General features: G+C 36.8%; 2 protein-coding genes across 2 annotated transcripts; one reads left to right on the forward strand and one right to left on the reverse strand.

Annotated features, from left to right (window-relative positions):
* Positions 1-263: 263 nt before the first annotated feature.
* On the forward strand, positions 264-52,940 carry THOC1 (THO complex subunit 1). Its single transcript, XM_047828772.1, has 21 exons — positions 264-380; positions 2,815-2,888; positions 2,984-3,044; positions 4,251-4,317; positions 8,431-8,549; positions 9,662-9,710; positions 10,117-10,212; positions 17,939-18,021; positions 20,584-20,657; positions 29,174-29,282; positions 31,460-31,591; positions 40,489-40,589; positions 42,032-42,098; positions 42,297-42,347; positions 42,439-42,509; positions 43,369-43,464; positions 44,039-44,104; positions 48,046-48,129; positions 50,838-50,985; positions 51,713-51,788; positions 52,529-52,940. Exons 1-21 carry the CDS (start codon positions 327-329, stop codon positions 52,822-52,824), a joined length of 1,974 nt encoding a protein of 657 aa, XP_047684728.1. The 5' UTR covers positions 264-326; the 3' UTR covers positions 52,825-52,940.
* A 2,249-nt stretch (positions 52,941-55,189) lies between these two features.
* USP14 (ubiquitin specific peptidase 14) lies at positions 55,190-103,446 on the reverse strand. The gene is made up of 16 exons (XM_047828773.1): positions 103,211-103,446; positions 97,813-97,958; positions 94,664-94,696; positions 81,753-81,857; positions 80,932-81,035; positions 72,939-72,997; positions 69,475-69,605; positions 68,466-68,546; positions 68,013-68,098; positions 66,307-66,421; positions 63,061-63,126; positions 62,820-62,912; positions 60,862-60,990; positions 57,085-57,145; positions 56,590-56,697; positions 55,190-55,942 (listed from the first exon to the last, which is right to left on the reverse strand). Exons 1-16 carry the CDS (start codon positions 103,224-103,226, stop codon positions 55,791-55,793), a joined length of 1,485 nt encoding a protein of 494 aa, XP_047684729.1. The 5' UTR covers positions 103,227-103,446; the 3' UTR covers positions 55,190-55,790.
* Between the last annotated feature and the right edge of the window lie 2,629 nt (positions 103,447-106,075).

Genomic DNA, 106,075 nt, shown 5'->3' on the forward strand with positions numbered 1-106,075 from the left:
GGGTTTCCCCAAAGCAGGAAAACCACCACAATTGCGCGGGTCCCGGCCTATTCCCCGACCAGCAGCGCCGAGCTTACAGGGCGAGGCCCCTCATATACCGTCACCCCAACAGTTCCCTACGAAACCGGACTAGACATGGTGTGGCTGACTCAGCCTTCCAACGCCCCGCTGAATTCAAGTCACCGCGGAAGCGGCCAGCAGCCAGCCGACCCACCCCTAGGCTCACAGGCCGCTCTAGCCGAACACGGAGGCAGCAATCTCGTTACTCCCGCTTGACGTCATCCGCTAGCGCCGCAGCGCGGTGGCGGGCACGCGCAGCCGAGAAGATGTCTCCGACGCCGCCACTCTTCAGTTTGCCCGAAGCGCGGACGCGGTTTACGGTGAGCGGACCGTGGGAGAATGTGGCCCTAACCCGGCTCTATCTTTTTCCTCCTCTTCCTGAAAACACTCGAATTTTGCTCTGGGGTAAAGCGGGGACGGAGGTGTGTAAGGCGCGGTGTCGGCTCCCGGCCCCGTCGGGGGTTGGGAGGTGGGAAAGACGCATTACTTGCCTCTTCCGTGCGTCCTGAGCTGTCCGCCTCCGTCCTTCTGCAGGCAGGTCTCTGAACTCCGCGTTCTGGGCGCCTTTGTGCCCTGCGTGGAGGGTTTATCCGCAGACTCCCGCCAGTGCGGTCGAGCTCCCGTGCAGTGCTCGCTTAGCTGGGCAGGTGTCTCCAAAATTGCTTAAGGGTGAAGGCGGGAGTGGTTTTAGCCCAGAGAACGGGCTCCCGCCCCGCCCCCTAAGCTGCGGGTGGTGGTGGTTCTGGCCGCTTTTTCACCACCCTTTAACCTACCATATCTCTCTCCTAAGAGATTAACGAGGAGATCCAAAGCAGGAAAACAGAGATCAGCTTGGGAATTGTTGCCAGATGTCTTTTTATTCTTACAAAATGAGGAGGAGTACTTTGAGCGTTTGGGAGCGCCTTACAGAGCGTTTTTGTTAGCTTATTTAACTCTTAGCACTGTGAAGTAGGCAAAGTTCTGTTAAGCCTGGTAGATTGGAGACCACCCCCCTGCCAGAGTTAGGTGATGTACTTCCCTGGTGTTTCTGACTTCAGACCCAGGATTCTTTTTATGTTGCCCATCACAGCATGAAGAACCCTGTCCTAAGTTGTTTGCCTATATTTGTCTTTAGCATTTGAGCCAGTATTTCAAATCATGATTCAACTACTGACATATTTAACTGTGCTTACCTAGTTATAGTGACGGCAGAATAAAAATTCTGTGAAAGAAAATTGATTCTTTGTAGTCAGTTTTCTTGTGTGCAGGTAATTTTTTTCCCATACAATGAGGGTTTATTTGTTAATCAGGTTATATCTTAGTTATGTCTTCAGAATCGTTTTCTTTCTGTGTATTTTGCTGTAATCCCAGGTGCTCTGAAATTCTGCTAAGAGTAACTGTTAGCAGTATCCAATATCGTATTAGTCGCAGAGGGGACCATTTAATTGGAGATCATCTGGTCCACTACTTCTAAAGGTTCAGTGTGCAGTGGGATCACTTGGAGATCTTGTTAAATGTAGACTGGTTCAGTAGGTCTGGAATGGAGCCTGAAAGTGTGCGTTTCTAACAAGTTCCCACGTGGTGCCTCTGCTGCTATTAGTAATAAGCATCTACAACAACCCCCTTATTTAACTGGTGAAGAAATTGAAGCACAAAGAAACAAGCAGATATGTCCAAGATAACACAGTCTCCTTTTGGCAGAGTCAGGAATGGACATTTCCAGTGTAAATCTAACTCCTGGGGGTAAAGAGATGACTTTCCAAGTGTATGTGGATTTTCACAGAGTGAATGACTTTGCAGTATTTTTGTCTTTGATACTTCTTTTTTGTTTTTTTAAGTTTTATTTTTAAGTAATCTCTACACCCAGTGCAGGGGTTAAACTTACAACTTGAGACTTACAGTTGCATGCTCTACCAACCGAGCCAAATCCCACCCCCTGCTTTTTTGTCTTTCAAATTATGGCTAGTTTAAGACAAATAGCAGGTATTCAGTGTTGACTATGTGTCAGGGACTGTGCTGAGCAAACTAGAGAAGGTTGGACTTGAGATGGGTCTTGAAGAATGGATAGAATTTGCATGAGCTGGTGGGAAGAACAACATAAATGAAAACACTAGAATGAGCTTGACAGAAAATAATGAAAAAATGGCTAGACCTTAGTGGAGAGTATATGTTAAGTTGCAGTGGGAAATAAGGTTGGATGGGTTGAGGGAGATAATATCAAGGACTTGAGAGGGGGCTGTGAAATTTTAAAATGAAAGCCTATAAATAAGGAGGCATTTGGAGATTAAAAAAAAAAAAAAAAAAAACAGTATACTCTCATGTATGTGATATTTTAAGAAATGGTAGGTGGGAACACCTAGAATGAGAAAGTCTACTTGGGAAGCTCTTGTTAAGTTCACAGTGATTAGAGTGTGTATCATTGGCACCTGGGTGGCTCAGCCACTCGGGCATCCAACTCTTGATTTCGGCTCAGATCATGATCTCATGTACACTGACAGTATGCAGCCTGCTTGGGAGTTTCTCTCTCCCTCTCTCTCTGCCCCTCCTCTGCTTGGGCTCGCACTTGCTCGCTTGCTCTCGCTCTCTCTCTCTCTCTCTCTCTCAAAAAAAATAAATAAATAAACTTAAAAAAATAAATAATTACTGATGGAATGACTGATAGGTAATTTTTCCCACGCATAAGCATTTCCAGCTAGACAGACCATTGATGAGTAATGTTTTTCAGTAAATAATAAGCAAAAATATTTCCACTTACATCTATTTTTACTTTTCTAGAAGTCTACTAGAGAGGCCCTGAACAACAAAAATATAAAGCCGTTGTTGAATACCTTCAGCCAATTACCTGGCAGGTAAGGCATTGATATCCATGAAATATCACTTGCCAAGATCGCTATACTTACCTTGAGCTGTTTAAAAAAATTCAGGTGTCTTTTGTTTTTAATAGTGAAAATGAAAAAAAATGTACCCTTGACCAAGCTTTCAGAGGTGTTCTAGAAGAAGAAATTGTAAGTATGTTTTTCTTTATTGTTAAAATTTTGCTGATAAATTAATAAATGTTATTTTTGAAATTGCTTTTATCTCAATATTTACGATTATTTTTTTCTGTAGTGAACTTGCTACTTTGTGAAAGCTGACTTGATCACAATATAGGGATTATGTAATTGTTCAGGATTTTGGCAGCACAAGTGAAATTTAAGGGTTTGGTTTAACAAATGAGCTCTCCAAGTGAATAGAAGAAAAGTTGATATGAGGTGTTCCTGAGCAAGAACTAGAATTTTAGATCGGCCCTTTCACTTTGCTCTAGAAACAGTGACATCCTTCAGTAACATGAAAGGTCTAGTCCAAGGATGTTCAGCATGAGTACTGGGATTCCATGACCTCATTTTCCTATGATGACTTCATCAGTAAGCATACAAAAATAACTAGAGCCTATCCAACTTCAGTAGAGAAATTTAACCTAAACATGAAAATTGAATTTATTTACCATTAGTGGGGCACCCAAAGGAAAGGAAAACTTTCAGTAGTTTATTCTTGGTTAAGTAAAGGTTGTGTCTCAAGAAGCTGGATCCTTTTCTAATGACCATAATACAGTGTCCCTTTCTTTTGAACAATTCTATATCAAAACTCATTTTTTTTTCTCTTCTTCAGACCTAGTCACATACGCCTTGTGAGGCATTGGACAAGTTACTTTGCTTTACTGAGGCTCAATTTCATTTGTAAGAGGGGAAATAATATTCTTTCAAGGCTGCTGTATAAAACACTTAACGAGCACTCAAAAAATGCTAGTTTCTATGACGTTATTGAACCTGAGCATTACCTCCCTTCTATTAAAACCCTCAGGCATATTGATACACCAGTACAACTAATTACCCTGGCCCTGTCTTTGCCCTGTGCCATTGATTGAGTTATGGCCTCTGCTTCTGTACTTGATTAGCTTGTTGCCATAGTCATGGTAATATAACCATTTTCCTGAGACCATTGTATTTTAAGTGAATCACCTTGATTGTTATTTACTTGATCTACTTTGACAATTAATGATTCTATTACTATTTTTCATTTTTTGTATTTTTATGTTAGTAATTTTATTATATGTAAGAAATGTGTTTATCTTGTATTTCTGATAATTTGATGTCAGAAAATATGTTTTTATTCTTATCAAACTAGCCTGGACTCTGGCCCCTAAATTAAATTGTTTTCTCCTCTGTTGGTAGATAAATCACTCATCATGTGAAAACGTTTTAGCTATTATTTCTCTTGCTATTGGGGGAGTAACTGAAGGTAAGTACGGTTTTGTTTTTTTTAAGTAATCATTGACGTGACATGCTTTATTTAAAACTTATTCTCCTCATACCTCTCATCTATTTGATTTTGTTCGTTTTTCAAATTCTCCCTACTACCTTTGCCAAGATGTTATCCCAATGAAATTAGCTGACACTTCTCGTCTCTAGTATGCAGCACACATTTTGGCACTTTCTTTGTTCTCCAGTTGTTTCGTTCATTCAGTAAATATTTATTGAGCATCTACTATGTGCCTGGTACTGAGCCAGGACTAGAAGATTCAATGGTACAGAAAACCTATCCCTGCCCATAAGGAGCCTCGTGGCTAATGGGGGAAACAAATGTGTAAACTTCTTACTATGGTCTAATTACTGTGAAGTAGGAATGAAGTGTGGTTGGAGTGATTCTCTAAACTCTAAGGGAATAAGGAAGGTCTTAGAAGGGAAGCTGTAACAGGAGCTGGGATGTGAGGGATGATGGATTTGTCAGGCAGAAAGGGAAAGGAATACACAGCTACGTAAAGGCCAAGTTCAGCCTGGCTAAAGAATTGTGTTGAGCAGAGGGGTGAGAGGATGATGACAATGGTGAGGAAAGAAGCAGCAGAGGTAGCTTAGGGTTCTTTGTTAAGGGTTTTGTATACTAAGCTAACAAGGAGCTATGGTGGAAGAGTTGGATTGGGAGAGACTGTTGGCAGGAAAAGTAGGGGACTGTTAAAATGGGGCAGTGATGTTGGGGAATGGTTTCAAGACTAAAAAAGGCATTTAGGAAGTACACAATGTCGAGGTGCCTGCGTGGCTCAGTCAGTTAAGCATCTGCCTCTTGGTTTCGGATCAGGTCATGATCTCACATTTCATGAGTTCGAGCCCCACATCAGGCCGGGTACTGACAGTGCAGAGCCTACTTGGGATACTCTGTCTCCCTCTCTCTCTCTGCCCCTCCCTGACTTGCTCTCTCTGTCTCTCTCAAAATGAATAAACTTAAAAAAAATTTTTAAATTAGAAAAAGGAAGTACACAGTGTCTAACACATAAGTGGGAGCTCATTAAATGTTTGCAGAAAGAAGCAGTGAAAAACTAGTTCATCAGTAGTCTTTTAACAAATTTAATTGAAATACTCATTAATTCAGATAATTTATGTGAAAAGTGCCTTTTAATCTGTAAAGCATTATTCACATTATTTTGATACCTATTCGTACAAAAACTAGACTATTCAAGGTAAAAGTGATCTTCTAGTGCAGCAGCAAGCTATTCTGTGAACTTAAGCATAGTTCATAAATTCTGACTTCACACATTAAACTTTTATTTATATTTCTTTAATTATTTTGAGAGAGAGAGAAAATCCCAAGCAGAAAATCCCCATGCTGTCAGCCCAGAGCCTAAAGTGGGACTCAATCCCACGAACTGTGGGTTCATGACTTGAGCCGAAATTAAGACTCGGTCACTTAACAGACTGAGCCACCCAGGCACCTTGACACACATTAAACTTTTATACAGGATATTCATTCATTCATTCATTCATTCATTCATTCAGCATGCCTAAATGAGTTCTGCAATGGAGTGTTCCTTCCCCAGTTTCTGTCAAACAGCTGTGTCTCCTTAATTCATTGATTACCTTGATGTGTTAACTCTGGTAGACTAGTAATATGTTTAACAGTTAAAGTTATACAAAGTCTATATTTAGAACTTTATTTGAGAAAGATAAGAACTTATGAACTTAGTTACACCGAAAATAAAGTCTTAGATGCTTTTTTAATTTAATTGGATGGGGAAAAGTCCTTCTTGACAGAGATTATTATTCTTTACGTGGCGTGTTTTCAAATTGTCCATAAATATGTTTTGTTACGTTCAACTCAGCAGATACTTTTTGAGCTTCTCTTTATCATCAGACACTTTACTGATTAAAATGTACAAAAATGCCTACCCTTAAAAAGCTCATAGTCTGCTTAAAAATAATGTATGGTAAATACTATAATTTATCTATACTGTGCTTTAGAAGTATAGATGGGGTGGCCTGTTCAAAGGTATCAGGAGTTTTTTAGGTTCATGGATATTTGTCATGTGCTTTGAAAGATGGAGCAGAAATTTGCCACATGAGAAAGGAGGAAAACTAGGCAGAGAAAAGCATTGAAAACAAAACCATGGAAGTATCAATATAGCAAAGTGTCTGGGAATTGAGAAGAGGGAATCTGTGGCCAAGGTTAAGGTGAAGCAAAGAATGCGGTGTAGAAAGGCTAAGACACAGGTTGTGAAAGTTCTGGGGGATCATGCTATAGTCCAGTTCGTCAGAATCACCACTGAATCTCTGTTTTTAAATGAGATTGCAAGGCCTCACTTAGTTTTACTGAATCAGAACCTTCAGGAGTGGAATTAGGTAATTTTCTTAAGTTCTGTAATTAAACGTGAGTTAACTCATGTCAAACTACACTGCAACTATGGGCAGGGAATATGCCTCTCAGATCTCTTGGGTGTACAGAGCATATTGTTTCTCAGGATCTAAAGTGGTAAGGTACTGTGGCAGTTTTCTAGTTATCTAGTCCATCTCTGGCCTCTCCGCCCCCACCCCCCCCACCCCCCATAACATCCCTGGCAGGTGGTCATCCAGCCTATACGCCCATTGATAGAGCTTACTAATTTGATTTCTCTTAGTTTTGTCAGGTTTCCCTTGTATTGAGTTGAAATCTGCTGCCTTATGCCACCCACTGGTTCTTGGCCAGTATCCCTCACATCACATTGCAGATGGCATCATACCAGTGCAGAGTAGAGCTGGAAATAATACTTTCTTTTGAATTGAACATACTGTATCAATTGCAGCGTTTTGGGCTTACAGTGCTCCCTAGATATGTTGTTTGCATACTGTGCTTAAATGGCTACTTTTTTTTTTTTTTTTTAATTTTTTTTTTTTCAACGTTTATTTATTTTTGGGACAGAGAGAGACAGAGCATGAACGGGGGAGGGGCAGAGAGAGAAGGAGACACAGAATCGGAAACAGGCTCCAGGCTCTGAGCCATCAGCCCAGAGCCTGACGCGGGGCTCGAACTCACGGACCGCGAGATCGTGATCTGGCTGAAGTCGGACGCTTAACCGACTGCGCCACCCAGGCGCCCCAAATGGCTACTTTTTTAAAACACTTAACAAGTGCTAGTAAGTGTTTCCTTAAGAGAGAAGGAAGAATGAGCAGCAAGATTAAAGTATTTTTAGCTAGTGCAAGTGACCTTTTCTTTAAAAAGTTTTTAAATTTATTGCTGTAGTTAAATAACATTGAATTTTGAAATAAACAGCTTTTTACTATACCATCTTTTCCCTTCAAACAATGCTTTTATTTTAAATGTTTAATAATAGTTGACATCAGTATCAAACTTTTTTTTATTATCTTTTTTGAAGGTAATCTTTTCAAATCAGAATGATATTTAACAACACTATGGAACATTTGGAAATGAGGAAATGGGAAAATACTATTCATAATTCCTCTACTTTAAAAAACTACCATTCATTTTGGTATATGTTTTTAGTTTCTCTAGTCTTTTTTAAAACTTTTATTATTGTAACCATATAATACGTACAGTTTTGAATCCTGCCTTTTTCACTTAACATTATAAGCATTTTCCAAGTTATAGTCGTCATAACCATCGTTTTTAATTGGCTGCATTATATTCTTTTGAATAGCTTAGTGGTGAAGAAAACAGACTGTGGAGCCAGACTGCCTGGGTTCGTATCCCAGCTCTACCACTTACTGGCTCTATGGCCTTGGGCAAGTTATTTAACTTCTCTGTGTCTCAGTTTTCCCATTCTGGAGGTAATATTATCTACCTCATAGGGTTATAAGGATTAAATGTGTTAGTATACATAAAGTATTTACTTAGCGTGCCTGACATATAGTAAATGCTCTAGAAGTATTATCAAGAATTATTATCATCATCATTATTGAGTGCACATACCAAAAATTACTTAAGTATGTCCCATATTGGGGACTTTTAGGTTGCTTCCATTTCTTGTCTTAAAAAATTTGTTAGGGGTGAGAGAGTATACTGTTAAGATATTCTTCAGAATTATTTTGCATGGGCTATTTTACTGTACAGTTTTTTAAATTTTTAAATTGGCTTGTGCTCCACTTGAAGGTATTTGTACCGCATCTACACCTTTTGTATTATTGGGAGATGTTTTGGATTGTCTTCCTTTGGATCAGTGTGACACGATATTCACTTTTGTGGAAAAAAATGTTGCTACTTGGAAATCAGTAAGTGCCTTAGTTTCTTTTTATGCTTACATTATGTTTCTACAGATTCAGAGTTCAGAGGATAGTTTTTTTTGTTTTGGGGGTTTTGTTTTGTTTTTTTTTTTTTTTGCTTATTTTTAATATTGGTGACTGCTGAAAAGTTTGTCCTTATGAGGGAATTACACTGTCTTACTTGGGGAGCCAAGTTAAGAGGCATGTGGGAAGAAAAAGTTTAACAAAATTTGACTGAGTAGTAACAATTAACTGGAAAATGCACACTTTTCATATTTAAAACAGTTACTCAGTAACATGTTTTGTTATATATGTGAAAATATCTATTTCGCTTAAAATGTTTGAGGGGGAAAAAGTAAAAGTGGCATTGTAAACTCAGTGCATGTTAGTGTTCTTTTTTTTTTAATTTTGTTTTTTAAATTTACATACAGATGAATTAGCATATAGTGCAACAATGATTTCAGGAGTAGATTCCTTAGTGCTCCTTACCCATTTAGCCCATCCCCACTCCCACACCCCCTCCAGTAACCCTCTGTTTGTTCTCCATATTTATGAGTCTCTTATGTTTTGTCCCCCTCCCTGTTTTTGTATTATTTTTGCTTCCCTTCCCTATGTTCATCTGTTTTGTCTCTTAAAGTCCTCATATGAGTGAAGTCATATGATATTTGTCTTTCTCTGACTGACTACTTTCACTTAGCATAATACCCTCCAGTTCCATCCACGTAGTTGCAAATGGCAAGATTTCATTCTTTTTGATTGCCGAGTAATATTCCATTGTATATATATACCACTTCTTTATCCATTTATCCATCGATGGACATTTGGGCTCTTTCCATACTTTGGCTATTGTCGATAATGCTGCTATAAACATAGGGGTGCATGTGTCCCTTCGAAACAGCACACCTGTATCCCTTGGATAAATACCTAGTAGTGCAATTGCTGAGTCGTAGGGTAGTTCTATTTTTAGTTTTTTTGAGGAACCTCCATACTGTTTTCCAGAGTGGCTGCACCAGCTTACATTCCCATGTTAGTATTCTTTAATACCTTCTTTCCTGTAACTTATCATCAAAGAGTGTGCAACAACTTCTGAACAGTAGTAATAATTTCTGTCTTAATTTCAGAATACATTCTATTCTGCTGGGAAAAATTATCTACTACGTATGTGCAATGGTAAGTAATTAATTAGTAAATGATCGTGTTAAAACATAAATGTGGTTAGAGAAACAGGTGGTTGAATTAAACGCAAGTGATAAAATTTTTAAAAATAGATTAGTACCATCATTTTTATAACAGACTGATTTGTTAAAACTGATCATTCACTTTAAATTAAACTGTTCTTGTTTGGGGTATAAACTTAAAACCAAAAAAAAAAAAATTAGTAAAATTTATCTTGTCCATGCTAAACTCATTTCATTCCTAATTTTTTAGTGCTTTTTTTTATGACAATAGTTTGTACCCCAGTTTTGAGAACTATTGCTTTAGGGAAATGCTCTTGACAGGCTGGTTAACAAATTTGGGTATAGTTGTAATAAACATAGAATGATCTCCTATAACCTTCATTTCCATATATTGTTAGATCTCCTAAGAAGATTATCAAAATCCCAGAATACAGTCTTCTGTGGACGAATTCAACTCTTTTTGGCCAGGCTTTTCCCTTTATCTGAGAAATCAGGTAAGCTTTTATGCATTAAATAAATGTTTTGAAGGGGAATCTTTCTCAGTTTTTAATTCAGAAGCTGTTGTGATGGTAATAAGAAAAATAGTTCTCACAAGTTTAATAGGAAATTGTCACTTTATTTTCTTTTACTGGTAATTATACTGTTCCTAATGCATCATATAGGTAATGCTTGAAGTCACTGATTTTTTTTTGTATAGTTGACATAGTATCATATTAGTTTCAGATGTACAACATGGTAATTTGTAATTACTATGATGATCAAGAATTACATAGTAATTCTTTTTAAGTTCCAAGCTTATTAATAATAAAAATGTGCAGTTGAATCACATGTATGTAGATATGAATTACCATGTCTGTATTTCATTTGTAATGCATGCTGATTTTTCCACTTCCATTTTCTCCCTCAGTCATTACCGTTTAGACACAATTATGTCCTCTCATTTCTTTTACCATTTTTCATTGTGAAATACAGCACTCATATAGAAAAGTGCATAAAATAAATGTATACTATAATTATTCTGAATCAATTACTTGTGTAACTACTGGCAGAATCCAGAAATGAAATATAACCAGTTCTCGAGAGCCTTTCACAATCTGTTCAAATATGCCAGATTTTAATACCTCTTTCCCTCAGTCTTCCTTTCCTTAATATCAGGCTGTTATACCACCTACTTCATATGTTGTTGTGAGGATTAAATGAATTAAAATATGTGAAGCACTTACAACAGTGCCTGCACATAAAGAGACCCATAGTATATGTTGGCAATGGTTTCAGTGTGTTTTCTTTCTTGTCATGCTAGATCTGTGTTGTTTTTTCTTTCCTACTTAATGTGATCAAGATTAATTTAGATTACCATTGTATTTACTGCTTGTATTTCTGTCCTTCTATCTGTGGAAAATTTCCCTGTTAAACTTTTCTTTAGTGAAGGTCTGTATTTTGTCTGAAAATCATTATTCTTGAAGAATGATTTCAGTAGGTAAAAGATTCTAAGTTGGCATTAGACACAGGATTTTATCTTGTGGGAGATAATCATTACTTTGTCTTCTATCTTCCATGTTCTCTAGACAACACAAATGTCAGTCTAACTTCTTTGAAGATAATCTAAATGTTTTTCTGTTTTTGCTCTTAAGATTTTTTATCTTTGTTTTCAGGCTTTTTCGGTTTTACTGTCATGTGTCTTATTGTGGATTTCTTTTTATTTATCATGCTTGAGATTCTTTAGAAATCTTAAATCTGTGGATTAATGTCTTTTGTCCAGTTTGTAAAAATTTCAGCCATTATCTCATCAAATATTGTGTATGTCTCTTCTTTCTGAACTCCAGGAAACATTGTTATACCTTGTCACTATATCCTCTGTCTCTTATTCTTTCTATATTTTTATCTACTTGTCTTTTTGTATCACATTCTGAATAATTTCTTCAGAATGGTTTTCTGGTTCACTATTTCTTTCTTCAGCTATGAAAGATCAGCTCCTAAATTAATTTTTAATTTGTTATTGTTTTCATTCTATTGTATTTTATTTTTCATTTGTTGAAGGTCTTTTTTAAGACTGCTATATCACTTTCTAGTCTCTTATTCCCTGCTCATAGTTTCAAACTTTTTCTTTAGTTTTTTAACCAGGATAAGTATTTCTATTTTATAGTCTGTGTCTGATCATTCTAATATCTGAAGTCTTTGTGGGTTTGTTTCTACTGTTTCTCAGGATTTCTTATCTGTGTATCTGGTTAGTATTGGGTATTATATTTGAGAAAATATTGAGGGATTTTGAGGCCTAGGATAGATAGTTTTCTCCAGATAGAGTTTTCATTGCTTTTGCCAGGAGCCTTTAGAAGGAAGCTATCACCAGTCCAGGGTTACCTTAATCCAGCCCGCTTTAAGGCCTATAATTCCTTAGATCATTGAGAAGACTTGGTGCTGGGCTGTAGTTTGGTTTATTTTAACCTGAGGGTATAGTGCCACAGGTTTCCAGCCTTGAAGATAGTTGGGTGGGCCCATCATTTTTGGGCCCTGATTTACTTTTAACATTCTAGCTTTGGGAAGCTATGAAAAGAGTAGCTCAATTTTACAACTGATTGTCTTGTTTGGCAAATGTCCTCAAGACAAAAGTGGCTTTAAATATTGATGATGCATTGCTTACCTTACTTTTCTTCTGGATGTTTGCCACATATCCCTTACTTTCTTATCAGCTCTTTACTGGTTTTAAGAGAACCATTTTTGTACTTCATTATCTGGAACACTGCTGTGAACATGGTTTATGCTCTGTAAATTTTTATGGAATTAATTGACCTGTTACTGGAAACTCACCTTTTCTATTACTTTTTTAATAGCTTTTTTATTTTATTTAATAGCTTTCAACATGTGAATTCACTTATACAATTCACCATTTAAAGTATACAATTCACTGGGGGTTTTTTTAGCATATTTACAAGGTTGTGCAACCATCACTGCAGTCTAATTTTTGAGTATTTTTTCTACCCTGTACCCAGTAACTTGCACCCCTGCCTCACTCGTCATCATTCTTACCCTCTCTTCCAAGCCCTAAACAACCAATAATCTCCTTGTTCTCTGTACATTTTCCTATTCTGGACATTAAAAAAATAGAATAATGAAATATGTGGTCTTTTATTGATGAGCTTTTTTTAACTTAGCTTACATAACATTTTCAAGATTTATATATTTTATAGCATGTATCAGTATTTCATTTTTTTATAGCCAAATAATATTATCAGTATAGATATACCACATTTTGTTTACCCATTCGTCAGTTGATGAACATTTGGGTTGTTTCTGCTTTTTGTTTATTATGAACAGTGCTGCTATGAACTTTTGTTTACAAGTTTTTGTTTGGGTGTATATTTTCACTTCTCTTTGGCATATACCTAGAATGGAATTACTAAGTCATATGGTAATTAAATTTAAATTCTTGAGGAGGGGTGCCTGGATGGCTCAGTTGGTTGAGTATCCAACCCTTGATTTCGGCTCAGGTCATGATCCTAGAATCATGGGATTGAGCCCCACATTGGGCTCCGTGCTGAGCTCCCCTCTCTCCCTCCCTCCCCCCTCTCCTCCTGCCCCTCTCCCTCATTCATGTACTCTCTGTCTCTCTCAAATAATCAGTGCTTAAAAAAAAAAAAAAATTCTTGAACTACCAAACTCTTTTGTGAAAAAGCTGCACCATTTTACAGTCCTGTCATCCATGCACATGGATTCCAATTTCTCTACATCCTGGCTAGTACTTACTAATTCTGCCTTTTTTTTTAATAGTCACCTGAGTAGGTATACAGTGGTATTTCATTGTGGTTTTGATTGGTATTTTCCTAATGACTAGATATGTTAAACATCTTTTCTTTTTTTTTTTTTAGCGTTTATTTTTGAGACAGGGAGAGACAGAGCATGAACGGGGGAGGGTCAGAGAGAGGGAGACACAGAATCTGAAACAGACTCTAGGCTGTGAGCTGTCAGCTCAGAGCCCGACGCGGGGCTCAAACTCACGGACCACGAAATCATGACCTGAGCCGAAGCCGGCCGCTTAACCGACTGAGCCACCCAGGCACCGCACATCTTTTCATTTGCTTAGTGGTCATTTGTACGTCTTCCTTAAAGAAATGGCTATTTATTTTATTTGCCCAATTTTTGAGTTGTCTTTTTATTAAGTAGTTATATGAGTTCTCATTATATTCTATATGCTAGACTCTTATCAGATATGTAATTTGCAAATGTTTTCTTCCATTCTGCAAATTTCCTTTTACTTTCTTGATAGTATTGTTTATAACACAAAAGTTTTATATTTTGGTATATAGCAATTTTTCCTTTGTTGCTTGTGTTCTTGATGTCATATGTAAGAAATCATCGTCTAATCCCAGGTTACAAAGATTTATTCTTGTGTTCTCTTATAAGAGATTTAGCTCTGTGGTCCATTTTGAGTTAATTTTTGTATATCGTATGAGGTGGGAGTTCAGTTTCATTTTTGTGTATATTAATAACCAGTTGTCCCAGCACCATTTATTGAAAAAACTATTCTTTGCCCATTGAATTGGCATTTTGCCTTCTTTCTGCCTTCAAAACACCAGGGTCAGTTGAACCTTGGGGCCTTGGCACTGTCTTCCCTCTATGACCCTCCTGTTCATTATTGTCACACTACCGACTTTAGCTGTTAGTCTCAATTTTACTTCCTCAGGAGCCTCTCTTTCAGCATCTATTCTAAACCTGCCAGCACAGTCCCTCATTATCACCACCTAATTTCAAATCTCTTCTTAGTATTTAGCACTATCTGTCATTTTCAGTGTGTATGTTGTTTACTTCTGTGTTCTCTGTGCCTAGAACGGTGCCAGACACCTAGTTGCCATTTAAATCTGTGATAAATGAAGTCTCTTTTTTGTGGAATGAATTATGCCCCTTCATAAGAACTAATTTGTAGTTTCTTTGCTGGAAGTTATAGAAGACATAAGAACAAGGTTTCAATTCTCAGCCATAATTTTGTCCTTCTTGGTTATTTCCAGCCTCCACTCTCATCAGTTTTTTTTACATTATATAATTCAAATTTAGTTGTAATAGGGCCTCCTCTTAAAATATAGCTGGATTTTGAATGTTATTTTTTTAGAGATAATGTGAATTTAGTTCAGGAAGGAGAGTGGCCTGTAAATTTCCTTCCCTATAATGATATTAGATTTTCGTACCAGATTCATAAAATGAATTGTCAATTTTCCTGTTTTTCTTCTTTTCGGGAAAAGTTGGAGTAATTTTGTATTCTTTCTTTCTTGAATGTTTGGTAAGCTTTACAAAGGAAGCAGTTAGCAACAATAGAATTTTGTGGGAATGTTTTAAACTGGATTTATGTAATGGATTTGGGACTATTCAGACTTTTCATTTTTTTCTTGAGACAGTTTTGGTAACTTCCTTTTTCCTGGGAATTTGTGAGTATTATCTAAAATTTCAAATGTATTGGAGCACCTGGGCGACTCATACGATTGAGCATCCAACTGTTGATTTCAGCTCAGGTCATGATCGCAGGATTGTGGGATCAAGCCCCACATCAGGTTCCGTGCTCGGTGTGGAACCTGCTTAAGATTTTCTCCCCCTGTCTCCCCTACTCTTCTCCACTCTTCCCCACTCTTCTCTGCCCCTCTCTCCCATTGTCTCTCTAAAATAAAATTTTAAAAATAATTAAAATTTCAAATGCATTTATAAGATGCTATTTGTTGCATTTCTTTTTTTCTATTTTTTCTTTTTTATAGTTGAAGTATAATTAACATACAGTGTTATGTTTGTTTCAAGTGTACAACATAATGATTCAGTGATTCTGTATGTTTCTCAGTGCTCATCAAGATAAGCATACGTGCTTTTTTGTATTAATTTTTTAAAATGTTTATTTATTTTGAGAGAGAGAGGGCATGCTAGTGGGAGAGAGAGACAGAGGGAGAGAGAATCCCAAGCAGGCTCACAAACGTGTGATCATGACCTGTGCAAATGTCAGGAGACACTTGACTGACTAAGCCACCCAGGCGCCCCAAGATAAGTGTACTCTTAATCCCCTTTATTTGTAGATCTCATCATATTTTAAAGAACATTTTAGACCTCTCTTCCAGTGTACAGCATTACTAAATTAACAAGACATAGAAAAACCATTCTTTTCTTTCCCTTATTGACTGGTTGAAAGACTAATAATATATTGCTAATATATAGCTTTAAACATTATGCATCTTTTCATAAGTAATGTTTTTAAATTTAATTTTTAAATTATAAAAATAACTTTTTTCAGAAAATTTGAAAAATGAAGGAAAAAGCTGTGTATAATTAATCTTACCACTAACATAAGGGAGGTTGGCATTTGGGGATATTTTCTCATAGTATCTATGTTAAACATTTGTAGATGCTTGACATTCACTGGAGTATATCCCAAGACCTTCAAAAAGCCAGTTTAACATGTAGTTTAGCATGTAGTGAAGTCTGACTGAAATTATTGATTTAATGAGAATTATGGCATGTACTATATTAAATAATAAATAGAGAATAGACAAATGTATTTTAAGTAGTCAGTGCTAAATGGGCAACCAGATTCATTCACTAGCTTAATTACTTGATCTAGCATAGTTTTTTTCCACTTTCACTTTTGTACTGAAATAACTTTAGACGTAAAGAAGAGTTGCGAAGAAAATATAGAGAGTACCTGAATTAACAAACTTCACCTAATGTTAGCCTCTTACATGATCACAATATAGTTGCCAAAACTAAAAAATCAACATTGGTACAGCATTATTAACTATGCTAAGACTTTTTGGATTTTACCAATTTTATCACTATTTTTCTTTTTTCTGTCCAGGGATCCAACCCAGCATCCCATGTTCCATTTAGTTGCTATGTTGCTTTACTCTCCCCAGTCAGTGACAGTTCTTATTTCTTTGCTTATTTTTTTCATGACTTTGATACTTTTGAAGAGTACTGATCAGGTATTTTGCAGAATGTCCTTCAATTTAACTTTGTCTGATTTTTTTCGTAATAAGATTGAGGATACGGATTTAGGGGAAGACCACAGAGGTGATGTGGCCTTCTCACTGCATCATTTCAACATGATGTTGATATATACTATTACTGGTGGTGGTATCCCTTGGTCATCATATTTTTTTGTTGCTGAGTTACTGTCTTTGCCTTTGTAGTTAATATTTGAAGGGAAATACTTTGAGGCTGTGCACATACTCTTTTTCTCCTTAGATCTTTACCCACTAATTTTAGTTTTCATCAGTGAATTTGCGTACAGCAATGATTTTTAGGTTGTCCTGTTGTTGGTTTTCTATTTCTTTTATTCCTTCTACATCTATTACTTGGGATTCTTCCATGCAGAAGAGTTGTCTGCTCTCCCTTATTTACTTATTAATTCAGTCATCTGTTTCAGTGTGAATTTGTGGATATTTTATTGTCTGGATTATAATCCCATAGTGTAATTAATTTCTTAGATTGTTCTGGTTTTGCCCATTGGAGGAAGCTCTTTCATGTTTTTCTGGTATGAGAAAATAGAGCTCATCTGTGTTTTCCCTACCCCAACCCTAGAATCAGCCACTTCTCCAAAGAGCCTGATTCCTTTTATTTAAGAATGGTATTTAGAAGCCAAGATCTGGGCCCTAGATATCTAAGAGTATCACTGCTCTGGGTTCACTTGGTGGACAGACCTAGGAAAGATCTATATGCACACATATCTATATTAATATGTGTCTATGTATGTATTTTTAAATGACCAACAACAAAAACCATGAGATCATACTGATACTTCTGAGTTCAATCCAGTACCAATATTCCTTCTTATTTATAAGTTCTTTCTTTGACAGTGAGAAACCTGGCTCTCATTAACTGCAGCGTATTTATTATATATGTTGTTATACATGCTCACTTTTTGTTTAATACAATTTTTATTTGTGCTTTAGCAAAACTATAAATTACTGCATATTGCACTCTGTAAAATTGCTCTAGATTTTTCAGTAATAACAGGGACAACTGTATTTGTTATATATGTAGAATTCTGGATACTCTAAAGGCACCTTAAAGAAATGAATTTTAGAAAGGATTTGAAAACCAGGTGTGGGTCTGACTTGATCTTTTGTTTAATTATGGATTTATCATTTTCTTTGTTTTGGTTATGTGACAACAAAGTTATATTCTTAAACACATTTAGGTGTTTGGTGGATTTGCTTTGAAAATCTTTTTTTTTTTTTTTTTTCTTTTTAATAGGTCTTAACTTGCAGAGTCAATTTAATCTGGAAAATGTCACTGTTTTCAATACCAATGAGCAGGAAAGCACCCTGGGTCAGAAGGTGAGGCTGATACAAAATTTAACAAACATAAGTTTGTTACTAAGATAAATCCTGTGACTGGATCTTCTAAGTCACCAAAAATTTTAAAATTTTATTTCTAATTTATAGACATAATGTATGTTCTATGCAAAAAATGCAAATCAGATAGAAATATTTAACATAGAAAGTATGGCTACCCCATAATCCAAGGCCCAAAGATAACCACTCTTAGCATTCTCTGTCTGTCCTTACAGGACTTATTGTATGTGTAGTTTTATTCCAAAAATGAGATCATATAACACATATTGTTCTACAATCCATTTTCTTCTTTGGACAGTATAAAATGGATGCATTTCTGCATCAGTACATTTGGATCTGTGTCTTTTTAATGGTTCATGATGAGTCTTTCAAGTGGATATATATTACAATGCTGTCAGTAGGCATTTAGATAATTTCTAACGGTGGATAATTGTTAACAGCATTACAGTGAATAGTATTAGTGTATATCATTGCTAAATTATCCAGGTGTCTCTTTAGGGATAAATTCCAATAAGTGAAATTGCTGTGTCAGAATATATGCATATATCACATTTTGATAGCTGCACTCAATTACTTCTCAGAAAGGTTATACCCAAATTTATACTGTCACCATTGATACATAGAGAATGTGTACCCACAGCCACACACCACCCCTGGGAATTAATCAATTTTTAAAAAACTTTGCTTAATTGATAATATACTTAAAAAGTAAATCTTCTTTGTTTTAACTTACATTGCTTGGTCATTAATGAAGTTGAGGGATTTGCTGTATGTTTATTGGAATTTATTTTTCTTCCATGACAATTAGAAGCAGTGAGGAAGAGAATTACCTATTCTTGCCATTTGCCCATTTTACTGTTGAAATGTCTTTTTCTTACTGCTGTGTAGTTCTACTCAGACAGAATATTACTAATTCATTGCCTATCATTTTGTTGATTTTTTTTTTCCTGTTTATTGTTTTTCTTATAACTTTACTTACGGTGCCTTTGCTGTGTAGAACTTTTAATTTTTGTTTTTTTTTACATTTTATTTATTTTTGATAGAGACAGACAGAGGACAAGTGGGGGAGGGGCAGAGAGAGAAGGAGACACAGAATCCAAAGCAGGCTCCAGGCTCCGAGCGGTCAGCACAGAGCCTGATGCGGGACTCGAACTCACAAACCGCAAGATCATGACCTGAGCTGAAGTCGGATGCTTAACCGACTGAGCCACCCAGGCACCCCTGTGTAGAACTTTTAAATCTGGATATAATATTAATGTTTTTGGTCTTTTTGTTTTATTGTTTCTGGCCTTGTGTCAATGCTAAAGGCTTCTACTCTGCAGATTATAGAAGTCCCTTTGTTTTCTTTGATGCTTTTATGATTTAATTTTTCTTGTAAATCTTTAATCCAGCATGAATGTTAGAGTATGGAATAAACTGAGTTATAATTTTATTTTTTCCAAGTATAATTAGAACCATTTGTTAAATAATCCATCATTTGCCCACTGATTTTTTAAAAGACATCAGGTATAATCAACTTTATTTTTAAAGGTTTTTTTTTTTTAGCTTTTTTTTTTTTTTTAATGTTTATTTTTGAGAGAGAGAGATAGAGTGTGAGTGGAGTAGGGGCAGAGAGAGGGGGAAGGAGAGAATTTCAAGCAGCCTCCACGCTGTCAATGCAGCCCAATGTGGGGCTCAAGCTCACGAACCATGAGATCATGACCTGACCTGAAACCAAGAGTCAGCTGCTTAATCGACTGAGCCACCCAGGCGCCCCTTTTAAGATTATTTATGATATATCCAGAAGATAGTCCAGATTTCTGGCAAATTTCTGTACATTCAGCACCGATTCTTAATTTAGGAACAAGTTATAAATCTTTTAAAAATATCAATTAGATATAACTAACATCTCACTGTAAATTAGACTACCTTATATAATTTGTTAAATGTAATTATTATCAATTTGGAAGTGATGTTGACTTAAGATTTTTTAAAATCTTGTCTCTCGCCTTCATATATCTTTCAGTACTTCTTGAACTATTCTCTGTAAACTTGTTCTTTTGAATTTCTCAATATAGAGCTAGGCACTCAGCATACCCTAAAGTATTCCCCAATAATAAGAGTTCTCTGTGCAGTTGGGGGAGGATTTATTTGGTCAAACTAAAGCTGGGGACAAAAACACAGTTGTTTACTACGATTCTTAGAGTCCTTAATATACTAATGGTCTTCTCAGTTCTCTAAAAGGTCATTGTATATATTTCTAAAATGTATTTAGCCGTAGGCCCTTTCTTTGCAAAGAGAATCTAGAAACCATGTGTGGAAAAATACTGTCTTAAAACTTTACTGTATCTTCATAGCTATCTTATATCATTGTCATACTGCTTCTGAGTTCTCAGATCCCTGTCACATAGAATTCCTGTTGCCTTAAAGATTAACTGTAGGTCTAGGCAGAAGTGCAGCTAGACTTCTAACAGTGTTTGTCTAGCAGTGTATGAATGTTATTCTAGTATTTGCCTTCTGCCTGACAACTGCTTCATGACAGGCTATGCATGTTTTTAAATTTAGCATACTGAGGATAGAGAAGAAGGAATGGATGTAGAAGAAGGTGAAATGGGAGATGATGAAGCTCCAACAACTTGGTGAGTTTTTGAAGTTCAAGTTTCTTGATCTACAAAGCTAACACCTTAATGACTAAGTAAGTCAAGTTACATTGTCTTTAGAATGTAGTAATGCCACCTACCTGCTCATTGAGAGTATTATAGGAGATGCTGCTTGGATATGGTCTATTAAGATACACAGTAGTTATCCTATTGTCACCATACTCATTGATGTTATGTATAGTGATATATGGAAAGTGCTTAGAACAGTGTTTATTCAGTAGCTACCATCAAGATGTAGACAAGGAAGGAAATCCTGCTTATAGATTTATTTGTAATTTTTATGTATATTAAAGTTACAAATTTTAAATCACTAATAGGCTCTTTTAGTTGGTTTCTGAATTGCATGTGGACAGTTCATTATTTACATGGCCTACTTTATGCATATGCCTAAAATTTGGAAAGCCAACAATGGGCAACTTAGGCACTCCTCTCTTTTTCCTTCCATTTAACTTTGTGGACCTGTGGATAGGGCCTATGGATAATGGGCTGACTTTTTGATGAAGTAGGAGAAATAAGAAGCCTTCCCTTCTTCTCCCCTTCCTGCTCCATCTCTTGTTTCTTATCTCATATGCTAACTCTTTACTTTCTTTCCAAATTATTTCTTCCTAATGATGGTTAGAAGCAATGAAGAAGAGAAAAGGGAGGTGGGAAGGAAAACTTTCACATCCAGGTATCTGCAGTGACAAAAGATATCATTAATTGCAATTAAATTTCCAAAAGGTCAGGAAGAGTTTCCAGTATCCACACAGGGAGACATATTCCTGGCATCCCAGATTTCAGATTCAAACATGTATCTCCAAAGAAGCATTGAAAGTAGTGTGGCTCCAGGCTTAATTCCAATCCTAGTCATAGAACCTTAAGCAAGTTACTTAACTTCCCTGCAACTCAGTTTCAGTATCTTTAAAATGTAGTAATGCCACCTACCTGCTCACTGAGAGTATTAAAGAAGATGCTGCTTGGACATGTTCTATTAAGATACACAGTGGCTATCCTTGTTGTCATACTTGCTGATGTTATCTATAGTGATATATGGAAAACTTAGAACAGTGTTTATTCAGTATTTATTATTAGCTATAGTTGTGTTTTGGGGGTTTTTTTAGACATCTATTTGTTCGTGGACATTATGGATAGTATACTTTTGGGGTCTTGCCTGAACATCGAATTTAAAAGGCCAAGGTAGTAGTCTCCAACATAATAGGAGCCTGAAATGTAAAAAGAGCCCCCAAAGACAAACTGTCCAGTGTAGTTTTGTCTAGTTAAACTCAGCCTGTATAGACAAGTCATCCCCTTTGGTTATGTTGAAGTAGCCACAGGTACAAGGATTCAATACTCAGCTACCTCTCAGTCTGTCACAATCATACTCTTCTAACCCTTTTTCTTTTTTATTGAAATGTAGTTGACATGCATTATTACATTAGTTTCAGGTGGATACATAGTGATTCAACATTTATATACATTATGAAGTGATCACCAGTATAAATCTAACTATCCTCTGTCAACCATACAAAGTTGTTACAATATTGTTGACTGTATTCCCTGTGCCATACTTTATATCCCAGTGACTTACTTATTTTAAAACTGCAAGTTTATACCTTTTAATCCCCTTCACTATTTTTTGAATGGAGGAAGAGATCGTTTGGGGAATTACTTTGTGACCGACTGTATCACCAGATTGTCTTAGGCACTGCAATTTACAAAGAACACATTACCCATATATCTACAATATGAAGTCCATTTCAGATTTGGCTAAATACACCAATAAAGAATTTTGTATTAAAAAAATATAAGTGTAACATTCTATAAAATCATCAACTCAACATTTAAAAAATATGTCAAGTTACAAAACATCTTGGTTAAAATAGTTACAGAACATTCTATTTTAGATAGTAACTCTCACCTCTAATTTGTTATGGTTTGCATACATAATAAGTAGTTACATTTGCTTTGTTTGGATATAGAATCCAAAAGTATCTGTGGAATGGTGAAGTTAGAAGGCAAATTGCAGTGGGTCAAAACATGAAAGGAAGGTAAGGAAATGGCGACATTGAGTGTAGACCACTCTTTCTATGTTTAGCCCTGAAGGAAAAGAGAGGGACAGCATGGAATGCAACTTTGAGAGGAGAGGAATTTTTTTACTTTTAGTGCCTCAACTGTAAAAATGTTTTAGTAGTCATATATTAATACTACTTTAAAATTTCTTCTATGAGGCACCTCAGTAAATACCAGGCCAACTAAAAATAAAAGATCAGAAGCTTTTACAGGTAGGAGATTATAATTAGCAACTTGGAATAAGATTGTTGTTGCTATCAAGCATTAATTAAGAGGTGAGGTTTCTGGCAACTGAAACAATAAAGGAACATACAAGGGTTACATAATTCTCATTCTCTGATTAAATGTAGTCTCCCATTTCTTTTTTTTTTTTTTAATTTAATTTTTTAAATTTACATCCAAGTTAGTTAGCCTACAGTGCAACAATGATTTCAGGAGTAGATTCCTTAATGCTCCTTACCCATTTAACCCACTCCCCTCCCACAAACCCTCTAGTAATCCTCTGTTCTCCATATTTAAGAGTCTTTTATGTTTTGTCCCCCTCCCTGTTTTTATATTATTTTTGCTTCCGTTCCCTTGTGTTAATCTGTTCTGTGTCTTAAAGTCCTCATATGAGTGAAATCATATGCTATTTATCTTTCTCTGACTAATTTCACTTAGCATAGTACCCTCTAGTTTCATCCACGTAGTTGCAGATGGCAAGATTTCATTCTTTTTGATTGCTGGGTAATACTCCACACACACACCACCTCTTCTTTATCCATTCATCCATCAAGGGACATTTGGGCTCTTTCCCTACTTTGGCTATTATTGATAGTGCTGCTATAAACATGGGGGTGCATGTGTCCCTTCAAAACAGCATACCTGTATCTCTTGGATAAATACCTAGTAGTGCAATTGTTGGGTCGTAGGGTAGTTCTATTTTTAATTTGTTGAGGAACTCCCATACTGTTTTCCAGAGTGGCTGCACCAGTTTGCATTCCCACCAGCAGTGCAAAAGAGATCCTCTTTCTCCACAGCCTCACCAACATCTGTTGTTGCCTGAGTTGTTAATGTTAGCCATTCTGACAGGTCTCTGGTATCTCATTGTGGTTTTGATTTGTATTTCCCTGATGATGAGTGATGGTGAGCCTTTTTTTCATGTCTCGGTTGGCCATCTGGATGTCTTCTTTGGAGAAGTGTCTATTCACGTCTTTTGCCCATTTCTTCACTGGATTGTTTTTTTTTTGAGGGAGGGGGGTGTTGAGTTTGATAAGTTCTTTATAGATTTTGGATACTAACCCTTTATCTGATATGTTGTTTGCAAATATCTTCTCCCATTCTGTCAGTTGCCTTTAAAATTTTTTTTTAACGTTTATTTATTTTTGAGAGAGACAGACAGAGTGTGAGCTGGGAAAGAAGCAGAGAGAGGGAGACACAGAATCCAAAGCAGGCTCCAGGCTCTGAGCTGCCAGCACAGAGCCTGACACGGGGCTCGAACCCACAAGCCACGAGATGATGACCTGAGTCGATGTCAGACGCTTAACTGACTGAGCCACCCAGGCGCGCCCCCCCACCCCCCACCCGCCCTGTCAGTTGCCTTTTAGTTTTGCTAATTCTTAACTTCACTGTGCAGAAGCTTTTTATTTTGATGAGGTCCCAATAGTTCATTTTTCCTTTTGTTTCCCTCGCCTCTGGAGACATGTTGAGTAAGAAGTTGCTGTGGCCAAGATCAGAGAGGTTTTTGCCTGCTTTCTCCTCGAGGATTTTGATGGCTTCCTGTCTTACATTTAGGTCTTTCACCCATCTTGAGTTTATTTTTGTGTATGGTATAAGAAAGTGGTCCAGGTTCATTTTTCTGCATGTTGCTGTCCAGTTTTCCCAGCACCACTTGCTGAAAACACTGTATTCCACTGAATATTCTTTCTTGCTTTGTCAAAGATTAGTTAGCCATACGTTTGTGGGTCCATTTCTGGGTTCTGTATTCCGTGTCATTGATCTGAGTGTCTGTTCTCATGCCATTACCATACTGTCTTGATGATAACAGCTTTGAAGTCTGGCGTTGCCTCCTGCTTTGGTTTCCTTTTTCAAGATTGCTTTGGCTATTTGGGTTATTTTCTGGTTCCATACAAATTTTAGGATTGTTTGTTCTAGCTCTGTGCTAGTGTTATTTTGATAGGGATTGCATTGAATATGTAGATTGCTTTGGGTAGTATTGACATTTTAACCATATTTGTTCTTCCTATCCAGGAGCATGGGATATTTTTCCATTTGTGTGTGTGTGTGTGTGTGTGTGTGTGTGTCTTCTTCAGTTTCTTTTATAAACTTTCCATAGTTTTCAGTGTACAGATTTTTAACCTCTTTGGTTAGATTTATTCCTAGGTATTTTATGGTTTTTGGTGCAATTGTAAATGGGATCAATTCCTTGATTTCTCTTTCTGTTGCTTCATTGTTGGTATATAGAAATGCAACTGATTTCTGTGCATTGATTTTATATCCTGCAACTTTGCTGAATTCATGAATCAGTTCTAGCAGTGTTTTGGTGGAATCTTTTGGGTTTTCCATGTAGAGTATCATGTCATCTGCGAAGAGTGAAAGTTTGACCTCCTCCTGGCCAATTTGGATGTCTTTTATTTCTTTGTCTTGTCTGATTGCTGAGGCTAAGACTTCCTAATACTATGTTGAATAATAGTGGTGAGAGTGGACATCCCTGTCTTGTTCCTGACCTTAAGGGGAAAGCTCTGTTTTTCCCCATTGAAGATGATATTAGCGTTGGGTCTTTCGTGTATGGCTTTTATGATCTCGAGGTATGATCCTTCTATCCCTACTTTCTTGAGAGTTTTTTATCAAGAAAGGATACTGCATTTTGTCAAATGCTTTCTCTGCATCTGTTGAGAGGATCATATGGTTCTTGTCCTTTCTTTTATTGACATGATGGATCACATTGATTGTTTTGCAGATATTGAACCAGCCCTGCATCCCAGGTATAAATCCCACGTGGTCGTGGTGAATAATTTTTTTAATGTATTGTTGTTGGATCCAGTTGGCTAATATCTTGTTGAGGATTTTTGCATCTGTGTTCATCAGGGAAATTGGTCTATAGTTCTCCTTTTTAGTGGGGTCTTTGTCTGGTTTCAGAGTCAAGGCAATGCTGGCTTCACAGAAAGAGTTTGGAATTTTTCCTTCCATTTCTATTTTTGGAACAGCTTCAAGAGAATAGGTGTTAACTCTTCCTTAAATGTTTGGTAGAATTCTCCTGGAAAGCCATCTGGACCTGGACTCTTGTTTTTGGGGGGAGATTTTTGATTACTAATTCGGTTTCTTTACTGGTTATGGGTCTGTTCAAATTTTCTGTTTCTTCCTGTTTCAGTTTTTGTAGATATGTTTTTAGGAATTTGTCCATTTCTTCCAGATTACCCATTTTATTAGTGTATAATTGCTCATAATATTCCTCTTATTGTTTTTATTTCTGCTGTGTTGGTTGTGATCTCTCCTCTTTCATTCTTGATTTTATTTATTTGGGTCCTTTCCTTTTATTTTTGATCAGACTGGCTAGTGGTTTATCAATTTTGTTAATTCTTTCAAAGAATCAGCTTCTGGTTTCATTGATCTGTTTTACTGTTTTTTTGGTTTTGATAGCATTAATTTCTGCTCTAATCTTTATTATTTTCTGTCTTCTGCTGTTTTGGGTTTTATTTGCTCTTCTTTTTCAAGCTCTTTAAGGTGTAAGGTTAGTTTGTGTATCTGGTAGTCTCCCATTTCTTAAAGGCAAACTTTCCTTGTACTGCATTTCAAGAGGCATTTATTATATTCTTATATGTGGTAACTGAGTAACATTGTGTGTGTGTGCATATAACTATATATAAAACTATATAAAATCTTCAAAAGCCATTTTGTTTCAAAAAACTTATTTATTAAGTGTATGGAACTACACAAATACTGGTTATAGTATTATTTGAGGAATATAAATAATTTATTTTATACATGGCTTTTCTTTTTTCCAATTGCACATTTTGGAAAATGTTCCTTTTGTGGCCTTTTTTTTTTTTTAACTTGTTATGTAGAAAACCCAGACTTACAATCTTGTAAATCAATGAAATTGCTTCAGTTATAGAAAACAGTTGATGTCAGTTGATGTTCAGATCATTGTTTTCCTGTTTTCAAAGTTACTAGGAAAGAATGTAGAAAGAGTAAAAGTTAACATGCCCGTTAGATTCTTTTGAACACTGCCAGTTCTTGATAAAACTTTTGGCAGGAGCTGGCTATTGGTCAATTAAAAGTTGCCAGTATTCTTCATTATTGATTTGAAGCAAGGTCCACATATTTCAAATACTAGTAGTTGTTCTACCAAGTTAGCATTCTTTTATCAAAATTAGCTAGCTTGCTAAATTATTAACCTTTATACATAATTCAAAGCCGTTGTAATCTGGGTAAGCGTAATTCAAGCATAATTTCAGCCTCTTTTGTAAAATGAAATGCATGCACTCTGTGACTGCTGTTTCCTTGCAGACCAAGGACTTTTTTCAATTATTTCCAAGTTCACACCTTTGTTCCATACAGTTAGAGTTGTCAGAAGTGTGACTATAAGATAAGTAATCTGTTACTGTATGTGGTTGTTTTAATTGATGTGCCAATTGATTATAAATTTAATGAAATTCTTTAGACAAGTATTTTATGATACTGACTTATACATTGTAATCTTAATCATATGAATTAAAGTACTATGGTAGAATCTTCATCAAATGTGCTTCCCCATGTTTTGCTAAAATACTTTTCCCTTTGTCATTCTTAGAAAACTAATGCCTTTTCAGACATTTCTGCAGAAAACTGATTTTTACACTAGCAAATTATTTTTTACTTTTCTACTCTATCCTTGTATAAAAAGGAAGTAAGACACTTTTCAGTCTTTTAAATATTACCCTACCGCTCCCAAAAAACTCTTAAAGTACATAATGAAAATTATACTCATTTTATTTTACTATAATCCTTTAAAATGCTTTATAATATTGTCCCTGTCACTCCCTTGTCATCAAAAAAGTAATTTTTAATATATCCATGTCAAAAATGAAGAGTGGAAGATTAACGTTCTATTGCCCAGAATAGAGAATGCAAGACTCTTAAGATCATAAGACTTTGTGGATCACTAAGCCCCCCTTCCTGTTCTGCACATAAAATTACAATCTTCCTTGGAATATTTGTATGGCCATGAAGCTTAGAGAAAATACTAACTATAATCCATAGGTTCAATTTATTAAGGTTTATTTAGAAAGAATGGAGTAAGGTAGTACACACAAAATTAATTTTACAGAAGTGATGTTGAAAATTTGTGTGGATATTTGAGGATATGAAATAGTTCATACCTCAAGCATTTTTTTACATTATATAATGGCTATTTTGAATGATATAGAGGATTTTGTTAAAACAAAAATCTCTTAGATAAAAAAGTCTGAAATGTTTAACTTTTTTTTTTTTCAATTTTTTAATGTTTATTTATTTTTGAGAGAGAGAGACAGAGCATCAGCAGGGGAGGAACAGAGAGAGAGGGCGACACAGAATCTGAAACAGGTTCCAGGCTCTGAGCTGTCAGCACAGAGCCTGACGCAGGGCTCGAACTCACAGTGAGATTGTGACCTGAGCCGAAGCTGGACGCTCAACCGACTGAGCTACCCAGGCACCCCTGAAATGTTTAACTTCTAAAATTAAAACATAGTTTAATTTTTGTAAATTTAAAAATTAATAGAATGTGTATTGACACTGCAGATTTGTAACAAATTACAGGTTGAATTAGTAATGCCATAATAAAAACACTAAAGAAAATGCCTACTTTTGTAATACTGAGTTGATATGTACTTGTCTGATGCCATGTCTTTTAGCATAGGTTCAAAGTGACATTAGTTTAAACAACATGGAAGTTGGTTTCTTTCTTATGTAAAAGTCTGGAGACAGGCAGTTCAGAGCTGGTAGAATATCATTTCTCAGGAAGATTGTCTAGGGACCTATGTTCCTCCTAACTTCTTATCCCACCATATCTTGGTGTTTCCTTTTTTTCCCTATAGTCCATGTGGCTCATCATCATATCTGCATTATGGCCAGCAGAAAGAGAAATAGGAAAATGGTAAAACATGGCCCCAAAATTGCACATATGACTTCTCCCAAATAGCCAGAAATTAACCACATGGCCACACATAGCTGCAAGAGAGGTTAGGAAACATAGTCTTTAATTCTGAATAATCATGTATTGGGCCAAAATTCAGGCATTCTGCTACTGTAAAGTGGATCTGTTAGAGTCTATGAATCCCCTGAAATTGTTTATAAAAGTTTAAGTATGAACGTGCACTTTTCTGGGTAAAGGGGCTTAGCTGTCATCAGCTTCTTAAAGGGATTTATGACCTAAGAAAAGTTAGGAGCACTTAGATATTTCTAAAAAAATTTAAATGATTTATTTAATATAACATTTATTTTATTAGCTCCATTCCAATTGATTACAACCTGTATCGAAAATTCTGGTCACTTCAAGATTACTTCAGGAACCCTGTGCAATGCTATGAGAAGATTTCATGGAAAACTTTTCTTAAGGTGAGTTGCCAGTTACATACTACCCAAAAGTCAATGTTTTACAGCTATGGCAGAGGCAAAACTTGACTCTTGTCCAGCATACTTTTTATTGTATGATTTTACCTCTTAGGTTTTTATGCCTATTTTACAATATAATGCAGAAGCTAAATTGTAAATTAGTATTTAAACTGCCAATTTTGTGGAGTTGTTTATAAATGAGTTAGGGATTTCAAAGTTAGCAATTACAGCCTTGGGGTTTGATTTTTTTTTACATAGTATTATCAACACAAATTGATGAATATTTGCCAAATATGTTGTCTTTACTTTGCACAAAATTATTTCAAGTATCCTGTTAGAACAAGGGTTGCAAACTATGGCCATGGGCCAGATACAGTCTTTTCTTTGTTTTCGTAGTTATATTGGCACACAGCCACACTCATTCATTTATGTATTACTTATGGGTGTTTGTGTGCCGTAATGGCAGACTTGAGTAGTGTGACTGAGACCACATGAGCCACATAGCCTGTGAAAATTAATAAAAGGAAACCTCATTTAGAATGGAAGAATCAGGAAACCAACAGGGGGAACTCTTACACTCAGCACTAGTTGTTAATTTCAGACCCAGCTGGAAGAGATAGACCTTTTCAGTCTATACTATTTTACTGTCCCAACAGCATGAAGATTTCTTCCTCTCCCAGCAACAGCCCAGCCAGTGAGAGATAGCGACAGTTTAGCCAATGAGAAACCACTATACTTTGAACTCCCAGTTTATTCCAGTGGACTTTTAGTTTATAACAGCCCCTCAGAACTCCTCCTTTATTCTGTAAAAGAGCATTCTTCTACTTTGTTCTCCCAAAATTTGTGTCTGGCTTTGTGGGTAGTTTGCTAGTCCCAGATTGCAATTCTCAGCTATTCCCAAATAAACCCTTTTTCTTTTTTTTTTTTTTTTTTTTTTTTTTTGCTGGTAAAATAACTGGCAGTTTTATTTTTAAGGTAAACAAGCTTAGGGGTGCCTTGCCGGTTGAGTAGAGCATGCAACTCTTGACCTCATGGGTTTAAGTTCCAGTCCCACTTTGAGTGTAAAGACTACTTAAAAATAAAATCTTAACAAAAAAAATTTTTTTTTAAGTTGGAGCACCTGGGTGACTCATTCTGTTAAGCATCAGACTCTTGATTTAGATTCAGATCATGATGTCACAGTTCATAAGTTAAAGCCCTGTGTCAGTCACTGCACTGGCAGCACAGAGCCTGCTTGGGATTCTCTCTCCACCTCTCTCTCTCTGCCCCTCCCCTGCTCCCACAGGTGCTCTCTCTCTCTCTCTCTCTCCCTCTCAAAATAAACTTAAAAAAAATTTTTTTTTAAAGGTTTACAAACTATCAGAAAAAAACAGCTAGCCTTTGTTTTATAAGAATTCTCTGGGGGCGCCTGGGTGGCTCAGTCAGTTGAGCGGCCGACTTCGGCTCAGGTCATGATCTCACAGTCCGTGAGTTCGAGCCCCGCATCGGGCTCTGTGCTGACAGCTCAGAGCCTGGAGCCTGCTTCAGATTCTGTGTCTCCCTCTCTCTCTGACCCTCCATCGTTCATGCCCTGTCTCTCTCTGTCTCAAAAATAAATAAACATTAAAAAAAAAAAATTAAAAAAAAAAAAAGAATTCTCTATATTTCTTTTTGTTGGCTACTTAAAGATCAGTTGTCCTTTTTAGTTGTAGTCAAAATCCAAGGTGAATGCGTAGCTATTAAAAGTGGCATGGTGTGTGTTCAGATTAAGTGGTGAGTGAGAAATCATCTGGAATTGTTACTAGATAGGATTCAACATCATTGTCTTATTTGGTCACAGCGTTTTAGCACAAGAAATGCTTGAATGTTTTCCACAGCTGGTTAAACAGCTAATTTCAATGGTAAATTTCTGTATAATCTCAAAGCATTACTTTCTCTATTTGCCCCTTACACAAACTATATAAGAAATGATATTTCTTCAGGAGTAGAGGGTTTATCCCAACTTTTACAATACCATGAAATCTCATAACAAGTAGTTTTACTCCCATTTTCCCGTCATGGTTTTTCTTGTTTAATATGCTTTACAATATGCATTCATGGTTAACTGTGAGTAAATTCTAGGTGTTTTGATATAGAAAAGCACTTAAAAAATTATTGGGCCACAATGTCAAATAAAACTAATTGGTATTTTTACTTTGCAGTATTCTGAAGAAGTTCTAGCTGTTTTTAAGAGTTATAAATTAGATGATACTCAGGCCTCCAGGAAAAAGATGGAAGAATTAAAAGCAGGAGGAGAACATGTGTATTTTGCAAAATTTTTAACAAGTGAAAAGGTACAAATTTTTCTTTTTCACTAAGCATAATAAGTACTCGTCTTTTTTTCTATTTAGCTGATCTTGTTTTTAAGTTTAATAGAAATGTTTCTTTATTTTTGGTTAAAGCTGGTAAGTATTAGTTTGAGAATCTTGTGTCTTCCTTCCACAAGTAAGACTAATTTGATTTCAGAAGTGAAAGAAGTTCTGCATTTTCTGTTTTGTAGGCTTATTTTGCAGTTTAATTACTTTCAAGTGCATATATTTTGAACCTCAAGTTAGGATTTAATTTGCATTATTGAAGATAATATTTTGTAATTAGTTTGTCCCTTAGGTACAAATAAGGTGTTTAAACATTCTCTGTAATCTTATTTGTACAGCTTAATAAGTAAATTTTATTCAAATGCAGTGCTAAGGGGGGTATAGCTCAGGGGTAGAGCATTTGACTACAAATACAGTGATAATTGTATTAGGAGTTTTGCTACAAGGAGTTTGACTACAGGTGGTAGCCAGGAGTTTGGCTGCAAGTGGTAGACACCAGATATGTTTCATGTGGGACCAGGGGCCAGAGCCAGATTCACTGCTTGAAGCCAGGGACTGAGGTTGAAATTTACCTTCTTTTAAAAAGAAGCTAAGACAAAATATTAATAGTATTCTGCCAAGGGCAGTGGATTCATAGGAGACTCTGGGTCTAGGGATAACAAAGACACAGATTTGTGTCAAGCTTTATGTCTCTAGCTTTGTGACTAAATATGTGATATCTTCAATATACTAATAAAATAGTTGCTCCAAGAATTCATCTTAAGACTTTTTCCAGACTTGGCTCCAGGGACCCTCATGGAATCAAATGGAAAACTCCTAGACAAGAAAGGATGTACAGAGAAAGAAGGGAAAGTAAACAAACATTCCAAAACAAAAGCTTCTCATGCAAATCTCTGATAAATTACAATTAAATTACAATATGATTCACAAAATTTATAAAGAAATTCAATACTCGGAAATACCACCAACCAAATCAACTGTTGGGATACACGTGTATTTATTCCAGATACACAGCCTGATCGTGACTTTAAAAATACATGTTTTGGGGGCGCCTGGGTGGCGCAGTCGGTAAAGCGTCCGACTTCAGCCAGGTCACGATCTCGCAGTCCGTGAGTTCGAGCCCCGCGTCAGGCTCTGGGCTGATGGCTCAGAGCCTGGAGCCTGTTTTCGATTCTGTGTCTCCCTCTCTCTCTGCCCCTCCCCCGTTCATGCTCTGTCTCTCTCTGTCCCAAAAATAAATTAAAAACGTTGAAAAAAAAAAAATACATGTTTTGGATAATCAAAGAGATAATTGATTATATAGCATCCATTGAGACTAAATAAAAAATTGTGAAACTGAAACAGGCAGAAATGAAACAGAATGGTTCAATATGACAACTAAGTGAGAGACTTAGAAATGAAAAATGTGATCATCAAAACCAAAGCAGAACACACAGAATTAAACTATAGATTGAACATAGATGAAAAGAGAACTAATGAATGTTAGGTAATGTTAAGTTTACCCGGAAGACACAGAGACAGGTTTTTTTAGCTTGTTAATGTGAAAGAGCAGTTGAGAGCAATGTGTGGTTGACTGAGAAATTTCAGCAACTATTAAAGAACAAAATAGAGGGAAAAGTATATTGAAAAGAATTAAAGGTAATACCAAGTTCGAAGATTAAATGTGTGCTACAAATAATACTTCAGTACATCATGCTATAACTGCAGAGACAAAGAGACAACCTTAAAAGCCACTAAAGGGGGGGAAAAAAAAAGACAAATATACTAGAAAGGAACAGCTGTTTGTTAGCCAATTTCTAACAGTTAACAGATACCAGAAGATAGTGGTGAAATGCTATAGTTCTAAAGAAGAAAACCTATCAATCTAGAATTTTATATCCAGCTAAATGCACTCAAGACTATGGACAAAATAGACATTCTCATTGAAAGACCAGGAAAACATACTTCTCTAAGACCTTCTTTTTGAAAAACTTCTAAAGGGTATTCTCTAGGAAGAAGGAAAAGTTGATATTAAAGTTCTTCTGAAAAACCAAGAGTACTAAGAAAAATTGGAAGAAATTGGAAACAATTGCCCTATCAGATATTAAGACCTGTAATGCTCTAGTAATTGAAATAGTAAAGCAATTATTAGTACAGGTATAAAGAAGGAAAAAAAAAACTAGAAAAATAGAAAGCACAAACTGAAGTTTGAGATACAAAAGTTACATTACAGATTAGTGAGGAAAAGATGGATTATTCCTTTTTTTAATGTTTATTTTTTTTTTGAGAGAGAGAGGGCTGGGGGGAGGGACAGAGAGGGAGACAGAATCCCAAGCAGGCTCCATGCTGCTAGCACAGAGCCCCACATGGAGCTTGAACTCACAAACTGTGAGATCATGGCCTGACCTGAAACCAAGAATTGGATGCTTAACCAACTGAGCCACCCAGGCACCCCAAGATGGATTATTCTTAATAAATGTTGCTTGGACAGCTCACTCATATGGAAAAAAATACAATTCAATTCATACCTTATTACATGCACAAAACTGAATTCCAGCTTAAAAGTCTAAAGGAGAGGGGCACCTGGGTGACTCAGTTAAGCGTCCGACTTTGGCTCAGATCATGATCTCACGATTCGTGAGTTCAGGCTCCATGTCAGACTCTGTCAGACAGTTCATAGCCCAGAGCCTGCTTCAGATTCTGTGTCTTCCTCTCTTTGCCACTCCCCCACCCCTCCCCTCCCTCTCTCTCTTCCTCCCTCCCTCTCTCTCTCTCTCAAAAATAAACATTAAAAAAATTCTTAAGTCTAAATGAGAAAAGCAGAACTGAAACATTTAAATATATATATAAAATGTGTACATTCGGAGCAGGGAAAGATTTCTCAAGTCACAGCACCAGTCATGAGGGAAAATACCAATATAGTTAATATGAAAACATAAAAGTTTGAATAGTAAAAGATACCATAGAGGGGCGCCTGGGTGGCTCAGTCGGTTGAGTGTCCGACTTCAGCTCAGTTCATGATCTCGCGGTCTGTGAGTTCGAGCCTTGCGTTGGGCTCTGTGCTGATGGCTCAGAGCCTGGGGCCTGCTTCGGATTCTGTGTCTCCCTTTCTCTCTGCCCCTCCCCTGTTCATGCTCTTTCTCTCTCTGTCAAAAATAAATAAACATTAAAAAATTTTTTTAAAAAGATACCATAGAAAAAACCATACCAAAGTGAAAAAACAGCCACAAACTGGAAGATACTCATCACCTGTATAACTGAAGAAGATTAACATTCTGAACATTCTGTCAATAAAAAGACAAGCCAGTGGAAAACTGGAAAGATGGTATGTGCAGGTAGATTGCACATACAGAAACCTAAATCACTGATAAGCTTATAAAAAAAAATGCTAACCATCTCTAATAGCCAAAGGAATTAAAATGATGAGGCAGTCGTTTCACACCAAATTGACAAAAGCAGAAAAGCCTAACAACAAATGGTATTTGCAAAGGTGTGGGAAAGGACGCTTTCATACACGCTGGTTGAAGTATAAATTGATTCAACCACTTTGCAGAGCAATTTTATAACTAGCAAAATTAAAACTTCTGTTCCTAGATGTGGCCCCTAGAGAATCACACACATGCACAAGGAAATAATTAAGAAGACTCATTGTTTGTAAATTATGTGTTTGTAGGTGGAAGTTTGGAAACAATCTAAATGTTCATAAGCAGGAGGCTGGTAAATTACTGTAAATTTATGCAGTAGAGTTCCACAAAGCACTGAAAGTGGGTTAACTGGAGCAGAGATTGGCAAATCTAGCTTGCCACCTGTTTTTATAAATCAGTTTTATTGCCTCACACCCATGCTATAACATCCACCTGTTGTCTATGGCTGATTTGTACTGCCACAGCAGAAAGTCGTAGTTGTGATGAAGACTGTATCATCCACAAAGCCTAAAATAATTTACTAATTGGCCCTTAACTGAAATTTGCCAACCCCCGAATTATGTTACATGTATTAAGTTGTATAAATTTCAGTTATAATGTCTTGTGAAAATAGTTTATTGCAGAATAATATGTATAGAATTTGAAAACATGCAAAATACCTCAATATGTTATTTATAGATGACTACTTATGTAGCAATAATGTGAAATCTGCATTAGAATCATAAACACCAAATACATGGTAGTGCTTACAATAGAAGAGGAAGGGAGAGGGGAGCAGAAGAGAGAGGTTACAGAGGAGGGCTTAACAGTTTCGATAATATCTATTTCTTTAACAAATGTGGAACAGGTAAAAATGTTAGGATTTGACATGTCACTGGATAGAGGGACATGAATGTTATATTACTTAACTGTACCTTTTTGACATTTAAAATTTTTCATAATTTAAAAATTAGATAATTTGATATCAGCTAATGTGTTAATGATGACAAATTAAGATTTTAATGAGAATGCTCTTAATTTTTTTTCTAGCACAGATTTTTAAAGTACTTTGTATAAATGATAGAAATGGGATATTTCATACTTCAGTTTAATTTTACCAGAAATATTATTTACATGTACAGTTTATTGACAGAAAGGCACATAAAGATAAATAAGAATAGCATGATCCTTTTTAGGTTTAGAATAATAATCAGGAAGGCTGAAAGGCCTGAGCTGAGATGTGCAGTAAAAGCTAAGGATGATAAAAAGACCCTTTGTTCAAGAAACAAAACAAAGAAATATTTGACCCATTGCATGATGTAAATGGTGTAATTTTCTAAATAACCAAAGAAAAGTAGAACTAGAAAATATACATTAAGGAAGAAATAATGCACTTGAGCGTGTCAGTTTTAGTCTCAGTTCTGTCACTAGCTGTGTGATCTTTCAGAGCTTATAGTTTCCATAAGCATAGTGTGAAGCAGTTAGCTTGACTGATCATACTGGTCCCTTCCCACTTCCGATTCAATGTCTTGTTGACTCCTGTTTTCAGTCCACTATTTCCATCAAAAACTATATTCTAGCATAAAAAATAAATGTGGGAGGGGTGCCTGGATGGCTTAGTAGGTTAAGTGTCCGACTTCGGTTCAGGTCATGACCTCACAGTTTCGTGAGTTCAAGCCCTGTGTCAGGCTCTGTGCTGACAGCTCAGAGCCTGGAGCCTGCTTCACATTCTTGTCTCCCTCTCTGTCTCTGCCCCTCCCCTGCTCACGCTGTCTTTGTCTCTCTCTAAATTAAAATAAAATAAAATAATAAAATAAAATAAAATAAAATAAAATAAAATAAAATAAAATAAAATAAAATAAAATATAAAATTTAAAAAAGAAACGTGGGAGACCAAAAGCCCAAGATAGATGAAGAGTTTGTACACAACGCTAGCCATTTCAGTTCATCTCTCCAAGCCAGCAGGCTTGTTTGTATTCCCGACTGGCTGAACTACTTAAGGTCTTCAAACAGATGAGTCTTTTACTGGACTTAGAGTCTTGGTACCTCCTGTTTTCTTTCTTGTCACATACTCTCCAACTCAAGATTTGCTCCTATAGTTTATAGTTGTGCTTTTTCCAGGCAGTCTTCCTCAAGTTGCTTAGGCAAATAGTTGGAGGGTGGAACCTCTCACTGGAGAAAAGTGGGTTTCATGGGCAAAATAAGTGTGTTTTACTTTGGACATGAAATCTGATCAAGTGTCAGTTGAACATTCAAGTAGATATGTAGTAGCTTTGTAAGTATACAGATTTGGAGTTTAGCAACAGGGTCTAGGATGAGAGTATAGATTTGGTATATGGTATAGTTACCAGCTGTATGTAGTAATTAAAGGAAAATACAGACTAGAGAGAGAAGAAAACATTATGCAGCATCATGCAGAATCCTGAAGAAAATCAACATTTAAGGGGCGGGGGAGTCCGGGAGAGGAAGAAGCTTGAAGAGTAGCCAGTGAAATTGGAGAAAAACTAGAGAAGTGTGACCTTGTGGAAGCCAGGCATATCAAGTAGGATGAGGACTCTGAAAAAAATGTTCATTGTGGGTGGGTGGGGGGACACAGTTCATTGGATTTAACAACAAGAAAGTCATTGGTGATCTTGGCAAAAACAGTAAATTGGTAAACAGAAAGCCACAGATAGTGCAGGTTGAGGGGTGAATTGGAAACAGTTCTTTCAAGAAGTTTGGCTGTTAGGGAATATGAGGGGAGGCTGAGGATCTCTTTGAGAGAAGTTACTTAATGCTAATAGAAAGGAGCTTGGAAAGAAGAAAGGGTTGAAGAAAGGGGGGTTAACTGATGGGACTCAGTTAACTTAGGGAGATTGGAACTTCCAAATGGAAGGATTACCTTCAGCAATGAAGATGTTGAGACAGAAGAAAAAGTGAAAACAAGGATGTGGGTGAAGCTTCCAATTTATTGAAATCTTTTCATTGAAGGTGGAGGTAGTTGATGTACTGAGAGTGGAAGGGTAGTTAAGTAATGCTTGTAATATGTTGAAAGGGTTTGCAGTAATTGCTGTGGAGAAGAGGAAAGAATTACAGCCTTGGAGAATAAAGAAAGATCACTGATTAGAGACCAGAATTTTAAGTTAGAGGCAGTAGCATAGGGGGATACCATCTGCAGAGCTATGTGGTTTGTATTTTCTTTCAAGTAGCTCCATCTGCAACCTCCATGGGAAGCCTTCGTGTTGATAGAGGGAAGGTGAGTAACTTGGTTCGATCTGGTGTTGCTGTTTTGCCCAGTAGATGTGACAGAAGTATGGCACAAAGGTGTTGAGGAAGTTGGCAAGAAAATGGTTGAAGAGAGAAACCAGAAAGTCAGGACCAGGACTCAGCCAGCTATAGCCGCAGGCTAAATCTGACCCACTGCTTGTTTTATTTTGTATTTTAATATGTTTACATAAGTACCTACATAATATAATATGCCTCTTGGCTCACATAGCCTAAAATATTTACCATCTAAAGAAGGTTTGCTGACCCCTTATCTTAATCAAAATAGGATTACTATAAAAACGGAATGGGACTAACAGGCAGAAAATAGATGATTCAAAGGACTTAAGGTCTCAGTCAGGTCCTGGGACAACTGAGTGAGAGACTGGAAGAATCAGAGGCTATGGTGAGAGGATTGTGAATTGAGGGTTTCAGAGCTGGGGTAGCTGTGAGTAATAACCGGCTCCAGCTTTTGTCCATAGCAGTGGGGCCACAGCAGAGCTATGCCTGTCCGTGGAGCTGAGGTCAAGGAACTTGAGAGCCTGGGTAGGGATGGTGAGGTCATCTAGGAGAGGAAAGGAAGTCAAGAGACTGTGCCATTCAATTTGGGTTGAGATATTTAATATGATAAATAATAGAATAAAAGGTTCAATACCTAAAGGTGAGGATTGGAAGGCCAGTCATGTTTAGAAAGGAGGAAGTGGCTAGTGAATGTTAGGTAAATGGAAGCATAGCCAAAGGAACCTGGGACCTTCAACTGGATTCCATTCCTCGGGCTTTCAGGTGTCTTCTTGGTTGGTTATCCATTTAAAATAAGGCAGCTCCCAGGGCGCCTGGGGGACTCAGTCCGTTCAGTGTCTGACTTCAGCTCAGGTCATGATCTCACGGTTCATGGGTTTGAGCCCCGCATCAGGCTCTGGGCTGACAGCTAGGAGTCTGGAGCCTGCTTCGGATTCTGTGTCTCTCTCTCTCTGCCCCTCCCCAGCTTGTGTTCTCTCTCAAAAATAAATAAACAGGGGCGCCTGGGTGGCGCAGTCGGTTAAGCGTCCGACTTCAGCCAGGTCACGATCTCGCGGTCCGGGAGTTCGAGCCCCGCGTCAGGCTCTGGGCTGATGGCTCAGAGCCTGGAGCCTGTTTCCGATTCTGTGTCTCCCTCTCTCTCTGCCCCTCCCCCGTTCATGCTCTGTCTCTCTCTGTCCCAAAAATAAATAAACGTTGAAAAAAAAAATTTTTTTTAATAAAATAAACATTAAAAAAATTTTTTAATAATAAATTAATTAATGTAATTAAATAAGGCAGCTCCCCATTGTTGCTTTAGCTCTAGAAGGCTGAAGCAGCACAAGTTTGTGGATACAGGTTTCCATATTCCTTGGATATGAGGGTGATCTGGCTGCAACATCTGTCACCCCATTGATTGCCAGGATTGATTCGGCTGATGTAGCTGGCGAGGTGGGTGTCCCCTTCCTCTCTCACCGCTCCATGTGTGTCCCTCCCGAAGCTGTGCGCTCAGTCGAAGAGGACGGCCTTACCCAATAGAGGAGGACCGTTCTTCGGTCAAGGGTATACAAGTAGCTGCACTTCTCTGCTAGAATCTCCAAACAAGCTCTCAGCATTCCTTCAATACTCTAGGAACATAATCAGAATGACTGCCTTCATCATTGGAGGTCATTCTTATAGACCACCCTCAGGACAGGGTTATTGAAGAACATCCTTGTGAGTGACCTTCATGTCCTTTCTAATGCAGATTGTGTGATAATACAAGTATGATACAGTTTTCTCTAAAATATAATAGTCCACTTAATTCCCAGATGATTCTTCACTCTTACTTCCTTGTTTATTACTGAGCACCGGCTCTGTCATAGGCATTTTGTAGGGCTACAGAAATGAGCACCATCCCTTGTTATTATCTGTATATGGATCACTCTTTAGCCATTATTTCTTTATATGTGAGAAAGTGGTGGTCTTATTTTTACCTTTTTATATTTCTGGTTTGCTGTATCTTGACTTCAGAACCACAGATGTAACAGTGCTATCTACCGAAATAAATCTCTCATGGCATAAAATAGTTTAAAAATCTGAAGCCTTTGCTTCTCTGTCCTAGGGCTTGTGCAGTAATGTCTCATATTCAGTGAGCCCTCAGTAAATATTTTTTTAATTAAAATCTTTCATTTCTGTAGTAGAATAACCTGTACCTTTAGGCAAAACTTGAATTTAATGTGTTTTGTGTTGTGTGTTTTGTTTTTCAACTAGTTGATGGATTTACAACTGAGTGACAGTAACTTTCGCCGACACATCCTGTTGCAATACCTCATTTTATTCCAGTATCTCAAGGGGCAAGTCAAATTCAAAAGGTAAGTTAATGTGAGTAGTAAATGATTTCCAAATAGTCCTTTCTAAAAGAGGACATACTGATGTATTTTTCCTATGTGTCAGACTCATTTAATTTATAAGGGTTACATCCCTGAAACCTTCCTTTTGCGGCAACACTAGATAATCAGACGCTTTTGTTAGAGATACAAGATGTTAGGATATTTGTTTTAGAGAAAGGTATTGACTGGATCTACTATCAGTGTAAGTCTCTCCTGATGAGCGCCAGGGCTTCCTAGGGGTCCCCCAGTTGTGTGGGTGCAGGTCTCTCTGTTCCAGACATCCACTGTTCCCCTTTCACCTCACTCAGACCTTCTCCAAGCCTGATTTGCAAAGTAAATCCATAATACTTCTCTCACAAGATGTGGAGCTGTCTTAAGCCTTTAGAACTCAAAAGAATAAAGTAAATCTTTGAAGCACAGAGGAGTTCCAGTTTCTTTGGAGTTTCAGAAAACCTGATCAGTTCCTCTACTTCCTGAGTACCTCCACCTGCAGCACAGACCACTTCCTCTTGTCCTATCCATAACTCAAGTAGAGTTCATCATTACTCAATGGCACTTCTAAGCTGCAAAGCAGTGTTGTATTTATTAGTTGTGTGAAGACTGTGTCTTCACTACCTGCTGGCTTTGAATCCCGCTTTCATCAATCACTATGTGCAGTTCAGCCCTTTCAGGCTTTTGATTTTAATATAACAAATAGCAAGTACTCAAAAATGTTATTTTTTTTATCCTGCTATTGTTGAGTTTTAATATAGTTTGGTGGAAAGATCAAGGACTTTGGAGCCAGACCTAGGTTTGAATTCAAGCTTTGTTGTCTTGGGCAAATCACTGAGCCTTTATGGCCTCTGTTGAATACACACACATCCTCATTCTAGAATTAAATGAATAATGTGTGTAAAGTGCTCAGATCCTGGCACAGTAGTCTTACCACTATTTACTGGCTGGCAGTAAAGCACCTACTGCATAGTGAGAGCCTAATTAATGGCACCCATTAACACTTTGGGTCTGCCTTCACCCTTCTCTAGGGGTGGATTTTTTTTTTATTCATTGTGTTTTGATTGCCTTTTAAAGAAATGTAGCATGCTTTATCTGGATGTGCACCATGTAGAAGAATATGTTAATATTGTCTCAGAGGTTTTCATTCCACATTAAATTTATTTTAGGAAACCTTCATTGCTCTGTTCATAGTTAATCAGATTGAGTGTTCTCCTTTATACACCTTCATGTCTTCAATTCTGATCATCTTAAGTGAAGTGCAAGAATTTTCTCTTATAATCCTATTCATATCTTGGTAACTTCTGACACTGTTTACAGTCTGGTTAACTTATCTGTTATAGGCCTTGGGTTTTTACAAGATAGTATATAAGCCTTAAAATTGAATACACATTGCTGTAACTTAAGTGTGCTTTTATTGCTTTGTTTCCTAGTTCAAACTATGTTTTAACTGATGAGCAATCACTGTGGATTGAAGATACTACAAAATCAGTTTATCAAGTAAGTTCAACATGCAACAAACCCATGATTGAACAAAATGGAAATTTAGAATTTTCTTTGTTTCAGCCCCAAATAGGAAAATAAGGATAAAGTTAAGCTCAGGTACAAGATCACAAACACTTCTTGGTTCCCTGCCTACAAACCACACCTATGATGCAGAAAGTTGTTGAAAGCTTAGTATATTCTTTCTAATCACAGCTACTATCTGAAAACCCCCCCGATGGAGAAAGATTTTCAAAGATGGTAGAGGTATGTGTTTTATATTTACATAGTCTTCGTAGCACCAAATAGAATTTCAAAGGTCTTCATTATATAAATATAATTTCTTTGTTTTTCCCAGCATATATTAAACACTGAAGAAAACTGGAACTCGTGGAAAAATGAAGGCTGCCCAAGTTTTGTGAAAGAAAGGTAAATATATACGCATCTCAAGCAATATGAGAAAGGTATTTCAAAATATCATTTGACATTATTTCACATTATGGATATATGTATATGTGTATTACATATTAAAAAGTGTAAGTAGAACTGTATAAGAATACAACCATTTTGGGGCATCTGAGTAGTTCAGTCACTTAAGGGTCCGACTTTGGTTCAGGTCATAATCTCATGGCTCATGAATTTGGGCCCCACATCAGGCTCTGTGCTAACAGCTCAGAGCCTGGAGCCTGCTTTGGATTCTGTGTCTCCCTCTCGCTCTTTCCCTCCCCTGCTCATGGTCTGTCTGTCTCTCTCTCTCTCTCTCTCTCTCTCAAATACATATTTATTGAAATAAATAAATGAATTAACAAGAATATAATCATTTTGATTTATTTCTTTTTTTAATTTATTTTTATTTTGAGGGAGAGAGAGCGTGAGCAGGCAGGGGAGGGGCAGGGAGGGAGAGAGAGAATCCCAGCTGTGTCAGCACAGAGCTCAACATGAACCCAGAAACCATGAGATCATGACCCGAGCTGAAATCTAGTCAGATGCTTAACCAACTGAGCCTTGCAGTTACCCCTGATTTACTTCTAGTTGAATTTTTCACCTTAGATTTCTTGTCATTAAGTTCCCAGAACAAATTATTATTATTATTTTTAAAATGCTATATATATCCACTCCTTGCAATTTGTTCCCTGGTGTGGGATTTTTGTCTTCTAATGATTGTTTTATAATAATATGAAGCTTTGATGTTTTTATGGGAAGAAAACAAGAAATGAATTTTCTTTTACATTAAACACTTTTATGTGTGCTATCCATTTGTAAGTCCAGTGTGTTTTGTTCACCACAGAACATCAGACACCAAGCCAACAAGAGTAGCTCGCAAGAGAACGGCACCAGAGGACTTCCTAGGGAAAGGACCCAACAAAAAGATTCTAATGGGAAAGTAGGTTAACCTTAATACCATCTCCTATGTGGGATGGTATGTTTTTTTTATATTTTGAAGATGTTACTGTAAGCACTCTCCAGTTTTTGTGTTTTTCAAGTTTTTTGTGTTTGGTGCATACATAGATGACTAAAGCAGACCACACACTGTCCATCTCGATGGCCCATTACATGGACTCATGCAGATAGATAAGCTTCCATTTTGTTTCTTGCTCCCAAAATCCATGGCTCTAGGCTATGCCATTTTTTTCCATGTCATAGACAATACAGTCGCTGTTAGAATGATCCAGCTCATTTCCAGCTGCTGTAAGGTACCACAATCCTTCAGTTTCTTTTACTTTCCAGTTAATTATTCATTGCTTTATACTCTACTTGAATATTTTTAGAAAAAACAAACGATTGTAATCATTAAATATATGCTTATATAGAAAATTTGCTAAATAGCAAAATTTAACGAAGAAATTAAAACTCATTCTGTCACCACCTAAAAATTCACTGTTTAAGTATTTTTTACAATTTTAAGGCATATGAGGATGATGTCCATAAAAAAATGTATTTATGTGTCTGTTTTGTAGTGAGGAGTTAACAAGGCTTTGGAATCTCTGTCCTGATAACATGGAAGCTTGCAAATCAGAGACAAGGCAAGTTTAAAATGTTTCACATGAAGTATTGCTTTTCTCACATGTCAAGTGAATGAAATGAATTTATTGTGTTGACTTTGGCACAGCAGAGTATGGTTTCCCATCATGAAACACCTAGAAGCACTGGCAGAATAATTTTAGAAATCACAAGGCAATACAAATGCATAAAAGAAGAGGGAACTGAAAACTGAAGTATGAGCTAATATGGTTACTTCTAGCTGAGAAATTTGCAAATGATTTCCACTTTGGGGAGCCAGGGAACTTGGGTTGTAAGAGCTACAGAACGACAGAAGGTAAGGCCTTAGGCCGGCACACATTTGCAACTGAGTTTCCCTTGAATAAATTTCAGGCCTTTGAAGCACTGCACTGAACATAAAAGAACAGATTAAGGAAGAAGGATTTGCTCACTGGCACAGGAACAAGCTTGTCCATTTCTACCTGGGGTATAGGTGAAAAGGAAAAAGTACTCCCCGAGAAATTATAACAAGTCTACTGTCATGCAGTCCTACAATTTAAATTTATCCTACCTGCAGTTCAAAGGAACCCCCAAGTTAAGGGTGAATTAAAATGTCTCAGTCTGATGATAAAAATCTTTCTGGAGGTCACACCTTCAACCTAAGCCATACAAGGATCCTCCAGATAAAGTCTGATAAGATAACCATCCACACTAAAACATTCGAGAAAACAACCTACCATGAGAAAGAATCAGCAGATAGAACAACAGAACTTAGACAACCACTTCAGGTAATAAAACCATCAGGTAAATACAACCTACCATGAGAAAGAATCAGCAGATAGAACAACAGAACTTAGACAACCACTTCAGGTAATAAAACCATCAGGTAAATACAGCTTAAAATAAGTATATTTAAGATAGCTAAAGACATAAAAGAAGGAATTAATTTTAAAAAGGAACATGACACTCTGAAAAAGGACCAAGCAAATTTGAAAAAACAAATAATCTAGCAATAGACACAGGTGGAAATAAGAATTAATGATTAAGAAATCACCCAGAACAGTAAAAGGGATCAAGAGTTAGAAAATACGAAAGAATAAAAATCAACCACAGAATGAGGAAATAGAGAATGAGAAAGAGACCATAATGAAGATAATGACTGAGGATTTTTCAGAACTGAGAATAGGCATAAATTCTTAGGTTCAAGTACAAGTCTTAAGTAGGATAAACAAAATAAATCCATATTTCTACATATTGTTGTAAAATCACCCAAGAGAAAAACCAGACTACCTGCAAAAAAAATAAAATTAGACTGACAGCTGACTTTAAGAACAAAACAAACCAGAATGAGTGTTAAGAGAAGTTATCAACCCAGAATTCTGTAACAAGTTACAGTAGATCAATCAGGAAGGAGTGATTGAGAAGTAAAGTTACTTTCAGATTAAAACAATATATTATCAACAGTCCTTACTAAAAAAGCTGTCAAGGAAATAGAACCCAGAAACACTGAGTAAATTACAAGAAGGATTGCTATTCAAAGACATTGGTAAACATGAATAAATCTCATCAAGAATTCACTGTATAAAACAATAGTAATTACTATTTGGGGATTATTTTAAAAAGTAGAACTAACATTTGATAAAAGTAACAGGGAGTGATCAGAAGAATTAAAGAATGTTACAGATGAAGGTAGAGATAGTAACTAGACTTCCAGTAAAACACGCTTGTTAAGTATGTAAAACAAATAGAATGTGTAACTTTGAAATGACGATACAAGGAAATATGAAAGATTCAAGCAATCAAATAAAAATAGGCAAGGAGGAAAAGCCACATAAGAAACACGTAATGGAAAGCATAAAATTATACAGTTAAAAGAAATTCACATATAACAATAAATGGAAATGGACTTCCTAGTTCAAAGATATTAGTCAGTATATATTTTTTATTATTTTGAGAAAGAGAGAAACAGCAAGTTGGGGGGGGCGGCGGTTGGTAGGGCAGAGAAAGAGGGAGAGAGAGAATCCCAAGCAGGTGGAGCCAGAACTGCGAGATCATGACCTAAGCCAAAGTTAGATGCTTAACCAAAAGAGCCATCCAGGCACCCCTAGAAGTTAGTGTTCTATTTTAAAAGTCCATCTATATGTTGTTTATAAGAAACACCTTAAACATAAGGATATGGAAGGGTTGAAACTAAAAAAATATATGTATGATGTATGACAAATGACAATTAGTTATATGGATATCAGATAGAGTTTTAAAGGCAGAAAGCATTATTAAAAATAACGACAATCACTGCATAAAGGTAAAAAATGCATCAGAAATACATAGATCTTCTAAACCTTGTTTCTAAAGAAATAAGTCTAAATAAGGATTAACCAGCTCACAACCTTGACACTTCATTTTGACACTTCTACAAAATGTTTTACTAGAATTTTGATACTAAATACTTTCAGTATTTAATAAGAAGGGTAAGAAAAACTTTGGATTTAACAAGACAGCAAGCTTAGTCTTACAGACAACACAAATGCATTTGAATTATATGTGAATAACAAAATGTATTTTAAAAGCTTTCACATACTTTTTAATAACTCCAGAATCAAAGAAGAAATCATAACGTAAATTAGAAAACACAGAATTAAATGGTAAAAAGTATTATAGATTTAAACTTTGGAGAAATAGAAAATAGAAATTTACGACCTTAAATGTTTATAGTTTTTTAAAAATCTGAAATTTAACTCAGTTAACTGAAAATTAAGAATCCAGCAATGGGGGTGCCTGGGTGGCTCAGTCAGTTAAGTGTCTGACTTTGGCTCAGGTCATGATCTCAATTTGCTCTGTCTCTGTCTCAGAAATAAACATTAAAAAAAATTTTTTTTTTTTAAGATGTGTTCTAATCAGACCCTTGAATCTTATTTGCTTGACTATCAAAATCTTCTAAAAACAAATTCAGTGGGGCACCTGGGTGGCTCATTCAGTTGAGCATCTGATTTCGGCTCAAGTCATGATCTCACAAGTTTGTGAGTTCAAGACCCACATTGGGCTCTGTGCTGACACCTCAGAGCCTGGAGCCTGTTTCAGGTTCTGTGTGTGTGTGTCTCTCTCTCTCTCAAAAATAAACATTAGAACAAAATTTTTAAATCAAAAAAACAAATTCAAGAAAGATGCCATTAAAAACCAACCATGCTATCATGGTTACTATCTAAAATAAGCTCAAAGTTAAACTCTTCAAATTTTAGTATGGTATGGTTATTAGTGTGGGTTTTATTAATTCTGGTTTAAGGAAAAAACATCCTTGGATATGGACATTTGGATGTGAAATTTTCCTCCTTGCTGGGGAAATTCAAATGTTATTAAACCCCAGGCTCCCCCTGTGACTAGTAACATTACAGTGTAGAGTCCAGTGACTGTGTTAGATGGAATACAGTATATGGTAACATTGCAATACCACACTGCCCCTCTTTATTATCCTCTTTGAGAAGTTTAGTTTTGAGTCATTTACCTTTTTTTTAAGTTTATCTTGAGAGTGTACACATGTGCGTGAGCAGGGGAGGAGCAGAGAGAATCGCAAGCAGGCTCTGTGCTCACAGAGCTCATTCCCATGAACTGCGGGGCTCATTCCCATGAACTGCGAGATCACGACTTGAGCTGAACCCGAGAGGCAGACACTTAAACGACTGAGCCACTCAGGTGCCCAGAGTCCTTCACCTCCTTAAAAATATGAGTTCCTGGGGTACCTATGTGGCCCAGTTGGTTAAGTGTCCAACTTCGGCTCAAGTCACGATCTCACGGTTTGTGGGTTTGCACCCAGCGTTGGGCTCTGTGCTGACAGCTCGGAGCCTGAGCCTAAAATTTTTTTAATCTGAGTTCCTAAGTAATATAACTAACACAAGTGTGGGTAATATGAGAATCTTTCATTGCCATCATTTTATGATTATTTATTATTAGAACACACATGATCCTCACTAGGTATTTTTATAACACCTAGGGAATACATGCCAACTTTGGAGGAATTCTTTGAAGAAGCCATTGAACAGGCAGACCCTGAAAACATGGTTGAAAATGAATACAAGTAAGTAATGTTCCTCATGAGCTAACATTCCACAGTATTTTTTTAGGAATTGTAAGTACACCAGAACACTAATTAAGAGACATGGCTGTTAGGGCAGTACTTTTCCTCATAGGGGAGTTTACGTGCCAAGTTCACATTAGCACACGTCCTGATTTCAATGACCATGCCCACTAACAAGCAAGACACAGAATCATACCTGTTTCAGAAAATAAGCACAATCCCTTTGGACCCCCCCACCTCCCTTCAACCATCCTCTTTTCTTTGTTCCCCTTCAAATCAGAGTCTCCCAAAAGGCATAGATAACCGTTGCTTCATTTCCTCACCTCCCATTCCCTTGTCAGCTCACTGCTGCTGGGCTGTCTCCCTGTCCCTCCACTGAAATCACTCGTCGAGGTCACGGTGTCTTGTTTTGACCTCCCAGCAGCATTCACCACTGGTCTCTCCCTCCCTAGATAGTGTGTTCTTCTCTGGACATCCAGCAAACTCCACTCCTGCCTGTTTTCCTTCCTGCCTCGCTGCATCTCACCTGGCTCCCCATCCTCTACCTAACTCAACAAATTTTGGAGTAACTTCAGGACTCAGTCATGGCTCCATCATGTAAATCTAGGCAATACCACACAGCACTGTGGTTTTAAATCGGCACTTTGGTGTCATGATTTAAGGACAAGGACCCTCGTGTCAGACTGTCTGCGTTCCAATCCCAAGACAGTGTCTCCTACTGGCTAGGCTGCTACAGCTACTATAGCACCCCTCTGCCTGTGTCCTCATTGTTAGATAGTAATAATACCCACTCTACAGGGTTATTCTGACGATTAAATAAAATGGTTCACTTTGAACCACACAGGTCATGTATTTAGCACACAGTAAATAGAGTGCTGTGGCTGACGTGACCTTATGACTAGTTAACGAGTTAGTTACTGTAATCTCTTAACTAGTGATGCTCCGGTCAGTTCTCCAGAAGAATTGTGATCTTTAAACTCCTGCTTAAAATTTTCCCATGACTGCATATTAAAATTAGGATGAAATCCAAATTCCTTACCTGGATCTAAAAGACTTCAGTCTGACTCCTCCCCCTCCAGCCACATCTCCTCCTCCTCCTCATTTTCTCTCTGTTCTAACCATACCAACTAGGGTTCGGTTCTTCACCTCAAAGGTTTTTCTATCTCAGGGCCTTTGCACTTGCTATTATGTTTGCTTGAAACTTCTCCCCCAGGTATTCCCATGGCTTGTGGTCTTATTTCATATCTCTTCTCAGATTACTGCCTCAGGGCAGTTTTCCCTGGCCCAGAAGCTCCACCCCCCCCCCCCCCCATCAGAAATTCTCACTTTTCTTGGTTTTCTCATCCTTACCACTGTCTGAGCTTCTTACACCTTGTGTTTATCAATAATAATGATGCATTCACATTTACTGTGTGTCAGGTACTCCCTAGGCACTTAACATATATACCTCTAAAGTAGAAACTGCTCTTCTCTCCGTTTTACAGTTAAAGAAAGTGAGGCGAAGCGTGTATTGAATACATTGAATAATGTATTGAAGTTCTTATCTAGTAAATGACAGAGCCAGGAAAATCACTCTGGCCTCAGGGCCCTGCCGTTAACTGCAGCACTAGTGTCTTGAGGGCTCCGTGACCCTGAGTGCCGAGTTCAAGTATTTGTTGAATGAATGTGATAGTTCTCCAAGAACCTTAAGAACCTGAATGGTATGTATGGATTTCTGGAGAATAAAGTTTGTATTTATGACTGGCAGGATTTTGAAAATGTGTAAAAGATTCAAATTGTTTAAATGGGAATGTGTCCGAGAAGTAGACTGGTTCCCTGTTCAGGCAGAGCCCTGTAGCATGGCATTAACTTAGCAAGACCATGGTATCGGAGTAGCTTTGCAAGTACCAGCACATGTTAAAAGTAGAGGCTCATTTGTAAGAGAGGACTAAAGAAATCAGCTTGCTACTCTTAAGAACTTGGGGGGGGGAACTGCCAAATGACTTGCAAAAACTCACAACCAGAATACATTTGTGTTCTAGATTCTTCTGCAGCTTGGCTGTTTCTGGAACATTATCTTTAGAATTTGAGGTTTCCATTTCTCACCTTACTGTGTACAACCCACTGCTGTCCTTCGTAACAGTTCATGGATTCTCTTCTTGCATCATTGCTTATTGTGTTGGCTGTTCAAGGTTTCCCTTTTAGTTTTGGAGCCATTTTTCTTCACTGGGTTTGGTATTAAGCAAACTAAAACTCAGATGTTATATAAATGGAAAATAACATTGGATTAAGTTTATGTGGTCAAAACTCAGCCGTTGAATTTATAAAATATTCTGAAATTCACACCTGTAGGTGGCATTGACAGTATGGACATCAATTTACTGAACATAGTAAACCTTATCGTGAATTTTTTTTCCTAAATATATAGATGATTACTGTCCGGCACATAGAACATCTAGTTATTACTATACAAATTGACTTAATCTTAAGTAAAATGTGTATAAACTTTTCAAATGTGTTTGCTGCATATGAACCTGTCTCATCGGATTCTGCTGGTTTCTAGTATTATAAGTGAACTGCATACTGAGAAGGTCCTTAGGAATAAGATCAAAATGAAAAGAATGGTGCCTTCAGCTATTTAGAGTATAGAATTTCACATGGTAAGTTATATTAGAAGGCATATAGAAATAAAAAAACATAAATTATAAGATGGACATCTCTTTTCATAGGGCTGTGAACAATTCAAATTATGGTTGGAGAGCCCTGAGACTACTAGCACGGAGAAGCCCTCACTTCTTCCAGCCAACCAACCAGCAGTTTAAAAGTTTGCCAGAATATCTTGAAAACATGGTAATAAAGCTAGCAAAGGAATTACCAGTAAGTAATACAGATGAATTTTTTCATATTCTTTAGGTGATGTTATCTAAAATGATTATCACGATTTGAGCAAAGAAGCTGAATATACAGCTTATCATGTGGAAAAAAATAATGATCTACAAACCCCCATTTTTAGAATAAGGAAAAATATGAGTATATATTTATAGGAAGAACATAAATTGATAAAGTATCCTAAATTACATGCTGTATAAAAAATGTATTAAAGTCCACAATACTTTGGTTAAACTATCATTCCACCTGTAAACTCAGACATGCAATTTTTCCTGTTTGCCAATGCACTTTTATCAAACAGGATCTGAGGGTAGCAGTAGGCATCTTGGCCTATCTTTCTACTCTGTTCTCTTTTCTAATACAAGTTTCTCGTATTACTACAACTCAAAAATTTTTAAGAACACGGTTGCTCCCCTGGTTTTCCCCAGCCCACTGTTACTGTACTAAGATATTTGCAAATCATTATACTTTTTATTGGCTTCCTTCTTCCCAGGTTGGGGGCAGGGGGAGTCTTTCTCATTCTCAGATCTTACCGTCCACTCCAAGTTAACACCATCCCATTTGTGATCCTCACCTGCCATTCCCATTTAATATGCTCAAGGATAAAGTTCTGGGTCCTCTATTTGGAAACTCAACCATTCCTGTCTAACCTGAAAGTATCCCCAGGTATTTTACAAGTCAGTATTCTTTGAAACATTCTTCTTCCTCATTTTAGCCTCCTTCTGAAGAAATAAAAACAGGTGAGGATGAAGATGAGGAAGATAATGATGCTTTACTGAAGGAAAATGAAAGTAAGAATTGAATTTTCTTGGCTATTTTACAAAATTGGAAAAGATTGGGGTTCTTTGTTGAGAGGTACGTTATTTGATCTACTTCTCAACTTCTACCACTTATCTCAGCTGTTTCTTATAGTGAGGAATTTTAAACATTGTTTGACAACTTGTAATTCAAATATTACATTTTATGCAATAAAAATGTGGAAGTGACGGGAAGGAAGGTACTTACATTTGAAGGCGACCCATACTTGTTAATTTTGACAGGGATTGGGGTGGTTAGAAGGGAGCACCTGGTTTCAGGGGAGGCCTTCATAATGACACTAGAGGCAACAGCTTTAACTTTAAAAGAAGTATTGAGGGGCGCCTGGGTGGCTCAGTGGCTTCAGCATCTGACTCTTGAATTAGGCTCAGGTCATGACCCTAGGGTCATGCGATCGAGCCCTGTGTCAGGCTCCACGTTGAGCATGGAGCCTGCTTGAGATGCTCTCTGCCCCTCTCCCCTGCTTGTGCTTTTTCTGTCCTTCACGCTCTAAAATTTAAAAAAATAAAAGAAATACTGATTTCCTAGTGATCATGACTGTAAGAACAATATTCACCCCACAGAAAATATAGAAAGGAATTGTTTTACTTTTAAAACAAAGCTTATGAAAGGTGATTAATATTTCAGTGGCCCCGTAACTTCCCAGTTCTGTTGTACTTTGAATTGTACATGTCCTCATACTTTGTACGTAATTTACATTTTGTGTGTTTTCTAGGCCCTGATGTCCGGCGAGACAAACCTGTGACAGGGGAACAAATAGAAGTATTTGCCAACAAGCTGGGCGAACAATGGAAGATCCTGGCTCCTTACTTGGAAATGAAAGACTCGGAAATTAGACAGATTGAGTGTGACAGCGAAGATATGAAGATGAGAGCTAAGCAGCTACTAGTCGCCTGGCAAGATCAAGAGGGAGTACATGCAACGCCTGAGAATCTGATGAATGCACTGAACAAGTCCGGATTAAGTGACCTTGCAGAAAGTCTAACTAATGACAATGAGACAAATAGTTAGCTTCTTTTTCCTTCATTTTTTTTTTTTTTTATTAAAACTGTGATAAGATTTTGTTACCAAGCAGCATTTGATAAGAGGTCCAATGGTTTTGGTAAACAATAAACATTTTTATAACAGTTGTTGTACAGTTGGCTGGTGCTCCAAGAACAAAAGAACACATTGGCTCTTGATGACTGACCTCAGGGTTTCAGAAGGGAGTAGGATGGGAAATGGCCAAAATAAAGTGACCTCAAGGTCAAGTATCTTTGTTAAATATTTATAATGAAGTCAGTAAGCAATATTTAGGGAGCATGGTGTTTCCTAAGATATATGCCAGATTAGATTCCTGCATGCCATTAGTAGTTACAAAATTTAATGTGCTGTTCTGAAAATCCCAGAATGACTTTGTGAAACCATATGACTGCTCTATTCTCATTCATTTGTGCTTTAAAGCAGAGGATCAGCAAACAGTGGTCCATTTTCCATCTGTTTTTACAAGTAAAATTTCATCAGCACAGATGCCGATTCCTTTAAGTATGACCTATGGCTCCTTTCATGCTACAACACAGTTAAGTAGCCACAACAAAGATTATGGCCTGCAAAACCTAAAATAATTTACCATCCACCCTACACATTACAGAAAATGTTTACCTTATTTCTTTTAAAGTTGGAGGTTGGCAAAGTCTAAAACCTAGTCTTTTTAGCTTTACAAAAATTATTTAACCTCTTTACTTAAAATAGACATTTATACTTCAGGGACTATTGTGAAGTTTGAGATGTATTATGTGAATGCAATCTATAAACAGCAAAGCACTATGTAGTAATGGCTGGAGTTACTACTATCTATTAGTTACTAGCAACCAGAAAGATAGTTACTACCATCTATTTCCCACGTAAGTATTAGGTCATCACTGTTCATTTGTTTTGAATCCTGAAAGGCTACTAAGTGCTTATTACACCATAAATGTTCTTGCTTGGGCTTAACGTCCCTAGCTAGTCCCAGCAGTGATACAGCACAGCTGTACTATCAAAAGGGCCTCAGTGCTCATGGCACAGCATACAAGGCACACTCAAGAATCAAGACATTTTCTGGTCTACTCTCCCTTCTCAAAAATCTTATATGCAAGGCTGAACTCTAAAATAACCTTATTTAAAACACTGATATAAGTCCCAATTTCTTATACTTAAAAAAATCTTTGGAATAATGCTTATTTGGATCAAGTAAGATGAAACCAATTTTATAACAATTAAGGAATTACAATTTTAAAATTCTAACTCCATACAAGACCTACTTTGTTCTAAACCTACCTCACCTGATCCAGTAGCTACAGCATCCTGCAAATCAGAAATGTGAATTCTAATTGCTAAATTTATGTCCTCAAAATTGTTCAGACCAAGACAGAATAAAAACTGCAGTCACAAGCCTCATGGCAATATCTAGGAATCCTTACCATTCTTATGGTATATGGTCTCCTCCTCCCCATTCTAGTCTGTACCCTCTTCCAAGGCAAAGGGAATAATGACTGCCAATAATTACCATTTAGCTGAAGAAGCTATTTACAAGTAAGTTTCCCTGAAACGCTTATTTTATCCCGTCTCTGATTTTATCATATTGTTCAAAGTTTAGAGGAAAATGGCCATTATTCTCTAGGAAACTAGTAGTTATCGGTGCTGTGCTCTGCAGAGCATTAAAACAGCCTAAGATCAGGCATTTCATGATAATCCCCCAAACTTCATTTTACATACCTAACTCAAAACCAGAGACTAATTAGCTAATTTTCTATCTTTGTCTAGCAATCAATCAAGGCTCTTAAAGATGAGGAACTAATTAGAATGTGTTAAAACGTAAGAAACCTACCATACTGAAACACCACATATTCTTGGTATTTTTACCATCACTTTAAAAGTCACTATTAAATTCTGAGATAGACATGGAGATTTGGGGAACAGATGAAAGTAAAAACAATTGAGCCAAGGAAAAGAGCAATAAACGTCATTGCAGTCAGCATCCAAAGAACTCCATTACTTTTACAACTTTATATTTCTTTTAAACAATATAATGTGAGGAGGCAAAAAAAAGATATCATTTTTTAAATGGATGCTTAACAGCAGAATAAGACTAACCATCTGCAGAAACTGTATAGTATTACATATTACCTAAACTCAACCCAAGCTCCAACACTCAGTAGACAAAAGACTTGAGGTCAGAAGCTGTTAGTCCCTCCTTTTTTTTTTTTTTTTTATTAAATATCCTCATTTTCTAAAAATAAGCAACCAGAGCTTGTCAACTTTTTTTTTTTAAAGGTTGATGACTACAAAACCATTGCAAAGTTAAATATACAAACCATAGTACAGAGAGACACAGTAATAAATGTATAATCAAATGTACTATTACTGATCACAATTTATTTTAAAGTCATGAAAAGCCAGCAACAGTCAGGCTGGACAAATACTTGATTGTACCCATGTTTCCATGGGATGTGGGCAGCAGCACTGAGTAACACAATGAGAAAAACACTTACTTCCTTTCTACCTTCCTGGTAAAATTTTTGTTAGATAAGGCAAAGGATGGGCAGCTATGAATCACCGGTGGTTTGAACCATGCAAGAACAACAACAAAGAGTAATAGGTGTGCAATAAACATCTGATTGCTGAATCCTGGGCTGAAAAAGGGAGAAAAAACTTATCACAGAAGGTAATGGTTGAAAGGCATTTTCAGATGAGAATTTTTAAAAATTAATGCAAGAAATAAGCTTTTAAAAAATATCTTCCTGCAACCTTTATACAGGGGAGCACAGTCCAAAGGCAATTTTCTTTATTCTGTAATTTTTTTTAGGTTGATCCACAGAGTGGTCTGCTTCCACCCTCTTTTGTTCCACACGAGGGGATACACATAAAACCACCTAAATAGCTTCTGCTAAAGCTCTGGATTATAGAAATGATCAACAAATAACATTTATTTCACACCTAAACATAAATAGCTAAAATTACTGTTCACTTTCCTCTTCCATTATTTCAACTCTGCGAGGCCCATACAGTAATACATATGCTATATGCCAGTCTCCACCACCAGAAAGCCGCAAGATATCCTCTGGTGTCACGATGCTGACCTTATCATCATCAAACTTAATCCACTCATCTGAAGAACAAGAGAAGAAAATGAAATTAATATCCTAGAGGATTTTCTCAGTTTCATTTCAAAAAAAAGTACGGAGTAATTTTAGGCTAAGTAGTATTCTATCTATCATACTAACAGTTTTCCAAGTGTAGTCCAGGGACTACTCTGGTTCATTTTCAGCGATACCATAAAAGTCACAATTATTGTCGTAACACTATTAAAGCATTAGTTGCTGTTTTGCCCTCATTCTCTCAAGTGTGCTTTGGAATTTTCCAGAAGTCACAGAAGATGTGTGATAAAGCAACAGACAAAATGCAGAAACAGTTAAGAGGATCCAGCTGTCTCCTATCAAGCCAGACAAAACAGACCTACAAAATCAAATCAGTACTATTTCTCTTGCTATTTTTTGTTTTGGAAAATAGTTATTTTTAGGTTATTTGTGTGATGTTTTTTTATTTTATTACTGTCAGTTTTCACTGAATTAATTTCTCAGTAAATATTAGGAGAATCCTTAAAAGCAAAAGCTCTTTGTGGACCTCAAAAATTAAGAATGTAAAATGGTTCTAAAACCAAAAAGTTTAAAAACCACTGGGTTACAAAATTTGTACTAAATAAACTGTTAACATAATTAACAACTGGGAAAACAAAAAAACAACAACAATCCTTACCTTGTTTCCTTTTTACCCATGATACATAATGGCCTGAAGAGCTAGACCTTCCCTGATGTGTTAACACTGCTTGCAAATCATAGTATCCACAATTATTGGAGCCAATATCTAAAAAAACGTAAATCCAACATTAGACAATGAATAGGTGCTTTCTCAAGCTAGGTAAGCAAGCAAGAAGTCTGATGGTTAGTCTAGAGAAGTACTACTCTATTATTAGAATTCAGTAAGACACTACTGTTCAAAATTAAGGATTTATGAAAGATATTTTATGAAGTATGGTAGTATTCACAGAACTAATGCCAAAAGACTGATTTTTACTGTGTCTAAGGCACATTATATTTTAAGAAATCTGACTTTTTTTAAAGCATGCTATCTGAAAAAATTCCTAAGTGCCAATACAATAATTTTACCTTCAACACACACACACACACACACACACACACACACACACACACAACACAGTAGTAACTCAACTGAAGTTATTTTTCCACTTACCATCAGCAAAAGAAAAAGGTTCATATTTAACTTCTTTCTGGGGACTACTCTTTTTGTCACTCTGAGGAGAAAAAAATTTAACTTTAAATCATGATATTGGAAATAAAATTTATATTCTCCAATAAGTACTCATTTCCACAAATATTTACTGACTACAATACAAAACAAAGTATACAAAATGTAGTCTACCTTACAATTTACTAAAACGATATAACTATAGTTAACAAAACTGTAAACCCAAAGAATCTACACTCCAGCAATACAATCTTGTATGTATAGTAACAGACCCTCTGACCAACTATAAGCCACTAAACCTAGAGCACAGCAGTGAATAGAGCAGTACAGATAAACTGTTCTAGAACACAGAAGGAAAACCCAAGTCTATATTTTAATCAAAATACTATCAAACCACATAGGATAAGAAAAAAAAAACGGTTATATCAATAAAACAGGAAAGTCAAATTGCTGCAACATTAAAGCTACTAAGACATGATCACCTGCTCAAATGAACTGAATCTTAGTTTAAATGAACTAAGCTCTTTAATTCAGCAAATATTTACCTAATATCAAAACACAGGATTTACTACTTTAGACAAAAGGTTTATAGTGGGAACTCTCCCTGCCTCAGCCCATTTCAGTGTGTAATACAAAAATTAAATTTATCTAGGCATATGGACACACATTTCTTGAGAACTGTAATGCTAATGAACACAATGCAAGCAGTTTAAAGATAGGTGGAACAACAAGAAGTCAAAGGATCCTACAACAAAAAAGTGGCAATTAGGTCAACCATTCCTTTTAATGGAATTAAAATTTAATATTGAGAGTAACCATAGGAAAAGCTACAGAAAGAAAATCATTTTTTAAGTTATAGCTAAATTAGAAATCTATCATATGTTCAAGTAACCACAAGGCAATAAAGGGAAATGAAAAACAGAACAAAGAGAAAGCAAAATATAACAGATTTAAGAAATCAGTAATATATTAAATGTAAATGGTCTAGAGGCGGCTAGGTGGCTCAGTCGGTTAAGCGTCAGACTTTGGCTCAGGTCATGAACTCACAGTTAGTGAGTTCGAGTCCTGCATTAGGCTCTGCATGACAACAGAGCCTGCTCAGATCCTCTGTCTCCCTCTCTCTCTCTGCCCCTCCCCTGTGCTTGTGCTCTCTCTCAAAAATAAACTTTAAAAAAATGTTTTAATGTAAATGGTCTAAATATACCAATAAGAAGAGATTAACAGAGTGTCTTAAAAAATCATGACCCAACTAACTCTATGGTGTCTACAAGAAACTCCTCAAATATAACTATATAGGCAAATTTAAAGTAAAAGAAAAGATATCATGAAAACATTAACAAAAACAAAGCAACGGTGGCAATAGTACTGTCAGATAAAGTAGACTTCAGAGCAAAGAAAATTACCAGGGGCAGAAAGTGACAGTGCATAATATAAAGGGGTCACTCCACCAAGAATACTTAGCAATCCTAAAGGTGCAGGCACCAAATAACAGAGCTACAAAACCTGCACATCAAAAGCTGACAGAACTGAATGGAGAAACACATAAAACCACAATTTTAGCTTCCTCACTCTCAACAATTGATAGAGCAACATCACCATCAACCAACTGAATCTAATGAACATCCAAAGAACACATTCCATTCAACAACAACAGAATGCAAATTGTTTTTCAGGTACCCATGGAATATATATCATAGCTAAAGGGAGGGAGAAAATTTTGGAAGCCATGTATCTGACAAACAATTCATATCTATAATATAAAGAACTCCCAGAGCGTCTGGTTGGTTCAGTCAGGTAAGCATCTGACTCTTGATTTTGTCTCAGGTCATGATCTCATGGTTCATGAGATCGAGCCCCAAATCAGGCTCTGGACTGACAGTGCAGAGCCTGCTTGGGATTCTCACTCCCCCCTCTCTCCGTCTGCCTCTCCTCTGCTTGTGCTCCCTCTCTCAAAATAAATAAGTAAACATTAAAAACCATATATACAGGGCACCTGGGTGGCTGAGTTGAGCATCTGACTTCAGTTCAGGTCATGATCTTGTGATTTCTGAGCCCTGCGTTGGGCTCTGTGCTGACAGCTCAGAGCCTGGAGCCTGCTTTGGATTGTGTGTCCCCCTCTCTCTGCCCCTCCCCCACTTACTGTCTCTCCCTCTCTCAAAAATAAATGTTAAAAAATTTTTTTTTTATACACACACACACACACACACACACCACACACCTACACATAAAGAACTCTCAAAATTCAAGAGTAAAAAATAGCACAATTAGAAAATGAGAAGACATGAAAAGACATTTCACCAAAGAGGAAATACAGATAGCAAATAAATACATGAAGACACAGTCAATATCAGCCCTTAGGAAAATGCAAATTAAAAGCCACAATGAGATATTGCTGCAAACCTATACAAGGCTAAAATAAAGAATAGTGACACCACCAAATTCTGGCCAAGACTGAAGAAAGTGGATCAGTCATATGCTATTGATAGGCATCTAAAATGGTACAGCCTCTAGGGAAAACATTTGAGTTTCTTAAAAAACGAAATGTACAACTACCATGCAATCCAGCAACTGTGCTCCTGGGTAATTATTCCTAGAGAAATGAAAATTTATCTTCACACTGAAACTGGTACAGGAATGCTTATGGTAGCTTTATTCACAATAAACAACCCAGCTATCAATAGTTAAACTGTGGTATACGCATACCATGGAATACTCTTCAGCAACTCTACAAAATGACCTGGACTAATTTCCAAAGAATTATGCTGAGAAAAGAATCTCAAAGGTTACATACTACATGATTCCATTTATATAATGATCTTGAAATGACAAAATTACAGGAACGGAGAAAAGTCAACAGTTGCCAGGAATTGAGGAGGTAGGGGCCAAGGGAAAGTGGGTTTGGCCACAAGGGGGCAAGTATGCAGAAACTTTGGTTGATGAAAATGTACTGCATCTAGACTGTATTAATGTCAATTTCCAGGTTATGATACTGTATTATCGTTTTGAAAGATGTTACCACAGGGGAAACTTGGTAAAAGGTATTTGAATCTCTTCGTATTAGTTCTTTTTAACTGCATGTGATTCTACAATTATCTCAAAATAAAGCTTAATGTTTAAAAATAAAAGCATTTAATACACATACAGTAGTAATTTGTAGAAGAATTTAATTTTAAACTTGATATACAATATCACACTAGAAATCTCTCGTTACCAGGAAAGATGTTTTTCATAATGAAAAAAAAAAAAAAAGAATCCAACACACAGTTCAGCTGTACCTTATCTGAACCTAAAATAATACAACTTATTAAATACAAAGTCTAAGATTGTGATTTTAGCAGTTAAAGGCAGGCACACCAGCAGCACCTAAAAGATACAACTTAGTTGTCACAGTAGGCATAAATGAGCCAATACTCTACAACATGAATTCCATCTTAAAATAGAGATAATTCCATGACTTACAAGGAAAACAATAAAATACACTAAAAACACTAGGCAAGATTTTATGTAAAGTACTTTGAGGTGATAAAAGAACTTTAAGCTTAAGCTACATAGTACAGGGAAAAAATATTAGGGCTTATTCTACCATAAAGGGCCCATACACCATAACTAGAGTTCTTTTTCTTACACTAAAATATACCCAAAACTTTTGTGAATAGAGAAAACAGAGGTTCATCCATTTCTACTAAGAGATTAACGATAACAAAGTAATTGTTGAACAAAGATTAAAATATCAAAATGAGAAAATCAGCAATGAGAACCTACTGTCTTTGGCTGCTGATTCACTTTTTTATCTTCTAGATCCTTGAATTTTGATCGAAAAGAGACCATTTTCTCCTGAAGTTCTGGTGTACATAGTTCGTACACGTCCAACATAAGAGGAAATTTAACATCCTATATACAAACCAAGAAAAAAAATGTGTAAACACTTATAAAGGTAGTTATTAAAAATATCTATAACACTTTTATAGTAGTACTTTCATAATCAAAAGAAGTTGAAAATAAAATTTATAAAAATCACTTGCAAACCTATGCAGCTGAAAACATCACAGTGCTTATTTTCAATCTGGTCCTAATTTTCCTTTTTAAATAGGCTCCATGCCTAACTTGGGGCTTGAATGCAGGATGCTAAAATCAAGAGTCACATGCTCTACCAACTAAGCCAGCCAGGCACCTGGGTCCTAACTTTTTAAGGTAAAAAAAAAAAAAAATTTTTACTTTTTTCCCCCCCAATATTCTAACCCATAACATTAACCACAGAGGAGTTACCAAAATTTACATGACAAAAGAAGCATTTCAAAAACATTAGATCAGGGGCACCTGGACAGCTCAGTCAGTTAAGCGTCCAACTTCAGCTCAGGTTATAATCTCACGATTTGTGGATTTGAGCCCTACATCGGGTTCTACGCTCTCAGCTCAGAGCCTGGAGCCCGCTTTGATTGTGTTTCTCCCTCTCTCTCTCTCTGCCCCTCCCCTGCTTGTGCGTGCTCTTGCTCTCTCAAAATAAACTTTCAAAAAAAAAAAAAAATTAGATCAGTTGCTGTGAAAATAATTGACACTTATAATGGACAATGGAAATCAATTTACAAATGGGGTCACTTAATGACTCTTTGTAACTTGAAATATTCCTTTACACAGAAATAAGTGGTACAGTTTAATAACTAAATATTAATACATATTTATAGTTAACACTAGTAAATACTTCCAACTACATTTGACCCTATCATGTAACACTAAGTATATCTAAAATTGTATTAAGAATTTCAGCTGTCTCCCAAGGATCAAGGACTGTGGATATGTAGCAGAGCTATAGTTCCATAAAACAGTTCTTAAGGCTGGCTCTCACTGAAGAGATTATAATTACTGCACTAGAGAGTGTAGTGTGTTATAATACTGCTGGGTCAGTATCTATGGAGTTGAGGATCTGCTCTAGAGCAGTGTTTCTGGGAGAGTGAAGGGCAACCATCAGAATTAACTGGGAATCTTTCAAAAAATTGTAAGACCTCAGGGCCTACTTCAATCAAATGCTGTGGGTGCTGGTGGTAAAAATCAGGCATGTGTATGACTGATTTAAAAGAAAAAGGATAGGGGCACCTGGGTGGCGCAGTCGGTTAAGCGTCCGACTTCAGACAGGTCACGATCTCGCGGTCCGTGAGTTCGAGCCCTGCGTCAGGCTCTGGGCTGATGGCTCAGAGCCTGGAGCCTGTTTCCGATTCTGTGTCTCCCTCTCTCTCTGCCCCTCCCCCGTTCATGCTCTGTCTCTCTCTGTCCCAAAAATAAATAAACGTTGAAAAAAAAAAATTAAAAGAAAAAGGATAGGGGCGCTTGGGTGGCTCAGTCGGTTGAGTGTCCAACTTCGGCTCAGGTCATGATCTCGAGGTTCACGGGTTCAAGCCCCGTGTCGGGCTCTGTGCTGACAACTCAGCCTGGAGCCTGCTTCAATTCTGTGTCTCCCTCTCTTTCTGCCCCTCCCACACTCACGCTCTGTCTGTCTCTCTCTCCCTCAAAAATATAAATAAACACACAAAAAAAATTTCTTTAAGAAAAAGGACAATAGATAATTCCAATACACAGTCTTGGTTAATTAAGAACCACTTATCTAATGTTAATAACTTCCCTTACAGTATTTTGAAGTTTATCCCTAAAGGAATAAAGAAACCTTTAAGTCAGGGATTTCTATCAAAGAATTACAATATTTTATTATACTGAAGCTCATTACTAACCTTAAGAACTTTAGCATTCACAGATTCCTTCTCTTTATAAAAAAATCGAACCATCTGAATAGTCAAGTAAGCAGGTAGTCGGCTGATCTTAGACTGAGGAGAAAAAATAAAGAAATCCTATCACATGCAAATAACACACAAGTTTTTAATTCCTTGGTTTGGTACAAAGACTGGGTAACATTAATTAACTGGAAACCTTTCATCAAAATGGATTCAATTTCAAAAGGAATGCACAACTTACAGATTTGATGTATAAAGCATTTCTTTGCAATGTCGGAGACTGTTTGGTGATTTCTTCCTGAAGTCGCTATAAAAAAAAAACAAAAAACGAACATAACAGAAGACCAAACATTTTTAGTTTTAAAATTTTTTTTCTGCAATACAGAATCACACTTTTTTTTTTAAATAAGTTCTATGCCCAAAGTGGGAATTGAACTCGTGACCTTGGGGATCCAGAATCACATGCCAGGGGTGACTGGGTGGTTCAGTCGGTTAAGCGTAAGACTTCGGCTCAGGTCATGATCTCACAGTTTGTGAGTTCAAGCCCCACGTCGGGCTCTGTGCTGATAGCTCAGGGCCTGGAGGCTGCTTCAGATTCTGTGTCTCCCTCTCTCTCTGCCCCTCCCCTGCTCACACTCTGTCTCTGTCTCTCAATAATAAACAAACATTAAAAAAATTTTTTTTTTTTAATTTTTTTTTTAAACATTTATTTTTCTTTTATTTTTGAGACAGAGAGAGACAGAGCATGAACGGGAGAGGGCCAAAGAGAGAGGGAGACACAGAATCCAAAGCAGGCTCCAGGCTCTGAGCTGTCAGGACAGAGCCCAAAGCGGGGCTAGAACTCACAGAGCGGGTCGAAGTCAGACGCCCAACCGACTGAGCCACCCAGGTGCCCCTAAAAAAAAAAAAAAAAAAAAAAAAAAAAAAAAAAAAAAAAAAAAGAATCACATGCCAGCCAGGCACCCCTGAAATCTACTTTTAATTCTGTTAGACAACATATGAACATGGATTTATACCACCGAAAAATTATCTAAATGAAAGCAATGTACAAAGGCCTTTAGATTTGGTTCAGTTCTGAAAAGGCATCAAATAATTTATACTAGTGTGAACTCCTCAGAATGTAAATAACGTTTGAAGTTTTTAAATTGTGACCCAAATGTTGCTCATATTCTGAGTTTACACTGTATTTTATATAATATAAAAAAAGCCTTTTATGGCTTCTGTCTACATACAATCAGAATACTCCTATTAAAGGACAATTAAGAAAATGTAGAGAATCCTTGTTCTTTATGCTTTATGTATAAAAACCTTCCAGAACCAATTACTATTAAATATGAGAAAAGTCATCACAGAGAAAACCTGTTAATCTAACATATGTGGAAAGCCACTTTACATATCTTAACTATCATGCCTGCTTTTCCATTTCTTACAGCCTATGTGATGCTCAGCAAGGCAGCTACCCCTCTGCACATCATATGGAAATGATAACAACAACCACATATATATCATAGTGCTGTTAGAATTACATGAGTCAGAAGGTGTAGAAAACATGCACAACCATTTGGCATGTATTCTATGTTCAATAAACATTAGTTACTATTATTGTTCAGATCAAAAAAACACTAATGTGCTCTGCTTCATAAGAACATTTAATATACAAGACATTTAAGTTAAAACAATTTACTGTTAATGTTTACTATAAAATTACTTATGTAAAATATTTTCTTAATTTTTAAACATTACTAATCATATTACAAAAGGAATCCCCATGTAGCTTTTTAACACTTAATCAAGTTTGTTCATCAGCAAAAATGGTAAAGAAATATGGAGCCAAATTACTCTAGAATAATCAGAACAAACGATAATAAAGCATCTAAAAAACAGGCAACATGGGGCGCCTGAGTGGCTCAGTTGGTTAAGCGTCTGACTCTTAATTTCAGCTCAGATCATGATCTCATGGTTCGTGGGTTTGAGCCCTATGTCAGGCTCTGTGCTGGTAGTGCGAAGCCTGCTTGGAATTCTGTCTCCCTCTCTCTGCCTCTCTCTCTCTCAATAAATAAGTACACATTTTTTAGAAATTATTATAAAAATGGGCAAGACAATACAGTATCTGAAAAATACATGCTTTTCAAGAAAGCATATCTGGCATGATGTTATTCATCAGGTAAGCTATATGAATTATCAATCCACTATCATCTAGAAGAGCCAAGCACATTTAGCTTTTCCAGAATTTTATAAAATTATGAAGAAAATATCGTCCTGGAGAGTTCCTGCCAAAACATTCCATTCCCTTCTACACTCTCCAATTACATTTATACTGCATTTGATGCCTTGAAACTTGCACATCATGATTTATTATAGGACTCTTAGGAGTTAGCTATTATTTGTAAGCTTTTAAAATAAACTTCTCTTAAAAGCCATTAGGCCTCATTACAACTCCCCTTCAGTATCACAGAGCAGAGAATATTAGTATTTGCCTCTTATGTCCACATTTACCAACCCCTTCCCTAGCCAATCTTATCCCAAACTATAGATGGGAACTCCCTGATGACAAATGATCTTGTTTATCAATGCAATCCCTGCCTCAATTCATTGCCTATCTTCAAGACATGTACATACTTCCCAAACCAAATCAAAGCACTAAATTAGCAAGCAAAACTGTTAAATTTTATCAATCTTCTCATTAAAGCATACATTCTATAATATGGAAATGGTGAAAGAGTACTAACTGGATAATGACAGTATCAAGTTCTAGACCCGGTTCTGCCACAAACCAATTAAGTCACTTACATTCTGGGGCCTCAACTGTAATACTGGTGCAGTGGCAGAGGACCCACATGGCCTGATTTGAACAGTAAAATCCCAGTTTATACTCATCATTACTAATACACCCTCATCATAATACCCTCAGAGGCCTCCTACAAGCCTCTGGTCACAACATTTTTGTCAACCTATCACGCACATAATACACAACCTTGTGGTTATGTGTGTTTCCATTAAATGATATGTTGACACATTATCGTCTTCACAGCCAACTACACTCTAATTCATCCCTAAACAATGCTTATCTAACAAACATTATTTTCTCCTTAAGACTTATGTAACAAACATTCACACACAGTCTTCTTGGCCTCAGAACACTAGACAGCACTTCAGCACTTTGGCTCAAGGCCACTCTAAACAGCACATCACCAACAAAAAGCGCAAAATACAAAAAAAAAAAAAAAATTGTGGTACTAAAATTACTGCAAAAGGACACTTGCTTATTTCATGAGTTGAAACTAGAAGACAGAGCATCACCTTTTTGGACCTCAGGTGAGACTGTGTCCATTAACTCAAAATTTTTGCCACTATGGAACATGTCTACAAATGACTATGAAAGCACCACAAGTATTGATATTACAGGTATAAATAAATTTTAGTTAAGTAGGTGTATCTGCAAATAGAGAATCCATTTACAATTAAGATCAACTGTAACTGAACTTACCAATTTAAGTCCTGTAAAAAGATACTTGACTTCTTGATTGATAAAACAGCTAAGCTGAAGCTGATTTTCCTTCCCTTTAGTGACTTCTTCTTCTTCAGATTCTGTACATTTCATGCTTGAGAAATAAGATAAGGAATATACCAACAGGCATTCACTTTGTTACATAATCCTGAATATAATAAATTATCCTAATGCTATTAAAATTAATAGCATCACTATTTGCAAATGACAAATCCAATAAAGGGTTAGTATCCAAATCATATGAAGAACTTATACAACACCAAAAAATAATAATTCAATTAAAAATGGGCAGAAGACATAGACATTTCTCCAAAGCAGATATACAGACAGCCAACACATGAAAAGATGTTCAGCATCACTAATCATCAGGAGAATGCAAATCAAACCCACAATATCACCTCACATCTGTCAGAATGGCTAAAATGACAAGTGCTGGCAAGAATGTGAAGAAAAAGGAACTCTCATGAACTGCTGGTGGAAATGCAAACAGGTGCGGCCACTGTGGAACACAGTACAGAACAACCATATGATCCAGGAATTCCACTACTAGGTATTTATCCACAGAATATGGAAACGCTAATTTGAAAAGACATATAGGCACCCCCATGTTTATTGCATTATTTACAATAGCCAAATTATGGAAACAGCCCAAGTGTCCGTTGATGGATGAATGGATAAAGATGTGTTATATATACACAATGGAATATTATTATTCAGCCACAAAAAAAAAAAAAAAAGACTGATATCTTGCAATCCGCAACAACATGAATGGAGCTAGAGGGTAGTACGTTAAGTGAAATAAGTCAGTCAGAAAAAGACACATACTGTATGATTTCACTCGTGGAATTTAAGAAACAAAATCAAATGAACAAAGAGACTAAACCAAGAAACAGACTCTTCTTAGCTATAGAGAACAAACTGATGGTTACTAGAGGGGAGGTGGGTGAAACAGGAAAATGAGCACTGAGTAATGTGTAGAACTGCTGAATCACTTTATTATACACTTAAAACTAATATAACATTGTATGTTATAACTATACTGGAATTTTAAAAAAAAAATAGCATCATACACTGGTATTTAAAACATTTTGGTTTCCAAGTAGATTCATTTCAACATACTTAAAAGTGCTCCATTCACTTACCAACAATATGAGTAATGAGTGTATAAAAGGATAAACTCTCAACAAATATACATTGGTACTCATAGTATTGAATGGTTTTAACACTAAGGTACATAAACAGAAATCATTAAGTTTCTACCCATGACCTAGAAAATAGGCCTTCCCTAAATTCATGAATTCATGTTTTATTGGCTCAATCTCATGTATACAATTTGGCTGATACACTGTTTCATACAATTAAAAAATTCATTCCCTATGAAGTAAAAAAAAAAAAAAAATTCTCTATGAAGTGAATTAATGAGGTTGACTCCGCTAAAGATATACTTAGGAAAAAATAATGAACATCCTTATTAAAGTATATACTTACCTAAACATTAGGATTACTCTAATGGGGATATTTTTCCAAATTCCTAAGTTTCACCATATTTTTCAGGCATAAAGCCTCTGAAGAATTTTTCTTCATACCCCACCCACCACTCCAATCAGTCAACAATGCTACTGATACCCATCTACTTCTAGTAAGTTATGAGTACAGCCTCTACAAATCTTGGCTCATAAGGATACGTAGTTTCAAACTCAACTCCAAAGAACTGATCAATTAAGCTTTTCTTTTTAGAAGGTGTCACTGCTGATGCAGATGAAGAATCTGTCTGCAAAAATTAAAACAAAAATTCCATTTACTTTATATAGATACTAGTGTGTATTTCTTCCCACATAACCCAATTTAGTAAATACGTATTTAAGCTTTTTAAAATGTAAGCCCCTTCTGTAAAATCCTTCAAAAACATCACCAAAAAACTACAGATGCTCAATAATATCTTCTATGTTTAATAAATAATACACTGAATTCAAGTGTCAAATGCAAGCTTTCAAATTCCAACTACAGACTGAGCATGTTAAAGTATTCAAGTACATGTGTATCTATTAAGATGAATTTATTTCAAGCCTTTGGGATTGGTGAGTAGGGGGAAATCAAGGTATAATGGAAGTCTATAAGCACAAACAGATTTCAGTCACCTCTTTAACAGAATCATCTTCTATAGCTTCCAATTTCTGTTGCAATACTCGCATCATTTGTATCCAACATTCATTAGCATCCTGTAATTTAAAAATGACACAGTAAATAATCCTGGCTGTGACAGTGTTTTACCTATAAGAGTCTTCCAAAAGAAGTACTGTTTCCTTAGGGAAGGGGAATAAAGCTATTTTTTTTATTTAAAAATATTAAGTCAAATGAGATATTATATGATCTTCAAAGCAAAGAACTCCAGAACATTCATTCATTCAAGAGAGGTTCACTGATCTCTTCCTTATGCTAAACACTGTTTTAGACACTAAGAATAAACACAGCCATGACCAAAACAGAAGAAGTTCTCAAGGGGGATATAAATAAAATATAACATAAATTCACCTAAAGAGAAGTTATGAAGAAGAAAAAAAAATATGGGAGCAGAAAGTGATGAGGTGAAAGGAAGTGTGCTATTTCAATAGGATAGTCAAGAAAGCTTCTCTGATGCCTTGACATTTGAGCCGGAAGACCCAAATGATATGAGGAAGCAAGCCATGCACTTATCTGTAAGCTAAAGAAAGAAGAGCAAAGACCCTGCAGAAAGAGGGTATGTGGAGGGTTTAAAAAATAGCAAGGAAGCCAGTGAGTGTACAGGAGAGCCAAAGTAAGCAAGGGTGAGAGTGGTACATGATGAGCTCAGGGAGGTAGCCAGGAATAAGATTATTCAGGACTGGGATAGAAAATCACTAAGAGGCAATCAACAAGGGACCAAGGATTATTCCTTAGTAACAGTTTAAGGACTCTAAAAGGTTGTGTGGAGAAACCCGCAAAAAGACGGACAAAAGCAGAAGTGAGATGATCAATTACCAGACCACTCCAGGCAAAAGATAATGATAGTATGAACCACAGAGGACTGATAACTGGAGTGTATTTGGAAATGCAAATACATATGGTAAGTGTATAACACCTAAGTTTTACATTTACACAATGAAAACCCCAGAACCTTGCCCTGTTTACCTGTTGAAGATACTGTCCTTGTTCACCCTTCTCCGCAAACTGTGGGAAAGCCATGTGTAAAAACTGCAGTAGGATAATAGGTGGAATACTAGAAGACGTTTTATCCATGGAATCAAACAAATCTCTAAGGGCTTAAAAAGCAAAGCAAACACTGCTTTATTAAAACAGTGACACATTTAATACATGTTACTATAAATTAATTCTAGATTAATACAAACACAAAACTGCTGAGTACTTTTAAGTATATCTACTCTTTTTGTAGTTTTCAGATTCCCAATAAGAAAAAGATTTGTTTTTAAATCTTAAAGAATTGACCCAAAGACTTTATAATGCACTAACTATAAACAACTTCTGAGCCCTGCCCCTCTGTCTCTCTCTCCTTGCCAGCCTTTGTCTTCCAAAACAAAGCACGGTATATTCATTCAACACAGAGAACACATAACCTTTGTCTAGGGATCAAACAGGCTGATGTTACTGTTTTGGTACTATGCCACTATCAGGCCACCACTCCCAACCGACCTCCCCTTAAGCCCGTACTTAGTTCCGAACTACTCAACTCCTAAATATTAAATAAAATATGTTTAACATACATCCTAACTCTACTGAATAGTTAAGAACCAAAACTAATTTGCCTTCTTCAAAATCTTTCCTCTGCTATCCTCTTTCACTTTCATAAAATCTCATGGTCATGGCAGACTGAGCCCTGCTCTGGGAGTTCAGAATACTCCTGCTCTGCCAACTCCCTGGCTATCATACCTTGCCCTTCTTACTTCATGTACAGCAAAATGCTAGTCTAGCCTATCTTGACTCGTTTCGTTAACTAACATGTGAAATGTTATCTACCATTAGTATATACAAACCAAAGCCCAGAAAATACTAAGCACAAAGCCAGTGTGCAATAAAATGTTCCCAAATAAAACAACGTGGTGTTTAAAAATGTTTTTCCAAGAGATAGCAAAAATTAATTACTACCAAGCTAATGATTTTCAAAAGAAAAAATCTAAATTATAGCACACTTTAATAAAGTACACATTACTCAAAATAAACAATGGTTTAAGATTTAATATATACCATAAACAGAGCATCTCAAAGTATTTCACTAGTTTGAAAGAAAAAGATCAAAAATGCACTATACATTAAAAGAGACTAGTAAAACATGAAAATTGAATGCAATGTATGATCCCAAACTGGCTCCCAAAGCAAAGAACTTTACAATGGCAATACTGGATCAACTGCCGAAATTTAAGTAATCTGTATTTTAGAGTACTTCATCCATGTTAAACCCCTAGATTTTGAAAAATGGTAATTGTCTTGTGATTATGAATGTCCTTATTCTTGGGAAATACATACTGAAGTATTCAGGAATAAACTGTGATGTCTATACCTTACTCTTGAAGGTTCAAAAAAAAAAAAAACAAAACAAAACACACAACAAAAAAAAAAAACATGGTTACAGAGAATGATGAGCCAGGTATCAAAAGTTAATAATTGGTGAATTCTTATAACTGTTCTGTAAATTTAAATTTAGCACAAAACAGGGGTGCCTGGGTGGCTCAGTCAGTTAAGCACCTGACTCTTGGTTTCAGCTCAGGTCATGATCTCACATTTCATGGGTTCGAGCCCCATATCGGGCTCTGTGCTGACAGTGAGGAGCCTGCTTGGGCTTCTCACTCCCTCCTCTCTCTCTGGCCCTCCCCCGCTCACACACTCTCTTTCTCAAAATAAATAAATAAACATTTAAAAAAATTAGCCCAGGGGCACCTGGTGGCTCAGGTGGTTAAGCACCTGATATTGGCTCAGGTCATGATCTCGTGGCTCTGAGTCTGAGCCCTGTGTCAGGCTCTGCGCTAACATGTTATAGCCTGGAGCCTGCTTCAGAATCTTTGTCTCCCTCTCTCTCTGCCCCTCCCCTGCACACACTCGGTCTCTTTTAAAAATAAACATTTAAAAAAATTAGCACAAAATAAAATTTAAAAATGAAAAACAGTATCTTTCATCTCCTCAATACTACAAGCCTCTTAGAGGATACTGGAGAAGTTGCTGAAATTCCAAGTTACTCTTAGATACAAAAGCAAACAAGTAAACTAGATATAAATGATCATATTTTTCTCATTAAAAACTTCCAATAAATCTTTCAGGAAAAAAATGGTCAAAAGGAAAAACCTCTAACTACAAATGACACAAAGAAACATACTGTTTTTATAGTATTACAAATTAACAGCTGACCACAATGAGATACCACTTCACACCCCTAGGCTAGCTATAATCAAAAACAGACAATACCAAGTATTATCAACAATACAGAGAAATGGGAACCCTTATTCATGCTGGGAGAAATATAAAATGATGCAGCTGCTTTGGAAAACAGTCTGGCATTCCTCAAAAAGTTAAAGTATAGTTACCATACGACCCAGCAATTCCACTCACGGATATATACCCAAGAGAAATAAAAACATGTCCACAGAAATCCTTGAACAAGTTTTTAGCAATACTTACAATAGCAATACTACAATAGTCAAAAGTGGAAACCACCCAAATGTCTATCATTGATAAAAGGACAAAGGAAATACAATATATGCCTACAACAGCATCCTTTTCAGCAATAAGGAATCAAGCACTCATAATACTACAATCTGGATGAACCTTGAAAATAGTGAAAGAAGCCACTCTAAAAAGACCACATATTGTAAATTCCATTTTTGTCAAAAGTCCAGAATAGGCAAATTTATGGAGACTGACAGTAGGTGAGTGGCTGTACAGGGCTGGGGGTGGAGACCAGAAAACAGGGTGACTGCGAAAGGTTACAGAGTTTCTTTTTCAAAGCGATGAAATGTTCTAAAATGGACCTGTGGTGATGGCTGCACAACCCTGAGTATACTAAAAGACAACGAATTGTGCACTTTAAGTGCATAAATTGTATGGAATGGGAATTGTATCTAGTTAAAGCTGTTACAAACAAAAAGGCACAGCCGTAAGAATACCTTATCAATCTAACCCAATGACTTAAGAAAGTATTCACTTGTAAAACTGTCCCAAAATGAATGGGGACAGAATACATGGTCTCATGTAATGAAGAAATGTTATTCCCATGCTTTAAGAATTTGTTTCTCCTCATATTTCATATACCATTTCCTTACACTAACACTAGACTCTCTTGTAATGACTGCATCAACTATAATAAAACCTACCTCTTGCTATCCTCAGAGATAGGTCTTACTAATAGAACCTAAAGCCAAAATTAAATTTAATCCAAAAAACCGAAAGACTCTTAGTGAGAAAAGACAGACATCAAAGGTTTATAATTTGGATAATAAAATAAAATGTAAGTATAAGTACTCCGATTTTAATGAGACGAGGTTTTACAAAACAATTTTTTAAATTGAAAGCTACTAAACAAAGTGAGTGAAAAATAACTTATTGAATACTACACTGCCCTCTCAAAAAAGGAGTTTTAAGATACTGACCTGCAGTAATGTACTGTGCTGAAGCCATTTCCCCTGAAGCTCTCAAGGCACCTGCATACCTAGGAACATTAGGCAGAATTAAATAGGATTCGGTTCATTCTGAAACTCAAATGAGAAGAAACTAGTTAAAAGAGCTTATGACACCTTCAACTGCAAGTTTATCAGAGTTGTTCCCACCTTTATATTTCCTCCTCTTTTGGTCTTGTTACATTAACAATTATATGTACAAAAAGGAACACTAAGAAAAAAGGGAATTTAGGGGTGCCTGGGTGGCTCAGTCGGTTGAGCCTCTGACTCTTGGTTTTGGCTCAGGTCATGATCTCACGGTTCATGATATCGAGCCCTCCACCAGGCTCTGTGCTGACAGCATAGAGCCTGCTTGGGATTCTCTCTCTCCCCCCTCCCTGCCCCTCCCCTATGCACTGCTCCCAAAATAAACATTTCAAAAAGGGAAAAAAAGGGGTGCCCGTGTGGCTCATTGAGTTAAGCATCTGACTTCAGCTCCAGTCATGCTCTCATAGTTTGTGGGTTCAAGACCCACGTCAGGCTCTGTGCTGACCTCTCAGAGCCTGGAGCCTGCTTCAGATTCTGTGTCTCCTTTCTCTGCCCCTCCCCTCAGCTCATGCTCTTATCTCTCTCTCAAAAATAAAAAAAAATAAAAATAAAAAAAAACTTTTTTTAATGTTTGTTTTAAAGAAAAAAAGAATTAGATGAATGAAGACTACTTTTAAATTCTTTCTCTTAACACTTTACTTATTTATTTATTTATTTATTTATTTATTTATTTATTTTAATGTTTATTTCTGAGACAGAGAGAGAGAGAGACAAATCATGAGCAGGGGAGGGGCAGACAGAGAGGGAGACCCAGAATCCAAAGCAGGCTCCAGGTTCTCAGCTGCCAGCACAGAGCCCAATGCGGGGTTTGAACTCACAAACCATGAGATCATGAACTGAGCAGAAGTCCAATGCTTAACCAACGGAGCCACCCAGGCGCCCCTCCCTGCCAACAATTACTTTAAAAAAAAACATTTCCCGGGGCACCTAGTGGCTCAGTCCGTTAAGCAACCAACTCTTAGTTTTGGCTCAGCTCATGATCTCACATTTTGTGAGTTTTGAGCCCCATGTTGAGCTCAGCGTTGACAGTGCAGAGCCTGCTTGGAATTCTCTCCTCTATCTCAAAATAAATAAACTTAAAAAATTAAAAAAAAAAAAAACATTTCCTGAAAACACTGCAAAACAAAAAAGTATACGTGTAATATCCATTACAAAGAAAATAAAACACAATTTCAGAAATAACAAAGAAAAAAAAGCATTACATCAAAAACATTAAATCAAAGTCAATATACCTACATTCAGCATTAACTTTCTATGTAACAATAAATAAGTCCCTTTAATTTTCAAGTCTGTCTGCTTACCTATAAAATGAGGTGTTTCTATTAAATAATTTCTAAATTCACTTTCAATTTATAATTCTCAGTTAATTTATAACAGCACAAAGAACTGGCCATTCAAAGGAAATAAACTAGTATTTTATTCATACATCTTATGACACAGAATCAGAAATGATCATTCATATATCAAACACCGAGGGGCAAGAGAATGACTGCCTATTCACTATGATTAAAACTATGTTCATGTACCACACACCCACCGAAGGGACTAAAATGAAAAAGAATGATATCAACCAAGATTGGCAAGAATGTAGAGCCATAAGAACTATCAATACCATCAGTAACATGGATGAATTTCAAAAATTATGCTAACTAAACTAAGCCAAACCAAAAATACATTCTGTACATTTAAGTTCCTGAATGCACAAAACTAATATGAGATCAGTAGCTGCTTGCAGAGTTGGGTAGTGGGTGGGAATGAGGACTAGGAAAAGGTAGAAATATAAAAACTTCCTGGGATGAGGGAAATGTTCTTAATTTGTAAAATGGGTTACAGATATTTGCATTTATCAAAACTGATCACACCAAACACAAGATATTTACTCGATGTAAATTACATTTCTATTTAAAAATAAAAAAAAAACTTTGGGGGGGCACCTGGGTCTCTCATTCAGTTGACCCATCTGACTTGATTTTGGCTGATCCCAGGGTTATGGGATCGAGTCCTGTGTCAGGCTCCATGCTGAACATGGAGACTGATTAAGATTTTCCCTTTCTTTCTTTCTTTTTCTTTCTTTCTCTATCTCCACCCCCTCTGCCCCCTCCCATGCTCGTGTGCGTACTTTCTCTAAAATAAAAAAATAAAGTAAAAAAATTTCTGTGCTTATGTAAACAATCAAAGACGTCACAGAAAATGTCAAATTATATCCAACTGAAAAGTTGTTAATTTAGATATTTTGGAAATTGCTATGACTCAAGTTTTTAAGTTTTTCAGTACACAATTCATAACAATGTCTAAATTATATATATTCGTTTTGAAAAGTGAAAATCATAATAGCTTCCCTCTTAGTTTGTAACTTCTTAAAAGGCACTTCTGAAGTTAAAATAATGTACTAATAAAGCAAGTGTATCCCAAAACATCAGTCAAGTTTATAACAACATGTTGTTAGTGAATTTTACTTCTAGTTACAGGACAACATTGCTAACTATCCCTACATTCATGGCAAAGGCTATACTAATGAATTATCTTTTAAGTCACTAAGAATAGGAAAAGCATAATTTAATACTATCTCCCCACACAAACCTCTCATTATACCAAAAAATAATAAAAAAAATTTTTTTTGACGTTTATTTATTTTTGAGAGAGAGACAAAGCATGAGCATGACCAGAGGAGGGACAGAGAGAGGGAGACACAAAATCTGAGGCAGGCTCCAGCCTCTGAGCTGTCAGCACAGAGCCCGATGTGGGGCTAGAACTCATGAACCATGAGATCATGACCTAAGTTGAAGTCAGACACTTAAAGGACTGAGCCACCCAGGTGCCCCTACCAAGAAAACGTTTAATTCCTAATTAAGGTAAAACCATCCAATAAGCCAAATAACATTAACAGTTGAACTTTACAAAGAAAAACTGTTAGAAAATAAAAGGAAAAACTGACAAGAGTACAGAGAGATGTAACAGAAAACACTAAGAGGTTTTACAGAAGATAAAAAATAAAAGAGTATCTTTTCTAAGAAAGTCTTTACCAAGTCAATAAATTAAAAAAAAACAACAAATGAGGGGTGCCTGGGTGGCTCAGCCAGTTAAGTGTCCGACTTTGGCTCAGGTCATGATCTCGCGGTTTGTGGGTTCCAGCCCTGCCTCGGGCTCTGTGCTGACAGTTTAGAGCCTGAAGCCTGCTTCAGATTCTGGTGTCTCCCTCTCTCTCTGCCCCTCCCCTGCTCACGCTCTGTCTCTCTCTGTCTTTCAATAATAAATAAACGTTAAAAAAAATTTAAAAAAAACACTACATGATATAGAAAATCCAAATGTAATTAGTAAGCTTTAGTCTATTATACTTTATACTTTATCACCTACAAAAAAAAAAAAAAAAAAAAAAAAGGACGTTTTGACTTTTCTATCATCTGTGATATACAAGAATCAATCATACATCAGCTAACCCCAAACATTCATCAACAGAAAAATAGATATTGTGTAGTAGATCCATACAGTGGCATAGTACACAGCATGAACATCATAAACTACAACTACACACACAAGGTTAAGCCAAAACTAATGAGCCAGACCCAAATGAACACAATCCATGTTTCTGCTTATAAAGAGTTCCAAACAGGCAAAGTTAATCCATGAGGTTAGAAGTCACATTATCATTAACTATTCTGAACACAAAGTAGAGGCAGCCATCAGGAAGGGAGAGTCACGAGGGAATATTTAGAGGCTGATGGGATTCTGTTTGTCTGTGTTGGTTACACAGATGTGTTCATGGAGATAATTCATTCATATACTTTTCTGTATGTTAAAATTTAATAGTTATAAATGAATTCAGAGTCAAAAGGAAGATTTTATAGTTTTTTTTTTCAAAAACATGTGAACAGCCTCATCTAATGGAGAACAGCAACCAAAACTCAGAACTAAATACAAATACCATACTGTCATTACTACACAAGAATAAATGATCTAAGCGTACAACTTAAGAAATCAGAAAATAAAACAAGCCAAAGGAAAATAGAAATAAGTTAATACAAAGAAAAGTAGGATGAATCAATCAAAAAAAGTGACTGAATAAATCTAACAGCTGATTCTTTGAAAAATAAAATCTACAAACCTCTAGCAAGATAATCAAGGGAAAAAATACATAACAAATAAAAATGAAAATGAGGGGAAATACAGGTCCAAAAATAGATAATTCTTATGCTAAAATATCTGAAAGACATAAGGACAAATTCATAGGAAAACATAAATTACCAAAACTTACCCAAAAGACACAGAAAATGTACATTTAAAATGCCCCCCCCCCCAAAAAAAAGGTTTGGTCCAGCCAATTTTATAGTTAAGTTCTATTAAGAATAGATCATTCCTGGGGCGCCTGGGTGGCGCAGTCAGTTGAGCATCCGACTTCAGCCAGGTCACGATCTCGCGGTCCGTGAGTTCGAGCCCCGCGTCGGGCTCTGGGCTGATGGCTCAGAGCCTGGAGCCTGTTTCTGATTCTGTGTCTCCCTCTCTCTCTCTCTCTGCCCCTCCCCTGTTCATGCTCTGTCTCTCTCTGTCCCAAAAATAAATAAACGTTGAAAAAAAACAAAAAACAAAAAACAAAAAACACCTCCCATGGAAGTTTCTCTCTCTTCTTTCATTCCTATTTTATCACTGAGTGCCATTTTTCCAAAGACATACAACCCCATCCATGTCCTCTTGTAGTAAGTTAGTTAAGTACAAAGGCTTCTGACCTGTAAAAACTTAGTATTCAAAAAGTATTTCATCTGGTCAAGAAAACTGAAATCAACAGAATGAAATCTCCCCTGCTTATATAAAACTCAGAGAAATAACCCCAAAACATGAAGGACTTCTCCTTGGAATAGAGCCTGGAAGATATCCGAGATGAACAAAATACAAAGAAGTCTTGGAAGTAAGACAAGTCTGCTCCCAGTAGCCAGTTTTTAGGGCAGAGAGCTGCCCAATAAGCTGCTCATTCAGCTCATTTGCAAATGAAATATAAGCAAGAGAACATGGGTGCATAAGATAACTACACAATCTCAACACAAACGAGAGATCAATCCTTACATCTAAGGAAAACAGAGTTTAAATTAAAAAGGTCCAAACAAGGCGGGGAAAAAGACCTTGAAATAAGAATACTTCAGAGCCTCGAAGAAAGAAAAGCAGAATTCGTATCCAAAATTAAGAACATGAGATTAAAGAAAAGAAAGTTGTGATAAGCAACTGTGAAACAAAGCTAATGCATAAATCAGTGAAATGTAAAATAGAACTGAGGCACTCTCCCAGAAGACAGCACATAAAATAAAAAATCAGAAGTGCAGACAAAAAAAGAGACATGAAAAACAGATCCAGAAACTATTATTCTGAATATAAGGGAAGCCAGATAAAACAAAGGAGAAACTATCTGAAGAAATAACAGCCAAGAATGTCCAAAGTTTAGGACAAGAGTCCTTACACTAAAAGTGCTCACTCAGCACTAAATAAGGTAAATAAAACCCCACACCTACCCTATTAGAAAACTCTGAAAAACAAAAAGAAAAAGAAAACCTTAAAAATTATTAACAGAAAAGAATAAGAAATGAGACTGATATTAGATCTCTCATATCTGTGGGCACACAAAAATAGTGGAAAAGTAACTACAAACCTCTGGGGAAAAAGCACTCTGACTTTAACATTTCCCATCAAAGCAGTTCTGAAACAGTACCAAACATGGCAGCCTTTCTCAATCAAGACTCTAAGTGCCTGGAAGATAGGTACTATGTCTTGTTCACTAATGACTACACCAGCTATAAGCTAGACAACTTCATAAATACCTGACAAGTATTCACTTCAGAGAAATTTAGAAAACCTTCTGTTACTCTCAGGTTTCTGTATAATCCTCTCTCCTCTCTATTGCCCAGTTCTATCAAAGCATTTCACAAGCCACTAAGGAAAAAAGAAGAAGAAGAAAAAAAAAAAAAAAATCAACATTCATAAAGCTGGCTAAGAATTCAAATTGCAATTTAGAATTCTATCCTACATTAACAAGCGGCAATGTATATACCAAGACAGTTGTAATAAATTTAGTGAGAATTAAGTGACATTTTTTAAGTTATACATTTATATTCACTGAGGAGAAAGGATCTTCATTTACAGACTATTTCACAGGCTGTCAAAACACAGGTAACTGTTTACTCTTTTTTCTTTTGTACAGTGGTATAAAAATTATTCACCAGCATAAGGACAAATCAATACAAATAAAGGTATTTATTTCTAGACTAGAACTGAGAGTTCTGAAATAAATCTTATTACATACATCATGGTCAACTGATTTTCAATAAAGGTGCTAGGGCAATTCATCAAGGAAAGAGTCTTCAACAAATGGAACTCAAAAAAACAGGATATCCATTTGCACAAGAATGAGATATCAACTTCCCACCATACGTAAAAATTAACTAAAAATAGATTAGAGACCTAAATTTAAGAGTTAAAATTATGAAGCTCTTAAAATATAGGATTAAATATTTGTGACCTAGGATGAGGCAACTGTTTCATATGTAAGATACACACACACACACACACACACACACAAAATTAAACTACATCAAAATTAAAACCTCTTGTGTTACAAAACAGTAACATCAAGAAAGTGAAGACAACTCACAAAATGAAAGAAAATATCTGCAAATTATCTGAAAAAGGACTTACATCCAGAACATGTAACTTACACACTTGTAACTGAACAATCAAAAGACAAACCATTTAAAACACAGGCAAAGGGGGCACCTGGGTTGAGTGTCCAACTCAGCTCAGGTCATGATCTCACTATTTGTGAGCCTCATGTGGGGCTCACTGCTGTCAGCACAGAGCCAGCTTCAGATCTTCTGTCTTCCTCTCTCTCTGCCCCACCCCTACCCACACGCACACATGCACTCTCGCTCTCTCTCAAAAATAAACATTTAAAAAAAAGATTAAAGTTAAAAAAAATAAAACACAGGCAAAGAATTTGAACAGACATTTCTCCAAAGAAGATATACAAGCCAATAAATACATGAAAAGATGATCATCACTAGTCATTAGGTAATTACAAACAACAACTACAATGAGATACCATTTTACATTTAGGATGACTATAATCAAAGACATTGGAATAAAAAGACTGGCATGGAGGTGGAGAAATTGGAACTCTCTTACATTGCTGGTCAGAAGAGAAAATGGTGCCAAGCAGTTTGGCAGTTCCACAAAACGCTGTTTAACAAAGAGTTACTACATGACCAAGTAATCCACTCATAATCAAAAGAAATGAAAACTGGTCTGCACAACAACTTCTCCCTGAATGTTCATGGTAGGTAACATTATTATAACAGCCTCAAAATGGAAACTAATCAAATGTTTATCAACAGATGAACAGATTAACATAATATGGTATGTCCATAGAGCTGAATATTCAGCCATAAAAAGGAATGAAGTAGTGACATATACTACAACATGAATAAACCCAGAAAATATATTATGCTAAGTAAAAGAAACCAGTCACAAAAAATTACTTACTGTATGATTCCATTTATATCAAATGTCCAGAATAGGCAAATGGATAATACAGAAAGTAGATAAATGGTTGCCTAGAGCTGGAGGTGGGAAAGGTAAAAGGAGTGACTGCTCAGGAATAGGTTTCTTTCAGGAAGGAAAAAAATAATCTAAAATTAGACTGTGATAATGGCTGTACAATCTTGTGAATATAATAAAGACCATTTAATCAAATACTTTAAACAGATGAATTGTACAATAAATGAGCATCTCAAATAAAGCTGCTAAAAAAACTATACACACAATGATACACTAAACACTACTCACCCAAATGTGAACCTCCCTTACCTACCAACAGGATTACAGCATTTCTCTTCTGTCTTACCTTTTAAGGGCATCTTTGAGTTCAGGCACGGAACGAATACACTGAACTGTGGCATTCATGTAACAAGTGTTACCAAGGTTTGTCAATCCACATGGCAATTCCATCTGATAAAGAAAAGGATTAATTCATTTTTATAAAATGACATAGCATGTATAAAATCCCTAAAATTTACACTTTGAAGTACAATTTACCAACTCATACCAATTTATATTCCACCTTCACCCGGAAGTAACAATGTCTTATATCCCACAATAGAAATGTGTACTTGCAACATGCTGACTAATATTGTGTTTTTAACTCCCTTCTTGAAAATAATAAGAGAACAATCCTATCCGTCTTGCCCACCTTTGCAGGCTTATCATTAGAATGGGGTAACAAAGTATACATAGAAACACTTCAAAAAAAGAAAAAAATAACACTATAAAAATGCTCAATGATAAAAAAATAACATTTGACAAATTTGTGTTAACCAGTTTTTTTAAAACAATATTGCAATTTAGGATACACTGTATGTATTTTCAACAAGGAAAATTCTAAGAATTTAAACAATCCAGCATTTAAACTACTTATCGTCTTTAAGCCTGTTTTCCCATAAAATAATAGCAGTTAGCATAACACTTATTAAAGATACTATTGACTTGGCATTGAATTATCCAATTATACAAGGACTCCTCAAGCCAGTTTCAAAAATAAAACCTTTTACTACTAAAAACATACATCTTAATATTAACAATTAAATCTTTAAAACATTTAGATGCTACTTTCTGAAAGGCATCCTAGTAACTGTAGCAATCAAATATATAAAACGTGGTATGTCTTACCGCAGATGCTAACTGTTCTTCAGTCATGTCTTCTACAAAGACAGTCTTAGCTGAGGGCTCCTCAGGAAGAGCATCTGCTGACCCCATCATTAGTAGAGTCATTCCCTATTTTTAAAACAAAAAAATTTAATTTCATAAAGATGCTCAAATGATGTGTATATCCAATAAAAGAAAACAGGTACCAAAAAAAAAAAAGAACACCACATACTGCATGCTTGTATTTGCCAGAAAAGGTAAATCTACAGAGACACCAAGTAGACTAGTGGTTGCTAGGGCTAAAAGGTAGAAAGAGGGAGTGACTTTTAACACACACCCATTTTTTCCAAGGGTGATGGAATGTTCTAAAATTAGACTGTAGTGAAAGTTATACAACTCTCATCAATATACTAAAAATTACTGAGTTATTAAAAAAAAAAATTCTGAGCTGGCTGCTTCAGACCAGAGGTCACCTGCTTATCTGCAAAGGGGAGTGAAGAAACCAGAATGGTGGAACATCTGTATCTTAATTGTGGTGGTGGTTACAGGGCTCTATAAAATTAACCCAATTCAAACTGTACACTAAAATTTTACAGGTGAATTTTAATCCATATCAATCAATTATGCCTCAATGAAGCTAGGGGAAAAATAAACACTGTCATAAAGACAGGTGAGAATGGGGGCACCTGGGTGGCTCAGTTGGTTAAACGCCCAACTTCGGCTCAGGTCATGATCTCACTGTCCATAAGTTCAAACCCTGCATTCAGCTCTGTGCTGAAAGCTCAGAGCCTGGAGCCTGCTTCAGAGGCTGTGTCTCCCTCTCTCTCTGGCCCTCCCCCACTCACAATGTCTCTCTCTCTCTCTCTCTCTCAAAAATAAACATTAAGACAGGTGAGAATGTTTACAATACTGGAGTGGAGGGAATTCTTGAAATGCTCATTTAGTGGAATCATTTCTCCCCATAAACTAAGCACAGGTAAGATTCTTTCTGTAAATGTCTATTTCTAACTGTAACAATTATTTACATTTGAATAGAATTATTTTGAGAGCATCAAACCCTCCATTATTAAAAATCATCAAACACAGAAGTTAGTTCAAAATATCCAATTTTATAATTCTACATTGTCAGCCTAAGGGAACATTTATATTCAATAATATGTAACATTCCATACAATAAGAACAATATCCCCTCAAATCTCGTAATCCTGAAATGTGAACAATGTCTTACTACAGAAGACATGAGTGCATAAGAAGAGTAGGGAGATTTTAAGGAAAAAAAAAAAAAAAAAAAAAAGGAAGGCACCTGAGTGGCTCAGTCGGTTGGGCATCCGACTTCAGCTCAGGTCATGATCTCACGGTTTGTGAGTTCAAGCCCCGCGTTGGGCTCTGTGCTGACAGCTCAGAGTTTGGAGCCTCCTTCAGATTCTGTGTCTCCTTCTCTCTCTGCCCCTCCCCAACTTGTGCTGTCTCTCTAGGTCTCTCAAAAACTAAATAAATGTAAAAAAAAAAAAATTAAAAAAAAAAAAGCCAGAAGTAGAAGTTAGAAAAAAAGAAGATGAATATTTCTACATGAGGATTAAAATTAGAAAATTAATAAGGCTGGGGCACCTAGCTGGCTCAGTCAGTGGAGCATGCAACTCTTGATCTCGGGACTGTGAGTTTGAGCCCCATGTTGGGTATACAAGTTAAAAATAAAGCCTTTAAGAAAATTAATAAAGTTGGGAATGCAAGCTTGTGCAGCCACTCTGGAAAACAGTATGGAGGTTCCTCAAAAAACTAAAAACAGAACTACCCTACGACCCAGCAATTGCATTACTAGGCATTTATCCAAGGGATACAGGTGTGCTGTATCGAAGGTTCACATGCACCCCCATGTTTATAGAAGCACTATCAACAATAGCCAAAGTATGGAAAGAGCCCAAATGTCCATCAATGGATGAATGGATAAAGAAGATGTGGTGTGTGTGTGTGTATGTGTATGTATGTACACACACACACACACACACACACACACACACACACACACACACACACAAAATGGAGTATTACTCAGCAATCGGAAAGAATGAAATCTTGCCATTTGCAACTACGTGGATGGAACTAGAGGGTATTATGCTAAGTGCAATTAGTCAGAGAAAGACAAAAATCATATGACTTCACTCAGATGAGGACCTTAAGAGACAAAACAGGTGAACATAAGAGAAGGGAAACAAAAATAATATAAAAACAGGGAGGGGGACAAAACATAAGAGACTCATAAATATGGAGAACAAACTGAGGGTTACTGAAGGGATTTTGGGAGGGGGGATGGGCTAAATGGGGAAGGGGCACTAAGGAATCTACTCCTGAAATCATTGTTGCACTATATGCTAACTAATTTGGATGTAAGTTTAAAAAAATAAAAAATAAACTTAAATAAATACAAAGAAAGAAAATTAATAAAGTTAACAAACTCAGTCTTCATAGTACCTATGTTGAACTCCAATAACCTTCACTCCATCACCTGTTATTTTTAACTTAAGCTTTCTGTAAGATAATGGCCAAGCAATACTAAACTATCACTAAAGAATCTTTTTCCAAAGACAACTATCCTAAGAAAACCAAATACTTAAAGAATATACTTGCAATAATTTTAGAAATATAATAGAAAAGAAAAAAATATTTAAAAAAGTAAACCTAACAAGATATATGTATTACTTTTAATTTAAAAAAAAAAACCTATAAAGCTTTAGAGATACAAAAACAAAAACAAAAACAAAAACAAAAACCATACCTAAATAATAAACTGAAGGTAATGATTGATGTAGAGAACAAAGTTAAAAAGAAATATAGAAAAAAATGAAAATTCCTTACAATTTATAGCCCACTGACAAGTACCCGAGACAGTAAGAGGAACCTTCCTCAAGGAGCTTATTAGCTGCCTCAGTGTTTATACATTGCTATAGGCAAAAGGCAACCTTAGCTTGACATTAGCCTGACCTCCAGGATCCTATAAAGAAATTCCTTTGAAATCTTCCTTTCTCTCTACCCCCCTCCCAAGCTATATGTTAGCAATCATCTTCCAAGCGTGTAGCCCACTGATATACATCTAAAGAGTCTCATGACCAAGTTTTACTAGACAGTAGTGAAAAACCTTATCCTAACAGCCCCTTAAGGTCCTAGAAGCCTTGCTTCCAAATTCCTTAGAGACTTATACTATCCCTAAACCCCTCGCAACTTGAAAGTATATATCTGTCACTCCTCACCATCTCAGTGCACCTCTGCCCACAGATCCTGCCCTGTGCTTTAATAAAACCACCCCTTCTGTATCAAAGGCATGTAAAGAATTCATTCATGACCTATCACTCCTGAACCCCAACATTTTCACAGCACTATCCAATTTCTAAACTGGAAACAGTACTGTAAAGATGTGATTCCACATTATTTCTTTCTGAAACTTTACAAAAGGATTCATTCATGTAGCAAGTTTATACACATAATAATAGCTAAGAAATTTCTAAAGAATAAAGACTAAAGAAAATAGATTATGCAATGAAGAATGTTGAGGAAAACTAAACAATAATTTAGAAAAAAAATAATCAGTTCTCACCTCATGGTATGCCATACCCGAAATGAATTACAAATTAAAGATGTAAAAAATGAAATAATTACACAAACATGTAAGTGAATCCAAAATATATCTTGCTTTCCTGGAAGATTTTCTAAAATTGACATAAAAGATGAAAGAACTAATGTCACTGACTGCAAAAATCTTGAAAACTTCCAAGTTTAAATTACCAGTCAAAATTTAAAAGGAAAAACTAGAAAAAAAATTTCACTATAAAAAAGCACCTTGGGGCGCCTGGGTGGCGCAGTCGGTTAAGCGTCCGACTTCAGCCAGGTCACGATCTCGCGGTCCGTGAGTTCGAGCCCCGCGTCAGGCTCTGGGCTGATGGCTCAGAGCCTGGAGCCTGTTTCCGATTCTGTGTCTCCCTCTCTCTCTGCCCCTCCCCCATTCATGCTCTGTCTCTCTCTGTCCCAAAAATAAATAAATGTTGAAAAAAAAAAAAAAAAGCACCTAAAAAAAAAAAAAATCAGTAAGGCAAACACACAATAAAAAAATTGGGCAAAAGAGATAAATGTTAAACAAGCAAAAGGCTTAAAATAAATTAATAATAAATTAAGCTAGAAAAAGCATACATTAAAACCAAAGTAGGGGCCCCTGGGTGGTTCAGTCAGTTAAGCGTCCAACTCTTGATTTTGTCTCAGATCATGATCTCACAGTTTGTGAGACGGAGCCCCACTTTGGGCTCTGTGCTGACAGCACGGAGTCAACTTGGGGTTTTCTCTCTCTCTCTCTTTCTCTTTCCCTCCCTCCCTCTATCCCTCCCCTGCGCATGCTGTCTCTTTCTCAAAACAAATAAATTTTAAAAAAAAGTAAAAGAAGGAAATGAAGCAAAGAAGTGAAAACATTAAAATAATAAGTGAACAAGCAAATTTGATTCTTCTGTGGGGGCGGGGGTATCAATGAAATTGACACAAACCTCTGGGTAGATAATGAAAAAAGTGAGAGAAACCATAATTTGCCAATACAAGAGAAAAAAAAGAGAGAGAGAGAGAGAGAGAGAGAGAAAATAGCACTACAAACCCTAGAATTAAAGGATATTAAGAGTATATTATGCCAATCAAGTCAACAATTTAAACTGTAAATTAAATTTTACCAATTCCTTGAAAATGGACCAATTCCTTGAAAATTACTAATTGCCAAAACTCATGTAAAAGAATTTACCATCTGAACAGTCCCATATTTATTAAATACACTAAATCTTAACTAAAAGTCTTCCCACAAAGAAAGCTCCAAGCTTCACTGGAGAATTCTATGAAACGTGTAAAAAATCTTTCAGAAAAGAACTTCAAACTAATGGTGAACATCTGTAAAACAACTCCAGCCAAGACTGGAGATTTTTCTCCTAAGATTCAGGGAAAAAGCAATGATGTCTACTATCAACCACTTCTACTCAACACTGCTGAAAATCCTAACCAGTGAAATAAAGCAAAGAAAAAAAGAGAAATAAAAGGGGAAATTGAAAAGGAAAAAATAATACCATTCTTATTTGCAACATGTCTGTATACCAACCTACATTATCCTAAACCCCAATATGTAAAAATCAGCAAAAATCACAGGACACAAGATCCATATACAATAATTAATTCTACCTCTATATATTAGCAATAAGCCGAAAGATGACATTTGAAAAACACCTTTATGATAGCATCAAACCATGAAATACTTACTGACATTTAACAAAACATGTATAAGACCCTATATTGAAAATATAAAACACTGTTTTGAGAAATTTTAAGATCTAAATAATGGAGAGGTATATACCTTGCTTGTAAACTAGAAGACTCAATATTAACATGTCCCAATTTGAGGGGTGCCTGGGTAGCTCAGTCAGTGAAGCATCTGACTCTTGATTTTGGCTCAGGTCATGGTCCCACTGTTAATGGGAATTCTCTCTCACCCTCTCTCTCACCCCTCCCCACTCTCTCTCTCAAAATAATAAGCTTAAAAAAAAAAAGTCCCAATTTGATATATAGTATCAATGTAATTCCAATCAAACTCCCAGCAGACTCTTAGAAAATAAGCTGAATCTAAAAAGTGCAAAGGACAGGGGCGCCTGGGTGGCGCAGTCGGTTGGGCGTCCGACTTCAGCCAGGTCACGATCTTGCGGTCCGTGAGTTCGAGCCCCGCGTCGGGCTCTGGGCTGATGGCTCAGAGCCTGGAGCCTGTTTCCGATTCTGTGTCTCCCTCTCTCTCTGCCCCTCCCCCGTTCATGCTCTGTCTCTCTCTGTCCCAAAAATAAATAAACGTTGAAAAAAAAAAAATTAAAAAAAAAAATAAATAAAAAGTGCAAAGGACATGCAAAGATCTTAGAATAGCCAATAGTTTTGAAAAAGAAGAACAATATTACTGGATTTCACGTCTTGAATAATCAAGACTGTGGGAAGTGAATATTGGTATAAAGGTACATATACACACACCAACAGAATAGAATCCAGAAACAGACTTACATGTGCTCTCACCAGTGAACACTCATATGGGAAAAAAAAAAACCGCCAACCATTAGTTAACAACAAACACAAGAGTCTGCTCAAAACAGACGATATACCTAAATATAAAAGCTAAAACTTGTAAAAGTTTTAGAATACAGAAGTCTCTTGTGACCTTGACACATGCAAAGACTTCTTAGATGGGACACAAATAGTCAAAACCATAAAAGAAACTGATAAATTATACTTCAACAAAATTTAAAACTACTCAACAAAACACGTTAAGATAAAAGACTAAAAAACACAAACTAGGAGAAAATATCACAGCATATGTATCTCACAGAAGACTTGATTCCAATATACATAAAGAATATACAAAATGCAAAGAGATTTAAAAGGGGGGGGGGGGGCGCCTGAGTGGCTCAGTCGGTTGGACGTCTGACTTTGGCTCAGGTCATGATGCCACATCATGAGTTCAAGCCTCCCATCAGGCTCTGTGCTGACAGCTCAGAGCCTGAAGCCTGCTTCAGATTCTGTGTCTCCCTCTCTCTCTGCCGCTCACCCACTCAAGCTCTGTCACTGTCTCTCAAAAATGAATAAACATTAAAAAAAATTTTTTTAAAGAATATACAAAATGCAATTAAGAAAATAATCCAATTAAAAATAGGTCAAGATTTGAACAGATGTTTCACAAACAGAAGATAAACAAGTTGCCCATAAGCTCATGAAATCTGTTCAATATCATTAGTCATCACATAAATGTAAACTAAAACCACAAGAAAGCATCACTATACACCCACCACAAAGGTGAAAAGAAAAATGACTGACAACAATCAAATGCTGTGATGATGCAGAACAACTGGATCCATCATACATTGTTCACAGGAATGTACGATGGTACAACCACCACTATGGAAAGTATTTGGCAGTTTCTTACAAAGTTAAATATATAGCTTAACCACATGATCCAGCAATTTCACTCTTAGGTATTTACTCAAGGAAAATGAAAATATGCATCACTCATAGGTATTTACTCAAGGAAAATGAAGGTTCACTGCAGTTTTGTTCATAATAGTCAAAAAGTATAAACACAAATATCCATCAAGAGAGGAAAAGATGCAGGGCCCCTGGGTGGCTAAGTCGGTTAGGGGTCCAACTCTTGGTTTCAGCTCAAGTCATGATCTCACAGTTCCTGAGATAGAGCCCCGCATTAGGCTCTGTGCTGAGTGTGGAACCTGCCTGGGATCCTCTCTCTCCCTCTCTGCCCTCCCTCATACACATGCACCCTCTCTCTCTCAAAATAAATGAACATTTAAAAAAAAGAGAGAAAGATGGACACACACACACACACACACACACACACACACACACACACACACAAATTCAAGGAACCAAGACTGTATAATGGACAAAGCTACCCAATATATATTTAACTGTAGTCTCAAAAAAGGAGAGGGGCACCTGGGTGGCTCAGTTGGTTGAGGGTCTCTTATTTCAGCTGGGGTCATGATCTCAGTTTGTGGGTTCGAGCCCTACATGGGGCTCCTCCATGGTGACAGTGGGAAACCTGCTTGAGATTCTGTCTCTCTCACTCTCTCTCTCAAAATAAATAAACATTAAAAAAAGAAAAAGAGAGTGAAGGAAGGGCACACAGAAAACATACTTAAAGAAACAGCTGAAACTTTTCCAAATGTAATAAAAACTAAAAACCCACAAATTCAATAAGCTCAAACAGAACATAAAGAAAACCTCTCCAAAACACGTAATTGCTGAAAAGCAACGAGAAAAATCTCAAAAGCATCAGGAAAACTAGAACCATTACATGCAAAGGAACAAAAGAATGACAGCAACTATGCAAATCAGAGAAGTTTTCATGTACTGAAAAAGTGTTAATCGGGGCGCCTGGGTGGCACAGTCGGTTAAGCGTCCGACTTCAGCCAGGTCACGATCTCGTGGTCCCTGAGTTCGAGCCCCACGTCGGGCTCTGGGCTGATGGCTCGGAGCCTGGAGCCTGTTTCCGATTCTGTGTCTCCCTCTCTCTCTCTGCCTCTCCCCTGTTCATGCTCTGTCTCTCTCTGTCCCAAAAATAAATAAACGTTGAAAAAAAAAAAAAAAGTGTTAATCTAGAATTCTATACCTATCAAAAATGTCTTTCAAAATGAAGGTGACATAAAGAAAGAGCTCTTCAGAAAAACAAAATGAGCTATGAGAAAAATTCATAGATATGCTCTGCAAGAAATGTAGAGGTTCTTCAGGCAGGAGAAAATGGTATCTGCTGGAAATTTATATTTGGATCCAAGGGGAAGAATGACAAAAATGGTAAATATGACTTTTATACATTTTTAACCTCTTTAAATGTAACTATTTAAAGCAAAAATAGGAATCAAGTATAAGATTTCTAACATGTAGAAATAAATTGTATGACAATAGCAGCAAAGACCAGAAAAATGGAAGTATACTATCAGAAAAATCTTACATTATACTTGAAGTCATTTGTTATTTAAGGCAGATAAGTTAAAGATAAGTAATATAAACCCTAGAGCAGCAGTTCAAAAACATCATCTTAGGACTCTTTATACTAAGAGGCAGCAAACTTTTCCTATTAAGGGCTATACAATAAATATTGTAGGCTTTCTGGGCCATACACAGCCCATACAACAAGGGTCAATGAATTTCAGAGGACCGAAATAATATTGGTATGTTATGGGACTATAACAGAATCAAATTAGAAATGAATAACACAAATATACTAGAAAAAGGCCCAAATAACTGGAGATGAAACAACATAGTTCTAAACAATCAGTCAAAAAAAACAGAAATAAGAAAATATTTAACTGCATAATAAAAACATAGTATACCAAAAGTTGTGGATACAAACACAAGTAATTAAAGATAAATAATTTTAAGTGTCTACATGAACAAAGAAGATATAAAAAAAGTCCATGATTTAAGCACACACCTTAAAAAGCAATAAGATGAAGCAATGTAAATCCAAGGTAGGAAAAATGGAAATAATTTAAAAAGTAGGTATCAATAAAATAGAAAATAGGTAATATATCAACAAAGTCAAAAATTGAAAAGATTAACTGATAAATCCTTAGCAACACTAACCACCCTCCCCCCCCAAAAAGCAAAGACACATTAGTATCAGGAATGAAGAGGGGGAATATCAACAAATAAAGATAAATACAAAAGAATAATTAATGATTATTCTGGCAATGACTATTATGCCAATAAATTCCATATATTTAAACAAATTTTCTCAAAGAGAAAAATCACCAAAATGGACATAAAAAAGAGAAAATCTAAATACCCTGTATCTATTAAAGAAACTGAGTATTAATCAAATTCCAACATAGAAAATCCAGGTCCAGATAATTTATCCATGAATTCTATCAATTACTTACAGAAATAATACTAATCTTACACAAACTCATTTAGAAAAGAAAGGGGAGGGAATACATCCCCAAATAAAAATACTAATATTCCTCATGAACATATATATGAATATCCTTTTTAAAAAAATGAAGGACGCCTGGATGGCTCTGTTGGTCGAGCATCCAACATCAGCTCAGGTCATGATCTCATGGTCTGTGAGTTTGAGGCCTGAGTCAGGCTTTGTGCTAACAGCTCAGAGCTGGAGCTGCTTCAGGTTCTGTATCTCCCTCTCTCTCCGCTCCTCTCCCACTTGTGCTCTCTCTCAAATATAAACATTAAAAAAATAGCAATAATTTAAAAATGAGAAAATAAAATCCAGCAATATATAAATGAGATAAATACATGATTTAATGGGTTTGTCCCGTTCTCCAAGTGTTTGTCAACCCCTCTAAAATTCTTTCACAGAGTCAACACAATCAAAGCTGTTTTCATAATACCAAGGAAGTTACAGTCCCTTGTTCATTGTGCAGAACTTGCACTAATAGTGGAAAAAATTTTAACAGTTTAACACATATCAAAGTAATGACATCAAATGAACTGGTAAAAATGATTATTAAATCTCAACCTTTGAGTACATTCCTTTTTCATATTCTGTGCTATGGAATGGAAAGCATCCAATAAAAAAAATTAAAAAAAAAAAACTTAACTTCTGGCAACCAAGATCTCCTTCAGGAGGTGAATAAACTGTGGTGTATCCAGAAAATGGACTATTATTCATCGCTAAAAAGAACTGAACTATCAAAGCCATGAAAAGACATGAAGGAAACTTAAATGTAGATTACTAAGTGAAAGAAGTCAATCTGAAAAGTCCACATACTGTAGGATTCCAATATGGGACATTCTGGAAAAAGGCCAAACCATGAGACAATGAAAATATCAATAGTTATCAGAGGGTTGAAGGGAAGAAGGGATCAGGCACAGCATACAGAATTTGGGGGGGGGGGGGGGGGGGGGGAAACAGTAAAACTATTCTGTAATGATACCATATTAGGGAATATATGCCATTATACATTTGTCCAAACTCACAGGATGTGCAACACCAAGAGTGAAACCTAATGTAAACCATGGATTTGGGTACCAATGATGTGTCAATGCATGCTGATCAACTGCAACAAATGTGCCAAATTATGTGTAGGGGATGTTGGTAATGGAGAAGGTTCTGCATGTGTAGGGAGGAGGATATGTGGGAAAGCTCTGTATCTTCCACTTAGTTTTTGCTATGAACCTAAAACTGTTCTAAAAAACAAAATCTATTTAAAAAATAAAATCAATGAAAACAACACATCTGCATACCAAAGTATGATTATTTTCTTCAGGATAAGCTTTCATAAACGTCTGAGTTGCAAACTAGTTCTAGCAACTAGTTCGTTGCTTTCTTTTTAATTTTTTTTAATGTTTATTTTTGAGAGAGAGAGAGAGAGACAGAGAGGAGGGGGGAGGGGCAGAGAGGGAGGGAGACACAGATTCCAAAGCAGACTCTAGACTCTGAGCTGTCAGCACATAGCCCAATGCAGGGCTGGAACTCATGAACCGTGAGATCATAACCTGAGCCAAAGTTGGATGGTTAACCGACTGAGCCACCCAGGCACCCCTGGAGTAGTTGCTTTTGTAATGAAATACCATTTTTACTCACAACAACTACAAATTATGGGTTTTTATACTTGACTATTTAGCCAATATTTTCTCAAAAATAAATGAAGTGAGCTTGATGCCTTAGGAAAAACTGACTATAGTTGATGACAAAATTAGAGCTTCTGAGTGAAAATTAGAATGTTACATCTGTCACTAGGTACTTGGCAGCTCTATGTACTGTTGAGGTTGGTGGTGATATTAATGAATGCCATTTTTTGGTATTGTATATTAAAATACATTAACATATGTAAGATCTAAAAAACTTAGGAAACGAGTATTTTCCAAATGACCAATACATGATGTTACAAAATCATGCACAAGAATTAAGATCCATTTTAAGTGCAAAACAGACAAATAGATGTTTATGTTGGAAAGGTCACTGATGTGGTTTCTACCACAAACTAACCAATTATAAACTATCACAAGTTCTGGTGTACTAGGAAAGAAGAATGTTCACGATTTTATCTTAAAAGACCACTCCCTTTTCCCACTATTTGACTATGTGAGGCCAGATTTCTTATAAATACTTCAACCAAAACAACATATCACAACATACTGAATGCAGAAACAAATATGAGAGTTCAATTATCTTCTAATTAAGCTAGCTTTTAAAGAGATTTGCAAAAACATAGAACACTGCCAGTCATTTCATGTATTTTTTGGAAAACATTAAAAAAAAATTAACACGTAATGCGTCTGTTATTGTTATTTCTAAATAGTTTAATTTCAGTTTTAATTTCTAATATATCAATAGATATAACTCACATATATAAAACTCTTTGGGGCTTAGAAATAATAATAGAGTATAAATGGGGTCACAAACACCAAAAAGTATGAAAGCCACACATCCCAGGAATGCCAGGTTTAACAATTAAAAATCAAGAAGACTAACCAGATTATCAGAATAAAGTAGGAAAATCATATGACCTTTTTAATAACCACAAAAAGCACTTAACAAAATTCAACAGCCATTCATAACTTAAAAGGTCTTCATGAAATGAGTGAGCTAGGATAAAACAAAGATGCCCATTTTCATCACTTTCTATTCAACAATGTGTTAGAAGTCCTAGCCCAGGGAAGTACAGCAATAAAAAGAAACAAATCTTAAAGACTGGAAAGGAAGAAGTAAAAATAACTCTATTTGCAGAAAACATGCGTATGTACATAAAAAGCCCCAAGGGGATCTAGAAAGTAACTACTCAAAGTATTAAGTGAATTTAGTAAGGTCAGGATAAAAATAAACCGATCTACCCATGAACTAGGAAACAAAATTTTTTTAAAATATCATTTTCAACAGCCAAGAAACACTACATTCCAAGAATCTAACAAAAACCATGAAGATCTCTATCTACACAGAGAAGCTACACAATTGTAAGAGAATATAAAGGCCTAAATAGAGTACATCATAGTTAAGCATTTTAATACTCAATAGGAAGATGCCCATTCTCCCCAAAATGAACTACAGAACCAATACAATCTCAAAATTCCAGGAGTCCGTTTGTAAAAATTAACAGACTTATTCTAAAATTATAAGAAAATGCAAAGAAGCTAAAATATTCTGGCAGAGGTTGGAGAACTTAATCTCATTTCAAGACTTACAAATTTTAGTAACTAAGTTGTAATCAAATGTATCAATGACACAGGAGTCCAAAAATAAAACTCCAAGTGATTTTCAAGAAAGACTCCAAGATGAGTCAACGGGAAAAGGAAAGTATTTTCAACAGATAGTGCTGGAACATATATACACATATATATGGAAAAAGGCATTTAGAATGTATTTTGGTATAATAATTAAGAAATTGCATTATTATAAGTGTTATGATAATACTTACATTTTTTATTTTGATGTTTCCCCAATCATCATCCTGTTTTAAAGACAAATAAAAAACATTTAACCACGGCTGTATAAATTGAACATATTCTAATAATCAACTAACTTTAAAGGTATCCAGGGGCACCTGGGTGGCTCAGTCAGTTAAGTGTCTGACTCCTGACTTCAGCTCACGTCATGATCTCACAGTTGATGGATTCAAGCCCCATGTTGGGCTCTGCACTGACAGTGTGGAACCTACTTGGGATTCTCTCTCTCTTCTCTTTCTGCCCCTCCCCCGCTCTCTCTCAAAAGAAATATACTTTAAAAAACAAAGAAAGCTACTCCAAAACAGTTTTTTCTTTATGTACACTTTACTTAAAATTACTATAATCAAAAATACTTGGGGGGGGGGGGGTGGCACCTGGCTGGCTTAGTGGGTTGAGCATCCCAACTCTTGATTTCAGTTCAAGTCATGATCTCACAGTTCCTGGGATGGGGGCCCCACTTCAGGCTCTGCACTGACAGTGGGAGCCTACTTGGGATTCTCAGTCTCCCTCTCTCTCTGCCCCTCCTCCACTCTCACACACAAGGGCACACATGCACAGTCTTAAAGCCAGTAAGTCTAACAATTGCTTAAACTACAAAAGCCACAATCTAAAAGACCATAAACCTAACAGTTCCAAAAAGACTAAAAAAACATTTAACTGATGACAGATACTAATTTTTTTGCATGTTTGTTGCATGTATGCAACTAGCAAAGCTAATAACTAGCTTACAGGACAGGAATGAAGAGTAATTTATAAAATAAGATCTACATAATTAGAACAATTATATAATTTATTACCAAAAGTAGGAGATTCTTAGGAATCAAAGTGCTATTAGAAATTATACCAGGGGGGTGCCTGGGTAGCTCAGTTGGTTAAGTGTCTAACTTCCAACTTTGGCTCAAGTCATGAGTTTGAGCCCCACATCAGGCTCTCTGTTGTCAGTGCAGAGCCCACTTCAGATCCTCTGTCCCTCTCCCTCTCAGCACCTCCCCCACTCACACTCTCTCCCCCAAAAATAAGTAAACATTAAGAAAAAATTGTATCAGGATTACCAAAGGCAAACTAACCCTTAATAATATCTGCTGTGTCTACAAATGTTTTTCAAATCCTAAATTTCACATCTATGAAGCAATTAAATACTTTCACCTCAATATATTCAATTAAAACCAGGTATTTTTTTTCATGCCATGATTGGCCCACAGGTATTTTGCCTAACCTCAGTACTTTTCCTTTTTTTTTTTTTTTCTTCCAAGACTTATTTAAACTCAAGTTAGTTAACATAAAGTGTAGTATTGGTTTCAGGAGTACATTTAGTGATTCATTCATCATTTATATACAACACCCAGTGCTCACCACAAGCACCTCCTTAATGCCCATTACCCATTTAGCCCAACCCTCCCACGAACCTCCCCTCCTACAACCCTCAGTTTGTTCTCTAAAGTGAAGAATCTCTTATGGTTTGCCTCCCTCTGTTTTTATTATTTTTTCTTCCCTTTACCTATGTTCATCTATTTTGTTTCTTAAACTCCACATATGTTACTCCTTCCCTTTTACTGAAGATGCCAGGCACTCAATATGCTTCCCTTTGATGGTGCCACTAATTAGCTCTCTGGACACCCTGCTTCAAGCACAACAGTAACTTCCTAAATGCCCTTCTCAGTTTAAGGGTTATTACTACAAATCATAAGGAATGGTAACTATATATGCTCCCTCAGATCACTTAGTTATCTGAGCTCACACAAAGTTGGAAAATGAACCCAGATCTGCCTGACTTGTAAATCTTCTGGTGCCTTACTATATATTACTTAAATCTCTCCGACACTGGGGCGCCTGGGAGGCTCAGCTTGTTAAAGATGGACATGAGCTCAGGTCATGATCTCACGGTTCGAGTTCGAGTCCCGCATCAGGCTCTCTACTATGAGTGCAGAGCCCACTTCTGAATCCTCTGTCTCCCTCTCTTTCTGCTCTTTCCTCCTTCCCTCTCAAAAATAAACACTTAAAGTAATAATAATCTCTCTGATGCTAAGTTTTCTCATTTATGAAATTATAAAACACATTTATTCTCATTTTTAAAATACATATAGGTGAGAATTAAAGAAAATAAAAGCCTGGAACAGAGTAAGTATTCAGTAAGTGATAACTATTAGTAGTCAGTTTCATTTAATTACCATTTTTCTGTAATTCTCCACAGTACACCACCAGTATACAGCTCATCACAAATTAGGTTACCAACCTCCCTAATGACCGAAAGCTCATACTGTAACTTGGAGGGAAAACAATGTTTTCTTCACCAACATCTCTTACTGCCCAGCTTACAGGGGCAACCAAGCCCTATCTCTATAGTTACCTACAGCTCTTCAGTATTTCATACCTAACTCTTGAGGATAGTACCTTTTTAAAACTATACTTACATAGTATTACAAACAATAATACTTGCATCTTTTTGTGGCCCATCACCAATGATACCAGTAAGCTTAAACTCGTAATTGTAGTCAATGTGATCATTCCAAGGGAAAATTATGTTCCCTGCTCTTTTTAAGCAAAATTTTTTGTCACCAAGTAGGTGTTAGATAGTAATTACTCTTAAGTGATAGGAGCTCCTTTTTAATGAGTAGAATGCAAAACAGGTCAAAAGAAAATTAACAGTTTTCCAGTATTCCAGACTGGGGCTTTGGTAAAGATGCTGTAATACTTTGATTTACAACATTTGAATGTATGTACAAAAATACCTTGTGGTCTTTTCCTTTTAAGCAACTTCCATATTTGTAACAGAGATAAAATTTTCTCCACTCCTATAACAGAAAATTACTAAGGATATATACACAGATTTTTGTATTTGTCTAAACAAAATACTTTTAACACACCCTCACAGGAAAAAAATCCAAACAGAGGTACATGGAAAGTTCCACACTCCTCTGACCCCCCCAGGAGTATTCTGATACAATGCATTTTAAAATAAAAATTTTGATGATACTTTAATGTTCTTTCCTACACTAACATGAATAAAACCACTTTAATCTCATAGACTATATACTCTCACCAAATAAAATACCTCAACTGCTGCATTTTCTGGTCTTTCCAGTCATTATATAATATCATATAATGAAAATCTGGACTTTACCTTCAACGTTCCTCCTTTCACCATAACTTTCTGTCTGGCCGGCTGGACTCCAGTCAGTGCAAAAAGCTGAGCCTTGAACACCATTGGAGGTTCATCAGTGTTCAATTCTACACCTTCAAACTTCTCCTTTCCCCATTTCACAGTAACTGGAAATAAAACCATAATTTACTTTTTTAATTTATAAAATAACAGGACTTTAGATTTAGAAGATCCCCAGGGAACCTATTAGTTTGGCTTTCAAGAACTAGCCTGTCATTCCTCTTAATATGCTCACGATGCCTACCTTATCAGGAATGATGTGAATGCAGTAGGTCCTGAATAAAATTTAAATGAATCTAACCCAACTTCCTACTTGACACAGAAATGGGGTCTTAACATGACTGATTCACTAACATCACAAAATAGTAAATATTCAAGTCTTCTGAATCCTACCCTAATGATCTCAGCAAAATATGATCACACTGAAACACTTCCCAGAATGAGGTTCAAGGACTTCAAAGTATGTTTAACTAAGCAACTATTAAAATTAGTACATACAACTGGAATAGAAAAAGAAAGTTTAGAAAGATAATTTGAGAGAAGAAAAAAATGCTTGTAAAAATAAAGCATATTTAAAACAGGTCAAGGAATACAGATTCTGGATTATAAGAAAAGCTCCATGGGAGAATTGAAAGGTGTGGTTCCTAAGCCAGAAGTGGTCAAATATTAAGAAAAATCCAAAGATACAATTAAGTTATTAAAAAATCCTACTTTAATCATTTGGATGGCTATTAAAAAAGAAGAAGAGAAAGAAAATACCAAGTGCTGCTGAGGATGTAAATAAACTAGAACCCTTTATATTCCTGATGGGAATATAAAATACAGTACAGCCACTGTGGAAAAGGTATGGAGGGTCTTCAAAAAATTAAACTTACCATGTGATCCAGCAATTCCATTTCTAAATATGTACCCAAAAGTGTAAAGCAAGGACTCAAATGAATATTTGTACACCCAGTGTTTACAGCGCATTATTCTGAATAACCTAAAAGATGTGAGCAATCCAAGTGTCCATCAACAGATGAACAAAATACGGTACAGACATACAATGGACAGTATTCAGCTTTAAAAAGTAATGAAATTCAGGGGTGCCTAGGTGACTCAGTCAGTTGAGCATGTGACCCTTGATTTAGGCTCAAGTCATATCCCAGGGTCATAGGACTGAGCCCCAGATCAGGCTCCCTGCTGAGCGTGGAGCCTACCTATGATTCTTTCTCTGTCCCTCTACCCCTCTCCCCACCTTGTCCATGCACGTACTCTAAGATAAAAAAAATTAAAAGTAATGAAATTCTTACACCTGCTATACAACATGGATGATACACTAAGCAAAATAAGCCAGATACAAAAGGACAAATACTACGATTTCCCTTATGTAAGGTACCTACAGTAGTCAAATTCATAGAGACAGAAAGTAGAATGGAGGCTGCCAGGAGTTGTGGGTGAGGGGAAATGCAGAGTTATTTTTAAAAGGTACAGAGTTTCAGTCTAGGAACATGAAAAAGTTCTGAAGGTAGACAGTGATGATGGTCACACAACAATGTGAATGTACTTAATGTCAAAAAAAAAGGTACACTTAAAAATGGTTAAAATAGGGGCACCTGGGTGGCTCAGTCGCTTAAGTGTCCGACTTGGGCTCAGGTCAAGATCTCATGGTTTGTGAGTTCAAGCCCTGCATCAGGCTCTATACTGTCAGTGCAGAGCCTGCTGCTTTGGATCCTCTGTCCCCAACTCTCCCCCCAATGTTGTGCATGTGCACACACTCTTCTCTCCCAAAAATAAATATTTTTTAGGGGTGCCTGGGTGGCTCAGTCAGTAGGGCGTCTGACTTCAGCTCAGGTCATGATCTCATGGTTTGTGGGTTCTGGCGCCACAACTCAAATCGGGCTCTGTGCTCACAACTCAGAGCCTGAAGCCTGCTTCGGATTCTGTGGTCTCCCTCTCTCTCTACCCCTACCCCACTCACATTTTGTCTCTAGCTCTCAAAAATAAATTAAAATGGTAAAAAAAAAATGTTTAATAAACATTTTTTAAAATAGTATTTTATGTTACATATATTTATCATGATAAAAAAATTTCAATCTGCCTCAAAAAAGAGCTAACTTTTAAAATACATAAAAAGAGGGGGGCCTGGGTGGCTCAGTCGGTTAGGCGTCTGACTTTGGCTTGGGTCATGATCTCACAGTGCTGGAGTTTGAGCCCCACATCAGGCTCTGTGCTGGCATCTCAGAGCCTGGAGCCTTCTTCGGATTCTGTGTCTCCCTCTCTTTCTCTCTACCCCTCCCCCACTCACGCTCTGTCTCTGTCAAAAATTAATAAACATTAAAAAAAAATTAAAATACATAAGAAGTAATAGTTGGTTTCCACTGAAAACTTCACACCTATTCAAATGAAAATCTCACAATAGTTGTCTGTTTTCCTATAAGACCAAAATATGAACAACTAATCCTTACTATAAATCCCAATTCTTTCACCAATTCAATTAATGTGTTTAGCATTCATTCAATAAGCCCAGTAACAAGTATTTGGGAGACTCTATGAACCTTGAATCTAGTAAGAAGAGAGACTGGAGGAGAAAAAGTTAAAATAATTAACAATACCATATAAATATTATAAATGCTCCAAGATCACAAAGGAAAGCTTCATGAGTGAAGAACAATTTCCTGGAAAAAGTGATAACTTTTAGTTACAACTATCAACTTTTTTTAATTTTTTTTTTTTTAATGTTTATTTTTGAGACAGGGAGAGACAGAGCATGAGCAGGGGAGGGGCAGAGAGAGAGAGAGAGGGAGACACAGACTCCAAAGCAGGTTCCAGGCTCTGAGCTGTCAGCACAGAGCCCTACGCAGGACTCAAACTCAGAGTGCGAGATCATGACCTGAGCTGAAGTCGGATGCTCAACCGACTGAGCCACCCAGGTGCCCACAACTTTTTTTTTTTTTTAACATGTTTATTTATTTATTTTTGAGAGACAGCACACACGCAAGCCGGGGAGGGGCAGACAGAGAGGGCGAGAATCCCAAGCAGCCTCCACGCCAGCTGCACAGAGCCCAATGAGGGACTTGATCTCATAAGCCATGAGATCATGACCTGAGCTGAAATCAAGAGTCAGATGCTTAACTAATAGTTATAGGGGTGCCTTTGGCTATCAACTTTGAGTTGGAGTCTCAAAGAAAAAATTAAATGTTATCCAGACACTTTGGATATATAAGCATTCCTGGAAAAGATAAGAAAAACATCAAAAGCATAAAACTGCATTATGTGTTCTGAGATTTAAGTAATTCCCAGAGGGGTAAGAAGCTGGAACTGGAAACTGGCCAAGGATCAAGTCAAGAAAGATAAATAAGTCATGCTAAAACATACAGGCGTTGGGCTTTATGTTATAGAAATGTAAAATTCCTGAAAGGTTTTTTTAAAGGCCACTTCAGTCTATTTTGAACATTGTTATCACTCTAGCAGCAGGTGGGGAAATGGGTTTGAAGAGGGCACAACTGTAATCCTGAAATAAGCAAGGAACATAGAACAATAGCACAAGAAAAAAAACAGGACAAAACCAAAACAGCATTAGAAATAATGAAGAAGAGGGGCACCTGGGTGGCTCAGTTGGTTGAGCGTGCGACTTGGCTCAGGTCATGATCTCACGGTTTGTGAGCTCAAGCCCCATGTCTGGCTCTGTGCTGACAGCTCAGAGCCTGCAGCCTTCTTCAGATTCTGTGTCTCCCTCACTCTCTGCCCCTCCCCTGCTCATGCCTTGTCTCTCTCTCTCTCTCAAAAATAATTTTAAAAAAAAATTTAAGAAATAATGAAGAACCCACCTGAAATTGACTTAGCTGTGTCACCATGAACAAGTTACTTTAATTTTTTGCTCACCCATCAAAGAGAATCCTACCAGTATCACAGGATTATGTTGAAGATTGAAACAAAGCAACGTTATAAAAACACTAGCTTTGTGCCAGGTATACATATTAATTTTTATGGCACTTATCCTTACCCATATACAAATCTGGATATTTAATTTTTTACTAAAACTTATGAAATGGTACTTAAAACGTTCTCATTTTAATATAGAGGTTTTTGCAGAACCTGATATACAGAATCTCAAAATGGAGAAGTCAAAGGAAGAAACCTTGGAAATCTACCCCAGTTCTCTCATTTTGGAAATAAGGAAAAGATATGATTAAATATTTAAGATAGAACTTAATGTTTAAGATAGAAAGTTTGGTGAATATTAAGTATTTTTGAGGGGAACAGAAGGATGTTGGTAGTGTGTTTACATATTAGCATACACTGGTATTTATTGCCATTACTTAATTGATAACCCCTCAGTTCTACATTGCATAAATAGAATATTTCAAGTACCATTCTACTGTTAATCATGGCTTTAGAAAGACATAGAGCAATCATTAAAGCATTCAAGATTCTAGAACATCAAGAATCAACCTCGAGATTAAACATTATTCCTTTGTTTCATACCATTCTTTGAAAATGCTGAATCTTCAATAAAGGAATCATGATAAAGTCAGGAATGGCCAATGAATCACACATCCATAGCTAACCAAAGCCACTACATACATTTCAGGTGCCATTTTGAATAAGACTAAGAAACAGCAAGGGCCATTAACTAAGTGAAAATGTGATCCCTGGCCAATACCTTGGAGCAAAATAAAATAAAACAAAAACTGTCAAACGCCATTTAAAAGGAAATGACGCCTGTGGATATCTGTATTCATCTAAGTCTCAACGCTAACACTATGCTTCAGACACAGAAGCCCAATGTAACGTCTGATGAAATGAAAGCAAAGCAAAAAGTTCGCAGTATGCCTCAGGATAAAACTGAAATTGGTATAAAAAGGGTGCCTGAGCCAAAGGCTGCAAAGGGTAAGCTATGGGAAGCTACTGACAGAAACCCCAAGCACGATGAAAGCTAACCTTCCATCTCCGGTCCTTCCATCCCGCCCTTACCCCTCCCTTCCACAGCTACCACTAATGAGCCCAAGAAAAGCCCCGCTACACCTCTAGCCTGCTCCCGAGTGCCTCAGGACACACCCTCACCTCTCCCGGTTCACTAGGACAGCAACAGAAACTATTCTGCAGAGTCACCACTCCAAGTGACTGACTTGCGCTCTCTATCTCCACTCCCCCACCCACCCAGGGCCAGGAGGGGCAGCAGTCCCTCAAGCTGCAGAGCTCAGAAATAGCAGGCAGAGAGAAAGGGGCCAGGGTCATCGCCACGCCGCAGTCACCCCGACGCACGCCTTCCCGATCCCCTCCCCCGTCCCGTGCTCAGCCGGGTGCCCGGCCTGAAGGCCAGGCCTACTCAGAGGCCTAGCACAGAACGGAACCGCAGGGCGAGCAGAGAGCTCACCTGAATAAAGCGGCATGGCGGCACAAAGGGCGGCGGCGGCGGCGCAGGAAGGCTGGGCCTGGCAAGGGCGTCGAAGGGAAAGGGACGCGATGAAGCTGTGGCGGCGGCCAAGGCGGAGGCGCGGTAGTGGCGGCAGCACGGGTGCGACGAGAGTCTCATTCAAACCGGCCACTGACGATGACGCAGCAACACGCAGTTTACCCGCCCACGGAGCCACAGTGCAACTGCAGGAGAAGACCCGGCGCAGAGCCGGCGAGGCGGGGCCTACTGGATGGAAAGCCAGGAGAGGCGGGGGCGGGCAAACCCGAGCCTGTGGCCCCTGCACCAGTACAGGTGCACGCCTGCGCAATGCACGCCGCTGCCCAGCGCCCACCTCAAAGTGGGCCTGGCCTCGCCCTGCTTGGTCCCCACCGGAGTGCAAAGTTGGTTTTCTGGCGGCTGTCTTTTTTTAAAAAGTCTTTCTCCCTTTTTTTGAAAGAGTGGTTCGGCTCGAGACGGGCATTTTTTTTCTTGTTAATATAGGCGGGAGAAGAGCTGAGAGAGGCCTCGCTCCGCCCTCACCTGAGTCTGTATGCTTATTAATAAAAATATCCAACTCTCCCTCTCTGGATTTTGTGACAAATGCGTGTCAAAAAGCTTTGCATACTGCGGAGATAGGTCAGCCTTGGTTGTAACGTATTACTGTTGTTTTTAACAGCCGTTTCAGACCCTAGGTTGGATCCAGTAAGATAGAAAAAATGCCCTAAGATAGTCGGGAGTTACCTGTAGCCCTCCACTTATTCGTCTTGGACCTGTTCCCCCAGGAAACAGAGAGAATTTGAATACATGGTTTCTGAGGCCTCTTCAAACTCTAAATTATCCTGGGAGAGGGAAATTCAAGCTTTCTAGATGAGAAGAAGCCCTGTAAATGAAAGGAGAAATTTCAAAGAAATTCGAATTATATTTGAGGTACTTCTTGAGGTAACAGGGACTTTATAATGACCCCAAATTCTGAAAAAGTGTTTAAACTGTCCATGTTGCAAAACATAAAAATGACGTCTGTAACATTAAGCGGAAAGATTATGACAAATTTATTGAGCATTATGATTTTAAGTACGTAAGATTAATGGTCATAAAGACTTGTTTGAATCCAGTTGTTACTAGCTGTGTGACCTCTCTGAACCTCAGTTTCCTTCTCTATGAAATCAAGGGAATAATATCTACATTATAGATAATTAAATAAGATCATATACAGAAGATGCTTAGCAGAGTGCATTGTACCTAGTACACGACAAATATCTATTACAGATTATACAATAAAAACTGAAGAGGGAATTTGTATGGTATGGTTAGAGTAGTAGTCTATTGGTAGTTTTATTCTCTATTTTCCAAATGTTTAGTCATATAGTTTTATAAAATATACCTGTTTATCTCATTTTAATTCCAGTATATTAACAGTGTTATGTTAGTTTTAAATGTACAATATAGTGAGTCAGCAATTCCATACAGCACACACTGCTCATCACAAGTGCACTCCTTGATCCCCACCACCTATTTCACCCACTCCTGACCCTCCTCCCCTCTGGTAACTATTACTTTGTTCTCTATAGTTAAGAGTCTGTTTCTTGGCTTGTCTCTCTCTTTTTTCTGAAATGTAGCTTTAAAAATATATTGGATATGGGTGCCTGGGTGGCTCGGTCAGTTGGGCATCCGACTTCAGCTCAGGTCATGATCTTACAGTTCGTAAGTTCGAGTCCTGAGTCGGGCTCTGTGCTGACAGCTCAGAGCCTGGAGCCTGCTTTGGTTCTGTGTCTCCCTCTCTCTCTCTCTGCCCCTCCCCAGCTTGCTCTCTGTCTCTCTCTCAAAAAATAAATAAATAAAATTTAAAAAAAAATTATATATATATATATATATATATATATATATATATATATATATATATTGGATAGATGCTCTATGAGAAAATTGTGTTGCCCTGTATGAAGTTCACAGTAAGGGAGGCCTAAAGATGGAAGGATGTCCCTGCAAATCACCTCTATACTGTACTCTGATTGTGTACTCTGTTTTCCCCCCAGTAACTTTAATCAAACATTTGTTTCTTTAGGGGCGCCTGGGTGACTCAGTCGGTTAAGCGTCCGACTTCGGCTCAGGTCACGATCTCGCGGTCGGTGAGTTCGAGCCCCGCGTCGGGCTCTGTGCTGACAGCTCAGAGCCTGGAGCCTGTTTCAGATTCTGTGTCTCCCTCTCTCTCTGACCCTCCCCGTTCATGCTCTGTCTCTCTCTGTCTCAAAAATAAATAAATGTTAAAAAAAAAATTTTAAAAAAAGTTAAAAAAAAATTTTGTTTCTTTAATGTCTGTATTCCACTACCAGATTACAAACAGGAATTGTGGCTGTCCAGTAGTCATTCTGGAATTATCTGATGCTGTGAGAACTGGATGTGAGAGCAACCTATTTTGAACTTACTCATTCCTACACATGCCCAGAGAGTTTTCTAAAACAAGTCTGTTTTCAACTCGCACTGACCCCTGCTTTGGTAAAACTAACTTCTGGCCTGGTTTCACAGGCAAGGTCATGTTACAGAAACAGTCTGGCCACCTCTGCCACCAATTTTTGTTTAAGTTTTTTTATTATTTATTTATTTTGAGACAGTGAGCGTAAGCAGGGGAGGGGCAGAGAGAATGGGAGAGAGAGAATCCCAAACAGGCTCTGCACTGTCAGCCCAGAGCCCAACGCAGGGCTCATGAACCATGAGATCATGACCTAAGCCAAAATCAAGAGTCCAGTGCTCAACCAACTGAGCCACCCAGGTGCCCACCCATGAGTAATTTCTAATTCCTTGTCTGCCTCAATCCCTTGAGGTTCTATATCCTGAGCAAAAGTATAT

The sequence above is a fragment of the Prionailurus viverrinus genome, chromosome D3, assembly GCF_022837055.1.
Source record: "Prionailurus viverrinus isolate Anna chromosome D3, UM_Priviv_1.0, whole genome shotgun sequence".
In the NCBI taxonomy this organism is placed as follows: Eukaryota; Metazoa; Chordata; class Mammalia; order Carnivora; family Felidae; genus Prionailurus; species Prionailurus viverrinus.

Excerpts from the sequence above, each read along its gene's own strand:
- THOC1 (XM_047828772.1), top strand. The coding sequence starts at position 327 with ATGTCTCCGACGCCGCCACTCTTCAGTTTGCCCGAAGCGCGGACGCGG. Across the intron at positions 42,099-42,296 it reads CTACAAAATCAGTTTATCAA|CTACTATCTGAAAACCCCCC; the intron begins GTAAGTTCAACA and ends TTCTAATCACAG. Across the intron at positions 51,789-52,528 it reads TTTACTGAAGGAAAATGAAA|GCCCTGATGTCCGGCGAGAC; the intron begins GTAAGAATTGAA and ends TGTGTTTTCTAG.
- USP14 (XM_047828773.1), bottom strand. Across the intron at positions 81,858-94,663 it reads GAAACATCAAAATAAAAAAT|GGAATGACTCTACTAATGAT; the intron begins GTAAGTATTATC and ends TTTTAAAAATAG. Across the intron at positions 68,547-69,474 it reads AAGGACAGTATCTTCAACAG|GATGCTAATGAATGTTGGAT; the intron begins GTAAACAGGGCA and ends TTTAAATTACAG.